At 36.6% G+C, this 136472-nt stretch overlaps 28 protein-coding genes and 1 long non-coding RNA gene across 35 annotated transcripts in view; 14 read left to right on the forward strand and 15 right to left on the reverse strand.

Annotated features, from left to right (window-relative positions):
* The first annotated feature begins 1752 nt into the window (after positions 1-1752).
* On the forward strand, positions 1753-2347 carry LOC148770314 (uncharacterized). The gene is made up of 2 exons (XM_088819108.1): positions 1753-2046; positions 2129-2347. Exons 1-2 carry the CDS (start codon positions 1753-1755, stop codon positions 2345-2347), a joined length of 513 nt encoding a protein of 170 aa, XP_088675234.1.
* A 1332-nt stretch (positions 2348-3679) lies between these two features.
* On the forward strand, positions 3680-5565 carry LOC105955663 (complex 1 protein, LYR family protein). Of its 2 annotated transcripts, none has more exons than XM_012979434.2 (4): positions 3680-3814; positions 3922-4128; positions 5019-5140; positions 5294-5565. In XM_012979434.2, the coding sequence occupies exons 2-3, from the start codon at positions 3940-3942 to the stop codon at positions 5130-5132; spliced, it is 303 nt and encodes a 100-aa protein (XP_012834888.1). In that variant the 5' UTR covers positions 3680-3814; positions 3922-3939; the 3' UTR covers positions 5133-5140; positions 5294-5565. The 2 variants fall into 2 exon arrangements, with proteins under 2 accessions (XP_012834888.1, XP_088676148.1); XM_088820022.1 differs by having other exon boundaries at positions 3685-3817; positions 3920-4128.
* A 37-nt stretch (positions 5566-5602) lies between these two features.
* LOC105955661 (uncharacterized) lies at positions 5603-7551 on the reverse strand. The gene is made up of 3 exons (XM_012979431.2): positions 7108-7551; positions 5937-6279; positions 5603-5830 (listed from the first exon to the last, which is right to left on the reverse strand). The coding sequence occupies exons 1-3, from the start codon at positions 7479-7481 to the stop codon at positions 5765-5767; spliced, it is 783 nt and encodes a 260-aa protein (XP_012834885.1). The 5' UTR covers positions 7482-7551; the 3' UTR covers positions 5603-5764.
* A 1023-nt stretch (positions 7552-8574) lies between these two features.
* On the forward strand, positions 8575-11951 carry LOC105955366 (Pentatricopeptide repeat (PPR) superfamily protein). 2 transcript variants are annotated; one of them, XM_012979083.2, is made up of 2 exons: positions 8575-11141; positions 11501-11951. In XM_012979083.2, the coding sequence occupies exon 1, from the start codon at positions 8689-8691 to the stop codon at positions 11068-11070; it is 2382 nt and encodes a 793-aa protein (XP_012834537.2). In that variant the 5' UTR covers positions 8575-8688; the 3' UTR covers positions 11071-11141; positions 11501-11951. The 2 variants fall into 2 exon arrangements, with proteins under 2 accessions (XP_012834537.2, XP_088676150.1); XM_088820024.1 differs by having other exon boundaries at positions 8575-11132.
* A 2997-nt stretch (positions 11952-14948) lies between these two features.
* On the forward strand, positions 14949-16792 carry LBD1 (LOB domain-containing protein 1). The gene is made up of 2 exons (XM_012979430.2): positions 14949-15265; positions 16278-16792. The coding sequence occupies exons 1-2, from the start codon at positions 15044-15046 to the stop codon at positions 16617-16619; spliced, it is 564 nt and encodes a 187-aa protein (XP_012834884.1). The 5' UTR covers positions 14949-15043; the 3' UTR covers positions 16620-16792.
* Positions 16793-17331: 539 nt separating this feature from the next.
* Positions 17332-20772, reverse strand: LOC105955658 (Mitochondrial substrate carrier family protein). 2 transcript variants are annotated; one of them, XM_012979427.2, is made up of 6 exons: positions 20281-20772; positions 19424-19535; positions 18939-19054; positions 18784-18862; positions 18421-18654; positions 17332-17842 (listed from the first exon to the last, which is right to left on the reverse strand). In XM_012979427.2, the coding sequence occupies exons 1-6, from the start codon at positions 20604-20606 to the stop codon at positions 17549-17551; spliced, it is 1161 nt and encodes a 386-aa protein (XP_012834881.1). In that variant the 5' UTR covers positions 20607-20772; the 3' UTR covers positions 17332-17548. The 2 variants fall into 2 exon arrangements, with proteins under 2 accessions (XP_012834881.1, XP_012834883.1); XM_012979429.2 differs by having other exon boundaries at positions 19424-19518; positions 20281-20736.
* A 227-nt stretch (positions 20773-20999) lies between these two features.
* On the reverse strand, positions 21000-22537 carry LOC105955365 (F-box/kelch-repeat protein At3g23880). Its single transcript, XM_012979081.2, has one exon. It carries the CDS (start codon positions 22475-22477, stop codon positions 21329-21331), a length of 1149 nt encoding a protein of 382 aa, XP_012834535.1. The 5' UTR covers positions 22478-22537; the 3' UTR covers positions 21000-21328.
* Positions 22538-24097: 1560 nt separating this feature from the next.
* Positions 24098-25555, forward strand: LOC105955657 (F-box/kelch-repeat protein At3g23880). Its single transcript, XM_012979426.2, has one exon. It carries the CDS (start codon positions 24216-24218, stop codon positions 25368-25370), a length of 1155 nt encoding a protein of 384 aa, XP_012834880.1. The 5' UTR covers positions 24098-24215; the 3' UTR covers positions 25371-25555.
* Positions 25556-26043: 488 nt separating this feature from the next.
* LOC105955364 (F-box/kelch-repeat protein At3g23880) lies at positions 26044-28263 on the reverse strand. Its single transcript, XM_012979080.2, has one exon. The coding sequence runs from the start codon at positions 28013-28015 to the stop codon at positions 26813-26815; it is 1203 nt and encodes a 400-aa protein (XP_012834534.1). The 5' UTR covers positions 28016-28263; the 3' UTR covers positions 26044-26812.
* A 1239-nt stretch (positions 28264-29502) lies between these two features.
* On the reverse strand, positions 29503-30443 carry LOC148770315 (uncharacterized). The gene is made up of 2 exons (XR_016031898.1): positions 30015-30443; positions 29503-29920 (listed from the first exon to the last, which is right to left on the reverse strand). It is a non-coding gene; the product is annotated as an uncharacterized LOC148770315 (long non-coding RNA).
* An 863-nt stretch (positions 30444-31306) lies between these two features.
* On the reverse strand, positions 31307-32709 carry LOC105955363 (F-box/kelch-repeat protein At3g23880). The gene has a single exon (XM_012979079.2). The coding sequence runs from the start codon at positions 32639-32641 to the stop codon at positions 31454-31456; it is 1188 nt and encodes a 395-aa protein (XP_012834533.1). The 5' UTR covers positions 32642-32709; the 3' UTR covers positions 31307-31453.
* A 324-nt stretch (positions 32710-33033) lies between these two features.
* On the forward strand, positions 33034-34533 carry LOC105955362 (glutathione S-transferase T3-like). Its single transcript, XM_088818945.1, has 3 exons — positions 33034-33088; positions 33437-33844; positions 33924-34533. Exons 2-3 carry the CDS (start codon positions 33437-33439, stop codon positions 34425-34427), a joined length of 912 nt encoding a protein of 303 aa, XP_088675071.1. The 5' UTR covers positions 33034-33088; the 3' UTR covers positions 34428-34533.
* Positions 34534-39225: 4692 nt separating this feature from the next.
* Positions 39226-40610, reverse strand: LOC105955655 (F-box/kelch-repeat protein At3g23880). Its single transcript, XM_012979424.2, has one exon. The coding sequence runs from the start codon at positions 40544-40546 to the stop codon at positions 39353-39355; it is 1194 nt and encodes a 397-aa protein (XP_012834878.1). The 5' UTR covers positions 40547-40610; the 3' UTR covers positions 39226-39352.
* Positions 40611-42102: 1492 nt separating this feature from the next.
* LOC105955656 (F-box/kelch-repeat protein At3g23880) lies at positions 42103-43688 on the reverse strand. Its single transcript, XM_012979425.2, has one exon. It carries the CDS (start codon positions 43598-43600, stop codon positions 42425-42427), a length of 1176 nt encoding a protein of 391 aa, XP_012834879.1. The 5' UTR covers positions 43601-43688; the 3' UTR covers positions 42103-42424.
* A 1405-nt stretch (positions 43689-45093) lies between these two features.
* Positions 45094-48006, reverse strand: LOC105955654 (protein IQ-DOMAIN 3). 2 transcript variants are annotated; one of them, XM_012979422.2, is made up of 6 exons: positions 47865-48006; positions 47640-47730; positions 47237-47560; positions 46341-46559; positions 46125-46244; positions 45094-45941 (listed from the first exon to the last, which is right to left on the reverse strand). In XM_012979422.2, exons 2-6 carry the CDS (start codon positions 47712-47714, stop codon positions 45342-45344), a joined length of 1338 nt encoding a protein of 445 aa, XP_012834876.1. In that variant the 5' UTR covers positions 47715-47730; positions 47865-48006; the 3' UTR covers positions 45094-45341. The 2 variants fall into 2 exon arrangements, with proteins under 2 accessions (XP_012834876.1, XP_012834877.1); XM_012979423.2 differs by having other exon boundaries at positions 47640-47716; positions 47865-47999.
* Positions 48007-55390: 7384 nt separating this feature from the next.
* Positions 55391-59349, reverse strand: LOC105955653 (protein PHOSPHATE STARVATION RESPONSE 1). Of its 2 annotated transcripts, none has more exons than XM_012979421.2 (8): positions 59142-59349; positions 57988-58396; positions 57747-57906; positions 57568-57644; positions 57023-57062; positions 56882-56939; positions 56702-56771; positions 55391-55903 (listed from the first exon to the last, which is right to left on the reverse strand). In XM_012979421.2, the coding sequence occupies exons 2-8, from the start codon at positions 58348-58350 to the stop codon at positions 55541-55543; spliced, it is 1131 nt and encodes a 376-aa protein (XP_012834875.2). In that variant the 5' UTR covers positions 58351-58396; positions 59142-59349; the 3' UTR covers positions 55391-55540. The 2 variants fall into 2 exon arrangements, with proteins under 2 accessions (XP_012834875.2, XP_088676151.1); XM_088820025.1 differs by having other exon boundaries at positions 56882-56930; positions 59142-59297.
* A 1453-nt stretch (positions 59350-60802) lies between these two features.
* LOC105955360 (hypothetical protein) lies at positions 60803-62267 on the forward strand. The gene has a single exon (XM_012979076.2). It carries the CDS (start codon positions 60987-60989, stop codon positions 62064-62066), a length of 1080 nt encoding a protein of 359 aa, XP_012834530.2. The 5' UTR covers positions 60803-60986; the 3' UTR covers positions 62067-62267.
* A 3659-nt stretch (positions 62268-65926) lies between these two features.
* Positions 65927-72280, reverse strand: LOC105955359 (protein CHROMATIN REMODELING 20). Its single transcript, XM_088820026.1, has 22 exons — positions 72137-72280; positions 71763-71825; positions 71588-71683; positions 71410-71502; positions 71107-71297; positions 70782-71028; positions 70586-70699; positions 70427-70510; positions 70200-70349; positions 69918-70133; positions 69540-69659; positions 68972-69138; positions 68757-68898; positions 68532-68681; positions 68392-68447; positions 68001-68310; positions 67765-67897; positions 67612-67661; positions 67304-67530; positions 66941-67223; positions 66604-66848; positions 65927-66475 (listed from the first exon to the last, which is right to left on the reverse strand). The coding sequence occupies exons 1-22, from the start codon at positions 72212-72214 to the stop codon at positions 66088-66090; spliced, it is 3603 nt and encodes a 1200-aa protein (XP_088676152.1). The 5' UTR covers positions 72215-72280; the 3' UTR covers positions 65927-66087.
* Positions 72281-73838: 1558 nt separating this feature from the next.
* LOC105955652 (Enhancer of polycomb-like transcription factor protein) lies at positions 73839-78774 on the forward strand. The gene is made up of 5 exons (XM_088820028.1): positions 73839-74085; positions 74360-75440; positions 75627-77063; positions 77369-77483; positions 78010-78774. The coding sequence occupies exons 2-5, from the start codon at positions 74781-74783 to the stop codon at positions 78243-78245; spliced, it is 2448 nt and encodes an 815-aa protein (XP_088676154.1). The 5' UTR covers positions 73839-74085; positions 74360-74780; the 3' UTR covers positions 78246-78774.
* Positions 78775-79554: 780 nt separating this feature from the next.
* LOC105955651 (Pentatricopeptide repeat (PPR) superfamily protein) lies at positions 79555-83093 on the forward strand. Its single transcript, XM_088820027.1, has 3 exons — positions 79555-79874; positions 79958-82416; positions 82791-83093. The coding sequence occupies exons 1-2, from the start codon at positions 79801-79803 to the stop codon at positions 82338-82340; spliced, it is 2457 nt and encodes an 818-aa protein (XP_088676153.1). The 5' UTR covers positions 79555-79800; the 3' UTR covers positions 82341-82416; positions 82791-83093.
* Positions 83094-83436: 343 nt separating this feature from the next.
* On the reverse strand, positions 83437-86333 carry LOC105955649 (ammonium transporter 1 member 2). Its single transcript, XM_012979416.2, has 2 exons — positions 85769-86333; positions 83437-84751 (listed from the first exon to the last, which is right to left on the reverse strand). Exons 1-2 carry the CDS (start codon positions 86214-86216, stop codon positions 83652-83654), a joined length of 1548 nt encoding a protein of 515 aa, XP_012834870.2. The 5' UTR covers positions 86217-86333; the 3' UTR covers positions 83437-83651.
* A 3845-nt stretch (positions 86334-90178) lies between these two features.
* Positions 90179-94030, reverse strand: LOC105955358 (protein neprosin). The gene is made up of 7 exons (XM_012979073.2): positions 93561-94030; positions 93388-93474; positions 92256-92567; positions 91335-91505; positions 91175-91228; positions 90799-90945; positions 90179-90674 (listed from the first exon to the last, which is right to left on the reverse strand). Exons 1-7 carry the CDS (start codon positions 93744-93746, stop codon positions 90297-90299), a joined length of 1335 nt encoding a protein of 444 aa, XP_012834527.2. The 5' UTR covers positions 93747-94030; the 3' UTR covers positions 90179-90296.
* Positions 94031-94508: 478 nt separating this feature from the next.
* On the reverse strand, positions 94509-97744 carry LOC105955647 (GDSL esterase/lipase At5g33370). Its single transcript, XM_012979415.2, has 5 exons — positions 97403-97744; positions 96876-97003; positions 96165-96407; positions 95388-95640; positions 94509-94982 (listed from the first exon to the last, which is right to left on the reverse strand). The coding sequence occupies exons 1-5, from the start codon at positions 97641-97643 to the stop codon at positions 94750-94752; spliced, it is 1098 nt and encodes a 365-aa protein (XP_012834869.2). The 5' UTR covers positions 97644-97744; the 3' UTR covers positions 94509-94749.
* Positions 97745-100607: 2863 nt separating this feature from the next.
* On the reverse strand, positions 100608-101589 carry LOC105955357 (dehydration-responsive element-binding protein 2A). Its single transcript, XM_012979072.2, has one exon. It carries the CDS (start codon positions 101354-101356, stop codon positions 100748-100750), a length of 609 nt encoding a protein of 202 aa, XP_012834526.2. The 5' UTR covers positions 101357-101589; the 3' UTR covers positions 100608-100747.
* Positions 101590-113316: 11727 nt separating this feature from the next.
* On the forward strand, positions 113317-115863 carry LOC105955420 (U-box domain-containing protein 9). Its single transcript, XM_012979135.2, has 2 exons — positions 113317-113838; positions 114560-115863. The coding sequence occupies exons 1-2, from the start codon at positions 113641-113643 to the stop codon at positions 115640-115642; spliced, it is 1281 nt and encodes a 426-aa protein (XP_012834589.2). The 5' UTR covers positions 113317-113640; the 3' UTR covers positions 115643-115863.
* A 531-nt stretch (positions 115864-116394) lies between these two features.
* LOC105955646 (uncharacterized) lies at positions 116395-119901 on the forward strand. 2 transcript variants are annotated; one of them, XM_088820029.1, is made up of 7 exons: positions 116395-116856; positions 118128-118299; positions 118515-118692; positions 118766-118870; positions 118962-119069; positions 119154-119426; positions 119587-119901. In XM_088820029.1, exons 1-7 carry the CDS (start codon positions 116562-116564, stop codon positions 119680-119682), a joined length of 1227 nt encoding a protein of 408 aa, XP_088676155.1. In that variant the 5' UTR covers positions 116395-116561; the 3' UTR covers positions 119683-119901. The 2 variants fall into 2 exon arrangements, with proteins under 2 accessions (XP_088676155.1, XP_012834868.2); XM_012979414.2 differs by having other exon boundaries at positions 116438-116856; positions 118787-118870.
* A 187-nt stretch (positions 119902-120088) lies between these two features.
* Positions 120089-126884, forward strand: LOC105955356 (putative receptor-like protein kinase At2g42960). The gene is made up of 8 exons (XM_088819109.1): positions 120089-120223; positions 120497-121060; positions 123354-123383; positions 123466-123927; positions 124016-124131; positions 124959-125213; positions 126100-126309; positions 126816-126884. Exons 1-8 carry the CDS (start codon positions 120127-120129, stop codon positions 126882-126884), a joined length of 1803 nt encoding a protein of 600 aa, XP_088675235.1. The 5' UTR covers positions 120089-120126.
* A 641-nt stretch (positions 126885-127525) lies between these two features.
* On the forward strand, positions 127526-132379 carry LOC105955419 (putative serine/threonine-protein kinase PBL25). Its single transcript, XM_088820033.1, has 6 exons — positions 127526-128268; positions 128723-128913; positions 129009-129198; positions 129317-129702; positions 131041-131857; positions 132078-132379. Exons 1-5 carry the CDS (start codon positions 128148-128150, stop codon positions 131761-131763), a joined length of 1611 nt encoding a protein of 536 aa, XP_088676159.1. The 5' UTR covers positions 127526-128147; the 3' UTR covers positions 131764-131857; positions 132078-132379.
* A 3961-nt stretch (positions 132380-136340) lies between these two features.
* Positions 136341-136472, forward strand: part of RGP5 (Alpha-1,4-glucan-protein synthase family protein) — a 2537-nt gene continuing 2405 nt past the window's right edge. Inside the window, exon 1 of the mRNA XM_012979413.2 lies at positions 136341-136472. This exon is cut by the window's right edge and continues 65 nt beyond it. The gene's annotated coding sequence lies outside the window, so the exon portion shown is untranslated.

Raw genomic sequence — 136472 nt, forward strand, 5'->3', positions numbered from 1 at the left:
GCGATATGATTCATGTTTCTGTACGAAATAAGTTTCTTTGGCACATTTGGGTACACGAATGGATTGTACTAAAGTTGACCATTTAGGATAAATACCGTCAGCTAGATAATAACCGACATCATAATTCCTACCTTTGATCGAATAATTAACTGGTATAGATGTACCATTGGTTAATGCTTGAAATAGAGTTGATTTTTGTAGGACATTAACATCGTTATTTGTACCTGGGAGGCCGAAGAATGCATGCCATATCCAAGTATCATGCGATGCTACTGCTTCAAGTATGATAGTGCATTTTTTGTTGCGTCCACGGTATGCCCCTGCATGAGCTGTTGGGCAATTTTTCCACTCCCAGTGCATGCAATCTAGGCTCCCCAACATCCCAGGAAAACCACGAGATTCTGCAACTTGTAACAATTTTTCAATGTCTTCCGAATTTGGATTTCTCCGATAAATTTCACCAAATACCTTGACGATATGACGGCAAATTTTTTTAACAAATCTGATTAGAGTTGACTGAGCAATCCGAAAATATTGATCAAATGAATCAGCAGAAGTACCGTAACCAAGAAATTGGATAGATGCACACATTTTTTGATAAGACGTAAAACTTTGTCGTCCTGTACTGTCGTACGATTTCTTCCATGAAGTTGAGTGTTCTTTTAAAGCCCTCCTAATTCGTTGAAATAAATCACGACTCATCCGGAATCGCCTGCGGAATTGTGTGTCGTATGTGGGATTTTCACCAAAGTAGTCATTTTTTAATAGAACTGCGCCAGCTTCCCTTCCACGATCCGTATATGCATGGCCATCAATAGCCCCACCCCAGGTAACATGATCCTGAGATTGCGATAAATAATATTGTTGCATCATTTGTTGTTGTTGAATGGTATAATTCCATATATAATTTGTGTTTCGAGTTTGAATATCAAACTCGTTTGAAGAATCTTCAGGATCAGATTCATTGGTAGATGAAGATGATGAAGATGATTGGCTTGAAATATAGTGAGATGGTCATGCTTTGTGATTCATTGTTTAATGTGTAATGGTTTGATGTGTAATACCTTCACCATCATTAACTTATAGAATACTAGTTGCAAGTTATCACGTAAATCATTGCAAGACATACTTTTCTCAATGATTCTTATCTCAAATTAATATATAGGCCCTATCTCAGATATGGGCTTCATGTCTTTGTCTCTTCATATGTTACTTTTTATTTATTGTTTTTGTTTTTTGCATTTTCGTATTCTAGCAATTTTGACGTATTTGTTTTGGCTCTTTCTCACGGAGATTTACTAACAAAAAGAGAGAATAAAATTGACAATTTATTGTGAGGTACTTTAATAGATTTTACTTTATTCAATTCGTTTCAAAAGTAGAAAATAATAACTTTATTGTGGGGTCCATAGCACTTGCTAACATCTATATTTGCAGGAAACTTGTGGCTCTGTAGAGTTTGTATAGCTTTTAATGTGTTGTCATTCATGTTTTGTCATTCAATAATAAATGTGCTGCTTTAACTTTTAATGTGTATTGGATTTTAGTTTGCAGAAACTATTAATGTGAATTGTCATTTCAGTCTGCATAAACTATTAATGTGTTATCACAAAATCGTGTAGTCATTTCAGTGAAGTTTTATAATATTATTTACTATATATACTATTCAATTATTATGTTCTTCACCACTCAAAATCATTCTCTCACCATATTTTCCTTCAGACAAATAGTATTAGTATTTCTAAAAAGAAAATGAGTCAAAGGGGTCTTGGATTCAAAGTAATTGAGGACGAGATTCTTTGTAATGCATATGTACATCATTCAACTGATAGTGCGGTCGGAACATATCAGAGCAAAGACGATTTGTGGGCGAAAATACAAAACTACTACAACCACGAAGCTGTTGATGTAAATAATTTGGAGCACATAAACTTGAGGTCGTTAAGTTCTCGGTTCGACAAAATAGCTTCTTCGTGCACATTGTTCCGGGCAGCACTTATTCAAGTTACAGCTCGAAACCAGAGCGGTGGCAATGCTGAAAGCATGGTAAGTATATGTCTTATTAATACTTAAAAATAGTTAATTATAATTTATTCCCAATAAACATTTTTATTACTAACCTTTACAGTTTGCGGAGGCCAAAGAACTATATATCATCAAAGAACCCAAAAATCAACCCTTTAAGTTTGATCATGCTTGGAAAATATTAAAATTTCACGTGAAATGGGCTGAACCAATTCAGCCGAGTACATCATCTCCCATGAATACGGTACTTCATCTCCTCTTGGAGATAGTTCATCATCTCTTCTTGGACATAGTGACTCACATGACAGACCAAGGGGAATGAAATGAGCGAAAACAAAAAAAAGACTCACAAATGAAAAGGATCCCATGTGGCAGGAGATGATGAACAGTGTTGGAAAGAGCCAAGATCTTATGCAAAAACAGCATGAAGAGTACTTAGATATGCAGAGAAAAAGAGAAGCACGTTCGGATTTATTGGCGAGCCTTAAGCAGAAAAAAGAAGACAATAGGGAAAAAAAACTAAAATTAAAGGCTTCTGAACAAGATATGGAGGTTATGAGAGTGGATTTGAGTACTCTCACACCCTTTAGTAAACAATTCTGGAGTGATAAAAAACAAGCCATCATTGATAGGGGAAGCAGGTCAGGAGCTGCTAGGAATTTGAATTTTTGTGGAGAGGGGAGTGGACCAAGTGATGAAGATGTTTACGTCCCGGAATCTCCAAACAACAACAGAGAATGCAACTATGGCGAACCTACTGGCGATGGACATTTCTCTAATTTGAACTATGATAGTCAAGACTATTAATCTTAGAAAGTAAGGGGTACTCTTTCCTTGTTAGGCCAAACAAGGTTTTAACGAGGCCCCTTTGAATTAATAAAATTTTATTTTGGCTAGAAAAAAAAAATTGCTAAGTAGTTTATGTATTTCATTTATATATTTTGTCTTGTAATTTATTATGTTACGTTATAATGTTATGTTTTTGTTGGTTTTTGATAATAAACATGTTTATTGTATAAACTTTATAACTTATTAGAGCCAAATGTATTTATATTTATTTAATAATAATAATAATAATAATAATAATAATAATAATAATAATAATAATAATAATAATAATAATAATAATAATAATAATAATAATAATAATAATAATAATAATAAGTAATGTATTTATTTTTTGAACACTAATTCATTAATTAACACTAATATATTTTCTATAAATATGCTTATAAATTGGTAATCACATGAAATTAGTTAATATAATAATTTTATATACTAATTATAAAATGGTGTTAATTACACCAAATCCTATTTTAATTTCTATATTTGATATAAAAAATAGGATTTGGTGAAAAAATTGGTAAAGTAGTGATAGGGTGGGAGTTGCAAATTTCTTCACCAAAAAATTTGGTGAAAATATAGGATTTAGTAATATGGTGATATGTGGTTTGACCACAATGAGAGACTAAAACCAAATCATCATAATTTTAGGTGTAATGCCGATTTAGTGATTTAAGTTGGGAGGTTAAAAACACCTAAATTAGGTGAAAAAAATAGGATATGGAGATGGGTGGAAGATGCCCTAATATGAATATCCACCCCTATTAAACCAAGAAATGGTCCCAAATGTTTTTTATTCAAATTTCCACCGCCTAATCTTCTTTTAATATAAATTTCCACCCCTAATTTCTAGTTATATTACCTGCGCTGGGTTTCAGCTTGATTCAACCACGGATTTCATTGTTCCAGCCTCTGGGTATCCCGGATTTGTTCTTATCGTCTCTCTGTAAGGAAATTTACCAACTATTCCTTTTCTTTTTCTCCCCAATTTTTCTATTTGCCATCAATTATCAATCAATTTTAGGGTTATTCAAAATTTTGGTTTGTGTACAGAAGAGGAAGAAGAAGAAGATGGGTACAGCGGCAAAGGGGGCTTACAGAAACCTTATAAAAGCAGTGAGAAAACACATCGGAAAAGAAGAACACAAATCTCATTTCACAGATTTCATCACCCAACAATTCAAAAATTCACAAAACCCTATTAATTTGAAGCTCGCCCATGATTACACTCTCTATCTCAACAGCGTCCACCACCACAAGGTTTAGTGTCAATTTTTATTTATTTTATTTTATTTTTAATGCTGTGATTATGTTCTGCAAGGCTGCGATTGATCATATCTAAACCCTAGTTCCTATTTCTTTTTATTTTTCCAAAAAAAGAAACAAAAAATAGAAAGAAAGAAAAATCAAATCTTGGAAGTCGAATTGCGCTTTATTACTGGTTCAGTGTTTGCTGCTGAACATTTTGTTCTTCCGAAATGACTTACATATCTCTTTATGTATTGATGGCAAATGCAATGAGATGATTGAATATTGATTAGCGGTGGAAATCGAAATCGGAATTTCCGATTTCCGCCAATTCCGATCCGCAAAATATCCGAATTTGAAACTATTTTTTTCTTTCTGATTTCCGATTTTTTTCCAAATTTATTTGGAACGGAATCGGAATGGTGTATAAAATTACCGGAAATTTCGATTTTAGTTTTGATTGCTTCTCGAGGCATTCCGAAATCGGAATGAACTTTTGTGTTACGATTTTTTTGGAACGAAAATTGGAACCCATTTTTATACGTTCGAAAATAATTAGAAATTTTCCAAAAAAAGCTATTTCCGATCCATTCCATCCGATTTCCATCCCTTGTGCATATGTTTATCAATTGTAGCAGTTTAAAATATGTCTGTTTTTAATTCATTCGCCATTGTTTAAGATGTGATTTGCATATTAATGGCTTAAGATGCGATTGTGTGTGTGTGTGTGTGTGTGTTTCCGTATTTTTTTTGAAAGAAGAAATAGCTACACCGCACCGTAATGAGCCCCAGTTCTCTAGTATTAGTACACGTGTGCTCGGCTTCTCGTTAATGTTGAAATTATTTAGAATAATGAAGTCAATAAATTTGTCGTAACTATTACATTATGGTTTGAGATGCAGGAGTTGCTTTTTTCGTATAATATAGCGGTGGATAGGACAGATGAGATGAAAAAGGTGCTCGGAAAATCTGCCGCAAGTGTCGGGCTTCAGCTTCCCGATGTTTATCAGCCTTGATAACTCTGGTCAGCTTTTTAATCGTTTTTCTTCCCCCACAATATTACAACTCGGTCCTTTTTATCCCGTAATATCTTGAATTCTTGTTAATCTAACTAAATGTTAATTTGAAAAGAGACCTATACTATCTTGAAATTAAGTTCGATAATTTTGTTTTGCAGCTATTAAATCTGAGGTGATACATTGAATCGACGAAATTGTGCGTTTTTCATGGATAAAATAAGTTTCGGGGCAGAATAGAATCGGAATCTGGATCTTGGCAGTGATTCTTGGCTGAAATATTTTTTTTCGTCGGTTCTGTACTTTCTGCTCGTTGGGAGTGTGTGTTTTGTACTTCCAAAAAGGTTTATGCTGATCGTTCCGTTCAACTTGTTAAAGTTGGAGCGGGAATTCATTGAATTTATGGAGAAATCATCGAGTTGATTTATTTAAATTTTTATGGAGCATAAAAAAACACTGCACGAAATTGGTTTATTTTAACTGAATTGAGCTTTGATAAAAGAACATAACTCATAATCTTCTTGTACATATCATACTATTTTCCTTATTGCTAAAATTGCGAACTCGAGCTAAGTTTCATACAACAACAGAAAAACAAAGATACAAATATTTTCAACATCGGCAGACAACTGCTACTCAACGAAAGAGAAAATAACATTGTTCTTCTTGGCAAAATTATGCGTCGTATGATCGATCACCTGCCCATTAAAAAAAAAAAAATCGAATAATTCAATATATACAGATACCTCCAAACTTCAAGCAAGCAAAGCAGATAAAAGCCAAATGAGATAGAAAAGTGCTCACATTAGTATTGCTCAGTTCCAGGTTATAGAAATCCATTGTCTTTTCAAGAAACAACGGTCCAGCATGCCACGTACCCCGATTCAGCTTCAAAAACGTGGGGCCCGCAATCTTGAAAACACGAACATCATCAATTTTGGGAGGGGCGTAGAAATGTCCACAGTGTGATTGGACGAGATTTGATCCAACGGTTCCCGTAATTTCACTTGGATCAATGGTGGATGGTTTAGCAACTCCGAGGTACCAAACATGACCACCGATAGAACCTAGGCACTGTGTCACGCTGGCGTGGTGTGTAATTGTCGAAAACTCGAGTGGTCTGTCCTCAAGATGCATTATGTAAAACCTGATTAAATTTATTAATTTTGTTTTATATTAGTCGCCTTATTGTTCTGTCTGCATTTAAACAAATAAAGTTCCCGACCTGAATGCTATAACCTTAACCTTTTAAAACAAGCGTAAATTACGGCCACCTCTAAGGTAAGGTCAAATTAAGAAAAAAAAATCCTACTGTTTGGGTAATTACAAACACCCCTCAAGTATAAATTTTCTTGACTGTTATGGTGATAAATTTAAAGATTCCGTAGAATATTCTCTAGTTTGTATTCGTTTTGTGAAAAAATGCAGATTGCACCACAATCTGATATTTACATAGCAAGAGACAACAAGAGACACATCTTATAATCATCTTGCTTCATAATGTGTAGTTCGATTGTTTCATAATGTGTAGCTCGAATGGGATAAAACGGGTACAAGTTGGAGAATATTCCACATAATCTACAAGATTCCGTAAATTTGACACCACAAGGGTGGACGTGTAAGAAGATTCATAATTGAGGGGTGATTGTAATCATCCAAACATGAGCGATTTTTTTTTCTCGTAATTTGACCTTACCTCAGCGCGGGTGGCCGTAATTTACCATTTTTTCCCCACTAACAACTCAAATAAACCACATTTCCTTTCTTCCTTGTCTCCGAGTTAATCAAGCAGGAAGATAAAAAGAAGCTTACAAGCAGCTGAATAGCTTCAGAACTAAGCAGCTTATAAGCTGCTTGAAAGCACTTCCACAACAATTGAAGATGTAAAAATAAGAAGTATTAAATCAATTAATTCTGCAATCAACATACGCACAAACACACTAACAGCCATTAGATGTAGAGAGATAGGGTTTACCTAGGGATTCCATGGGAGAGGTCGAGCTGTGCGTCGCGCGGCCCAAATTCATCGCCGTCCGGCGAGGCAACTATCACCTGACCGAATTCATGGAAGCTCTCAGGGGTGGCTTCGATGGGCTTCAGACTGATAACCGTCGGAGAAGGCGACGCCCTAATTTCGTCGGAGTTAGCAGCGGCCATCTGATTACTGTACGAGGATGAGTGTGATAAGGACTTGTTGATTCGAAATCGGCGACGATGAAGGGAGTATGATTGTGGTCCGGCAGAAAAATTGGGTATTGAGAGAAAGCTGGAGATGGCGGTGTATGAGGCGGCGGCGGCGGCGGTGGTGGTGGATTTGGGTGGCAGGTGGTGAATTGGCAGGCTATTCATGTGGCTGCCAAACTAATGAGTGGGAATTATACTTTACTTGGAGTTTGTTTATATTTTATCATTTTATTTTTGATTTTATATAACTAAAAAAAGATAGGCTCCAGTGTATTAAATTATAAAAATAAATTTAATTTATTAAAAATAATAGTTTACAAAATTAAAATTTGGGTAAATTGCGCATCACGGCCTGTAAATTTCTAACTTTTGTACTTTACTCTCTCAATGTTATTAAAAGTGAATGTCCATTTCAAAATGTTATTCTTCCGACGCATTGTCTCGGCCCTCGATAGCAAAACTCCGATGAGTTAGTAATCGAAATTGAGTATTTTTGTTGCATTTTACCTCTTTGAATGTTATTTTTGTTAAACATCATTTTTTTGCACATTGTTCCTTTAAAATATTATTTTTATTGCACAAAGCCCTCAAAAAATTAGCTTCCACGGCAAAGTACCAAAATATTATTTCGAATGGGAACATCCCCTTTTTTATTTTTAGGGGGAAAAGTGCGAAATGGAAAATTTATGGAGGGCGAAGTGCATTTTGTTCAATTTTTAATTTTATAGTTAATTATGTTAAATTGTTTTTTTTTTTCTTTTTAAAGTTATACTCCTCCACTTCTATGTAGATAACGGTTCCTTCGACCCTACACCCGGTGAAAAACACCGGGTGAGTCTTCTACTGCCACGTGTTTTATTTTTTATTTTTCTAAAACCTCCTAAAGGTAAACCCTAGCGGGGAATCTATTATAAAATACAAAAAAAAGACACGTGGCAGCAGAAGACCCACCCAATGTTTTTCACCGTGTGTAGGGTCGAACAAATCGTAGATAACTAATATATAAAACAAGCAAAATATTTAAAAAAAAAAAGTTAAGAGTATAATAAGACTGTTGGAACACCCTGTCCAATAAATGAATCAAAAAATATAATATAAAATTGAAGAAAAATATTGTAAAAAGTTTATTATTAAGCTAGCAATAAGAAAAAAAATATAATAATAATAATCGGCTAAGTATAAATTATTATTATTTGAAACTATGTTCTTCGAAATAATTTTTAAATTATAATTAATAAATAGAAACTCTAAGAGGAAAAAAAAAATGGCTGCAATCTGCACCCTTCTCTCTTCCCCCAAAACCCCTACCACTTCACTGTAACAAAAGCCCTAATTTGAAAAAAGAATAAAAATAAATCAAAGAGAAGAAACAATGGCAACCACCACCACCACCGCCGCAGAACCTCCGCCACCGCCGCCGCCACTTTCATTGAACTCCGCACAACTAATCTCCACCATCACCGACATTCTAAAAAATTCCACCACCGCCACCTCCGCCCCATGCGCCGCCCTCTCCCCGTACCTCCCCCACCTAACCCCACCCATCATCCACTCAATTCTCTCCTCCCCCACCCTCCACCACCACCCCTCCGCCCTCCTCTCTTTCCTCAACTGGGCCTCCTCCAATTCCGCCCTGAAACCCTCCACCCCCCTCCCCCTCTCCCCTCTCCTCTCTCTCCTCTCATCTCTCATTTCCCACCACAAATTCGACGACGCCAAAAGCATCCTCCAATCTCAAATCCAATACGAACACCCCCACCACCACCTCCACCGCCACCTCCTCCACCCCTCCCCGCCCCTTCCGCCGCCGTCCAAAACCCTCCTGAACACCTGCATCTTCGCCTACTGCCGCTCCGGCTGGCCCCACCTCGCCGCCCAGATTTTCAAGAAAATGAAGCGCCATAAACTCCCGCCGCGCTTGCTCACTCTCAACACCTTGCTCAGTGCTCTGGTGAAGAAGGACCCTTCTTCCCGCTCAGCCCGTTTCTGCAACGAATTGTTCAACGACGCCGTGAAACTCGGTATCGCCCCAAACGTCGTTACTTTCAATATTCTAATTAGCGGGTACTGTCTGGAGTATAAGTTGAAGGATGCATTGGAGTTGTTGAAGAAAATGGAAGTTGATTTCAAGTGTAAACCCGACAACGCGAGCTACAACACGATATTGGGCGCCATGTGTAAGAAAGGGCGCTTGCACGATATTCGTGATTTGTTGCTGGATATGAAAAGCAAGGGTCTTTTGCCGAATAGGAATACTTACAACATTTTGGTCGACGGGTATTGTAAGATAGGATGGTTAAAAGACGCAGCCAAGATCGTCGAGTTAATGACTCAGGACAACTTGTTGCCCGACGTTTGGACGTACAACATGTTGATTAACGGGTTGTGCAAAACGGGTAGGATCGACGAGGCGTTTAAGCTGAGAGACGAGATGGAAGGACTGAAGTTGTCGCCCGATGTCATCACTTACAACACTTTGATTAACGGTTGTTTCGAGGCGAAAAGGGGTTCTTTAGCTTTCGAGTTAGTGGATGAGATGAGAGAGAAAGGAGTGAAACTGAACGAGGTGACTCATAATATTATGATTAAATGGTGTTGTAAAGAAGGGAAGATGAAAGAAGCGAGTGAGATGGTCGAAAGAATGGAAGAAACCGGGTTTTCGCCGGATTGCATTACTTATAATACTTTGATAAGCGGGTTTTGTAAAGCGGGTGATTTGGCGGAGGCTTTTAAGACGATGAATCGAATGGGTGGGAAAGGTTTGAAAATGGATACGGTGACGCTCAACACCGCTCTACACAATCTATGCCGAGAGAAGAAGCTAAGCGAGGCGTACGAGTTGCTTAGTTTCGCTAATAAGAGAGGCTATATCGTAGACGAGGTGAGTTACGGTACTCTTGTTGTTGGGTATTTTAAAGACGAGAAATCAGAGAGAGCTATGAAGATTTGGGATGAAATGAAAGAGAAGGATATTATTCCGAGTATTATTACGTATAATTCTTTGATAGGCGGGCTTTGTAAATTGGGGAAAACCGATGTAGCAATAACGAAGCTGAATGAGTTACTGGAGAATGGATTGGTACCCGATGAAACGACGTACAACACAATTATACACGGGTATTGTTGGGAGGGAAACGTGGAGAAAGCGTTTCAATTTCACAACAAAATGGTCGAAAAATCGTTCAAGCCCGATATATATACTTGCAACATTCTATTACGAGGGCTGTGCTGCGGGGGTATGATCGAGAAAGCTATTAAACTTTTCGATACGTGGGTTTCGAAAGGGAAGAATCTCGATGCTGTTACGTACAATACGTTAATAACAGCCTTGTGTAAGGAAGGGAGGCTCGAGGAAGCTTTGGGACTCGTTGATGACATGGCGGAAAAGAAACTAGGGCCCGATAACTACACGTTTAATTCGATCATCGGCGCGCTTAACGATGCTGGGAGAACTAAAGAAGCTGAGGAGCTATTGTCGATTATGTCGGAAAGGAATAAACTAATTCAAAATCCGATGGTGAAAATCGAGGACGAACGGAGTGTAGTTGGTAGTGAAGGTTCGGATGAATCGGATTCGAATACGGTGGCTTGTTCGGAACAGATTACCGAGCTTTGCGGTGAAGGGAGGTATAAAGATGCCATGCATATATTTACGGAACAGACTGAGAAGGGTGTTTCGGTAAATAAGTCGACTTATATTACTTTAATGAATGGACTCATCAAACGGAGGAAGAGTATTCTGAAGCCGGTTTAATTTATATTTGGATTTGTGCCCTCGGATTCCGATACGAGCATGCTTCACTTCTTTATTGAAAGGTAACAAAGGTATATACTTTCGTCTCTTCTTATGTAAGAAAATTTGAGTAGCCGTTGATCGGTAGTTTTGACAGTTACTAATCGGGAAATTAGTGTCGATTATTCAAAAGAAATATAAATTGTGAACAATATTCAGTTGAGCTGATATTACCCGACCAACCGACTATTTTCAATAATTTATTGCCGGTTTTGATTTTCTATTTCTTTTAGCGAAAACTGGTCAACACGGACCCAATATTGCGTGTCGTTGACTAAAGAGTGAAGACCGATGTATCGTTTATTTTTTCTGTGTTCGTTCTTGGCTTCGTTCGTGCTCTCTTTAATTTATAAATAGTTTGAGTCTAATCTATTTTATTTGATTAATGCAGTTCAAAAGGTGAAAAGGAAAATAAAATTAAGAATTATCAAGAACTGAATTCTTGGACTTCTTATACTCGGAGAATCTCTATATTCCTCGAAAATAGCTGCTCATCGAAAAGTTGAAGTCTTGGGAGTAAGCTGCTACGGAGATTTAAGTGATTTATCCCGGTTTCGGTTTTTGAAGCGGAAAAGAGGTAAAGACTGATAATTTGCGAAATACCCGATTTGCTTACTCAAGTTTATTAACCATGGAGAAAATGCAGTGTCTCTGTGTAAATATATGTGCGACCAAACCAAGCTCGATTCGTTCCAAAAGTGTAAGTACGAATTATATAGTGTAGTACGATTATTTATAGCCAGTTATCTAAAAAAAAATATTGTCTATTCTGTAAAAGAAAAACCTCGATGCACGCCCACACAAAAAAGTCGCAATTTTTAATCTTGCTATTTCTATTTCAAGTCCCCCGACTGATCACCTTTCGATCTCCTCCGGATATTAATTTATACTTTAATAACATTAACTCGAGGGTTTTGGAACTTATTCTTGAATCAAACATTAAATTTTGATGAACGGGTAACGAACGATTTGTAATTTTGACTTTTATAATTCAATAACTTTAATTCAAGAATTTTATAACTATTCTCGAATCAAACGTATGTTTATTGAAGAACTTGTGAGGAACTCATTTATATATAATCCGATGGAATTAATGCCTCCCGAATGTGTACTTTCAGATTTCAATAACGTTATTTCGAGGGTTTTTAACCGTAATCTCGAATTAAACGCTAGAATTTGTACAGCTCTACGATGAACGCCTTGTCTATGTGGCGAAGAGCACCGTAGAACTTTGATGAACTCGTAAAAGATAATTTGTATATTCTCTAGAGATGATTCGTTTATTCTCTCTTGTAATTCTCGAGCTCTATGTAGCTGTGTGTCAAGTCTCTACAAATGAACCTCTATTTCTACTCGTAGGGTGGAAACTCCGACCATAATAATCACTTGATGAGGTGGCGCGATGTGACTGGTCCCTCATAATTTGATCGGCATTAATTTAATCGGTTGTAATTTCGACACTCCAAGCTTTTTTCACATGTAATTTGGACAAATTGGACTCAATAATGGTGATTCCTCAGAGTCAAGATGCTAACTATTAATGGAGTAATTTTGATTGATTACTATATAAACACCTTTGGTATGTGTATTTACATATTAAGTAGAGTCATTGAAATTTAAGACGAGAGTAACGCTGGGCTCCGTCCATCAAGTCATTTTCGTATTCAATTCAAAGATTATTGTGACAAGCTGATGTATCTCGTTTATACTATGCTACATCAGGTGAAATATATCAGTATATCTTTACTGTTTATATACACATGAAAATACATATAACTTCGTATTGGTGTGTGCAGATCAATGTAAAAAACATCACCCATAACCTTTATCGGATGTAAAGTAGAAATAACCCTTGATCTATACTATGCTGATGCAAAGACTTTTAAAAAAGTAGAAGTTGATGAATTGCTAGGTGTATTATTGTTAAATGATATTTTCATAAATTATTAGAAAAATAGAAATTGGTGACTGAGTAAAACTCAATGATAAACACCATCTTAGTAGAACTTACACGTACGAGTGGAAATTGGAACGAAATTTATGAATTTCGTTGATTTCGATCTAAAATTTTCCGATTTTGGAGTAATATTTTTCTATCTGAATTCTGAAATTCCGACTTCTAATTTTTTCGAAATTAGTTGGATTGAATATTGGAATATATATGATTTTGGATTTTCGATCCAATTTAAGTTCCAAAAATAATTTCGAAAATTCTGAGTTCTTTCCGAAATGTTAAACTTAAAATACCAAAATTATTATTTATTTTATATTTAGGTAACCCAAAATTGAAAATTTTCGAATTCCGCCGATTCCGATCCAAAAATTTTCAATCTTGGAACAAGTGTTCCCATTCCCGATGTTTTTGGAACAAAATTTGAACTAGTTTTTCACTTCCGAAAAAAAATATTATTTTTTTCAAAAGGGCTAATTCCAATCTGATCCGTCCGATTAATACTCCTACTTACACGAGTGCCGACACAATACATTTAAACCTCTATAAATTATACAGTTAGGACTAACATAATTCTATTAGTTAGCGAACTATTAAATTGCTAAACTAATAATTTATTATATTTTCACCGAGTTGGGACTAGAAAAAACACCATCCATGATTTAGGGAAAGAAGCAAAAAGAAACTAAGAAATAAAAAGAATCAAACTAAAGTCATTTTGTCCACGAGCTACAACGGTGCCTTAAAGGTTATTTCTATGGTACACCCGACGAATGTCACACAGGGTAAATTTTTACCGTTGATCTACACCCACCAATGTGGATATGTGAGTGTTTGTGAACTTATGAATAATAAAGATCTATCCAATCTATTTCACCCGATGTAGCATAGTATAACGTACATACATGCATGATCGATTGCCACGTCATAATTGGCAACTTGGAAAAACCACGCCGTCTTATTCGTGGCAGCAGCTGAATAGTCGCTTTGTTGGTCAGCACTGGGACCCACGAATTGTGCCACGTGGTATTCTCTTATGGTATGATTGGTGTAGTATAAAGATGAATTTATTGTAGATTGGTGCAAAATATTGGTTGTACATTTATTAAGTACACTTAATAAATGCGTTGGCTATTTTAATCTCCTTTTCACAAAATTTTGACCAAAGAAATATTCTATGGTTCTTCAAAAATATAAAAAAATTATGCCATTTATTTTGCAACTTTATAATAAATTCAAAAAGTATTAGAACTATGTATGAAAATATTACAAATTAAAATTATGTTGTCATATTATTTTTGACAGCACACAACTCTATTTCAGTAGCACGTAGGGGTGTTTATTCGGTAAAATCGTACCGAACTGTACCGGAATTTCGATACTTCAAAAATTTGTATTGTTTACCGAACTGAACTATTTGTTATAACCTTAAAGAATTTAAAATAAAAGAAAAAATATTAATATTTATTAAATATTTCAGTATTCAGTACTGAATACCGAACATCAATACAGTATACTGTATTGAATACCGGAATTGTGAAAGATCTTTACCCAAATACTCCGGTTCAATATTTGGCACGTTTCGGTCGATTCAATCAGTTTACCGATCGAGTGAACACCTCCATGAGCAAGTAAAATTCACAATCTTGTAAGCATTTTGATGCATAATTCAAAATCATGTTACCTTTTCAATTAGTATATATCTATAGTCTATAATTAAATATAAATTCAATTTTACACGAAGAAAAACAGTTGGCTGTGTTTTTATTTGGTTTTAGGCAATAACCGACCACCCACCCCCTACCACCCACCCCCCGTACCCCCATTCCCCTTATCGGCGGGAATTTAATTCCCCTATAAATATTTGTTTATCTATCACTCAAATAGTAATGGAAAAAAAAAACAAAAAACAAAAAATAAATAAATAAAAGAATTAGAAATTACATTAACACCCCCACTCCGTCCTTCCACCAGTTACTAACTATGGAGTACAGCAGAAAAACCAACACCGCCGGTGATTCGCCTACATCATCAATTTCTCCTGATCCGGCGGTGATTCTCAGCCCGTGCGCAGCTTGCAAGATCCTCCGGAGGCGGTGCGGCGAGAAGTGCGTGCTGGCGCCTTACTTCCCGCCCACCGACCCACTCAAGTTCGCAATTGCCCACCGTGTTTTCGGAGCTAGCAACATTATCAAGTGTTTGCAGGTTAATTTAATTCTATTTTTTTTGGGAGTTATTATTAACATATTGTAACACTCTTTAGTTACCGAATACTTTCTCCTTTCATATTCAAGTTCATTCATAAACAAGTGCCGTGTTCGTTTTTCACTCAGCACGAGTCATAAGAATCTCAATAAATATGTTTTGATTTTAGGAAAATAGATATTGATCAACAAAAATATCTTTATTTATTAATTAATGCAGGAAGAGTGTTGTAGAGTTAATAAGAGCATGATTAGAAGATTTGTAACTAATGAACTACATTAGAACCTCGATAAATTAAATGGTAAATTACACCTACACTCCTAATGCATGTTAAAATAACTTAAAGGTCCATGTAGTATCGATAATTACAATTACCACCCTAAAACATTGTTAGAAACCATACGGAGAAATGTATTAGATAAGTTATTGAGTTAAAGTTCTAACAGACTATTAACTTGAGGTAGTGATAGAGTCAACATAGAGCTAATGAGTGACATGAGTCTCCTGACATTCTTTAAATCTTTATTATTTTATATAAGATTTATAAATTTTAGTCTATGATAGCATTAATGGCCCCGCGGGAAACAAATATAGTGCATATCGATCTCCAAGACATAAAATCTTGGATATGGTAAATGTTTCAGGGGTATTGCTATAATTATCAATACCACATAGATCTTAAAGTTATTTTAGCATACATCAAGGGTGTAGGTGTAATACCCTAAATTAAATGATTAACTCAACAAGAACATGTTAAATGACTAACTCGATAATTTTTATATTTCGCTAAGTTAATAGAATTTCTCTAGTTACGTCACAATTAATCTATAAAGGTTTCAGTGTATTGAAATTCTAAAGTCACAAATAATGCATAACAAAACACTTCTATAAAGTGACAGACATTGTAGAAGACGTGGCATTCAATGTTGTGGCGGGGAGTTATAAATATATAAATATTTAATTTTTTTATAATATAATATAATTAGAAAAAAATGAAAAAAAAAAATTGCAGGAACTTCCAGAAGATCAAAGAGCAGATGCAGTAAACAGCATGGTTTACGAAGCGAATGCTCGGGTACGGGATCCAATATACGGTTGCACGGGCACAATTTGCCATCTCCAAAACCAAATCGGCGAGCTCCAAGCTGAACTCGCAAAGGCACACGCGGAAATCTTTAACATGCAATGCCAAAACTCGAAATTGTTCGAATTCATTTCCATCCGGAACGTTCTGGAAAACTCGCGACAAGCAGAAATGCAGCAGCTTCCGTTGTTTGATGAAAACTCGTCGTCAAACTTCTTTACCGATGAAGCCAATTTGGAACTTTCTAATTGGGAAACTCTTTGGACATGAAATATATATATATAATGCATACATAGACATATGCATAGTACTTAGGAAATAATTACCAATAATAAAGCAAATCATTTAATTTTTATATTATTTAATTTTATTTTTTTGTAACCCTGATCATGTCATTAGCAATAAAAGCTATGGCTGAGGGGGTTTTAGGCCTTGTTTGCTTACCTATATCTATTATTAACTCCGTGCTACTAACTATTCGTCTCTTTAGAAGGTATTAAAATTTGGTATTATACGATTATTTTTCAATAACATCACTACTTTACAATAATCGCATCCTAATTTATAGTATTTATGGACAAATTTGACCTTTTCCTATTTAGTCGCTATAATTAATCACGGTGGGTCGAGCAACTACTAATTTTATTGGATAGCAGCAGTTAAGGTGGTGTTTGCAAAAGCGTTTACAAATAGATTATGAACTTTTTCTTTTGTTGCTCATAATCTATTTATAAGTGTTCGAAAAATGAACTTTTGTTTTTGCTTCTCTTAAAATAAGCAATGTTAAGCAACCATAACAATGCTTTTTATGCCTTTTCATGCCTTTTCTGTTTAAGTTTAGTGTCCGGTAAATTTGTAAACACCCTAGAAATAAGCACTTAAAACCAACTTAATTCACAATCCATAACTTCTGCTTTTAAATAAGCTTTTGCAAACACCACCTAATTGCAACCTAATTGCATGCTTCAACTTTTATAGCGGGTTTGAAACACATAACTAAATCCTATTATTTAGTCAATAAAACTTAATAACAGTAACCAAACGAGGCCTTATAGGACCATAGTCTATAACAATTTAGTTTAAGAGAAGCCAAATTAATTGCAATTTGCAAACACTTTTTTTTTTTTTTTTTTTCCTTTTGAGATAAATCAATTGTAAACACTTAGAAATACATATTTATAGCATTACCTCCAATAATTTTAGCCCATGGCCTTCCTTATAAGCTCGTAACCCGCAAAATTCATTGCACCAAGCGGAGCAACCCAAAAGAATCTCGGAACTGCCCCTTTGAACAATCCGAGTGGACCTTCATTTTGCAAAATCGAAAGTGCTAAAATCGAAAAAGTCACCTTTTGCCCTTGAGGAGCAATCATCATCCTCGTTTTTATTACATCGAGTGGAGTTGTCATAACTGCAGTTATCCCACCGGACAAAGCCCCTATTACGATTGCTTCTAGAGGGTCCAGCTCTCTTTCTAGAAGTTTCCGAGCAACCTGAATATATGGGTTCTACGATAAATAAATAACATCGCTTAAATAATAATTTCTCCCAGTCCCCACTCGGTAACAACATGTTAATGATAATTTAATATTCTGCTAAATTAATAGAATTTTGCTAGTCCCAACTGTATTGGTTTAGAGTGGTTTAACTGTATACATATAAATGTGGGGCAAATTACGACCACTCCCTGAGTTATGGTCAAATTACAAAAACCCCCTCCTGCTTGGGTAATTACAGCCACCCCTCAACTATATATTATCTTACGAAAAGACCCATCCAAAGGTAAATTTAGGGATGCTAATTCGGTAAAATCTAACCGAAATTTTGGTATGCCAACATTTCATACCGTTTACCGAACTAAATATACGATTTGGTTCCGTAAATAACCGAATTACGTAAATTTTATGTAAAAATATTTAAAAGGAGAGGTGGCTGTAATATTACCCAAACAAGAGGGGTCTTTTCGTAATTTGACCATACCTCGGGGGATGGCGCCGTAATTTGCCCTATAAATGTAAAACGAAAAAAAAATGGATTCTTGAAATGGAATTTGAATGGAAGATTCTAGAACCTTCTTGGATTGGGAATAAAGGCCCGCTCCGGCGACGTAGAAGGGTATCTCGCGGCAGAGAGTTGCACCGGTGCCACGGAAGAAACCCTTTGAACCTTCTAGAAGCCAAGTTCCGGTTATAGCTTCCCCAACATTGTCGAACAAACCGGCCTGCAATCTCTGCTTCAACACTTCGCATGGGATTCGCATTACTGTTCCGATAAACGTGCTACTAAATGATGCCACTGAGTGAACCTAAAACACCAGTCCCGAAATTTCCAATTTAATAAATCAAAAAAATAAAAATAAAATGATATTGCCGAATAATAGGAAAAAAAAAAAGCTAATAAACAAGAAAATACGTTCGTCACGGCACTCGATCACCTGTATTTCTGAAAGCGTCGGTGCAATGTTTACCAACACAAACTTGCTTGCTTCACAAATTCCGGTTCGCATACCGTGGCTGCATTATTTCATTATATATTATAATATTATCATACAGAAAACGAAAGAAATGATGTACAGTAATCAAATTAAACCTTGCAAATTGCCCGACAATAGCTGGTATAGATCCCTTGTATAATCCCCGGACCCCGATTTGAGAAATCTTCGATATAATTTCCGGGGAAGTAACAGTCGAAGCTTGCACCCATGTCTGGCCAAAATTATACAATTAGAAACTCGACAAATTAATACTCGATAAATTAATAACCTCGCTTAAATAATAATTTCTTCCGGTCCTGACTCAGTAAAATTGTACTAAATTATTAGTTCGATAATTTCATATTTCACTAAATGAATAGAATTTTGTTAGGCCCGACTGTTTTAATTTATAGAGGTTTAACTGTAGTTCAATAAAAAAAAAATAGCTAATACATTATTCTTCCAAAGATCCATTTTCTATAATAGCATTAGCACACCATCACAAAAAGGGTTCGTAAAATCATCTTTTTAATTGAATTTCGACAATGCGTTGAAAAAAAAAAGAAGAAAATATTAATAATATAATTTTGTATATTATTACCTTATATGTGTCAACGGGGTGCATTAACGTTGCGGATAATGCACAGGAAAGCCCTCCAGCCAACGCAGATTTTAGAACACTTCCTGCATGTGTTTCTATACGAGAAATATTTCTATTTCGTTATTACAGAGAGTATAAGATACTCGTCAGTTTCTATCAAAAAAATCTGGTTCGATAACTAATCAACTGATTATTAATCATTACTCTGAATTATTTTCGACAATGATTTCATCCACTTCAAAATCAGATTATGCATTACATTACTAGTTATCAAAATCACATATACATCAGAAAATTTATATAAAACTTGATGTTATACGAAATTCGCCTAAGAAAATTCGTAGCGTAAATAATTCTGAAGCATATAATAAACCTTCTCTATATCCATTGACATCAATAACAAAAATCAAATAAAAAACCCGGAAATGTTATACGTCGTTTCAATTTTACTAATACATTTTGAAACTTCGAACCTAACTTTGACATATTTCTAGTATGATTTGGGCAAAATTCGAAACACGAAAACTGTAGTACTTTGGATTAGCTTTCTAATCCAACTTAAATCAGTTAGACTAGATGCCGTGTGACAAAGTTATGCATGAATGAATCACATTCTGAATTTTAGATAGCTCACAGTTGTGGGCAGTGTTCGTTGATTAATGTATATCTTTCTCGTCCGACATCAAATTTTGGTAATTCAAATTGGATTCTAAAGCTAACTCAAAAAGCTACAAATTCTATGTTTCCGATTCTGCAAAATTTGGAGTTAAAAGAATGATCAAAATCGAGTTTGAAGTCGAAACGGCAATAAACACTTGAAAAAAGGGAAGAACAAATTTTTTTTTTTTTTTTTTTACCGTTGGTCTTCCACATCTTTCGCAGAAGCCACTCCAACTATACTTGACGGCAAACCTCGTACTCGCGCAAACTTCAAAATCCCTAAATTACTGCCGAGTGCCCTAAAATGGTCGAATTTATCAACGGGTCGGGTCGAAGATTCGTAATCAGCGTTCTTACAGCAATGATCTTGTTGAAATTCGTGCAAGATCGGATCTTTCACGAACCCATTGAAGCAGTGCTCGAATCGAAAATTTGATTCGATTGGCAAAAATGCGTTCTTGAAGAGTTGAATCGAGTTCGGAACCGAGTGCGGTAATGGATCATCCTCCGCCGCCACCACCATCACTGAAAAAAGTCAAACCCAGAAATTATTTGACACCCAAAATGCAGAAAACAGTCCCTTAATTTCACTGGTCAAGTTAGCATTAACATGAATTCCGGGCCGATAAAAAGAAAAAGGGAAAAGAGAGGATTTGTTTTTCTTTTTTTTCCTTGGTATAAATTGTATTATGGTTGATGAAGGGCATTTTTGTACTTTGCTAGCAATTTTTTATTTATTTATGGTTTTAAACTAAGAAAAAATTGTAAAAACTTCTATAAAAAATAATTTTAAATTTGGAGGGATTGAAGTGAGAAAAAATTAGAATTTGTTTTAGATGCCCCATTTATTTAATAACTAAGTTATAGAAATCAAGAAGAGACACAATGTGTGGAGTATGTTAAGATCCAAAACAAATATGAAATTGCATTCTTTTTTTTCACTAAGAAAAAATCAACTGAATAGACAAAAATGACCATGTGGACATCAGAAAATAAGTTAACTGGCGGAAAATTATGCCCACAAACAAAAAAATATATTAGGGTGCATTCGAGAGTGCAAAGTGCCATAAACTATTTTCCGGGGTGCAAACTGCTAAAATGTTACATGTCAAGGGTACAAAGTCTAATTAAGCCCAAATATGAATCCAACCAATGATGCAAGAAAATCAGAACAAGAAAAAAAAACAACTTGGGCACTACAATTGTTTCATAATTTTTCTGGTTTCGGCTTTCTCCGGTTCACCGTTAGACAAGCGAGACTAAACTTTCACAGTACACATCCGCTTCAAGAAAGGGAGAAGCGCTTCTTATCTCAGCAAGCCTCGACCGTTTATCTTTCGGGCTGTAAATCATGAAACTCCTTAAACACTCGACCAAGATTTCGCCCTTCGGTCCAATGCAGAACGGTTTCGAGAACCGACCTTGCCCGGGATCATGAAGATAAGGCACCGTCACAATTTTAGCCCAAGATTCACTCACCCCATACTCCTTCATTACCCAAACATCCACACCGATTCCCGGGTGATCATAGAACACACAAAGGCAATCACCAAACGGCCGAAACCACGGGGCGAAATCACCGTCAACGTAAATCGGTTGAGCCACATTCCCGCATATCTCACTTGCTAAATCGAACGAAACAATATCCCATTTCGAATCCGATTCATTAACTCTTCTTCTACTCCAATGAAGATTCCCACTCACGAATCTCCCGGTTTCGTTAAATGGGAGACCGTCCTCGAAGGCCTCGATTCTTTTCCAAGAATTAGTCGTGCAACTATAGATTTTCACAATGGCTCCGTCTCTACCGCCATTAAAGACTACCAAAACCTTGTAGTCGTCGTTCGACTCGTCGTAACCGAATCCGTAATTGATCACGAACATCGTCAACCTATCATCGGTGGCATCGGGCAATTGCTTGAACTTTCTAGTGGATGGGTTCCACAAGAAAATGTGTTTCATGCTAATGACTATGCAGACGAGGCCGTTACACGTGCCACGCACACATACTGTGGCTACGGAAATTGGAAACGGGAAATCGACGCTAACGGCGTCAGTCACAAGCCCAGAAAACAGTGACGGCAAAGAGCAGTGACTGAGCGGCAGATAGGCTGAAACGACGCCGTAACGGGTAAAGTTTGTGTCTTTTCTTGAAATTTCGAGATGGGCTTTGATGAAATCGTTGCTGGAGATCAAAGCGCGCCATGATTTTGAAACGGAGGTGAATTTCAAGAGGGACCTGACGGGCAGTCTTAACAGGATTTCTTCGATGATTTCTGCCGGCAAAGTTTCGTCGGCCGCCGCCGCCGCCGCCGGCGGGATTCGGAGACGGGTTCTGGTAGGACTGGGTCGATGATCGTACTGTGATAATTTTGATTCTGATTTTGTTACCATTTTGGTAGAATTCAGAAATCTCGTTGTGGAGGATATGAGGATTAAAACATAGTCGACACCACTAGGGTTTAGACTTTAGATCCAAGGTCAATTTATGGGAAAATTGCACTTTGCCCCTTTAGAAAATGCCATTTTTGCACTTCTCCCCCTCCAAATGTAAAAACAAGACTGTCGCCCCTTGAAATATAAAGCTCGGTGCATTTTGTCCCAATTGTTTTTTTTTTTTCTTTTTTTTTTCGGTCTGATTATCGTCAAGTTTGAGTGAATTGGAACGGTGATTTCGTTCTTTAAGGCTATAAATGTCACATTTTCCCACCCCATATTACCGTGATTATGAAGAACAACGAACAAATTTTGTCAAACTTGGAAGATAATTTCGTCCAGTTTGCAAGAGACTTTTCACAATTTGGGAAGATTTTTTGTTAATTTGGGAACCCTAAATAACTAGGAAAGGAGGATTTTATACGCAGAAAAAGTAAAATGATATATATATACTAATAATTCGGCGAGAACTAGACTGAAAGTACATATTCGTTGCAAAGTACACCAAGCTGTATATTTCAAGGGATTGGCTATATATGCTCCACCATTTTGATCCTCTCACTCCACCAAATGGTAATCTCAAAATTACCCTTAATCAAAAGACCAATTTGCCCTACTACTATTTTGTTAAAAAAAGCACATATTTCAAACTCTCTACACCAACCACACAACACTACAAATGTTTGTTGATGGGAGAGAAATCCTATTGTTTCTTAAACGACAATGATTTTGAGGATTCATATCAAAATAAAGCAATAGACGTGAGAATTTTGTGATTCAGTGTCATTTTATGTTCGGTTTTATGAGTATGAAGTTCGAGTTTCGCAACTACACCATTGTTTTCGCAATGTGTAATTTTCTGCCCTTACAGTCGGATAATGTTAACATTTTCTGTACCGAAAACATAACAAAATTTCAGTACCGAAAGTTTAGCAAGATTTCGGTACCGATGGACGGGAAGCCGACGAACGGTGGGGATAATGGCGAATGGGCGACGAAACTAAACTACTCAATGCTAGATCTGAGATAGTCTATTAAAAATTTGTTCGAAGTTTTTGTTACCTTAACTAACCAAACTCGAACACATATTTTCTTTCAATAATTAGTTATGAAACTTGACTCAAAGTGGATTGGGAAAAAAAAATGATAAAATATATTTAAAACAATCAAGTTAATCGAGTTCGATCCGTGTTACTCAATTAAAACACATTCAAGCTTACTCAATCTGCTTATTCAAGAAAAGTAAATTAATGGGAAAAATACATTTTTCGTCCCTCAAATTTGCACCGATTTCACATTTGGTCCCTCATGTTCACAAAAAATACATTTGATCCCTTATGTTTCTAAAATTCACACTTTTAGTCATTTCCGTCAATTTTCCGTTAAAACTAACGGAATCCAGCGTGTTCCATGACTAACGGTAAATAGACGGAAATGACCAAAATTGTTAAATTATTGGAACATGAGGGACCAAATGTTTTTTTTTTAACAGGTGACTACATGTGAAATCGATGCAAACTTGAGGGGTGAGAACTGTAATTTTCCCGTAAATTAATATTTGTGAGATTCTCCTCTTCTCAAGAAAAGTATCTTTACTATTTGTACCATTTTAACCCTACCTCCGGCTCCGACAAGAATACTAAAAAACCAACTTGAACTACATTACACCTCCGACTCCGGTAAAGCAAGCTCCAAAATGGGAAACATATCATCAATCAGAATATTCCGTCGCCGAATCAAAACTCCGGCAGCCGCCGAAATTTTCCCAGAAGAAATCATCGCCGAAATCCTGTCAAGACTCCCCGTCAAATCCCTCTTGAAATTCAGGTGCGTCTCGAAATCATGGCGCTCTCTAATCTCCGACAAGCATTTCATCAAATCCCATCTCCAAATTTCAAGAAAAGACACAAACTTTACCCGCCACTGGATCATCCAAACTTTTCTATTTGAAAACCCGATCCGAAAGCAGAGCCTCAAGCGCTGCTATTTGCCGTCACTGTTTTCTGGGCTGTCGTCCGATCCACTCGAAATTGATTTTCCGATCGAAAATTACAAAGGCGGAGTTTGGGTGGTGGACAGCTGTAATGGGCTCGTCTGTATATCCATTAACGAGGGACGGCATTTTCTCCTGTGGAACCCATCCACCAGAAAGTACAAGAAATTGGCTGACGTGGACGACGACGATGATGATAGGATGAAGTTGATCATCATTTATGGATTTGGTTTCGACGAGTCTAGCGACGACTACAAGGTTTTTTGCGGTTTCTCCAATCGGGGTAGGGGCGGAACTATTGCGAAAATTTATAGTTTGAGGACCGATTCGTGGAAACGAATCGAGTTCTTAGAGGAGGATAATCTTGGATTGGATGCTACCGGGAAATTCGTGAGTGGGAAGCTTCATTGGGGTAGAAGAAATAACGGACCCGATTATTCTAATTGGGATGTTTTTTCGTTCGATTTAGGAACTGGTGTATGCGGAAATGTGGCTCAACCACTGAGTTATGTCGAGACCGGTTTTTCGCCTTCGTTGAGTGTGCTTGATGGATGCCTTTGTGTGCTTTATAATTCGCCTAGAACGAGCGTAGATGTTTGGATAATGAAGGAGTATGGAGTGAGTGAATCTTGGGTTAGAATAGTGACCGTACCATATATGCACCTCCCGTTGTCGAATCCATCAATTCATACACCATCGTTGTGTGTCGGACCGAAGGGCGAAATCTTATTCAAGTTAGGATCGGATTTCTTGATTTACAGCCCGAACGATAATCGGTTTAGGTGTCCTAAGATGAGGAGCTTCGGTGCCTTTCTTGAAGCCGGTGTTTACTGTGAAAGTTTAGTCTCGCTCGTGTAATGATGTTTTATCAGTGCTTTATGTAAATGAGCCGAAGAAAACATGTTTCGTTTCTGGTTAATCTCTGTCTTATGAGTAGGAGCGTAACTTGATTCAAACATGGCTTCTTGATATGATTTGATTTTGTGTCTGAAGAGCTGATAAAATACACACTACTAATTATGAAACGGATGTTTACCGTTAAAGTTTAGTCTCGCTTGTCCAAAGGTGAACAAGAGTAGCCGAAACCGGAAAAATTATGAAACAATTGTAGATTGTGTTTTTTTGCCTAAGTTGTTTTTCTTTCTCGTTCTGATTTTCTTGCATCTTTGGTTGGATTCATATTTGGGCTTAATTACACTTTGTACCCTTGAAAGCAGTTTGCATCCCCAAAAATAATTTATGGCACTTTGCACCCTTAAAACATGTTTAATCGTTCAAAGTGTACCAATAATTTATGGCACTTTGCACCCTCAAAACATGTTTAATCGTTCAAAGTGTACCCTAGAATATTTTTCGGCCAAATTTTTTCCGTCGTTAACTTATTTTTTTATCGTCAACATAGTCAGTTTTGACTATTCAATTGATTTTTTCTTCAAGGTGGCAGGTGCGAATGTATTTTCGGGCGAAAATAACTTTTGATAGTCAAGAAAATAGGTTAACAATGGAAAATCATAACGGAAAATAAACTAGGATGCAATTTGAACGATTAAACACGTTCCGATGGTGCAAAGTGCCAAAATGGTACATTTAGAAGGTGAAAAGTGAAATTAAGCCTCATATTTGTTTTGGATCTTAACATAATCCACACATTGTGTCTCTTCATAATCCACAAATATGACTCAGAAAGATGCAAGAAAATCAGGATAAAGGTAAGGAAGAATCAAAATCATATCAAGAAACCATTTCTTGTATCAACAAAGAAATAAAATTCTAGGCAAAAGATAAGATACAAAAGCATATAGAGGCCAACTGCAAACAAATCAGAATTATTCAATCAAGACCATATTTTCTTTTCATCTTTGTACACAGTTAAAATTCTCTTAGAACCAACTGCATGCAGCCTCGGGTTATTTTTCTGCTACATCCGGTGAAGATTACAATTTTTTACCGATCCTACGTACACACGTCCAGCCTCATCTTATAAGTATTCATAACATTTTGTTTACTTGGACCCCTTTTAGTTGGCAAGCTAAGATTAGCCAAGATAAGATTAAATAATATAATGAAACCCAAGAGCTCGTGACGTCCAACAGAAAAAACTCACTGCAAGATAAACCATGATTACATACTTTTGCCAAACATCAAATTAAGTCAGACTATTTAGTTAGTAGTTAGTCATGGCTTATCATAGCAACCAAACAGGGCCTTCAAGAAAAAAAAAATAGAGCAATGGGGAAAGAAGATAGATAATCACTCCTAAAAAAATCTAAAAAAATTACCTCTCTTTCTATCGCTCACCGTTAGACAAGTGGGACTAAACTTTCGTAGTAAACATGCGATCGAAGGAAACCACCAAAGTTCTTCATGTCGGGACACGTAAATTTATTATTTCTCGGGTTGTAGATCAGTACAATTGATCCGAACACGAACAAGATTCGACCCTTTGGTCCGACGCACAATGACGGTTTATGGTTCGACGGGTACGAAATTAACGGAAGGTGAATATCGGGTACGGTCACAATTTTAGCCCAAGATTCACTCACCCCATACTCCTTCATCACCCAAACATCCACACCGATTCTCGGGTGATCATAGAACACACAAAGGCATCCATCGACCACTCCCAAAGACTGCGAAACGTAAAAACCGCTCTCGACACAACTCGGTGGTTGAGTCACATTTCCCCATACCTCACTTCCTAAGTCGAACGTATCAATACCGAACGTTGAATTTGATTCGGGTTTTACTATTTTGCACCAATGAAGCTTTCCACTCACGAATATCCCACTAACATCAAACCCGTATCTATCCTCGACGACAAACTCGATTCTTCTCCAAGAATTTGTCGTCAAACTGTAGACTTTCACCATGGTTTCACATCTACTGCTGTCTCTGCGAAAAACGCAGCAAACTAACAAAACCTTGTAGTCCCGAGTCGACTCAACGAAACCGAATCCATACTTGAAAGCACAGATGATTGTGTTCATTAGCCTATCACACACATCGGGCAATTTCTTGAACTTTCTAGTGGATGGGTTCAGCAATATTAACAAATGTGCCTCGTGAGTGACTATGCAGACGAGCCCATTGCATGAACCCATAACACGGACGGATTTTTCGGAGAAGTCAAACGGAAAGTCAACGTCAACTGCATCCGTCGCAAGCCCGTTACCGTTAAACAGTGACGGGAGAGAGCAGTGCTTCACGCCGCCGTTACGGGGCGGCGAGAAGGTTGAGATCGTCCTGTAATGGGTAAAGTTCGGGTCTTTTCTCGAAAATTCGAGATGGGCTTCGATGAAACGGTTGCTGGAGATCAACGAGCGCCATGATTTTGAAACGGAGGTGAATTTCAATAGGGATCTGACGGGGAGATTTAGCAGGATTTGTTCGATGATTTCTTCCGGTAGGGTTTCGGCGGCTGCCGGGGTTTCGATTCGGCGACGGAAACTTCTGGGCTGATGATGATCGGAGATTGATGAATTGGAGCCTGGTTTTGCTTCCATTGTTGAGTGAGGTTTTTGCTTGATTTCTCCGAGATTGCTTGTAATACAACTTATTCAAGTGATACGTGGTAGGGTTAAATCCCTTTATTGACAAAACCCAAAAAAACTCAGATTTTTAAGATAAGTTAAAAATATTTTTAATTAATAAAAAAATAATTAAGTTTCATTATTATACCTTCATATTAATTATTAGGAAAATAATTTTTTTTTTTTTGTGAAATATGCAAAATACCTCTATTTATCCTCATCTTACCTCAATCTTTGTTTTTTTTTCCCTTTTCCCTTTTCTTTAAGATCTTTTAATGGTTTTTTTTTATTTTGATTAAAACATAAATTAATTATTTTTTAATTTTTTAATTTTGTTTTATTTTAAATTATTTTTTTCTTATTTATATTTTTCATGTTTTTCATTCTGATTTTTAGAAAATGGTCTTATGTTTATTTTTAGTTTTTTTAATTGGTATTGGTATTGGTATCGATATCGATATCGATATCGATATCGGTATGGGTAACGGTATCGGTATCGGTATCGGTGTTGATATCGATATTAGTATTGATATCGGTACTGGTACTGGTATTGGTACTTGTATAGGTATTGGTATTGGTGTATTGATATTGATATTGATATTGGTATTCGAGTATTGGTATCGGTATTGGTACCGATATCGGTGTCACTATCGATATCGTTATCGGTACTGGTACTAGTACTGGTAGTGGTATAAGTATCAGTATTGGTAGGTTTTGTAGAACCTACACCTGGTGAAATACACCATGTGGTTTTAAACTGTATATCTACACATAATAACACACACACTCATGTGTATGTCTGCTTAGTGGGTAATTATTTATAAAGATCTACGGTTTAAAATCACATGTTGTATTTCATTAGTTGTGGGATCTCAAAAGCCGTATTGATATTGGTATTGGTATTGGTATTGGTATTGTTATTGGTATTGGTATTATTAGTGGTATTGGTATTGATATTGGTAATGGTATTACTAGTGGTATTGGTATTGGTATTGGTATTGGTATTGGTATTGGTATTGGTATTGATATAGGTATTGGAATTGGTATTGGTATTGGTATCGATATCGGTATCGGTATTGATATTGGTTTTGTATTAGTATAGGTATTGGTGTTAGTAGTGATATTAGTATTAGTATTAATATCCGTATTGATATCGGTATTGGTATTGATGTTGGTGTGTGTGTTGGCCTTAGTGTTGGCGTTGGCGTTGGTGTTGGCGTTGGCGTTCGCGTGGCATTGTCGTTGTTGTTGGTGTTGCCGTTGCCGTTGATATTGCTGTTGGTATTGGTTTTAGTATTAATGTAGGTATTGATATAGATATGAGTGTTGGTGTGCGCATCAATATCGGTATCGGGATGTCAGTATCAAAACCAGTATCATAATTATTATCGCTGTCAGCATCACAGTCCAGTACTAGTATCAATCTAAGTATTAATATCAATATCAATACCCATATCATAAGGGTTTTTTGCAAAAACCACCCCTGTGTAATCTCGAATTGCTGAAAACGACCTCGTGTTAAAATAATTAGCAAATACCCCCCTATAAAAATTAGTCAAAGGCAATAAGGCCCTTAAGAGCTCACCGTGCACTTCACTCGCCATGGATGAGAGTGGGGGTTCGTTTTTTGACACGAAATACCAAAATGCAACCAGAAACTTTATAAGTACCAAAATGAAGTTTTTAAGATTTTCAATTGAGTCCTTTATATTTTCAATTAAGCCATCTTCTTCAACTAGTCCTCCACTTTTTCACCATGATTTTTTCCGGCAAAAACCATCAACCAAACCCATATCTGAACATGAATTTCATTTCTATTCCAAATCCAAGAAAACAAAATGGAAGAAAAACGGCTCCTCAAAATTTTTCGGCACATCCCTGCCCAAACAAAAAAATATACAAAAACCCTTCAAAGAAATTTCTTTCAATTTCCATAGCATTTTCTTCCAATTTGTGAAAACTTAATTCGTACCTTCAGGAAGAATAAGAAGAAGAATGTCAAACTCGAAGAATCATTGGCCGACTCTCCGATTCAACCACGCCGCAGCCGCTGCCCTCTCTCCAAATTGCATAGGACCAAATTGCAATTTTCATAATTTCTCAAAACCTCATCTTCTTTCTCCGTCTCCTTCTTCTCAAATCTGTTCCTCGCCATGGATGCTTCATCCGGCCCGGATGATGCCGCCTCCAAACCCACCTCCGACGAAGAGATGAGACGAATAGGGTCGCGACCAAAAATCTTGATTCAAAAGAAATCTGGAAAAACCCATCAAATTAAACATAAAGCATATTTTTTTTTGGGGAGGGAAGGCAGGTGGTGCGGAGGTGGTGGTGATGCAGATGGAAGAATTTTGGGTTGGGGGAGGAGATGATGGCCGTGGGTTTTCTTCTTTTTCATTATGTTTTTTTTTTCTTTTTGATTTGTTCTAATTATATTCATTTTGCAGTTTTATTTATTTATAATTGAAACATAAATTATTATAATATGAGGGTTAATTTAGTCATTTCCTATAGGTCAACTGCTAATTTTGTAATAAAGGGCGGTGTGCTTTGTTAAAAATAATATAGGGGGGTCTATGCTAATATTTTTAACATGAGGGGTTTTTTAACAATTCCAGATTACACAGGGGGTTATATGCAATTAGCTCCATATCATAATTAGTATCAATATCAATATTAATATCAACATCAGCAGTATCGGTATCAATATTATTATTGAGTATTCATATTGGTGTTGGTATTCGTATTAGCATTAGCAGTAATATTAGATTAGTATTAGCATTAGCATTTGTAACAGTATTAGTATTAGTATGGTTATTAGTATCAGTATGAGTATCTATATTAATATTAGTATGCTATTAGTATTAGTATGAATATGAGTATCGGTATCCATCGAGCTGCAAAAACATCGCTCTTGGCATAATCCGGTGGGGCCACACTTGCACATATCTCACTTCCTAAATCAGACGAAACAATATCCCACTCGGGCAAAGAGGAGGATCCATTAGAAGATCATGTGGGATGAAGAAAGAGCTATTCAATCACGAAAACCTTTCTACTCGATTTCATAACAAATACTACTCGAAAGATGCAAGAAAATCAGGACAAGAGAGAGAAAAGTTGGGCAAAAGATACACTATATAGTCTTCATGAAATCATCTCAAGAAACCATTTTTTGAATCAAATAAAGAAATAAATTATATGTGAAATATAAGATAAAACCATCAAGAGGCCACGACAAACGAGAGCGGAGCTATTCAATCGAGACCGTATTTTTGTTTTTATGGCAGAAAAATAAAATTCGAGTTTCTATGGGTTAAGAATAATATATTTAACGCTAGAAAAAAAACGGGGAGATAATAACTCATAAGTCATAACAAATCCAAATTCGCCTCGTTCTCCGGTTCACCATTAGGCAAGCGGGACTAAACTTTCGTAGTAAACATGCGCTTCAAGGAAAGCACCGAAGTTCCTCATTCCGGGACGCCTAAACCGATTATCGTTCGGGTTGTAAATCATCAAACTTGATCCTAACATGCACAAGATTTCACCCTTTGGTCCGACGCACAACGACGGTCTAATGATTGACGGATTCGACAACGTAAGGTCAACATAAGGTACGGTCACCGTTTTAGCCCAAGATTCACTCACCCCATACTCCTTCATTGCCCAAACAACTATTCTGCTTCTCGAGAAATCATACAACACACAAAGGCATCCATCAAGCACTCCCAAAGACGGCGACTCGTAATAACCGCTCTCGACACAACTCGGTTCAGCCACACTCCCCCATACCTCACTTCCTAAGTCGAACGAAACAATATCGCACCTTGAATTTGGTTCGGTATCTTTACACCAATGAATCTTTCCGTTCACAAATATCCCACTAACACGCGAATCCGATGGATGACGACTATTGTTGAAGAACTTGATTCTCTTCCAAGAATCGGTCCTCAAACTATAAATTTTCACCGTCGTTTCATATCGATTTTTTTTGCTAAGAACCGAATGAGCTAGCAAAACCTTGTAGTCCCGAGTCGACTCGTCGTAACCAAATGCATGCTTGAAATCGTACTTGACGACGACATTCGTCCGATCACATTCGTCAGGCAATTGCTTGTACTGTCTAGTGGATGGGTTCCACAAGAACCAATGCCCCATGTTAGGGGCTATCCAAACGAGCCCATTGCAGGTACCCATAACACGGACGACTTTCTTGGAAAAGTCAAACGGAAAGTCAACGTCAACGTCAGCTGCATCCGTTACAAGCCCGTTAAACAGTGATGGGAAAGAGCAGTGCTCCACGCTTTTACGGGGCGGCAAGTAGGTTGAGATCGTCCTGTAATGGGTAAAGTTTGGGTCTTTTCTCGAAAATTCGAGATGGGCTTCGATGAAACGATTGCTGGAGATCAACGAGCGCCATGATTTTGAAACGGAGGTGAATTTCAAGAGGGACTTGACGGGGAGTTTTACCAGGATTTGTTCGATGATTTCTTCCGGTAGGGTTTCGGCGGCTGCCGGGGTTTCGATTCGGCGACGGAATCTTCTGGGCTGATGATGATCGGAGATTGATGAATTGGAGTCTGGTTTTGCTTCCATTGTTGAGTGAGGGTTTTGCTTGATTTCTCCGAGATTGCTTGTAATACAACTTATTCAAGTGATGCGTGGTAGGGTTAAATCCCTTTATTAGGTTTAGAGCAACTCCAACGGGGGAATTAAACGGAGTATCAAATGGTAAAACTACCATTTTGATACTCCAAATCTCAAAAATTCCTCTCCAACGGAGGTATCAAAGTACTATTTTTTTTGATACTTCGCTTCGATGAGGTGCAAAAATGCACCCCAAAAAAAAAGGTATCAAATAATCCTGAAAAATCTCAACCGCAATTTCAACGGAAAGAAAATAAATCTCAACAAATTTCCAAAGAAAAGGGATACGTATATTTATTGAAATACTTTTCTGCTGTATAAAAATTAGATGCAAAGGAAAACCTTTTCTACTGTACACGCAATTTAAAAATAGAAGAACTAGTTTTGCAAGAAAAAGTTAGCCTCACCACACACAAAAGTTTTAATTTTTTTAATTGTTTACAAAAATCCATAATTGATTGGTAATCTTTGTTGTGATTGTGTTTTCTTTTGGAATATAATTTTAAACAAAGAAATTGTCTTTCTATGGTCTGACTACATAGTTAAATTATTTGATTATTGATTTTGTAATTTCTGTATATTGTTCTTCTAATATGAATCTTTGGGTGCTTTGGTTGCTCTAATATTTTAGTATAATGTTCTCTAGCTCATTAACTCTAGTATTTTGTGAACCTGTAATCCAAATAGATTATTATGTTTTATGATTGATTTTTCTTTATAATTATATTATCTTCTCTCTTTTAGATGGATTCAGGTTACAATGGAAGTTTCACGGATCTTTTGAATGACGACTCGCTGGTGTATGAAGAAAGTTGTGCCGTCGACTCAAATATAGATATCGAAGACACAAACAAGGTTCAAGTTCAACCTAGATCAAAGAGGTCATCAAATTTCTCCCGCGAAGAAGATATTTGTATTGTTTCGTCGTGGCTAAATATAAGTAAAGATGCTATTCATGGAAGTGACCAAAAATCTTCTAGATTTTGGGCGAGAATTTATGATCGATTTATAACAAACAGCGGTCAAAGAGGGCGATCCGAGCAAAGTGTAAAACATCGTTGGGGGGATATTAACACACAATGCTCTAAATTCATTAGTTATCTGAATCAAATTGAGCATAGACATCAATCTGGTCAAACAGACCATGGAAGGGTAAATGTGAATTTTTATAGTTTTTGTATTCATATTAATTAACTTGATGTATTCACGTTGAGAAATTCTTTTTTGATAGTTGGAAGAGGCGAGGAAACTATATGCTGCCAACACTAACGGAAGAGGATTCAAATTTGAACATTGTCTTAATCTCTTAAAATACGAGAGGAAATGGCTTGATACTTTTGAAAAAAATAAGCAAACAAGGACTACTTTTGCCACTGTTGATGGTGTTCCAACTTCTTCAGAAGCTCAAGGTGAATCATCGGCCAATAAGGATCGACCTTTGGGTACGAAATCGTCAAAAGAACGAGCAAAAAAAAACCCAAAAAAATCAGAAGGAGAAAGCTCGACTGCAATGACACTTACGGATGAACGTTGGGAAGCTAAATTGGCATTAGAGCGTGAAAGGATAGCTCAACGCGAGAGGCTTATTGCAATACAAGAAAAAGCAATTCATGTAGATGAAGAGCGTAAAGAAATAGAAATCATGAAAAAAGACACCATCGGAATGGATGCAACTCAAGCAGCTTATTGGAATATGATGAAAATGGAAGTATTGAAAAAACATGGTTTTATATGATCAATTTTATTTATGAAGTAGCTAATATTGGTTTCTTAAGTTTTATGCGATGTACTCCAAATTTTATTTATTAATAAATGCTGGTAAGTGGTGACTTTAATTTTTATTTTATGTTGTAGTTATATATAAATCAGTATGTGGTTTGGATAATCATACTTGCAGAAATTAATATGTTGTGTATTAGTTTTTTAGGTAGTTGTTTGGCCAATGCATGAAGAAGTCCAATTGAGGATTACGATAATTATACCATTTTTAGGTAGTTGCTTGGCCAATGCAGTGAGATTTTGCAAGTAGCATATGAGATAATTATAATATAGCACATGTAGAACTTAATAGAAAAGATGGCAAAAACCAAAACAGTGAGGCAAAAAAATTATTGATAAAATTTTAATAAAACAGAGCAATAGAAATGGAGAAATATCACTTCAAACATTTACGAGTACTAATAAATTAGCACTCATTAAAGTGATTGCTACACCGAACATAACTCGATGCTAATTTTATTCATGAAATCATACTAAAATACAAAAGGTGATTGATTATTCCTAATTGGAAATTAAGAATTGTCAAGACCATGCAAATCCCATAAATGTTCGACAAGATCACGTTGGAGTTGAGAATGAGTAGCACGATCTCGAATTCGATGATGAGCTTGAATAAATTCCATAAAGTCATTTGTGTGTTCACGGGATGGTATAACATTTGGAGTCATACCATCAAACTCAATGGTACTTGGGCCATTTTCATCCTCGATAATCATATTATGCATTATAATACACGCTTTCATTATATCGCCCAATGTGACTTCATCCCAAAACCTTGCCGGACCACGAACTATATTAAAACGAGATTGTAGTACCCCAAATGCTCGTTCCACGTCTTTCCTCGCAGCTTCTTGGGCTTGTGCAAAATGTTTAGCCTTTAAACCAAGTGGAACCGGTATCGTTTTCACAAACGTTGCCCATGATGGATAAATACCGTCAGCTAGATAATAACCCATAGAATAATCGTTCCCATTTATAGTATAATTGACAGTAGGACCACGACCGTTGGCTAATGCCGAGAAGACAGGAGATCTTTCAAGAACATTAATATCGTTAAGTGAACCTGGCATTCCAAAAAAGGCATGCCAGATCCAAAGATCTTGTGATGCTACAGCCTCTAATATAATTGTCGGTGTACGAAAATGACCACTATACATACCATGCCATGCAGTTGGACAATTTTTCCACATCCAATGCATGCAATCGATACTCCCAAGCATGCCTGGAAATCCCCGTCTCTCATTAATTTGGAGCAATCGAGATAAATCATCCTCGTTAGGTGCTCTTAAGTATTTTTCACCAAAAACGGCAATAATTGCTTTTACAAAATGACGTAAGCTTTCAATAGCAGTACTTTCACCTATGCGTATATGGTCGTCTAAAAAATCAGCAGGAACTCCATATGCTAATATTCTATATGCAGCAATAACTTTTTGAAGAGATGATAAACCGGGGACTCCTAATGCATCATTTCGTTGAACAAAATATGAGTCGTGTGTTTCAACACCAGAAATAATTTGACAAAAAAGGAATCGACTCATACGGAATCTTCTCCTAAAATAAACATCAGGATATGTAGGATTATTAGAAAAGTAATCACGATAAAGTCTCTTGTGACCTTCCACCCTATCACGATGAATTACCTTTCGACCGGGAACCGAACCGCGGTGACGATTATGTTGTCTCTTTCTTTCGTCTTCTTGTTCTTTAGTTGCTCTTATGAACATTTCAAGATCATCAGAGTCCGAATCTGAATCCGTCAAGAAAGCTGTTAAAACTATGTGATTTAGATGCATGGTAAATTGAAGAAAAGTAAGATGATATCATAGAATTTAAGATCGAGATGTATAATAAATATGATTACAATATAATATATATAATAGTATTCTCCCATTTTCAAATACATTCACAAGTTTTGGGGTTGACGTAACAAACTTCTCCTAGTTTTCATTAACAATATACTAGAAAGTAGTTAAATTAATTTAATTAGGCGTTTAATTATTTTATTTTGAAAATAGTATTTTATTTGATACTTTGGATTGGAATGCATAAATTTTATAGAGGTATCAAAGTATTATATCAAGCATCAATTTAGTATTTGATGATTTATTTTGGTACCTATTGGAGTTGCTCTAGAGGCCTTTTATACGAGGGAAAATTAAAAAAACTACCCTAATTGGACATGTGTAGTTACAATCAAACAAAAACAAAAAAATTCAGGTTTTTAAAGTAAGTCCAAAATATTTTTAATTAACAAAAAATAATTAAGTTTCACTATTATAACTTATATTAATAATTATGGAATCATTTCTTTTTGTAAATATGAAAATTCCTCTAATTTCTCCCCATCACACGTTAATTTTTTTTTCATTTTTCTTTTTCATTTTTTAATGGTTTCCTTTATTTCGATGAAAACATAAATTGATTATTTTTTAATTTTGTTTTATTTTTATTTTTCGATTATTATTTTATATTATTTTTTTCTTATTTTTTTTTGTCATGTTTTTCATTTTGATTTTAAAAAAAATAGTATTATGTTTATTTTTCGTTTTTTAATTGGTATTGGTATTGGTATTAGTATTAGCATCGGCATCGATATTGGTTTTAGTATTGGTATCGATATCGGTATCGGTATTGGTATCGGTATCGATACTAATACTGGTATCGGTACTGGTACTGGTATTGATACTTGTATTGGTATTGGTATTCGGGTATTGGTGTATTGGTGTATTGGTTTATTGGTATTGCTATTGATATTCGGGTATTGGTATTGGTATTGGTATTGGTATTGGTATTGGTATTGGTATTGATATTGGTATTGAATCGGTATCGGTATCGGTACTGGTATTAGTACTGGTAGTAGTATAAGTATTAGTATTGGTAAGTTTGTAAAACCTACATCTGGTGAAATACACCACGTGGTTTTAAACCGTATATCTACCTACACATAATAACACACACATCCATGTGTCTGTTTGCTTAATGGGTAGTTATTTATAAAAATCTACGGTTTAAAATCACATGGTGTATTTCACAAGTTGTAGAATCTCAAAAACCGTATTGATATTGGCAATGTTATTAGGACCGGACCGGACCGGACGGTCTAACCGGTCCGACCGCGACCCACAACAAAATTGGTCCGATCTGATGCCTAAAACCGGCCAAATCAAGAACACGGGCCAAGTCACAAAAATCCGATTCGACCAGTGAAAACCGGATAACCCGGAAACCGGTCAATGACCCGAGTTTTCATCTAATAGACTTCGTTGGTGGCTATTGGGGGGATTCGGGTGAAATTCACCAGGGATGGCCGGTTTTAGGTGGAGCAGGCGGTGGGTTGCCAGAGTTCAGTGAAGCAGGCGGTGGGTGGCCGGAATTCCATAGATTAGGCGGTGGGTGGCCGTAATTCAACGGGAAGAAGAAGAAGAAGAAAAATAAATGAAAAGAAAACGGAGAGAGAAAGTAGAAATATTTGTAAAGAAGAAAGAGAAAGAAAGTGATGAAGATGAATGGGTAGGTGACGAGAGAAGAGAAGGTGGAGAGAAGAGAGAGGAGAGAGAAGATGGAAGAGAAAATAAGAATAAAAACATATAAAAGGAAAAAAAGGTGTTGGGATAATAAAAAAGGGAATAGATTATATATAAAAATTAATAATAAAAGTAAAGAGAGAGTGAAACATAAAAAATATATACAATATATTAATTTCAATATTAAAATTAATAAAAAAAAAAAAAAAAAAAAAAAAAAAAAACCGGGTCGAACCCGATTGAATCGGTCCAACCATGACCCGAACGCCTAGTCGGTTTTGTGTCCGATCGGGTTCTGATAACATTGGATATTGGTATTGATATTGGTATTGGTATTGGTATTGGTATTGGTATTGGTATTGATTTGGTATTGATACTGGTATCGGTATTGATATTGATATTGGTATTATTAGTGGTATTGATATTGATCTTGGTATTGGTATTATTAGTGGTATTGATATTGATATTGATATTAGTATTGGTATTGGTATTATTAGTGGTATTGATATCGGTATTGAAATCAGTATTGGTATTGATTTTGGTATTGGTATTGATATTGATATTAGTAGTGTGGTATTAATATTAGTATTGATATCAGTACTGGTATCAGTATTGGTATTAGTGTTGGTGTTGGTGTGTGTTGGCGTTGGAGTTGGCGATGGCGTTGCCGATGGTGTTGGTGTTGGTGTTGGTGTTCGTGTTGGTGTTTGTATTCGTATTCGTATTAACATTAGTATTAGTATTAACATTTGTAGCAGTATTAGTATTAGTATTAGTATAGTTATTAGACTCAGTATGAGTACCAATATGAGTATCGGTGTCCACCGAGCGCTCTCAATGACGGCGTTGCAAAAACATCGCTCTCGACATAATCCGGTGGGGCCACACTTGCACTTATCTCACTTTCTAAATCAGACGAAACAATATCCTATTCAAGCAAAGAGGAGAAGATCCATTAGAAGACCATGTGGGATGAAGAAAGAGCTATTCAATCAAGAAAACCTTTTTACTCGAATTCATAACAAATACGACTCGAAAGATGCAAGAAAATCAGGACGCGAGAGGAAAAAAAAGTTGGCCAAAAGATACACTATATAGTCTTCATGAAATCATCTCAAGAAACCATTTTTTGAATCAAACAAAGAAAATAAATTATATGTGAAATATAAGATAAAACCATCAAGGAGCCACGACAAACGAGAGCCGAGCTATTCAATCGAGACCGCATTTTTGAAAAATAAAATTCGAGTTTCTATGGGTTAAGAATAATATAATTAACATCAGAAAAAAAAAGGGAAGATAATCACTCATAAGTCATAACAAATCTAAATTCGCCTCATTCTCCGGTTCACCATTAGACAAGTGAGACTAAACTTTCGTAGTAAACATGCGCTTCAAGGAAAGCACCAAAGTTCCTCATTTTGGGACACCTAAACCGATTATCGTTCGGGTTGTAAACCATCAAAGTTGATCCTACCATGCACAAGATTTCACCCTTTGGTCCGACGCACAACGACGGTCTAATGATTGACGGATTCGACAAGGGAAGGTGAACATAAGGTACGGTCACCGTTTTAGCCCAAGATTCACTCACCCCATACTCCTTCATCACCCAAACAACTATTCTACTTCTCGTGAAATCATACAACACACAAAGGCATCCATCAAGCACTCCCAAAGACGGTGAATCGTAAGAACCGCTCTCGACACAACTCGGTTCAGCCACATTCCCCCATACCTCACTTCCTATGTCGAACGAAACAATATGGCACTTTAAATTTGATCCGGTATTTTTTTTACACCAATGAATCTTTCCGCTCACAAATATCCCACTAACACCTGAATCCGATGGATGACGCCTACCATTGAAGAACTTGATTCTCTTCCAAGAATCGGTCCTCAAACTATAAATTTTCACGGTCGTTTCATATCGATTGCCTTTGCTAAGAACCGAATGAGCTAGCAAAACCTTGTAGTCCCGAGTCGACTCGTCGAAACCAAATCCATACTTGAAATCGTACTTGACGACGACATCCGTCCGATCACATTCGTCAGGCAATTGCTTGTACTGTCTAGTGGATGGGTTCCACAAGAACCAATGCCCCATGTTAGGGGCTATGCAAACGAGCCCATTGCAGATACCCATAACACGGACGATTTTTTTGGGAAAGTCAAACGGAAAATCAACGTCAACTGCATCCGTCACAACTCCGTTACCGTTAAACAGTGACGGGAAAGAGCAGTGCTTCGCGCTGCTATTACGGGGCGGCAAGAAGGTTGAGATCGTCCGGTAATGGGTAAAGTTCGGGTCTTTTCTCGAAAATTCGAGATGGGCTTCGATGAAATTGTTGCTGGAGATCAACGAGCGCCATGATTTTGAAACGGAGGTGAATTTCAAGAGGGATCTGACGGGGAGATTTAGCAGGATTTGTTCGATGATTTCTTCCGGTAGGGTTTCGGCGGCTGCCGGGGTTTCGATTCGGCGACGGAATCTTCTGGGCTGATGATGATCGGAGATTGATGAATTGGAGCCTGGTTTTGCTTCCATTGTTGAGTGAGGTTTTTGCTTGATTTCTCCGAGATTGCTTAGAAATTCTTCTCGCCTGCCCTAAAAAAAAAAAAATAGAAGAAGAATTATGCTTTGTCGTGGTAGGGTTAAATCCGGGATAATTACACTTTTAGTCCCTCGTGTTTAGTCTGATTCCACTTTTGGTCCTTGATGTTCCAAAGTGAAGAAAATACTCCTCAAAATTTCAATTTTAAACATACTTAATCGCCTCTAAAATTGAAATTTAATATTGTTTTTGGGCTAAAAAACAATTAAAAATTTAAAGTACTAATTATAATTAATTTCGCATGCACTTTTCGTTGACTATTAGAATTTAAAATTTTCCAAATTCTCTGATAGACGAATATTTTTCGAGCTAGATTTTGAAACACGACATCAGATTTGAAGTATAATTTATGTGTTTAAGTTCGTTGTATAATAAAGATTGCGATTATAAAAAAAACACAAAAATTGGTTGAACTCGCATTAAACAATGTGAACTAGAATATTTCCTGAATTAGATTTCAACACCAACGACAACATATCTGAAGTAAATTTTTACGTTTTTACATTCGTTGTATTGCGTAAGTTATAATTGAAACATAACAAAAACCACGAAAATGGGTTGAACTCATGTTGTTGTACGCGAGTTCAATGGGACTAGGGTAGAACAACCCATGGAATTCACTTAGAACAACGTGAGTTCAAATTTTTTTTTTTTTTTGGCAAATCGTACTTCACTCCCTGAAGTTTTCAAAAATTCGTATGTTCCCCTCTAAAAATTCAAATAAGAGACATCCCCTTGCAAAATATATTTATGTTGCACTTTGCCCCAAAGTCAAACTTACGGCGTTCTTTTTTTTACAGGAATTGACAAAACTCCATCCAACCAGAGGGTATTGCCATCATTTCACACTTCCCTCAAAATCCAAACCTTCATAACATTCTCCTTTGCACAACGACCGTCGAACACTTCACTCTCATTTCACTAAACAATTTCAGAACACAAGATTAGGGATTGATTTAGTTCCAAAATTGTGAGAATCTTTCATTGTTTCATCGATTAGAAAGCTATTATGGTATTCCAGTCACAAGGGTTCAAAATTCATGAGAGAACGAACACAAAAATAGGACACATGTAATGTATGGTTTCAATTCGAACAATTTGTAATTTTGGGAGAAAAGAGCCCTAATTTTTCATCAATCTTAACGTGTAACTCGCAAGTTATATGAATGGGGATTTTGGTTGGGTATGACAAAATTACATATATATATCCTGAAATGACGGCAATCCCCTTTGAGTGGACGGAGCTTTGTAAATTCAGGTAAAAAATACGTCAGAAGTTTGACTGTGAGGCACAGTGCAACATAAATATATTTTGAAAGGGGTGTCTGTTTTTTCAATTTCTAAGGGGATGCGCGAATTTTTGAAATTTTTAAGGGACGAAGTGTAATTAGTCCTTTTTCGTCGGGGAACAATTAGTTGTTAAAAAAAATCGAAAAATGGGTTGAACCCGTGTTAAACAATACGAACTCAACATACAAGCTAACCAATATTGCAAGTGGAGAATGAAATAGATTTATAGGAAAATAGAGAAGATCCATTAGAAGACCATGTGGGAACAAGAAAGAGCTATTCTTACTATTCTTTCAAAGTTTGTGACATCAAGACAGAAGGCAATCGTGCAGCTCGCGAAATAGCTAGATTTTTTATCCAAGGAGAACTTTAATTCTTCGGTGCTACCGAATTTTATTCTTTAAGTTGTAAACGCCGATTCTTTCGCAAGTTTTTTCCTCTAAAAAAAACATTATACAGTGAAAAATAGCAATAGCCAACGAGATAACTAACAATTTCGATTTTGCGACTCTTGTTCATCATTAGACAAGCGGGACTAAACTTTCACAATAAACATCCGCTTCAAGAAACGCACCAAAGTTCCTTATCTTCGGCCGCCTAAACCGATTATCTCTCGGGCTATAGATCATCAAATTCGAACCGTACATCAACAAGATTTCACCATTCGATCCAACGCACAACGGTGTCGAGTATGGACCTTCCCAAGGCACGTCAAGATACGGAACCGTCACAATTTTAGTCCAAGATTCACTCACTCCATACTCTTTCATTACCCAAACATCAACACTACTTTTACGGGAATTAGAAAGCACGCAAAGGCATCCACCGAGAACTCCCAACGAAGGTGAAAAATCGGTCTCGACATAACTCGGACGAGCCACATTCCCGCATACCCCACTTGCTAAATCGAACGAGACGATATCCCATTTAGAATTGGATCCGTTTCTCTTACCCCAATGAAGCTTCCCGCTCACGAACTTCGCGGTATCGTCGAACGGAAGACCGTCGTTAAATACGTCGATTCTTTTCCAAGAATTGGTCCTCAAACTATAAACTTTCACCATAGTTTCGTATCGGTCCCTATTACAAAAACCCGACAAAATCCCGACAACCTTGTAATCGTCGTTCGACTCATCGAAACCGAATCCGTATTTGGTGATGAACAAACCTTGTTCTATAAAATCATCCACATCGGGCAATTTCTTGTACTTTTTTGTAGATGGGTTCCATATGAAGAAATGCTTGCCGTTAACGGCGATGCAGACAAGCCCGTTACAGCAACCGACAATACGAACGGAGTTTTGGGGGTTCTTCATCGGGTAATCGGAGTCAACGGCGTTGGTCAACGGCCCGGATAAAAGTGAGTGTAAAGAACAGTGCTTTAGGGTGTAATAAGGGAGGATAATGGTGGAGATGATTCTGCGGAGGGTGAAGTTTGTGTTTTTGGATGAATTTTTGAGATGGGCTGAGATGAATTTCTTGTCGGAGATCAAAGCGCGCCATGATTTAGAAACGGACCTGAATTTTAGGAGGGAGTTGACCGGGAGTCTTGAAAGGATTTCTTCGATGAGTTCTTCGGGGAATGCTGCGGCGGCGGCGGCGGATGCCGGAGTTTGGATTCGGCGGCGGGTGATTCTGCTGGGCTGGTGGTGGTCGGAGGAGGTTGGTGGTTTTGAATCTGATGATTTGGTTTCCATCTTTGGATTGGATGAGGTTTTTTTCGCTTTCTCCGAGGTGGGAAGAATGTGATCGCCAATTGGTTGTGTGTTTATAAAGTCAAAATTGGTGATTCGGATTTGTAGGATCTAATGAGAAAAATGCAGTTTTCTCGTTCCTTAAGTTTGCAAAGTGCATATTTGGTCCCTTATGTTCACAAAAAATACATTTGGTCCCTCTTGTTTCGCGAAAATTCAACATTTTAAGTCCTTTTCGTCAATTTTTTGTTAAAACTAACGGAATCAAGTGTGTTCCATCAATGACTTAACTGACATACTAACAGTAAATTGACAAAAATGTGAAATAGATACAAACTTGAGGTTCCTTCGATCCTACACCCGGTGATAAACACCGGGTGGGTCTTCTACTGCCACGTGTTCTTTTTTTTTTATTTTTCTAAAACCCCTAAAGGTAAACCCTAGCGGGGAATTTATTATAAAATACAAAAAAGAGACACGTGGCAGCAGAAGACCTACCCGGTAGTTATCACCGGGTGTAGGGTCGAACAAATCCAAACTTGAGGGGTAAAAACTCTAATTTGCCCGGATCTAATCTAATAATTGTAATAGTAATAATAAAAAATAATAAATAAATAAATAAATATTAATGTAAATGGAAATAGAAATTAGGATAAATTGCACTTCGCCCCGTAGAAATTTTAAATCGCACTTTCCCCCCTAGAAATTTAAAGAAGAGCTCCCTTACAATTTTTGCTGCACTTTGCCCCAAAAGTCAAACTTCAGGCGTATTTTTTATCGGAATTGACAAAAATCCGTCCACTCAAAAGGGATTGCGGTCATTTCAAGGTATATATACTATTTTTTGTCATACCCAACTCAAATCTCCATTCATATAATCCGCGAAATTGCACATTTTGATTGAAAAATTAGGGGTTTTCTCTCCCAAATTGCAAATTGTTCTAATTGAAACCATACATTACATGTGTCTTATTTTGTGTTCCTTATCTCATGATTTTTTAACCCTTTTACGGGAACAGCGGGATAACTTTCTAATCAAGAACCAATGAAAGATTCTCAGAATTTTCGGACTAAAATCCCTTATTTTGTGTTCTGAAATTATTTGCTGATGTGAGAGCAGAGTGTTTGACGATTGTTGTGTAAAAGAGACTGATGTTAGGGTTTGAATTTGGTGGGAAGGGTGAAATGACGGCAATACCCTTTGATTTGATGGAGTTTTGTCAATTCAGATAAAAAATACGCCGGAAGTTTGACTTTGGGACAAAGTGCAACATGAACATATTTGCAAGGGGACATCTCTTTTTTGAATTTTTAGGGGGGGGAGGGGGGGGGGGGGGGGGGGGGACGGCGAATTTTTCAAATTTTTAGGGGTGAAGTGCAATTTTCTCTATAAATTAATATGACATAAAACTGTTTCGTCATTACTAATAAAGAAATTTAAGTTCAAATGAGACATCACATTGTACAAAAAAAAGAAGGAAAAAAAAAAACAAAAATTGCATCAAAAGACAACATAGAATCACAAATGAGTTGTAGCATTTTCTTACATGAGTACATATAAAAAAATTACAGAGAGAAATGAACAAGTAAAAGATCATACTTACACTATACACACAACACAAAGTAGTTAACATCAGCATAATAATCACACGAAAAAAAAAGCAACTCCCAAGAAAAAACAAACCTTAACAATGGCAAACAACACCTTTGAACTAAAACACTCTTTGAATGAAGAAACAAATTATCAGTACTCTGTCTTGGCCAAACCAGAAACCCTCCTCCCGCCAGCTGGCGAGCCGGTATAGGACAGCCGTTTCTTGGCCGAGCCGCCGCCCGAAACGGACGATTTCTCGGGTGTTCCGAGCCGCGACTTAGCCCTAGCGGATTCCGTCGAAGCCATGTAGCTCGGGACCGCCGAGGGTGAGCTCGTGTGGCTCTCGTCGTCTCTCGCCGACGAGCCGCCGCAGACGCTCCTCCTCCGGTATAGTTCCGATTGTGCGCTGTTCATACTTCTAGAATCGCCATCGTCGTCGTAGGGGGAGCCGGCGGCCCCAGATCTCGGGCTTAGAGGTCTGACTTTACGGGTGTGTTTTGATTTGGGCCGGGCTTGCTTTCGGGTATTAGGAGATTGGATCTTGGATTCCCCACGGACGGAAACGGATCGAGTCGACCCGCTTTTTGCCGAAACGGCGTCTATGTTACTTTCTTTTTGGACGGCGTTTCCGTTTTCGTTTTCCCACGGGCGGGCGGCCATCCATCGCTCTAGCCAACTCCAACCCCCGTTCGGGTTATTTGGGTCAACGAATGTTTGATTTGCCGGGCTTGTTGACATTCTCCTTGTTTGCTATACATACATACAGTTAAACCTCTATAAATTAATACAGTCTGAACCCACGAAATTCTATTAATATAGCGAAATTTTAATTTAACGATATATTTTTTTTAACACGTTGTACTCAAGTTGGAAGAGGGAAAAAAAATATAATTTAAACGAGGTTATTAATTTATCGAGATTTTACTGTATTACCTGGTGCGAATATGCATAAGCCAATGCGCGCTCCCTTCTCAAAGCAGCCTCTTGCTTATAATGAAGATGTGCTTCAATCTGCTCTTTTGACTGTGTGCTGGCATCCCAATTCTCTCCCATCTATTAATCATTAAAAAAAATGATATATAATATTATTATTATTATTATTTGAGATTGAAATTAAATATATAAGGACATGTGAATTTACGGGTATACCCTTGATTTGTCGAGCTCCTTTTCACGATTGTGCTCGATTTGGTTCGAGTTCGAGTTTTTGTCCGGTATTCTGATTCTTCTTGCACGAACTTCGGATTGCACACGAGCTAGTGTTTGCATGCATTTCAAGGTGGCGGTTGATTGACGTTTGACCGATTGACCTCCGATCAACGATTTTAGCCTCACGAAACATTTCAAAGCCTTCATTGCTCTTCTTGCCTATATTTTTTTTAAACAAGTATAAATTAGCTTGTTTTTGTCTCGGAGTCGTGAGTTACGGCCTCGTTTGGTTTGCCGTAGTGGGGTTTACGGGTGGGAATTGAAAGTTGGAACAAACTTTTCGAAATTCCTCCAAATCATTTCCGAGTATTTCTGATTTTGGAACAATATTTCTCATTACAAATCGCGAAAATTTTGATTTTTTTGATTGTCCATATTTTTTTCAGAAATTGAATTGGAATAAATATTAGATTTGATTTTAATTTTTGAACATATTTCTGAAAATCCAAAAAAAAAAAAAAAAAAAAAAAAATCGGAAATTACACTTATAATACCAATTTAAAGAAAAATGCAAATTTTTCGCTGATTCGGATTCGAAATTTATGATTTTGGAACAAGATTCTTCATTCCAAATTCTGATTTTATGAGCGAAACTGAATCAGTTTTGCACTTTCGAAAAAAAAAAAAAAGATATTATTCGATCAGATCAGATCCGATACATAAGAGCGAAATTTCCCGTGCCACCCCGGAAAATGTTACTACATTAACCAAAGGCGAAATAACGCCTAATTAAATCGATGCCGAAAAATATTATCATTTTTCATTGGAATAAAGCAAACAATTTCGAAAATAAAATAGATAGTAGACGACAGCATCTAAAAACAATGTGGACGTACCAAGTAACCTCGGAAAGCTGTCTGAATCTTGATAGCAGCCGTCTCTTCCATCGACTTGCCGGGAACACCGGCGGTAGATCTGAGTCGGACAACCTCCGCGGCGGCATTAGCAGCGGCAACAGCCGCCTCGGCAGCCATTGCGGTCACGAGAGCAACGGAGTAAGCGTGCCTACTCTGTTCATTCTCAGCTTCGATCAACTTCACATCCTCCATCGGCGAATGCGCTAAAGGAACCACCACCACCGCCGCATTTTCCGCTCTCGCAGAATTCATATCGACGCTCCTCCTCCGCTTTCCGAACCATCTTCTCGGTTTTCGACTTTTCTGATCATAAACCAAAAAAAAAATATTAACAAATTATATTGCTATTTAATCTTATAATTTTTAAACAATTATTTTGTACCTTTTCTCTCTTTTGTTTGGATTCACAAGTGACAGCTTTCTGCACTGCATAAATCAAAGCCCTTCTTTTCCCCATTTCTGAATTAAAGCATCTTTGTAGAAAATATACAAAACCAATTACTAACTAATTTAATTACTTGAATAATTAAAAATCAAATAATAACTTTATTTATTACAAACAAATAAAATTAAATTGCATGAAAATCATTACCAAGTTAGAACTCACCAGTACAATATCTGAATGCAAAATGTTGCTTGATTTGTTTGTTGTGAGGCAAACATACAAATGTTTGAAACAAGTGGTTTTTTGTTGTTGAGGAAGTTAAAAGAAATGTTTGTTGACAAGAATATTTGGCAGGGGCTTTCTTGGTATTTTACTTGCACTAACGGCCTGCAGAGGTAATGTGTGCGTGGGGGGCCTGTTATTTGTTGGGCCCCACTAGTGAGTCATGCCTCCATGGAAGTTTTGCGGGTCCCACAGGAGAGAGAGAGAGAGAGAGAGAGAGAGAGAGAGAGAGAGAGATAACAGCAAACAACTAAAACAACTACTTAAGTCAGCATTTGATATTTGTCAAAATTGCTGGCTTAATTCCCCTTTGCACCCTTGAAATATAGCATTTTAGCACTTTGCATTCCTCAGAAAAAATTAATAGCACTTTACACCCTCAAAACATAATAAATTATGCTAATGCACATCGGATGAATTTTTAAAGCTAATGAATAAAAGATCTATCAATCGAATAATTTAGTGCTTTCTTTTTTTTTTTTAAACAAAATTATAATTTTCTCAATAGTTCACACTCGAAATTAGCTTCGAGGTAGAAGAAAACAACCATTTAATTTGTTATTTTGCACCGTGAAAAATATAAAAACCAATAAAAAATGAGATTTGCCTTATTAAATTTTAAATATTTAATTCAGGGTGCATTGTGAATGATCGTATTTTGATGGTGTAAAGTGCTATTCATTTTTTTCAAGGGTGCAAAGTACTAAAATGCTACATTTTAAGGGTGCAAAGTAAGATTAACCAAATTGTTGGCAGGAGTAAAATGATAGTATATTAAAGAAGAAAAGTACTAAATTATCCTTTTGTGAATGTGTAGTTTTATTGAATGTATGAGTTGGAAAAAGGACAGGGACCAATTCATATGTCTTTATCTAGACATTAAAAATTTAGAACAACCTCTTCACCTCTTACTTGATGGCCACTACCTAATTTTCTATTAATGCAGAACGAAAATCAATTTCTACACATAAATAATTAATATATATATATATATATATATATATATATATATATATATATACACACTCGGCAACTATATAGATATAGTACTGGAGGGTGTTTGGCTAAATTTATAAGCTGTTATAAAGAGCTTATAAGCTGTGAGTAATGTTTCACCCTTATAAAAAGAGAGAGAAGAACGAAAAAAACATGGCCCACAAATTTTGAGTTGAAAAGACCAAAAAAACCCTTACATTAAACATGTGCATCGCGCGTGCGCCGAAAAATGGGAACACTCGTCGGAATATTTCCCTTAGGTGGTTGTGTGCGTCAGAAAAGCAAGTTTGGTTATGTGCCCATGCAACTTGTTTTAGTTGAGGTAGTAAAGCGCAATAACGGGCAAAATACGGGTGTCAAAATGCTATTAACCATAATATATAGGGTAAATTACACCCACACTCCTGAGGTATACTTAAATAATTTTAAGGTTCCTATGGTATCGGTAATTACACTCACCCCCTGAAACGTAGTTAGAAACTTGATGATGCTAAAATATAGCTCACCTAGGGTGGTGTAGAAAATGAACAGGGAGAGCAAAGCAGATCAATAGCTTGACAACTTGATGATCCTGAGGTACCTGCGATCATAGAACACATGAACTAAGCCGGGGGTTGATCCGGCGGAAACCCCTCCGACGCTCAAGTCAGACGTGCTGATCATAGAAATTAGTCCAGAGAATACGTATTGTAGTCTTGTTCAATTAATAGGACATACCTTAATAAAATGAGTAAAACCTCTATTTATATGTCGTTTATCGGGTTGGGTTTGCTTTGTTGGGCCCAAGCCTTACTTGAAGGTGTTTGGGCCTCGGTGATATTGGTCTTCGATATTGGGCTCGTAGCCCAGTAGGTAAAGAAATTGTAGGCCCATTGGGTTGACCCAATTAGGCATATCATTAAGCCCCCCACTCTCGAGTCGATGTGGGGGCCATGTTGTGATGGGTCTCAGATCGTGTCGAGAGTAAAAATTGTAGAAGTTGATCGTTGGCGTATGGCCTAATGGTATGCGAAAACGCGTTGGAGCGTGTGTCGGAGGGGTGTGAATGCGCGTTGGCGCATAGCGCGACAAAGTTGCCGCGATATAAGTTAATTGAGTCGTCGGTTTTGTCCCGCGACGATGTAGTAGCGAACTATCTCCTCGTGGGAGTTGTCTCGTCGCGGGGTAATAGTGTTGATCGAGTTATCTCCTCGTGGGAGTTGTCTCGCGATAATGTAGTAGCACGGATCAATTAATCTCCTCGTGGGAGTTGTCTCTGGGGTAATAGAATTGATCGAGTTATCTCCTCGTGGGAGTTGTCTCGCGATAATGAAGTAGCACGGAGCGAGTGGTCTCCTCGTGGGAGTTGTTTTTTATCGACATTGTCAATGTTTTGACGCGTTGCTTGTATGTGTTTACATATAGCCTTGTGGGTGACGTACTTGAAGAGGGGATCAGGCTCTCAAGATTTTTTTTTTATGGGGATCATGCCCCTTGTTAGACCTCGTGGGTCGTAAGTATGTTTGGACCGTGGCCACGTTTTAATGAAGGACCCATCGAAAACAAGTAGATAAATTTGAGTAATCAAGCTGGCCAGGCTATATAGATTGTCATAATATCTCTAAGTGTTTCTATGGTTGTAATCGTGCTAACTTGAGCTTGCGATTATATAGTGAATTTCGGGCGAGTTGTCTCCTCATGGGAGTTGTCTCGCGGTGAGTTGTAGGAGCATTGGATGATGCGCGATTTAGGAGCGTGCGGATTGAGGTTGCTCTGAGCGAGTTGTCTCCTCGTGGGAGTTGTCCCGCTGCGGGTTGGGGTACCGAGCGAGTTGTCTCCTCGTGGGAGTTATCTCGCTGTAGGTTGTAGTACCGAGCGAGTTGGCTCCTCGTGGGGGTAATCTCGCTGCGGGTCATAGGATGGAGCGAGTGGTATCCTCGTAGGAGTTATCTCGCTATGGGTTCGTGGACCCGAGGGAGTTGACTCCTCGTGGGAGTTGCCTTGCAACGGGTTATATGACTGAGCAAGTTATCTCCTCGTGGGAGTTGTCTTGCTGCCGGTTGTAGTACCGAGCGAGTGGACTTCTCGTGGGAGTTGTCTCGCTGTAGTTTTGAGACTAGAGGGGGTTAGCTCCTCGTGGGAGTTGTCCCGGGACGGGCTGTAGGATTGAGCGAGTGAACTCCTCGTGGGAGTTATCTCGCTGTAGTTTTGAGATTAGAGGGGGTTAGCTCCTCGTGGGAGTTGTCCCACAACGGGCTATATGACGGCGCGAATGGTCTCCTCGTGGGAGTTATCTCGCCGTGGTTTTGAGACCCGAGGGGGTTGGCTCCTCGTGGGAGTTTCCTTGTAAGGGGTTGTGGGACGGAGCGAGTTATCTGCTCGTGGGAGTTGTCTCGCAAGCCCCCCACTCTCGAGACGATGTGGGAGCGAAGTCGAAAGGGGTACCAGATCGTATTGAGAGTAGAACGGTGCTGTAGTCTTGCGTTAATCGTTGGCATGGCGTGGAGAAATAATTTTTTTTTATTTTTTTATTTTCCAGTTGATAGCGAACGCAATTTGGTAGGTGCGTTAAAGAGCTCGCGGAATTTGGTGGAGCGCGTTGAAATTCTCGTGCGATTTGGAGAAGCGAGTCAAAATCTACGCGCAATTTGGTGGAGGACGGTGAAAGTTGAGCGCGATTTGATGGGAGCACGCAGTCCAAGGGCTCCTTGAAAAGCGCGCGCGCTCCAATAATTTTTTTTTTTTTTTTTTTCGGACTGCTGACGAGCGCGTGCTGTGCACGCGCGCGCGTCAGGCGCGTGTCGGCCACGCGCGCGTGCGGTGCACGCGCGCCTCCTGCCTCTTTTTTTTTTTTTTTTTTTTTTTTTTTTTTTTTTTTCTGACGCTGACGCAGGCGCGCGTCAGCGCGCGCGTGCCGTGCATGTGCGCCCTCTCCTCCTCTTTTTTATTTTTATTGTTTTTGGTTTTTCTTCTTCCTTTTTTCTTCTTTTTTCTTCTCTTTTTTCTTCTTCCTTTTTTCTTCTTCTTTCTTCTCTTTTTTCTTCTTCCTTTTTTCTTCTTCTTTCTTCTCTTTTTTCATCTTCTTATTTTCTTCTTCTTTTTTCTTCTATTTTTTCTTCATCTTCTTTTTTTCTTCTTCTTTCTTCTTCATCTTTTTTCTTTTTCTTTTTTATTTGGTTGATATTCACCCCCTTGGGGATGTTTTATTTTTTGAGTAGGGAGATAATCCTCGTTCCTTGAGATGGGATGTGCACCCCTCTTGGGGATGTTCTATTTTTTAAGCAGGGAGATTATCCTCGTTCCTTGAGATGGGATGTGCGCCCCCTTGGGGATGTTCTATTTTTTGAGTAGGGAGATTATCCTCGTTCCTTGAGATGGGATGTGCACCCCCTTGGGGATGTTCTATTTTTTGAGTATGGAGATTATCTTCGTTCCTTGAGATGGGATGTGCACCCCCTTGGGGATGTTCTATTTTTTGAGTGGGGAGATTATCCTCGTTCCTTGAGATGGGATGTGCACCCCCTTGGGGATGTTCTATTTTTTGAGTAGGGAGATTATCCTCGTTCCTTGAGATGGGATGTGCACCCCCTTGGGGATGAAAGGTCAGTGGATGTACCACCCTTGAGATGAGATGCCCAACTTTAGGATGGGATAGCCCCCCATTTAGGATGAGGCGATCACGAACCACTGGGGTGAGATGCCCCACCTTGGCGATATATGGTGCCACTGATTCAGTGGCAGCACGAGTTGAATCTTCCGTGATCATACGCTGAAGGTCTTCTTCGGTTATCTGAACCGTTCGAGAAGTAAGTAGAAATTGATCATGTTGGGGACCCAGTGGGGCCTCACGAGGAGAAGCGTTGGCTCCTGCTATGACGAATGAAATGTTTTGGGGGTGATGTGAACCCCCAGGGAGTCGATAACCCTTGGCGAACGAAATATTTTTGGAGCAGATGTAAGCCCCCAGGGAGTCGATAACCCTTGGCGAACGAAATATTTTGGGGGCGATGTAAGCCCCCGGGGAGTCGATAACCCTTGGCGAACGAAATATTTTGGGGGCGATGTAAGCCCCCAGGGAGTCGATGGCGGTGGTGGCATGGGTGGCTATGTAAGCCCCCAGGGAGTCGATGGTGGTGGTGCCATAGGTGGCTATGTAAGCCCTCAGGGAGTCGATGGCGGTGGTGCCATAGGTGGCTCCACATGTGGAGCAGGTGCTGGTATCGCGTTGGGAGCATTTGCTCCCATCGTGGCGATATATTGAGTCACGGCCACTGTGGCAGCGCGAGTTGAAGCTTCTGCTATCATGCGTTGAAGCGCATCCTCGATTATTTGAACCATTCGATGAGCAGGGAGTGGTGGATCGGCGAGTGGTGGGTCCCGAGGGGGATCACCTGAACCTCGCGAGGCGGATCCATGGGATGTGGAGGAGGTGGCAAGCCAGAGCCTCCACGAGGTGGGAGGTCGTTAGCTGTGTCACTTTCTCTCCGAGCAGACGCCTCAGGAGGATCTTGTTGGCTACGTGATCTGGTTTGCATCGTTCCCACAGACGGCGCCAAAATGATGATGCTAAAATATAGCTCACCTAGGGTGGTGTAGAAAATGAACTGGGAGAGCAAAGCAGATCAGTAGCTTGACAACTTGATGATCCTGAGGTACCTGCGATCATAGAACACATGAACTAAGCCGGGGGTTGATCCGGCGGAAACCCCTCCGACGCTCAAGTCAGACGTGCTGATCATAGAAATTAGTCCAGAGAATACGTATTGTAGTCTTGCTCAATTAATAGGACCTACCTTAATAAAATGAGTAAAACCTCTATTTATATGCCGTTTATCGGGTTGGGTTTGCTTTGTTGGGCCCAAGCCTTACTTGAAGGTGTTTGGGCCTCGGTGATATTGGTCTTCGATATTGGGCTCGTAGCCCAGTAGGTAAAGAAATTGTAGGCCCATTGGGTTGACCCAATTAGGCATATCAAAACTCTAACGGGATAATGCATTGGATACATTATTTCGATAGGGTTCTAATGGACTATTACTTTTAGCTAGTGGTGGATATAACATTGAGTTATGGGGAGTTATGGGGTGACATGACTCCCCAATAACTCTTAAATCACCCATAACTCTTTGTTATCTCCACCAGTTCCTGAAACCAATAGTCCGTTAGAACTCTATCGTAATAACGTATCCAATACATTATCCCGTTAGATTTTATAACTACATTTCAAGGGGGTGAGTATAATTATCGAAACTACAGGGACCTTAAAGTTATTTAAGCATACCTCAGGTATGTGGGTGTAATTTACCCTAATATATATTAGGGGTTGACAAATACAATGAGATTTATTGGTCGATCTAAATCAAGATTTGGTCGTTGTTTTACTTAATTCTTTCAAACAATTGGGAATGTTATAATTGAATTTTCAATAATTATCAATTATGTATAATTAGATCATACTAAAACTAGACAATCACTTATACATGGATATAACTCAGTTGATAATTTTGATGAATAATAAAATCTTGGATTAGTTCATTCTCTCATAAATTTCAATCATTGACTCTTGTTTTGGATATTTTTTAACATTACGATGGATTTGGAAAAATAATATTAAATATATATTTTCATTGAATTATTTAAAATTATTTTGCCAAGCTCGCCAGATCTAAATGCAATCTAAAACTAATTTTTTTTTTTTTTTTAATGTTACGTGGAAATTCAGATTGGGAGAATTGCAGAAAAGCCAATAATAAGTGCACATAAATTTCAATCATTGACTCTTGTCCTATTCTTTTATCTTTGTAAATATATTTACCACATTCAAACTTATTTGTTAATAAAGAAAATTCTTTATATATTCCAAAATTACTCTCTAACTGCTTGAAACTCCAATTCAACTTCAATTTCATAATTTAAATTCTAATTTATATCAAATTTCACCAATTAATCAATTTTCACCCCAGTTTTGACCGTCACTGTCAGTTAGCCGCTGTTGACTTTTTTTTTAAAACATTTGTTTTGAACTATTTTTTGTAATATTATGGTATTAATATTAATAATATTGTCACAACCAATAATATTATTGTGTTAATATTAATATTACAGTCTCAACCTGCAAATTATTATCTCATACTGTAATTTTATTGTGTTGGTTGTTTACAAAAACAAAAAAAGGCAATGTGGAAGACCAGCGGTCAACCCTGTTCAGTGGCCGGAAAAAAAAAAGTTCATAAACAAAAAAATTCAAAAAATTGTGAAAATTGAGGTTAATGTGATATATTTGTTAAAATATGAGGTCAATGTGCAATATTTATCAAGTTGGGACACTATGAATGAAATTGATGAAAAATATATAGTAAGAGGTATATTGGAGCGATGGGTTTTTTTTAAGGACTAATTTTAATCTAGATAGAAATGCAAATAAATCTTCCTCCTTGGGTTTACATGCAATTCGTACATTTAAATTTCTTATCCAATTATGTATGAACAAGCAATGAGTGAACCCTTTTTCCTTATCCAATTCTGCATGAACAATCATTCAACACATCAAATGGATTAAAAAAAAGAGAGAGAAATAAAACTCTAATTCTTGAAATTAATCCATGTTAAATATGAAAACTCAATTCATCACCCCTAACTCTAATTTATCGGCCCGTTTCACCGTTAATTTCATCGACTTTGGCCCGTTTTAGTGGCGGCGGAGGACTACATTCACCACCGCCCGATTCCTCCACCTCTGGCATTTCCCTTTTCGACGATATTTCTTTCTCGTTCGAGTTTTCGTCCGCTAAAATGCAGTTTCCGGTAGCAATTATTTCCGGTGAGCTGGCGCGATCCTGACCACACGATTCCGCTTTGACGTTGCCATCTGGCACCTGATATTCGATGGTGTCCAAATTCGATGACGTGGCTTTGGATTTATCTTCCTCCATTTTCCTCTGCTTGTCGAACATCATTTGAAGGTGTTTCGCTTGTTCTTCTATTCTCACCTGTAGATTTCTTTGAATCTGATGAAAATAAATGATTAGTTTATTACACATGTTATAAGAAAAAAAATTAGGAAGTCAAGATTTTATCTTAATACTCGATTAGGGCCGAAAATACTATACTACTCGAAAAAATCGTAGATATCTAAAATTGCGTAGTATGTAGGAAAAATATAAAATTGCGTTATTTTTTAAGAGTAAATTACGGAAAAAAACCCCTGAACTTAGGCCAAATTACGAAAAACACCCCATCTATCCGTCTTACACCGATCCCTTTACGGTATGATTTTTTCACGGAATCTTTTTGAGTCCAGGTAATATTTCCCAAAAAATGTCAATTATACCCCTGCAGACGTAGAATTTGTTTTATCCTACTTTTTAAATGGTAAAAATTACTCTCAAAGGGGTATTTTTTAATTTTTGTATCAATTAAAGGAAATATATAAATTAAGAGAACTAAAAAGTTGTGAATGGGTCATTATAACAAGAATAAAGATTCCGATATTTTTTATCTCTCAAAAGTCAAAAGTAGCATTAAAATAATGTCACGTCTGCAAGGGTATAATTGACATTTTTTTGGGAATATTCTCTGTAGTAAAAAAGTATTACATGAAAAAACACATCGCACGGGGGTTGGTGTGATATTGGAACAAACGTCAGTGGGTTTTAGTAATTACGGATAGCTGGGGGTGTTTTTCATAATTTAGACTAAGTTAATGGGGGTTTTCGTAATTTATCCTTTTTTTTAAGGTTTGTCGAAATTTTCCCCGAAAAGGCGAAAATTAAGGCATAAGAACATATTAAGCACTAATTACATACCTCAAGTTGTTCATGGAGTTGCTTCTGAACTTCCATCTGTACTCTGAGTGCTTCGGTTATCCCCATCGTACTGCCACCGATAAATTTATTAAATCGAGATTTTCGATATTCAATTTCCGAACGAAACTTATTTCATCGAAAACATAGAAATGAAGGCTAATAACTTAATATGATGCTTACGTCTTCAAGTCGAGGGATGTCATCTCAGCAATATTTTTCGACTTTCTTTCTGATGCTCCTAAAAAAAACAAATGTTACATAATACGAAGCAAACACGAGACTCTGCAACGGCGTAAATGTCGAATTAAAAGCAATTTCTACCTTCTGATGACTCGGGTTTATATCTCGCAGTTCTATATTTCTGAAAAAAATTAAAAGGAAAATAGTGAGTATACTTTTTTATAATCGAAAAAAAAAAAAAAAAAAAAAACCATAATAGGGTAAATTACGACCACTCCTGAAGTAAGGTCAAATTACAAAAAAAACCCTCTTGTATGGGTAACTACAACCACCCATGAATCTTCTTACACGTCCACCCTTATGGTGTCAAATTCAACAGAATCTTCTAGATTCCGGGGCATGTTCTCTAGTTTGTACTCGTTTTGTGCAAAATGCAGTTTCTGATTGCACCACAATCGGGTATTTACAAGTCAAGAGACACATCTTATGATCATCTTGTTTCAAAATGTGCAGCTCGAATGGGGTAAAATGAAAACAAACTGGAGAATATTACACTAAATTTAACACCGCAAGGATGGACGTGTAAGAAGATTCATAGGTGAGGGGTTTTTCGTAATTTAACCTTACTTCAAGGGGTGGCCGTAATTTACCCTATTATTTGCAAGAAAAGGACACTTGTAAATTACCTGCAAATGGCTCTTCACATGATATATAGTTAATCCTTCGACATTCATGAGCTTGAGTGCACCTTTCGGCGTAGCTCCTGCATAAGTTAATCGTTCGTAAAGTTTTCAATATTTCCCGGATTTTTTTCCAAACAAATTAACAACAATAACGAGTAAAAAAAAAAATTAAAATAATTTACTTTCAGCGCCACCGAGTTTATTCACGGCATCCATAAAGAGCTCATGAAGTTCTGGTGTCCAACGCATTCTTGCTTTAGTCGAAGGCGACGAACAATTAGAAGTGCTAACCATAGCACCACAGCTTTGCCCCGTCGAAACGGGACCGTGAAATTCCAACATCTGTAAATACAACATTAAATTAAAATTTTTATTAATAAAAACTTTAGCGTCGTTACAAAAATCGAGGAAAAAAATTATAACCTTGGCATCAAGATCCGGAACATTGACGTCGATAAGGAGATCACTCAAACTAGAGTCGAGTGAATCATCAACCGTGGTTAACTGATGGGCCCACTCCCTCCAATCATTTCTGTTAGTACGGTTTCCCGATGCCACTATACCTGTACACGTCACGTCTCGACTACTCGGGCCGGTTTGAATTTCAAGAAAATTCTCGATTTCATCTCTATTCCATGGAAGTTTTTCGTTCGACGACAGTGTATTAGGACAAGCTGAGGAAATTAGACTAGTTGTCAGTTCTTGTACGAAATTAGGACGAGGTGAATCTCGGCCGTCGTTCGATTGCGTTTCGCTGGATTTCTTCCTAAACAAAGCGGGGGCCATGTTTTCGTTTTTTCCATATACGGACGACAAAACCGAAAGATCGTATCTGAAAAAAGAAACGTTGGATTAAAAATATGTTAACAGCAAGTCGAAGTGAGGTCAAGGTATATACTGTTTCGCTTCAATCGAATACGCACGATCGATGTAAAAACACGTTCCGATCGTTTTGCTGAAACTGCACAATTAAGTTAAAATAATACGTCGTCCGATAAATGATTTTCTACATTCAGAAAAAAAAAAACAGGATTGTTCATTAGCATCAACCGTAATTCAATTCGCAAAGTTCTCAATTCTTAAACTTCTAAAACCTAACAGAAAAAACGGACTAAAAACGGAAATCTAGTTAAATAGTTTCTCGTTTCGTGTAACGAAGAATTTAATCAATTCGAACTTCAGCTAAACCATATATCTATAAGAACCCGATTTTCGTAAGCGAATCGTTTAATATTTATACCACCCGATAACCGAAAAAAAATCTCACATTGGTTCATTTGCTCTAGAACTTTCACTACAGTATCAAATTCTTCAGACAAAGTTCAACACAACAACTCAATTTCATTACAGGCAAAATTAACACAGCAAGATCTGAGTTGACAAACCAAATAATTTCAAGACTCAGTAATTACAGCACAGAACAAAGCATAAACAAGAGACAAAGAACAAAGCTTTATGCAACGAGCTAACAAAGTTAACAAAACCCAATACATTTTCACATTTAATTAAGCGAAAAAAAGAAAAAAAAATTGCAGAAAATTAAACAGCAGAAATTCAAGAAAGATGAGAGATAAAACCTTTGAGGTGAGAGAAAAAAAGAAAAGGGGGAATCTGACAATAAGCGATGAAATTTAGGATAATGGGAGTTGGGAGTTTGTAAGAAATATTCTTCTCCAGTGGTGAATTAGCGACTTACTAAATCAAGAAAATGGCTATTTGTGTGTGTGTGTGTGGACTGTGTTTTTTCTTTCCACTGGTTCTTGAAATTGAATGATTGATTGGTTTGGGCTCGCGTGTGGGTAACTTTTTACTTGTTTTGTCTTGTAGTGAAACTTGGCTGTGGGTGATGAATCTAAGATTAATTAAAAAAACAATATATATATATATATATATATATATATATATATATATATATATATATATATATATATATATATATATATATATATATATTCTTTTTGTTTTTGTTTTTTTGAGAAAAAAGATTTAAGAGCATAATTTTTTTTTTTTTTTTTTTGAAGATTAAAGAGCATAATTTATTTCTTTTATATGTATATGGATAATTAAAAGCATCATTATTGGTATGTTTTATTTGAAAGTTGGTCAAATATGTTGACATTTTTATTTTTTATTTTTTTTAAATGAAGGAACACACAGACATTCATATAGATGTATTTTGAGACATTCATATAGATGTATTAGGTACATTCATACTCTCGTATAATAGATGATAAATCATACAAGAGACATAAATCACACTAAGTTAAACATGTGCAAGAAGTTCCATTTAGCGAACATTCGTTGATAAAGAGATTAGAATTTGGATCAAATAACACAAAATTCATTTCTTTCAACTACTAGATCATTCATCGATTGCGGGACAATCGAACTTGTTGACTTGTATTTTAGGGGTACATACATTGATCCTTGAGTGCCTTTGATTGCAATATGAGTTCTATATTCCCTATTTCAAATTAATATTTAATTTATATATGTTCAATAATATTCATGAGATTATAGTGGAGAAATAGTATTATTCAGATATTTCTAATATCCAGTTATCAAATAAACTTAACTACCGAAGAAAAAATATATAGTTTGTATGTCACTATACCTTTTCCGCATCATTTACTAAAACATTGATCTCATAAATGTTGTCTCACTTTTAATAATACCGGTTCGACTTCAATAATAATTTCGATCATATTTTTTGATTTGAAATTGGAAAAACTCAAAGCACGGAATTTATAGTTTTTCGAGTTAGTTTTCTACTACAACTTAAATCACCACGATTGGTGTTCGGATAACAAAGATATGCATGAATCACTGAACATTGCTCACAAACTTAAATGTTTTGAGTTATCTAAAATCCAAAATGTAATTTATTCATGAATAACTTCATCACCTAATTCAAGTTGAATTAAAAAGTTAGCTCAAAAGACGACTATAGTTTTCGTGTTTCGAAATTTGTCGAAATTAAACTAGAAAGGAGTCAAAATCAACTTCTAACTCAAATTTAATTTGTAATAGTAAAATTGAAACGATGTTTAACATTTCAGATACTTAAACGGTTAGCACAAAAGAAGTCACAATTATAACCCTTAATTGAATTATACCGTGAAATTTTCATCATTTAATTTTAGTTTATTTTCATTATAATTATAGTGTGGAATAATTGAGTCGATATTAGAAAAGGTATTTTGGATAATTTATTCCATTTTTATCCCTATCTGTTAAAAAGTCATGTCCCCATTTATTACGGGAAATATGCGTACATCAGAAAACGACAAAAACTTGCCCTCCGAGTAATTTGCAACCATGCATCTTCACAAAAACAACCACCCTCTTCCTCTCCGCCCATCGCCGCCGCCACATCCGCCACCTCCTCCTCCTCTTCGTGCATTCCCAGCCGCGGACGGAGGATGGATCCGACACCGGAATCCTCCTGCATCTCCTCCGAAGCTCCACCGCCGCCGCCGCCGTCCACCGCCGCCTCCCAACTCCTGGAAATCAGCCTAATATCAGCCCAAGACTTGGCTCCGGTCTCAAAGTCAATGCACACGTACGGCGTCGTATGGATCCGACCCAACAAAAAGCACACGACCCGAACCGATAACCACGGCCAGAGAAACCCTAAATGGAACGACAAGTGCGTCTTCTCCCTCGACAACCCGCCGGAGAACAACGACGCCACCGTCACCGTCGAAATCTACACCGTCTCCTGGTTCCGTGACGTCATCGTCGGAATGGTTCGGGTCCGGGTCTCCGATCTGATCACGCCCCTGACCCGAACCCGCAATAAGAATACCCGTTTCGTCGCGCTCCAGATCCGCCGCCCCTCCGGCAGCCCGCAGGGCATCCTCAACATGGGCGTAGCCCTCTCCGACACCGCCGCCATGAGAAGCATGCCGCTTTCGTCGGAGAATCATTCCGACGAACGGAAGCAAAACGACGACGTAACCGACCTGAATATCGTCCTCTGGCGGTCTTTGAGCGCCGGCTGCGAGGCCGCCGACGATTCGTCGTTCCCCGATAAACCCGGATCGGCATGCAACGGATCGGATTTGTGCTCCGACGTAGGCCCGTCGGCCTCCGTCGTCGCGGCGGAGCTGGCCAAGAAGCCGCTATCGATCTCAAACACGACGAATACGAAGAAGGCCGCCGCGGAGGCGGATCAAGAAACCGGCAGCTCGATTCTTGAGGAGCTCACGGTTGAAGAGGCTAAAGCGAAAGGGTACAAATCGGTCGCGACGAGCAAGGAGATGTGGAGAAGGGCTATGGCGGAAGGCGGAGGAGATGAGTCGGAGTTGTTGCGGGACGGAGGCGGGAGGCGGCGCTCGAGGAGGAGCTCCGACGAGGGGCGATTTTCTTGCTTCGGAAATGCGTATGGGATTGAGTTTACGATAGTTTGCGGGGCGGGAAAGAATCCGAGCAGTAATAATAAGAAGAGTGGCTGCCGCAGAAGGAAGAAGACGATTAGTAGTAAGGCTAATTCAGCTTAATTAAACATAATTTGCACTACTTAATTTTTCTAATTAATGGAATTAAGTTAATTAGGTTAAGCCATTTTCTTGTTTGATTGTAGCATGAAAAAATTTAAGCTTGATTGGTGTTTAATTAGGTCTATTAGATGTTGCAAATATATGGTAAAAAATGCATGCATGCATGCATACATGCATCAATTGTGTGCATTTTCTTTGTTATTGTTTTATTTATACAAAACCAAACACAGTCATAGTATATATGGATTAAATTAGGCTGACCCCTAAGATAAAGTTAAATTACGAAAAAAATATTATCTTGTTTGAATAATTACAGAAAAACACCTTTTTCAATATGTAAAATTGACATCATTAAAAGGGATGCTTAAGACAATATATACTTGACCTAATTTATTGTAAAAAAGAAAATTAGTTGATTATGCATAAGTCAACTAAAACAAATTATTCAACCTACTTAGTTGACCTTTTAACATTTGGATAAAACTGAGTATTGTGTTCATATCTTAGGCATCCAATTTTCAATGAAGATGATTCAAAATAATTTGGAAAGTCTAACTCAAGAGTTAATTAAAACTTTATTAGTAGAAAATTTGTTTTTTACCATAATTCTTTTTACTATGGTAAAAAGATGTAATAAAATGTATTTTTTATTACGGAACAATTTTGAAGTCGTAGTAAATACTAGGATTTATCGAAGCGAAAATATATTTGGTACGGCCATTTACCGTAATAAAGTTTTTGTCATGCCCGTATTTGCTACGATACTAATTTATAGCAAACGCGTAGCAAAAACATTTTTACTACAAATTTGATATATTTTACTACGGTTAATCGTAGTAAAAAACTATTTTTCTACTGTGCGTTTAAGTTTGATATATTCTCAATTTCGAATGGAATCATTATCAAAATCGAGTTTGAAATTGTCTTATTCAGACGACTAAATGAGTTGACCAATTACTCGGTCAACATGTTGTCAAGATTTTAATAGGTGACTCTATTAATTTAACATATATATATATATATATATAAATTAGATAAAATTCCCTTAGCTAAAATCACACCTAAATGCTATTTTAATATATAATTCTCAAACTACTCTTATTATTATTAAATTTCATTTTTGCGTTTCAAAACCCTAACTTATTTTATTTGTGGTTCTTTCTTCTCCTTTTCTCATGTTCTCATGTTCTCTCTTCTCTCTTCTCTTCTCGACTGAAATTCGATGAAAAGCAAGACGTCGACCGACGATGGTGGTGGTGGAAGAGTGTTTGTCGCCGCTGCGTGAAGGGTGGTGACGGATCTGTAGTTGGTGATGGTGGTTTCCACCGACTATGTTGAAGTTGATGACTGGCGCTCGTCGTCGTTGAAGTAGTGGGTTGTCAATACCTTGAATCGTTTTTGTTTTTTTTTTTTTTTTGACATTGAAATCCTAGTTAATTTGTGTTTTTTTTTTATGAATTATTTACTTTATTCTTTTTATGGATTTGTTGAATAGTCTGGTGTGGTGACGATGGGGAGACATATTTATGGTTTTTTGGTGGATCAGGCGGATGACGGCGGGTGTGGAGAAATTCGGGCAGGTTGGAATTTTAATCGACTATGTACATGTTCAATAGTCGATTAAGCTAATCGACTATGCTCTGGTAGTCGATTAAGGTTGATCAACTCCAGTTTTTTACTTTTTCTTGGTTTTTTTGTTTATTGATTCCAATTGTATAAATCAATTATAATGTTGGTATATTTTTTGTTTTTGTAAAATGTAGTTGATTTTGCATTTTTTTGCAGTTGTGATTTGTTATTTATATTAGCAGATTCTTAATCGACTATGCTTTGGTAGTTGATTAAGGTTGATCGACTCCAATTTTTTAATTTTTTTATTTTATTTTTTGTTTATTGATTCCAATTGTATAAATCATTTTTTTATTGAGAACTATAAATCAATTATAATGTTTTTATATTTTTTGTTTTTGTAAAATCTAGTTGATTTTGCATTTTTTGTAGTTTTGATTTGTTATTTTTAGTAGCAGACTCTATATCGACTATGCTTTATCATAATCGATTAATATACTAATATAGAAAAAAAAATTAAAAAACAAATAATCGATTAATATACTGATATAGAAAAAAAAAATTAAAAAACAAAAAAAAAAAGTTTAAAAGAAAAGTTTAAAAAAATTAAAAAAATTTCCTTAATCGACTATGCTTCATAGTCGATTAATAAAACTGATACAGAAGAAAAAAAGACAAATTCGCTGATGATCAGCGCGTGATGCAGTGATGATATGGCTGGTGGGGACAAAACTGGAGAAATGATAATAGCTGGAAATGGATATGAGATTTTCTCAAATGGAGATAAATAATCTAGGCCTCTCTCCATTAAAAGAAGTAATGAGGGATTTCTTCAAAGAAAACCTAATTTATAATCTTATATTCAAAAACTATAAAAATCAATTCTAAAAATAGGAAGCGACAATTTCTAACATTGATTGAAACAAACCTGTGTCAATTCAATCAATAGAAGTCATAGAACAAAAGGAAACATGGGCCTACTAATGGTATATTTATCCAAGAAAAAGAATATGCTCTAGCATCTCATTTACTTTACAATCACGAACGAATTTTCCACCAACCCTATAAACAAATGGTGGTTGTTCTTTTGTTAATTTATTACTATTTCAAAGCAATATTCAATACATAATTTATTGAAATAAATTTGAAACCTATCTCATACACATATATATATATACACGTATATTAACTGCGTCCGAGATTGTCTGATAAATGCTTGCTTGAGCTCGATTTGTAACATAATAAATCATGTTTGAACAAATATTTTTGTTCGATAAGCTATGCATCAACTCGACTCAAACTCGACTCGATTGGTTATCAAATCAAGTTCAACAACTGTTCGTTCAACTCGAGTCGGAAAACTTGAATATCATTTTTTTTTTAATTTTAGAAACAAGTGTTTAATGTTTATAGTTACTTTAGTATTTTTCTTTTAGACAGTTGAGTGCTTTAATTATATGAAGATTTGATGAAACTCAGAAACTCGGACTCACTCTCACCCCGAATTCCAAACTCACCAATTATGAACTCACTCACAAAAGAACGAAGAACTAGAAAAACGGACATAATTCAAATTTGCATTTGTCTTCTCTCTCTTATCTCTCTCAGCGGGTTGAGATATATAGATAGGAAATGTTAAACGATCTCCAAAGGAGATTGCAATAGTAGTATAACCATTGTCACGGTCAACTAAGGTGTCGCCAGCAGCAGAAAATGTGAATTGAATGCAGTGGTACGACAAAAGAGGAGAGAGGGAGAGAGATCATAAGAGAATTAAGGTTGAGATCGAGGTGAGGTGGAGATGTTTAAGTACCTCAGATAGACGATCAAGATCAAATATGATCAAGGCGATGAACAGTGCAAATCAAAGTTCGAAAGAGGTCCGTTCCATCAAACAAACATGCTTTGTGTGCAAGTGCGTGCACCTTTCGTTTCGGTTGGGCCGCCTCAAGTAGAAATAGGCTAATGGGCCGAATTCTTGATAAATTCGTTTGGGCTCAGCCCAAAATACAACAAGAGAACCAAAGTCTAATTTAATAATAATAATAATAATAATAATAATAATAATAATAATAATAATAATAATAATAATAATAATAATAATAATAATAATAATAATAATAATAATAATAATAATAATAATAATAATAATAATAATAATAACAATAAAGTTCATTTTGGAAAATGAGAACCGAGAAGTTTTGATGATATATATATTAATATTACATACAAGTTTTTAAGTAGATACAAAAATGGATTAGCCACCTCAAAATCTACATGGGGCCAAATCCTTGTGTGGGAGTAATCTTACAGCCTCCGACAAACCAAAAGACGACTGGTTTTAACAAACTCGGCCGAACCAAACAAAAAAACCGAAGCTCAAAAACCCGAGTATTGAAGCAAAAAGACAAAATAGTAGGAGCATTAATATATCGAAAACTAACACGTTTAGTTATTTCTTGATGTCCTCCCACCTAATTTCTTGATCGCATTCTCCACATACTGTGCTGCATCCCGTTTTTGTGCCTTGACTTCTCAACGTTAGTAAATGCGAGAGATTATTGCATTTTCGCCTGGCCCGTTCTACATTGGAAAGCACTGGCTTTTGATCGGTCGGATATTTAGCGACAAGCATTTGTGGCTGCCTCGATGATGAACAAGTCTTCTTCTGCTGTTGTTCCTGTACGCAGTTTCCTGCAGTGAGTACTGGTTGGACTTCCTCCTCCCACTTGAGGGTTTTCTGGTACACTTCCCAAGCCAAGTCCTGCTCTTCTTTCGACAGCTTTTCGTCTTCGTTTTCTTGCAAGAGTGTCTCGTGTTCGTGGTAATTTGAAATCCAACTGAGAGAGAGAGAGAGAGAGAGAGAGAGAGAGAGAGAGAGAGAGAGAGAGAGAGAGAGCTGAATCGACGTGTTGTTACTTATAAGGGTAGCTAAAAGTTACGAAGAAGGCAGGAATAACCTATATACCTGGGATGATGCCTGCTAATCAAATCCCGCATTAATTTGTCGGAAGGAATCCCAAGATGAAGTGGCAGTTCCTGCTTCAAAGTACTCGATTCTGTCACAACCTGCTCTCGTCGCACCTCGTGCATTACGTCAGCATTTTTTCCATCGTCGCCAAATTCGAACAAATGCAACATTTCTTCTCTAGACATTGTTCTGTGTACCTGCTGCCTATCAACTACCCTTGCCGAAAGGCCTTCTTTAGTCACCTGTCGAGTTATTATATTCATTAAAGCTTCGATTTTTTTAACTAGCAATTAAAACTAATTCATTATCATCGAGCTGCCGATAAATAAAATACCTGGCGCTTATAGATTTTTTCCTCCATCGTGGCGTGTGCCATTAATCGGTATGCAAACACGGGCTTCGTTTGTCCGTACCTCCAAACCCTAAATATAGCTTGAAGATCATACGTCGGGTTCCAAGATCCATCGACTATGATTACTCGATTAGCCGAAGGAAGATTTATGCCCAAAGATCCAGCCCTTGTCGATATCAAAACGCATTTGACCCTTTTATTCAGAGGTTCGTTGAACCTCTCGACAAGTTTTTGCCTTTCCGAGCTTTCCGTTTTTCCGTCTAACCTATTAGATAAGCAACAAGAAAGCATAGTATAGAAGCTTTTCTAAAAACGTAAATCGATCGATCAAAGATTTATACGCACCTGTACCAGTCCTTGCCCTTTTTCCAACATTTTTTGTCCTTTGTCGAGAGGGGCAATTTCGAGAGATGAAATTCAATCAGGTCAAGAGTTAATAAACTCTGGCTAAACACGAGCGCCTTGTCACCGATATCCGAGCACATTCTCAGTATATCGAGTAGCAAAACCATCTTGCCGCTGTAATCGACCTCCTCGTAACTATTTTTCTCGAGATTATCGCTCCACCAATCCTACACGCATCGGAATTAATCAAAAAAAAAATTCAAAACAGGGTACGGATTATTAACCACAAATAACCGAAGCTATCGCACCTCGTTCGGAAGCGCATCCTTGGTTTTACTGTGAGGATTATCCAGCTTCTCTGCATGCAACGATATAGTGAAAAATATGTAGCCCGGGTCGAATTTTGCCGGGATCGTAAAAGTAAATGTAATTACCCTAACCAACTACATATAGTTAGTTACCTCCAGAGATGACGTTGCAGTCGGTATTCTCGTCGCTCGAGCTGTCGTTTGCAAGACAATCTTCTACATCTTCGTATTTAACTCGGTTTTTGTTTTCTCTCGACAGTTGCAAAATTCCAGGATGGTTCCATATCTGAAGAGAGCAAAACGTAATTCAACTCGAACTTAATAAATTCATTAAACATGCATGATTACACGAAACATGTATGTATATATATATATATATAAATATGTACCCGAGCTAACGTCTGGTATGCAGCAAAGAAAGAAGTTTTAAATATCTTTTCATCGTCGGAGGCCGCCTTGTCCTTCGTAAAATGATGAACGTCGAGAAATCTTTTGTACAGTTTCCTTTGTAAAGGGCATAGCTTTACGGCGATAACGAATACAGTTTTCGGGGGTAAATCTTTTTTAACCACACTAGTGTCCATCCTCTGAACGAACCCTTTTAACTGCTCGTACAGAATATGGGATCTTTGGTTCATTATCTTTACATCTTCTGCAGTAGAATTTGTGTGCTGGCCATTCTCGATTGGATTTTGGAAACTGCGAAACGGCATAAAAAAGGATTTTAATAAAAGAGTAAATAAGATTTCGTACGATAATAACTTTTTTAAGAGCCTCTACCGATTCCTAAACTCGTGGCTGCTTCCGAGAAATCCTTCTCTAACAAAGTCGACCATCTGTTTACAAAAATCGACATACTCGTTTATTCATTTCTACATTTTGAAAAAAACATCGAGACTTGAAAAATCGAAAACCCGTACGCAATAGTACTCCATTAGATTGTTCTGAAGAGGCGATCCGGTTAGTGCAATCCTTCTCCGGCATTTGACTTGTTTCAGTGCTTGGGTTGTGTCGGCTTTGGTGTTCTTGATCGTGTGAGCCTCGTCGCAAACGAGGATATCCGGTCCAGCCTGGCAACGAAAGAAAAAAAAATTGATTCTTTTTTAAACATGTGCAGAATTCGGTATCGGATTACGAAAAATCACCTGAAGTGCGTCACTGATCTGCTTAGCGGAATCTTGATCCTTAACATACTTTCCAAGAGACAAATTTCGGAATGCCGTGTAACCAATTAAGAAGATTCCACCTTTAGTTCTCCACTTTGTCAGTAGTTCAACTCTTTTCTCCCTAAACGAAATAAAGCTAACAATATCATATCCATGTCAATATGTTAATCAGACAAAAAAAAAAAAAGACGAACCTTGGGACATCTTCGAGCATGAAGGTAGGAAGTGGTTTAAGCTCAGACGGTTTCCATTTCATAAACTCGTGTCGCCAATTATGTTGTACGCTTACAGGCGTCACGATAAGTGCAGTTTTCAATCCTAGATCCATACTTCTCATAACAGTGTACAGAAAAGCAATGACCTGCATTCACAAATGATTTAAATTAAAATCGAAAACCCGAAATCCGAAACCTCGAAACACCAAAAATCCAAAAACACCGAAACGCGAAAACCGAAAAACCCAAAAACTCCAAAACCCCAAAACCCCGAAACACAAAAACCAAAGAACCCGAAACCCCAAAACCCGAAACCCCGAAACCCCGAAAACCCGAACACCCGAAAACCCAAAATCCGAAATCCAAAATCCGAAAATCCGAAAATCCAAAACCCGAAACGCCAAAACCCCAAAACCATAAACCGAAACCCGAAAACAATAATTTTAAATTCATGAAAATTTGAAGAAAGATGTGTATCTATGGAAACGAATGCGTATAAATTTAAGGGGGGGGGGGGAAATAATTAAATCTGGCTTAGAAACGGTACCTGAAAAGTTTTGCCTAACCCCATCGTATGAGCAAGAATGCAACCGAGACCACTATCGCCAGACCTCACTTTCCTCACCGATTGAATTATATTTTCCCACATAAATCGAATCCCTGCAATCTGCATTTGTACCAAAATCGGAAACTAGGCAATGATCTTACGTAAGACCGTTCAGTTCAGTAATAAAACTAGACATGCAAAACATCCTTAACAAACATTTATACAACATAACAACGATAATTAACTCCGAGAAACACACACGCAGATAAATGTTCGTTAAGTTTGAACATTTAAGAGAAAATATAAAGATTCTTCTCGCATGAAAGTTCCCGATTATAATTAAAAGATACGGAAAGAAAAAACGCGCGTGATTCGAACCTGATGGTGTTTCAATTTTGATGAGATGCTTGGAGGAATCCTGACAGGTACTTCACTTTCCTCTCTCACCAAGTTTATTACGTAGCCTGAATCGGTATCGCCCGGCATTTCAATTCCGGCGCCATCAAAAGAAACCCCGTTATTGACCATGGAATTCCGTGTAAGAGATTCTATAGAATATTCCGCCTCTAAAGATTTAAGCCGCTCTTGTCGTTCCTGTAAAAGTGATGTGATGAAAAAAAAAATGATATTAATATATAGAATTGAAGGGTCGGATTTTACCTTTTCGATTGCAATTTTTTTCTTGGTTTCTTCCGTTAATTCAGCATCATCGAGTATTCTTCGAATTTTCTTTTTTCTTCCCCCCAACTCACGCACACTAATAATATCTAGCTGGTTTTTCTCCGACACAACACTTGAGGAAAGTTCCGCCTGAATAATTTCATGGTCAATAATAGTTTAGTTGATGTATAAATGGAATTATCCCAAACGAAAGTTTTACGACGAACCTCTTTGCAATGCGGCCTAAATCTCCTCTGTTTCGTTCGAATACGAACCTCGAGATCATCATTTGCATCGTCTTCCTCTTTAACCTGTCAAACAAGTGCAGAGATAAAAATTTAAAGTAATCTCGTAAGTGGTGAAATTTTACGAATACCGAGTCAGACCTTCCTGAAGTTCCTCTTTTGCTCTTCAGTCAGACTCGTAACCGTCTCGTTTGCTATAGCATCGGCCGTCAATGGATCGATCGAAGCACCGTCAACATCAGCAATCTCCTCCACCTGGCGAGTATTTAATATAAGACATACGATGGTTTTCGAAACTTCAAGAAAAAGTCAACTCAGCTAATAAAATAACCGTCACCTCGTCGACTCCTGCAAATTTTAGACCTAGTTCAGCAGCTTGCTGCGGAGTGCTGGCTAGATAAACGGAAGCCCAGTGCTTGCTGCCGAATGTGATATCTTGCAGAGTTGACTTTTCACAGCACATTTTGCTGAACGAGTCCCAATCGGAATCCGTATCTTCATTTACCGATACGCTACTTGCACACGTCTCGATTTTCTTTCCCAAGAAACCACTCGCACCCTCCTCCAAGATCTTACCGTGCCTTCTGCTCAGCTCAACGCCAGATTCAAAAATCAGAAACAAGAAATTTAACGATTTTACAATTAAATGTAGAGAATCAAACCTTCTCACGGGTCGATGGATTTCCAGATACTCGTCCGCCCGAGCAACTGAGTCGCTTGCGTCTTGCGACAACTGAGTTCCAACCCAGTGAGTCGTCTTCTTCCATGACTCGGTGCAGCAAACGTTAGGTACTTGTTTTTCGATCAACTTATACAGACTCGAAAGTTCGATACCAGCACCATCAAGTTGTTCCTGCTCACACAAAAAATCGAAGCCAATCGATTTAGTTCGATTCGAACAATTACGAACAAATTAACCGTTTTCTATTCGATCGTGTAATAGAAACAACTCTTGAAGCACATACGAGCAAACGAACGCTCTCGGTCTCGAGTTCGTCGAGCTCCGCTTCCCACTCTTCCTTGAATGCCGACATCTCTTCTGCAACGGCCTTCTCCAACTATATATATACACATCAATCGAAAAGTTTCGATACGTAAATAAAGAAAAACAGAAAAATCAATAAATTGATAAATTATTTTTACTTGGTCGTCGAATAGGGAATGCGATAACTCTTTCGTAACATCAGCCTCGACTTTCGCAAGCGACTCCTCTTCGAGAGCCTCTTGCGCCTCTGCCGCCTAGGATTGATAACCGATTCAAGCAAAAAACAATTTTTTATTTATTTATTAAGATTAAAAAATATATATGACATTTTACTTGGCTTTCGATTTCTACAAGTTCGGCTATTAGCTCTTCTATTTCCTCCTCGGTCAAAGGTTCCTGAGAAAACAAAAGCAAAATTATCATGTAATGAACACACACACACACACACACACACACACACACACACACACACACACACACAGTGACACACACACACACACACACACACACTCAAACACACACACACGCACACATTCACACACACACACTGACACACGCACACACACTGACACATGCACACACACTGACACGCGCACGCACACACACAAAACCCTTGATAGCGAAAATCAGATTTGTTTTCAAAAACAGAACACGTGATAAATTTGATCTGAAAGTGTAGTAAAGGTACAACTTTTGAAGCCAAATACCAGATTATGTGATTCCCCTTCTTCTTCGGAGTAATCGTCTTCCTCATATTTCGCTTGTTCTTCTGCTGAATCCATCATTTTTAATCTGTTTCTTCGAAATCAAATTGTTTTGTTCTTACACAGTGGGACTGTGCTTATTACATATACTACGTGGCAAAAGGGGGAAGGCGAGATTTGGGGGAAAGCGAAACGACGACGCGTAATTCAAAATTTTAGTGACGTCAGCGGCGTGGCGGCAAAAGAGAACAACTTTACAAAAAAAGCCCATTACACACACTCTTAAATGGGCCGGTTGGTCATTCTAAAAAGAAAAGGTGGGCCGGTTTTTTTTTTTTTTCTTTTATTTAGCTAATAAAAAATACGAGATAGTAACGAAACTGAAACGTTAAATATCATTTCAATTTTATTAATATCGTTTTGATTACTAACGTGATTTGACCAATTTATTAGTCTGATTTTGACACAATTAAAAATGTACAAACTGTAGTACTTTGAGTTGACTTTTCTAATCTAATCTGAATTAATAAGATTTGATGTGTTTTCATAAAGTTATGCATGAATGAGTTATATTTTAAATTTTATAAACTTGTGAGCAATGTTCATTGATTCATGAATATCTTTTTAATCCGATATCCCATTTTGGCGATTCGAATTGGATTGAGAATATAACTCAAAGAACTATAATTTTTGTGTTTTGAGTTTTGCAAATTTCAAACTCGTAAATCGGCAAAATCACGTTTGAAGTTGAAATGAAATTATTAAAACTGAAATACCATTTATTGCTTCCTTTTTAAAACGAACCAACAAGTGAATTTAATCAAAAAAAAAAGCATGTTCATTTGTGAATGAAATTACATTTGAGAGCCTTTGTGATAAAATTCACCCCAAGTTTAATTAAATAAATTTAAAGTATTTAAAATCATATTAATTAATGAAATTAAGTTTACATAATCAAGTAACTACAATGCTATAATCCAAATATAGTTTAAAAACAAGGGTAAATTACAACCACCCATGAGGTATGGTTAAATTATGAAAATCCCCTCTTCTTTAGGTAATTACAATCATCCATTAACTATAATTTTTTTTACACGCCTATCCCTACGGTTCAAATTTAGTGGAATTTTCGAGATTATATGAAATATTATCACTTTTGTACCCGTTTTATCCCATTCAAATTCTACATTTTGAAGCAAGATGATCATAATATGTATTTTTTGGCTTGTATATATCAGATTCTGGTGCATCAGAAACTGTATTTTTACACAAAACGAGTACAAACTAGAGCACATTCCACAAAATCTAGATGATTATGTTGAATTTGACGCCATAAGGGTGGAGATGTAAGAAAAATTCATAATTGAGGGGTAGATGTAATTATCCAAACAAGAGGGATTTTTTCGTAAATTAACCATACCTCAGGGGTAGTTGTAATTTACCCAAAATTATAACATAATTAAGAAACAACAATGAGCCGAGCATCGTAAAGTGAATATTCTAATTTATTTTTTCTTTTTCTTTTGTCTGGAAAAAGATCCTATAATTTGGCTGGGGGTGGGAATGCTACATTATTTATAATTAGGGGACCAAAACGTAAATTTCAACCAAAAAAAAAAAATCCCCCCTCTTTTCCCTCTCTCCGCAACTCGGAAAAAGTCATGGGACCCGATTTTTCAAAGTCATCAAAATCATTGAAATCTCAGCCGTCCATCGTTTCCATCGAACGGTCGACAGTACTCTTGGCCTAGTAGTAGTAGCAGCAGTTAATAGTCACCCTCTTCTTTCGCGCCTCTCTCATAAACCCTAGAACCACCCCCGCAGCCGTCAATTTTTTTACCCAAATCACCATTAAAATTGAAAAGAAAAAACAACCGATTTGAAATAATCGGAGGGATATTTATTTTTCTTGACGCAGAAAAAGGGGATTACTTTAATCGGTTTCGTGTCAGGTAAAAATATTTAATTTTTTTCTTATTATTTATTATCGCGTTCCGTTCCGATGGGATTTTTTGCTTGAGAGGGGCAAAAGAATGGGGGTTTTGTGAGATGTCGTTTGGATCTATGTGATGGGTTCTTTCTAGGATTTCTGTACTACTTGTTTTCTCTCTCTCTCTCTTTTTTTTTTTTTTGTTGGTGTGGAAAAAAAATGAGTTGAAAAAAAAAATTCTGGGTCTGTGGTGGGTCCGAGTCGACTGAGTTGCTACCGTTTCTTGTTTTTGGGAGGGGTGTGAAGAAGTTTGGTTTTGGTTGGATGCTTGGAAGTGACCGAGTTTTAAGGCTGATTTTGGCCGAGTTAAGGGGCCGAGTTGGAACTGGGTTTGTTGAACGAGTTTTGCTTCTGAGTATCAGAATCAGAGTGGATTAAGGGGGGGAATTAGCCAAGAAAGTTGCGCTTTTGTTCTGCCTTAGTGGTCTGCAGAGTTACTGTCTTGATTGAGTTCTCACTGGTTCTTGGAGCCTGAGTTGACTCGGATGCTGAGTTCGTCCTTCATCGTTTTGGACTGAACCCAAGTTGTGAAACAGTCAACTAGAAAATATTCCGGCAAAATCTAATCGGGACTAAATTTAGGTCTTTTCCAAGAACAAAAAAGTGAAGAGGAGAAATAATTCGGGGGCCTTGCCTCGCAAGAACAAACCGAAGCCCATGCCTTCAGTTGGAATGAGAAGGAACACGAGGGTGTTTGGCACACGAGTATTGCGTTCGGGGAGGAGGCTATGGACAGAACCCAGCAAAGGTAGTAATAATAAAAATGCAAGAGCATCTCATGCGGAAAATAAATGGACCGATATTCCCGATGGAGGAGGAGGAGGAGGTGGTGATGCCGCTTCCGATCGCCTTAACCACACACCGCGCGAAGACGAAAACAGCGCTTCGTCGGACATGATCGTAGACCCCACGATCGAGGAACGTGCGCCGGAAGGTGGTGGTGCGGTTGAGGTAAAAGATCGAGATAGGATGTGTGGGATTGTATATAGAAGAAAGAGAAAGAGGAAGTTGGTGGAGTTGGGAAAAACCGGCCTTACGGAAGATAAAAGGTACGGGAAGAAGTTTGTGAGGGAGCGGTGGAGAAAAAGATTCGGAGCTACAGAATCTTTTGAGAGTTGTGCCAAGTTTGGGCGTCGAGAGCTTGTTGTTGTAGTTAACGAGTCTTCTAACTGGTGTGGTTATTGGGTTGCGTGCTTCTTGAGTTGTGTACTGAGCTACATGACTAAGGTTCGAATCGGAATGAGGCGGATGTCTGCATTTATGCTGTCGAAACCGATATTCGATGTTTATTCCTCGCATGGAGTTCTCTTTGTCCAGGTAAAATTTTAATATTGTTGATATTTATTGTAAATGTTTACTCGTTTTCTAAATTGATCGGACAACTGATTAGTGAGGCCGCTAGTTGCCGGCGAGAGTCGAAATTTTGTTTACTTGCTTTGTTCTTTACTGGTTATATTGTTGTAATTATATATATCGTTAAAATGTTTTTTTCCCCGGTTACAGGATGCTATTACTGCCAGGAACAATGGTATCAAAAAACCGGGTCTTTGCATAATTTCTGGATCTAGGTCTTTGGTGCCGATATTCTCTGTCGATTTTTCTGCAATCCCATCTGTGTTTGTGCATATGCAAACAAGTTTGTATCTTAGGTCCGAACACTTGGCTTTCTTGCTCGTGGCTCGTTCAACAGATGATGATTACGAGGAGGATGAAGAAGTGACAGCTATGGACGAAGAACCTTATTTATTTCCTTCTTGTGAACAAAATCAAGATTCTCTAGATTCTCCTATAAGAGATGTGTCTTGCAGTGACGTGTTAGCATTTGGTAATGATGACTCGAGGGGGAAGATCGAGTCTTCATCGCATTCGCCTCTAGGGTTACCTAAATCATCTGCTCTTCGCAGTTTGCAATTAAGAAACAGTCGTAACATCAAGAAAAGGAGAAGTTCGCTGCGGCGTAAGAGAGGCAGACCACCATCTTCCTTTCGAACCCAGAAATCTAGCGGAGCTTTAGCTTCCGATTTTTTCAGAATCAGAAACGATGCCGTCCAATTCTCCGCTTTGTCGCCTACTCGCTTACTTCGAAGTTCGGACAAGAAAAATTCAGACAAGAAAAAATCGGACAAGAATAGTTCAGACAAGAAGAGTTCGGACAAGAAGAGTTCAACATCGAACATCAAAGAGACGAAACCTGCGACACAGGACATATATCCGAGTACGTGTTCTGCTAACATATTAATAACCGAAACCGACAAGTGTTATCGAGAAGAAGGAGCCACTGTTGCTTTAGAACTATCCCCTTCGAAACAATGGTTTCTTGTTATCGGAAAGGATGGTACGAAGCGGTACAATCTGACAGCGGAGAAGGTCATGAGACCGTCTTGTTCGAACCGCTTCTCTCATGCTGTAATTTGGAGCGGCGATTGTAATTTTAAACTCGAGTTTTCGAACAAGCAAGACTGGTTCGTTTTCAAGGAGTTGTACAAGCAATGCTCCGAGCGAAACATGCAGTCACCTTCGGTTAGTGTGATCCCTGTGCCAGGTGTGCAAGAAGTGTCGATGCCTTTTTATAACAACTTTATGCCGTACGTACGGCCTGATAATTACATTACTGTGAAAGACGACGAGCTGATTAGGGCTTTGGTGAAGAAGGGTGCAAATTACGACATGGATTCTGACGACGAGGAGTGGCTGTCTGAATTTAATGACGAGTTGTGCGGTGGGATGGAATTGCAAGAACCCGTTTCGCCAGAGTGTTTTGAGTTGGTTATTGATGCTCTTGAGAAAGGTGTTCATTGTAATCCCGATGAGAATTTTGAGGAGCTCGCTGCTTACGATTTTTGTATGCATTTGGAGAGGAGAGAGGTTATTGAGGCGATTCGTAATTATTGGGTTAAGAAGCGGAAACAGAAGCGGTCGGCTTTAGTAAGGATTTTCCAGGTAAATAAGTTTTCTTCCGCGTAGGTTATCTTGATTAATTGACCGGTTTGACCAACTGGTTCGGTTTTTAAAACGCTGGATTAGTATGTTGCTTTGTTCGTGTTAATAATATCCAATTAAATAAGAGGAATTGTTATATCTAAATTAGCTGGTTATTTAAGGCATGTTCTTGCACGCGTGTTAGCCGTGTGATTTTATATTTACTGTTCGGAAGTGATGATAGAATGCGCTTTTTTTCTGTGCTACTACTCGATTGTTTCCCGGATTTAAATTATATAAAACAATGAATTCTTTCTTAATGGCAGCTTTACCAGCCTCGAAGAATTCAAGTGATACCAAAGTCTGTTTTTCGAAAGAAAAGATCGTTCAAACGTCAAGCAAGTCAGGGTGGGAGAGGCAAACAGCGACCTATCTTGCAAGGTAAATTTTCCTTTTGACCTAATTTTGAGTCGAATCTTCTGAAAAAAAGCTCCGAGAGTCGGCCTCTTGCACATTCTAGTCATACCAATTTCCACTAATTTTTAGGGTAAATTGCACTTAACCCCCCTGTGGTTTGAGCTTTGTGCACATGACCCCCTGTAGTTAGAAATTTGTGCACATGACATCCTTGTACTTTTAAAATAAGCACATAACCCCCGATGGTATTCCACTTGGTAAATAATCATGTTCATTCGGAACTCGGAAGATGAAATTTTTCAAAGTACAAGGGGTTATGTGCATATATTAAAATAGAAGGGGTCATGTGCACAAAGTTCAAACCACAGGGGTGTAAGTGCTATTTACCCAATTAACAAAAAGGGTAAATTAATGGAAATTTATGTGTAGCTACAGCTATACCCAATTGGAATTTATTGGAATTTCCACTTTTACCCTTGATTAAATAGTGGCTATTTACATACAAAAGCCCTTGTATGTATTTTTTAAATCGTGAATTATGTTTTTACAGCAATAGCAGCCGAACGAGATGCTTTGGAACAACAAAACAACGCACAAAAATTACAAGAAGCAAAAGCTGCTGCAGAAAGATTCGAAGCATTGGCAGTTGAAAAACGACAAAGAGCACAAATGCTAATGGAGAATGCCGACTTAGCTACTTATAAAGCAATATTGGCTCTTAGAATTGCAGAAGCAGCTCAACTTTCCGAGGGTTCAGAAACAGTTGCTTCGTTTTTTGCCGGTTAACCCGAATCGTGTAATAGTTTGTAAAAAAAAAAAAAAAATCAAAATCATTTTCAAGATGGCCAAATTTTTCCGAGCTACAAAAGGAGGATTTACTGCCTCGGTTTTTTTTTTTTTTTTTTTTTTTGAATCGACAACTTGGTAAGTTGACCTGGCGATTTTTGTACAGATTCTAATTTATGTATATTTGTATTATTAGAAAAACTCGAAACGTGGATATGTACTAGGGGATTCGATTAGTTTATTCGGGAAGAGATGAAAAAAAATATAGGAGGAAAAAATTGATTATGTATGGCCGGTTTCTTTTGATTACGATGGCGTTGGCTGTTTTTGTACTATAGTTTTGTGTATAGTTTGCATGTTTGTTATTTAGTACTTTAGTTCATAGGTTTTTTTGCATTATTTGCAGCAATTGTTTTTGTTTTTGAAATGTAATATGGATGTGTGATCTTGTAACAAATTCGGAAACGTATTTTTGTTTGAACTATGAAACTCGATTATTAGAGCTCGATTCGTGATTGGCTTGATTAAAGTTTGTTTGAGTACTTCTTGATTAGTTATTTAACCAAACTCAAACACAACTTTGAAAAATCGATTAAAAAAAACAAACAAACTCGAACAACTATGAGTTCTGCTCGACTTGATTCATTTACACCCTTATTCTCGAAAGGAAACCGAACCCTAGTTTCACAACTTCGATGATAATGTGTTATTTTTGAGTTATTATTAGTTAAGTTATAGTTAAGTTAAGATATACTATTTTGTGACGAACAACTAAATATATTTGCAATCATGCCCGTTCCTAAGATTTTCAGGGCCCAAGACGAACCTTATAAATGATTTTAAAACAGGCGCCCTTAAAATAAATGTTTTTTTAAATTGTTAGAAAATGTGACATTAAATCAAATCTAAATAAAATAAAAATAATAAAAAGTAAAAAAAAAAAAAAATTAAAACACCAAACCTACTAATAAATAGGGTAAATTACGATCACTCCCGAGGGATGGTCAAATTACGAATAAACCCATCTTGTGTGGGTAATTGTAGCTACCCCCCCTTTTAAATATTTTTACATAAAATTTATGTAATTCGGTTATTTACCGAACCAAATCGTATATTCAGTTCGGTAAACGGTATGAAAGGTTGGAGTATCGAAATTTTGGTTTGGTTTACCGATTTAACATCCATGAATTTACCTCTGGAGGGGTTTTTTCGTAAGATAATACATAATTGATGGAGGTGGCTGTAATTATTACCCAAACAGAAGGGGAATTTTCATAATTAACCATAACTCAGGGTGGCCGTAATTTGCACTGATAAATAACATTTTCCTCCCAAACAAATTTGCCGCTCTCTTCTCCCCAACCCATTCTTCTTTTCCCTCTTCTATATACTCTCTCTCTCTCTCTCTCTCTCTCTCTCTCTCTCTCTCTCTCTCTCCTCTTAGGCTCTTTCTCTCTTCTTTTTATGCCATTTTTCGTTCTGCTCTGTTGGTGTTTCTTCTTCCCTCTTCAATGGTAATCTTATTTTATCTAATTCACAGATCAAATTCAGCCATATGAACACTTCAAATGCACTGAACCGATGGAATAGAACCATTGCGTTCACAAAGAGATTCTACCGTACAAATAGGTAATGCCATCTCTCTCTCTCTATACTTTCAACAGTTTCTTCAATTAAGACAAAATGTAAACCTCATTATGAAAAATTTGCAGCATCCATGGCTCAAATTTGGTGGATTCCCGTTCCGTTAAAACGGGATTCGACGTAGAGACTAGTCGCTACAATTTCCAGTTGAAGAATTTTCTCAGACATAGCCAATTCTCCGAGGCACGCAAACTGTTCGACGAAATGCCTCGGAAAAATACGTGCTCTGTGAACATGATGATTTCCTGCTACCTCAAGTCGGACAATCTTTCTCATGCTAGGGAGCTGTTTGATAATATGGGTGACAGAACAGCGGTATCTTGGACGATACTGATTGGTGGTTACGCGAAGAGCAATCAACCTATCGAAGCTTTTAATCTTTATGTTGATATGTTTAGGACAGGGGTGAAACCAGACGAAATCACTATTGCAACTCTTTTATCTAGCTGTGACGAAAAAATTACCCGAAAAGACGTATGTCAAGTCCACGCGCATATCACCAGATTAGGATTTGGCTCTGACCTTACAGTGTGTAACAGCTTAGTCGATTCTTACTGCAAATCTCAGAGTCTTGATCTAGCAGTTCGGCTCTTTGAAGAAATGATCACGAGAGATACGATTACTTTCAACACATTGATAACGGGGTTTGCTAAAGAAGGGCTGAATGAACCGGCAATAAAGCTCTTTTCAGAAATGCAGTATCACGGTTTTAGGCCTTCGGATTTCACCTTTGCTGCGATTCTGCGTGCTTGTGTCGGTTTGGATGGTACTACCCTCGGGCAACAGGTCCACGGACTGGTTGTCAAGAGTAACTTTGTGCACGATGTATTTATCGGAAATGCGCTTCTTGATTTTTACTCCAAGCATGATTATATTGAAGACATGCGAAAATTCTTTGATGAAATGCCGGAGTTGGATGGTGTTTCTTACAATATTGTCATAACAAGTTACGCATGGAACGGACAACTCAAAGAATCCCTCAATCTCTTCAGAGAGTTGCGGTTAAGCAAGTTTAGTAGAAGAAACTTTCCTTTTGCAACTATGCTGAGTATATCGGCAAATACACAAGATATAGAGATGGGAAGGCAAATCCACACGCAGGCAATTATGACAACAGCCGATACAGAAATTCAAGTGGGGAATTCCCTCGTAGACATGTACGCGAAATGTGGCAGGTTCGACGAAGCCAATGTTATATTCAAAAATTTGGCCGACAAAACCTCTGTTCCTTGGACTGCCCTGATATCGGGATATGTTCAACAAGGCCTAAACGATGAAGCCCTTAAGCTGTTTAACGAAATGCGTAGAAACAATGTTTGTGGCGACCAAGCAACTTTTGCGAGTACTTTGAGAGCCTCAGCAAACTTGGCTTTGCTTTCACTAGGGAAGCAATTCCACTCGTGCATAATCGGTAGCGGATTCCTATCAAATATTTTCTGCGGTAGTGCACTCTTGGACATGTACGCTAAATGCGGATCGTTAAAAGACGCAATATCAATTTTCAGACACATGCCTGAGAGGAACTCAATCTCATGGAATGCAATGATTTCGGCATACGCTCAAAACGGAGACGCCAAAGCCACTTTACGGTCCTTTGAGCAGATGGTACAATCGGGCCTTCAACCCGATCCAGTTAGCTTCCTTGGTGTTCTAACTGCATGTAGCCACTGCGGGCATGTCGACGAAGCACTGCAGTATTTCAACACCATGACTCAGACATACAAACTCGCTCCAAGGAAAGAACACTACGCGTCTTTAGTAGACGTGCTCTGCAGAAGGGGCCGATTTAACGAAGCAGAGTCTTTGATGGCTCGAATGCCAGTCAAGCCAGACGAAATCATGTGGTCTTCGATTTTAAATTCGTGTAGAATCCACAAGAATCAAGAATTCGCTAAGAGAGCCGCTGACGAACTATTTAGCCTCGATGTGCTTAGAGATGCCGCTGCTTATGTCACCATGTCTAATATTTACGCAGAGGCAGGGGAGTGGGAACATATGGCGAAGGTGAAGAAAGCCATGCGAGAAAGAGGGGTTCGAAAAGTGCCTGCTTATAGCTGGGTTGAAATCGCACGCAAAGTTCATATATTTTCAGCCAATGATAGGAGCCACCCACTAAACGAGGAGATAAGAATAAAGATAAACGATTTGTCCGAACAGATGGAAGAGAAAGGGTACAAGCCGGACTTGAGTTGTGTTCTTCAAAATGTCGACGATGTAATGAAAGCAGAATCGCTTAAGTATCATAGCGAAAGGCTGGCAATTGCATTTGCGTTGATCAGTACTCCAGAGGGTTCGCCTGTATTGGTAATGAAAAACTTGAGGGCTTGCGTGGATTGCCATGCTGCAATAAAGGTGATTTCGGAGATTGTTCGGAGGGAAATTACTGTCAGAGATTCTAGTAGGTTCCACCATTTTAAAGATGGGGTTTGTTCGTGTGGGGATTATTGGTGACATTTCGATTTATATACGAACATCTTCGATATGGCTTGCTTTCTGCATCTTTTGCCCCAATCGATTACGCTTCGAGGTTTTTTTTTTTCCTTACGTCATTTTTTAGCATGATCGCTTGCTTTCATTGACTTCCTGATTCTTCGACCGGTATTGCACCATCGTCCGGTGTTATTATGTTATTCGACGATTTCTTTCACTAACCAGGAATAATTTTTTCGATTCATGTTTTGATTGCTGGGTTGCATTTACAATCTCTGGCAGCAACACAATCAGATTTTGTAGGATTGTCACGCTCGATACGCAAATAGGTCCCGAAATTTTGATTAGACGCATTTTCTAGTTTTTGAACTAAAGCAAACACTTGTCTTTTCATCTGAAGTTTCTATTATTCATGAATTTTATGCAATCTTTTTCTTTTTCTGAAGTTTCTGTTGTTTTATCATGCTGCAGATGTAATCGTGAGAACACGCGACGATTAGTAAATGACGGAGGCAGGCTGTCCTAATTTCGATTCAAAAGAATTCGAAAAAAAATTGTGTATTGAGATTTTCGAAATTTGGAATTAAAAATATTGTTCCAAATTCGATTTTTTTTGGACTGGAACCATCCAAAAAATAAAAAAGAAATGTTCGTATGGTTTTAATTACAAGAAAGCCATGTTGCAATAATGAAATAATACTGTCCAAAAATAATAAAAAAGTATAAATAAATAAAATTATTTGATGTGGACCAAATAAAGTGCATATGCATTATTCTTTTTTTTGATAATTGTGCATATGCATTATTCACTGGACGAGATTTATGAACCATTCCTTTTCTTGATCTCTCATTAAACCTCTACCCTACATTATTTGCTGCCAAGTCCAAAAGTTTTCACTAATCACCGATAAGGACAAATTACAAAGCTAGTGGCTCTTACACATCCCTAACCACATGTGTATCTATCTATCTATAGATGACAGAGAATCAAGATTTTCACTTGGGGACAATAATTAAAATAAATTTATAATAAAACGACATAAAAATCGAACGAGAACTTATCGATCCGATCCGACGGACCATGCTCTCGTGATCGTTGGATTGTGAACAAATCATATAAAAGAAAAACATATAATATATAATTGATTTACAAACTAGTATCTCTCCATCCCATTGCCAAAACATCAATACAAGAAAAATTAAGAGCAATTTGGCTTATTTATGCAACCACTTGCATTGTGAGTTTCTAAATAACAACCCTAATTTGACTTCCTTATGATAAGTATCGAGAATTTCGGAACGTGAATCACACACGGGTCGGGGTCGGGTCGATTACGGGTGATACTCCGGCGTGGGAGTATCTCCCGGTTCGATCCGGCTCATCTTGAATTGTGGCAAATTGGAACTATTGGTATTATAATCATCGCCTTCGTCATGGTAAATATATGCCATCCCTCCGTGCCTAGTCATGTCCATTCCCGCCGTTTCGTCCTCGTTCGAAACCCTAAGCAATTTCAATTTTCGTAAAGCCAAAAATAGCGGTGCCATCGTAGCCGTGACCCACCCAATAATCACCAAAATTTGCACTATTTGTGCGGCCAATAGCCTCCCACCACCGCCCATGAACAACCCGTACGGCCTATCGGGCCGACCTGGATAAACCTCGTTCACGTAATCTTTCGTGGCAAATAATCCGGTGAACAAAACCCCCCATGCACCGCACCCACCGTGCAACTGTGCCGCCTCCAACGGGTCATCGTACTTCAATCTCTCTGCCAACTTATTGAGCCCGATAAGCACCCACGCCGCGACGAAACCGCACACAATCGCGGCCCACGGCTCCACCACCGCGCAGCCGGAGGTGATGGCGGCAAACCCGCCCAACAACCCGTTGCACACGTCAATCACGTTCCAGTGGCCCACGAGGACCCTTTTACTGAAAAGGGTCGTCAGGGCCGCGGTGCTACCGGCCAGTGTAGTCGTGACAGCTGTCCGCCCGATCGCACTCCACTGGCCGTAGTAGGCCCCACTGCCAGTGTCGTACGACTTAACTATGGTTAGAAACGAACCGGGGTTGAACCCGTACCAACCGAACCACAGTAAGAAAGTGCCGAGCACAACCAGCGAGGCACTGTGGCCTCGCAGCGCGACGGATCGACCAGAATGGTCGAACCGGCCGATTCGAGGACCCTCGATTAGGGCACCCCATAGACCGGCAATGCCGCCAACCATGTGGACCACACCTGAACCGGCGAAATCAATCACACCCGAGTTGAAGAGAAGTTTGCCACTCGACTTGGCTGCACCGGCCCAACCGTCTCCGGCCCAAAACCAATGAGAGACAACCGGGTACACAAAACCGGTTAGGAAAGAGGAGTAGATTAAATATGCCACAAATTGTGTCCTTTCTGCGATGGACCCACTTGTTATACCTGATCGGGAATTGTGCACAATATGGAAATTAATTAAAAAAATACATGATTAAAAATAATAATTTATTTAAATCGGTTTTTTCTTTCCTTTTCAATTAAAATTCCAACCAATACTATATTAATATTAATAAAAATACAGAATTTTCAATTATAAAAATACAATTTATACATAACAAAAACGAACATATTATAAAAATACTATAGTAATTTTAATAAAAATACATATTTTTTCAATTATAATTCCCCCATACTATATTAAAAATACATGATAAATAAATTTACTACTCCCTCCGTTCCTAAATAATTGTCACTTTTCACTTTTTTCACAAAGATTAAGAAATTCAATAAATATATCTTGATTTTAGAAAAATCATATAAAAATGACCAAAACAACCTTTAATATTTAATAATTTATAAGAGAAAATTAATGAATAAAGTTTGATTAATAAGGTTAAAATAGGAAAAATGCATTTAATATGGTATTGGAAATCTAAAGTGACAGATAATATGAAACAAAAATATTTTAAAAAAGGGACAGTTATTGTGGAACAGAGGGAGTAATATTTTTCAAGAATAACACTGAGTGGTGGATTAGAATTAAATCTACAGTTCAAATTCATCAAATGTAAATAACCAGGTGTAGCATCTAACTTCCCGCACGAAAATTTAAAAATTTCTCACTTCATTTAATGTTGTCCTTAATTACTTCATTAATTACTACTTACTTTTTATAATTTCCCATTGTCCGAAATATAATTTTTAATTAATAAAAATATAGCAATAAAAGATGTAATGAATTTTTGTACTACGTAAAATCATACACTAACAATTATTTGACTTTCTTTATCACTAAAACAAAAAGTGTGATACATATAGATTTCAAAAGCCAGCAATCTATCATAAATTCTACATATTTTTTCACTATAAATTATAAAAGAGGAAATATTACATTAATATTATATTAAATTAAATATAAATATATAAATAGTGATAATTTGATAATTAATATATATATACCTGCTGCAGCAATGGCGAAAGCCCACTGGTAAAGAAAAAAGCTATAATCCGCCGTCGGCGAAGGGAATTCCCGGAGGCCGAAGAAGTGTTTTCCGATGAACCCATTTGATGGGCCGCCGAAGGCGAAGGCGTAGCCGAAGAGGTAGTAGCTCAGCCCGCCGGCGGCGGCGTCGAGGACGTTCGTCAGCATGATGTTCATGGTGTTCTTCGCCCTGACTGAGCCGGCGCAGAGCATGGCGAAGCCGAGCTGCATCGCGAACACCAGGTACGCCGAGAACAGGAGGTACGTGCTGTTGATTGCGTACGTCGAGTCGGAGAGCTTCTCCGACGCGGCGGCGAAGCGGCTGCATATGAAGGCTGCCGCGGCGGTGGCGTTGGCGTTGGCGTTGGCGCCGCCGCCGAGGAGGGGGAGGAGGTCTGCGGCGGCGCAGCTCAGGGGGTCAGCCATTTTTTTTCTTTTGTTGGGGGATGTGTGTGTGTCTGTGTGAGAAGGAAAAAATGACTGGGATAGGATTTTATAGACTTGTGGTGGCTATTGTGCGCCACACACACAACACACTATACTGTGTGTTTCTTTTTCTTTTTTCTTTTAATTATTTTTTATTTTTTATTTTTGATTTTTGATTTTTGATTTTTTACTTTCTATATCAATTATGTGAATTTTTGACATATTAGAGAAATTTAATGTTAGGTTATTGTCAAACTATGTTTGGTTGGCCTAGTTGTCGGTCAACGCTCAGCAAATTGTGGGTGTGAATACTTTCTATCTATTTTCTATTTTCATTTTTATTTATTTATTTATTATTATTATTATTATTATTATTATTATTATTATTATTATTATTATTATTATTATTATTATTATTATTATTATTATTATTATTATTATTAGTATTTGTTGAACTGCACACAATCTCACACACCCATGTGTATGTATGCTTAGTGAAAACTTATTTTACCACATCAACAATTAATAAGTATCCTCGATGTAGCATCTCAAAGACCGTATAAATCTGGTCGAGGTTCTACTTTCCAAACGATTGTATGGAACAAAAAAATGAATTCACTTGAACTCGAATATTCCATGTAAAATAAAATAAAAGAAGAATCTGAATTTTTCATAGGAGCTGGATTTTAGGAAGCTAAACAACAATTAAAAATTCAAGAACTCAATAATGGAAGATTCTTGATGGAGTTTGAGACAAGAAAGATTCATGAATATGATGGAACCCTATTTCATATGTGTGACATCAATTAATTTAGAATAATAAAAATGAGTGAACAAGAAATATCCAACCATATATTATCTTCTTCTATATTAGTAAAATAATTAGTAGGTAAACAACTAATTATAAAACCTTCAATTATTAATTTATTATATTATATATTTAGAGAGTGACAACATATCTTTGTTAGTTTATTTAATTGTCACGTGTTCTTAAACATTTAGAGCAACTAGAGAACCATTTACTCTAGATGGTGATCTAAAATTTATCACAAAATTAAAATTTAATCTACAAACTTTATTTGGAAAATAAAGAAAATCAATCCTTACACTATAACTGATAAGTGTTCGTTTTGCACGATTTTTGCTTATCAAATCTTCGAGTTTTGGTCTTCGTTCGTCCGAGTTTCGGCTTTATTTGTATATATTATTGCGTTCTTGTTTTATTTCTATTTCAGGGTTTTATTAGGTATTTTTGCCGAGTCGAAGCCATTTGAAAGCGAAACCGAATTTTCAAGCCAATTTTGGGGCCAAGAAGACCCAGATCGCGATCTGACATCTCTGGATCGCGATCTGGGGGTTGTCACAGTACGAAAATGGATCAAGACCCAGATCGCGATCCAGCATTCCGGATCGCGATCTGGGGGTGCAGACAGAGAATAAATAGGGGTCAAATCCAGATCGCGATCCAGAAAGTCGGATCGCGATCTGGGGGGTCTTACAGAGAGTAAATGTTACAGGACCCATATTGCGATCCACATTCCTGGATCGCGATCTGGGCACGCCTTTTGAGGAAGATATTTTATTTTGCAAAGCTTCTTGAGGAAGCTTTGTATTTCACTATAAATAGAAAGGCCCTTTCATTCTTCATTACTTCTTCGACTTTTTACGGTTTTTGACAGTTCTTTGCGGGAATCATCAACGGGGGTTCCGACTTGGGTTTTTCTTACGCAATTTCTTTACGTTTTGTTCTTCATTTCCTTTGTACATTCTTTTGATACTATGTTTGTTATGAACTAAGAACATTTTCTTCTAGGGTGATGAAGCCTTGTATATATTGATTTCGATCGTCATTTCTGTTATCTATTTGTCGTGTTTTGATTTCGTTTATGTTTTCCTGTATTAAATGCTTCTGATTGTTTGATCAGCTCTCGGATTGATATTAAATAGGAATGAACTCGAGAGAAGATTTCTTGTTTGAAGTTAGGAAAACATAGCTCGGAGTGTGGAAACGGAGACGTGATGCACTTCGGGTAGCCCTTAAGGACTTGGCCTAAATGCTCTCTTAATAGCAGGTTCTGAACGGAGACGTCGGACCTGTGGGTAGACTCTAACTACACTGGAGACGGGGGTTAGAGTACATTAGCGTCTGGGTTAACGAATATGAATGTGATTTTAGATAACGGATTTGTAGATCGTTGTTGATTATACATATGTGGATTTGGCCCTAGAAGTCCCCTTTAAATCGAAGTCCCCCGCGTTGAGTTGTCGTTACTTTATTTACGTACATTCTATATTTGCATGTTTACGATCTTGCATGCTTTTAAATTAGGGCTTCTCACCATTCCAAATATTTACGATCGGCTAGATAATATAACGATAATATAATTATTAATTACACTACTCAGCATGTGAATCTACAAGGTCCCTGTGGATCGATATCCGGAACCACTTTTCTGCAAAATGCGATACTGTATACTTACGGTAATTTATACGTGAGAAAAACGCGTATCAATAACTCTTTGCAATCTAGCTAGTGTTGAAGATGTAATGCACGGCCAGTATTGCAAAAAAAAAAAAAAAAAAAAAAAAAAAAAAAAAAAAAATTAAATATTTGTTAATTAAATTGTATTAAAAAAATTACAATATTAAAATAATTAGTTGTGAATTTTAAATTAACAAAATAATATTAATATTACTGCAAGTACGATCATATAACTCCCAACAAAAAACATAAATTAATTAAGTCACCTGACTTCCATTTAGTGCTATCCGTAAGGAATATTAACCACAGCATAAATTATTTACCAAAAAAAAAAAGAAGAAAAAAATAAACTATACACGAGTGAATTAGGATTTTGCTAGCCGATTTGCAAATCTAATTTGCATTGAAAGTCATTAGAGAAAAAAAAACAAGCTGGAAAATAAGAGGTGTAAATAATTTTAATTTTTTTGCAAATATATCATTAGGGTTTCTTACTTTTATATTAAGATATGAAATCTTATATGTATATATATATCGAGTGAATTAGGATTTTGCTAGCCGATTTGCAAATTTAATTTGCATTGAAAGTCATTAGAGAAAAAAAAAACAGGCTGTAAAATAAGAGATGTAATTAATTTTAATTTCTTTACAAATATGTCATTAGGGCTTCTTACTTTTATATAAAGATATGAAATCTTATATGTGTATATATATGGAACAAAAGATCTTACGCATTCAGAATATTACAAAAATACAAAAAATGTAATTTATATATTTTTCCCTAAAATAAAATGACCTAGACATTATATATATTATGGGAACGTAATTAAAATATTTCATAGATTATAAACTTGAGCAATTGGTAGTACAAAGTTTTTTACGAGTAATGGAAGCCAAAAAATCTTTCTTCATCGTTCTAATTTTCATGGCGTTGCTCTTAACATCTGGTAATTTTCTAGTTTTTGATTTACTAAAAAAGTTGTAATTCTTTTGAAAGTATTTATTTCGATCTGATCGGTACAATTTCCGCCACTATGTAATAATTATATTATATGCCATTTCATTCATGTGAAATCCTTTAGATTGACTTGACTTATTATATATATATATATATATATATATATATATATATATATATATATATATATATATATATATATATATATATATATATATATATATTATTTAATTTCTGAATTTTAGTGAAGGGAGAGGAGCATAAAGAGATAGTACTTCAAGGGAAATGCTCTGAATTCCCAGACTGCAACAAACATTGCCAAGAAAAAGGATTTATTGTTGGTGGTGGAAAATGTATTAAGCTTACTCCTAATGTAGAAGACCTCTTTTGTGTTTGCTATGTTTAATTATTTAATTAATTAATTGTCCACAATTGTCAATATAAATTTATTATATTTTTTGGGTAATTATTTTTCCTTTTTAAATTTTTGCTTTTTAATTCAAATCATGTTACAAATAATTCAGTACGAGAGAAGATGCACGATTCAAACCCTAGACTCGTTACGAAGATATGATGAATAATGACTTACATTATGTACCGCAATACTTACATTCTTTCTTTTTTCCTTTCTATACGATCATCACGGACACTGCGGGTTTTTGCCGGGCCCGCCGTAGTAAAAATGAGTGCCCCATGGTTCGTTATACGAGTTTTGAATATTGTAACAATTTGCATTCTCGGACAAGGTTTTAATGTCTCGAACCGAGGTTAGGCTATTGTCCGAGTCCACAATTTCGAGGTTCCTAAAATAGCTCGCTTTTCCGAACCCATCTTCCGCGAAATTGCCCGAGCCCATTTGAGTCGAAGTGTGCTCATCATTTGCCCGTGAATTTACGATCTCGCCCCCCCACTCGACCATGGTGGCTCGATCGGCTAAGTGGGTAAATAGTTCATTAGGCCAATAGCCCACTAATGTATTGTCTCCAAAGCCCAACCACCAATCTCCCAACCTTGGGTCCTATTTTTTTTTTTTTTTTTTAAGAGACAAATGCAAAATTAATTAATTAATTATTACATAATATTTTGTTAAATTTATTTTTATTATTACAATAGATAACGTTGTAAGGGCGAAAATTTCCGACCTTCCATATGAGGAGAGTGATATCGTATTGGTTTCCGCCTACGGATGACACCGGTGAAATAGCTGCGCCGATTGCTATTCGGCTATTCGTTTGCACGAATCCCGAACATAGAAGATTGTAGCATCCCGTCGCTTGATATGCGTCGCTCTGCCATTTTATTTAGAATAATATATATATATGGTCTATAATTGAGATTTTATTTCACAATAAAAAAAATTAAAAAAATACTTTAATTAATTAATTATTTATTGTTATATATATATATATATATATATATATATATATATATATATATATATATATATATATATATATATATATATATATATATATATATATATATATATATATATATATATCATCCAATAATACTAACCGTCCAATAAGTGAATAATCTTGGCCTGGTGTCACCATACAGCTCCGGACTAACCTGACTAGTACAATCATCAAATCTTCAGAAATTCAATTTAAATAATTATTAATAATTGTAAAAATTTTGAATAATTTAAAATAATTAATGTAAAATTTAAGAATACCTGCCAGCCAGCTTCAATGCTGTTGAGATCTAAGCCGTCGAACGAGCCGGACAGAACCCAGATCTGAGATAGGCTGAACTCGCTTAACTCGTCCACCGACGGGTCCCACACGTTAATTGTCGCTTTTGCCCCGTACACTTCATCCGACGCTGTTGTGTACGCTATCGCGTGCTTTCGAATTTAGAAATTATTTTTATTATTATTTGTTTTTAGAAAATTTAGAAAAATGTTATTTTTAAACAAATGTTAAAACTAGTTTTCATTGTCTAATTATTACTATTAATTAAATTCTTGTAAATGTTATTATATCATTATTGAAGAAAATGTTTTTGTATCATTATAAAATAAGCACATGAATATATTTTTTTTCAGAAATTTTGAATAATATTAAATAAAAATTGTTACGATTTGGATAAATTACACCTACACCCTTGAGGTATGTTGAAATAACTTTAAAGTCCCTATGGTATAGATAATTACAATCACCCCCCTAAAACATTGTCAGAAACTGTAACGAGATAATGCATTAAATACGTGACTCCGATAAAATTATAATGGACTATTAGTTTCAGGAAGTGATGGAGACAACATCGAGCTAGGGTGTGACATGGCTCCCCCAACATTTCTTAAATCACCCCTAACTCTATGTTGTCTCTGTCACTTCTTGAAACTAATAGTCTGTTACAATTTTATCCGAATAACGTATCCAATACATTATCTCGTTAGAGTTTCTAACAATGTGCAGGGAGTGATTGTTATTATCAATATCACAGGGACCTTCAAGTTATTTCAACATACCTCAGGGGTATACATGTAATTTACCGTGATTCTTACATTCAACAAAACGGTTTTCAATTCGATTTAAAAACCACGTTCAAAAGTAGACTAGGATCAATATAGATACATACATATAATATATACCTCGTGGCCGTTGTTGCCGCTCAAAAGATCGGGTGGATCGGAATCGCTATCGCTATCGGGGTGGGCCCCACTACGGCGGGTCGGCGAAAAAGGCAAGCTATTGGGAAAATGCTTCTTGCCAAAATAAAAGAGAGATTTAGCCCTAAGCACATCATGCACGGTGGTGCGCCTAACGGGCACGGTGCCCTTCGGGCAGAGCTGCCCGTTTTGATGCCACGTCTGCCAAACTCCTTTCCATCCATCTACACTTGTTGTGCTGCCGTTCGTTCTTTGACCCTTTCTCGTTGACTTTGGCAGCGCCGGTGGAACTCTCTAATGCCATTAATTAATTTCTGATTTAATTAAAAGTAATTTTACCTAAAATATAAATCTCAAATATTTTTTGGGTTAAAATATAGTTTACACCCCTAAAGTATACCATCTGTAACACTTACCCCGTCAAACACAATTTAATTTGTATTTTAAATTCTAATATGCCCTTAAAATTTTCTCTTTTATTCAAATTAATAACTAAATGAATAATTAAACTATAATGTGTTAGGTACATGTTTGATATATAACATCTAATTGTTGTTAGACCACTTAATCGAATATTTTTATATAGATAAAATTTAATAAATCAATACATAGCTAATAATAGTAATCTTAACTCTTAAGTATTTTAAATTTATTTTAGTTCATTCGTTAATTTCTTAAAATATATTTTCATTCGTTATTATACAATATATATTACTTTTTTTAAAAAAATCCAACAATTTAATTTCAGTTATGTTTCAATTTAAAATATAAAATAATTGATATTGAGATGGTAAGTGTTTTAATAAGAAAATCGGATGCCATAGAATGATTGACACGTAGATAGTTTAAATAAAAATATTATTAGGATTCTAATAATTGAAAAAAAAAAAAGAACGAGCATAACCCATAACCCTAATTATAATCAGCGTGATTTATTAAGAGCCCAGACTTAAGAGTGCCACATGTCAACAAATTAGTAAAATCCGATTTATATTAAATATCGACTGATTCGCTCAGAATTTAATCTCTTAATTCTATTATTTTTTCCCCACTCAATTAATATGAAGGTTGAAATAAATGCATGGCAATGGCATGTTGGTAATTAACTTGGTACCCGGATCTTATGATTCTTCAAAAGAGGATGATCCATAGCTGGCTGTTTTCTTTTATGAACACAATCTATTATATCTCCATCTGGGCTCTGCAAATATTATATAAAAATAAAATAAAAAATATATTTGAAGAAAAAAAACACACACCAACACGTGTACGTGTGTGTGTGTGTACCTGAATGGTGAAGAGAGGAGGCTTGTTGATCTTGTCCAGATGTCGGTGAATCCGGTCTAGTCTCAAGCTGCTAACTTGTCTGCTGTACATCTTCGTGTAGTTTAAGGATGTTGAACCGGCCGTACATCTTTCGCACAAAACGACAACAAACATCAATAAAAGATTACCCATATTAACCCTGCACATTATTTTATTCAGATTCCCAGAAACCAAAACACACACCCACACACACTGCTTTCTCTCTCTCTCACCAAAACACACACACACACACACACACACACACTTATTTTATACTCTCTCTTTCTCTCTCACGCACTCACACACATGCTCATGGGATTTATGGCAAAAAATGAATATATGAAATATTTGATTACAGAACCACAGGCATGAATTAAAACCAAAAAAAATAAAATTGAAGAAGGGTATATAAATGTAATTATTTAAGTATTAATATAAATCATTACATTAAATATCGAAAACAACCAGCCCTCCTCCATCTTTATTGCAGCACCAGATTTAGAATATAATTACGCATCTGCCATCTGCCACCAACACAATCTTTCCCATTAATTTTCCCATTTTACCCTTTCTTGATTTCTTTTCTTCTCAGTCACTCCTTAATTAGTATGCTTTCTTCAATTTCCTTTTTTTTTTTTTTAATAATATAATATTTCAAGCTAAGTTGTTTCTTGAGGTAATTAATGTATGCCTCTTCTTTTTTTTTTTTTTCCTTTTAATTACGTAAATTAGGGCTTTTCTTGACCTAGAATTCACGTCTAGTGTGTGAAATGCTGGATAGACACGATACGTACTGTCTTCACGTTACAATTAACTATATATATTATATATAATATATAATTATACTACTGAAAAGGATATATGAGCTACTTAATTATTCTAATTTTTTGCAATAAGTAAACTATAGGAAAAAAAATATGTATAAATTAATTATAAGAGCAACTATAAGTTTTATTTATTATTTTATTGATGAAATTGATCAAATTAGATCCTTACAAAGACACAAGACATCATCACCACACGAGTACAAATATTCTAAGACTTACAAAAGAAAATACAATTTGGGAATTCAACAAATTTTGCAATAAAAAAAAAAAAAAACAAACAGGTAATAAACACTTGAATTGGACTTGGATTCCATAGACAAGCCTTTTGTTCTGGATTTGGGCTTTTAAGCCCTTGAATCCATAGCCATGATTGTGCTAAGGTTCATCGGGTGCATATAAAGATTCGACCCGGTCAATATCTGCTGGACTATCATCCGATTCGCCTTTTCAGATGGATGAAACGGATCCCAAAACGCGTATAGATCCCGATTTGGGCACAAATTCGATAGCGGCGTGCAAAGCCCCAGCCCGTTATACGGTCCTTGTCCGCAACAAGCTATCTTCGATGTTACAAATCCTGTGCACATAATACAAAATTTAAATTTTGTTAACCACTAATTTAATTTTTAATGTAAAAGTCTTTAATTTATCTAATTCACCATATAGAGAACACAGTTTAGACATCGTTTGGTTGGGAAAATTAGTCATGATTAACTAAATAATTGGACTTTGCTTGATTTTTGGCATCCCTGATAATTTGTCAGGTCGATCTGCAAATATTTATACTATCATGGCTTATCTTAGCTAATCTTATCTTACCAACCAAACGAGGTTTTAAGTTACTAAAATTTCAGGAACGACCCTGATAATGTAATCCGGCAATTGTGACTCGTACTAATCAACTCGCTCGATTGGATCCGAATCTTTTAATAAAACAAATAAATAAATAAAACATTGTTAAAAAAAAAGTAGAGGAATGTACCAAAACGTGTAGGATTGGCAATGAAGTCCATGTGCATGAGATTAGTATTAGCTGCAATGAAAACATCTTTGCCTAAACCATGGTTAAGTTGTTTAAGCATTTTATCCAGTTGAGGGTTAAAGAGTGATGCAGCCTTCTGCAGTTCTTTTGCGCATTCGCCGTCCGTACTGTGTTGCGCTAATTCGGCCGGCACACACCCTAGCGGCCCCGTTCCGGTCACTATAACTCGACGGAATCCAAGTTTGTACAGCCTCTGCATGCATTTTTTTTATCGATAAATAAATAAATAAAACAATAAAATAAAGGGTAAATTACGAAAAAAAAACCCTGAACTTAGGCTAAATAATGAAAAACACCCCCCAACTATCCTTAATAACCAAACCCCCCCTCTGATTAACTGTTGATCGAGTTTTTTTAACAGAAAATGTGTGCAGTCTATTATACCATCTATTAAATAGGTGATAAATAAAAGAAAATATCTGAAATTGTGTAAAGTCGATTCCCTTAAATAAAAAAAAATCCGTGAAAAGTCACACTATAAGGGGTTGGTGTAACACGGAAACAAACCTCAGGGGGGTTTTGTAATTACGAATAGATGGGGTGTTTTTCGTTATTTAGCTTAAGTTCAGGGAAGATTTCGTAATTAACCCTAATGTAAAAATCAACAGATTGTTGAGAGAGAGAGAGAGAGAGAGAGAGAGAGAGAGAGAGAGAGAGAGAGAGAGAGAGAGAGAGAGAGAGAGAGAGAGAGAGAGAGAGAGAGAGAGAGAGATTAACCTTTAAAACTTTCTTGTATTCAGAAATGACAAAGGGCACATATTTAGGGAGGGAATACTGTCGAGATCTTGCGGAGTAAGGGACTAAAAAGTAATTATTGACAAAATCATTTCCACCCAAAGTAATAAGAACCAAAGATTCTTTCACTAGCTTCTGAGTTTCATCTTCTCCAACTATTTCACTCACTCTTTGCTTGTATTCCTCAAAATAATTCAGCTGTTGATATATCCTTATTATATTAACCTGCACCACAAATAAAATTAATTGTTTTATTTATTTATTTAATTTAATTTTTATTGTGTCTACAAAATTAATTTCAAACAAATACCGAAAAAGTTGAAAAATCGGAGTTTCGTACATTTGAATGAAAAAAAACTTGTTCCAAATTTTGAATTTTTCGAATCGGAATCAGCAGAAATTGGAAACGATACTCCATTTTATAATATAATAATAATATAAAATATTACACATGTCATTTTTTGAAAAAATGACTAGTAAATTTAGAAATTTGAAATCAGATCGATAATCGGAATCTCATACATACTCTAACTGTGACCGCAATGTTTTTGGGAAAAAAAGAATACATTGTTTCGAGCACGGAATTTTCGGATAAAAATCGACGGAATTTAAAAACTTCGTTCCGATTATCATCTCCAAACATTATTAGTTAATAAAATATATATAGCTAATATATTGATCATAAATACTTACAAATTGAATCCCAGTATCATTAAGTACACCAACACCAGCAGAAGCAAAGTTAGCACCAATAAGCAGTTTCTGCCCCATAAGTTCTGGGCTTAAGTATGGCAATGTGGGTTCCCAACCCATACTCTCACCTAATAATTAATAAGATTACAATAATAAATTATAATTAAATATTTTTAATAATGTATATTTTGTCAACTTAATTTTGTGCATGCATGGCACTAATATATACTTTTAAATAATAATAAAAGATTAAATTGCCCTAGGAATATGAAAAATGCTAATTACAAACACCTCCATGAGGTAAAGTGTAATTACAAAAAAACCCCTTCTTTTTGAGAAATTACATCCAGCTCCCTGTAGTTTGTAAATTTCTTACATGCACCCTCTAAAAAAGTAGGGTGTTATTGTAAGAAATCTACAAATTATAGGGCATGGAGATGTAATTATGGAAAATTGAGGGGTTTTTTGGTCAATAAACGTTACCTCAGAGGGTAGTTGTAATTTATCCTAAAAAAGTATAAACTTACTGATAATATCGGGGATGTTAAGTCCGTTAGAGAAACGGCCGGTGGCTTGGTGAGAGGGGTAGTCTATGCCGTATGGATAAGCATCCGCCCTAGCGGTGGTGACTAAGTAGTTGTTGTTGCCGTTGTCGACCAACGAGTCTCCGAACACAAAGAACGCTCTCGCTTCTGCTTGAGTTTCCATTATCGTCGAAATTAGACCAAAAATAGCAAAACCTATTGAGATTTTCACTAACTTAGTCATTTTCACACACCGAAAAAGAAGAAAATATCTAAGTGTATAGTACTCTCTATTTGGGGTAATAAGAATTTTTCTTTTGCTTAGATTTAGATAGTTATGCTTGAAGTAGTGAGAGATGTATGCGTCTATCTATATGTATATATATGAACAATTTTCCAACTAATGAAGTGGTGCAATTAGTGCAATAAGTTAATAATTGTCACAAAAGACCTAGTAAAAATTAGTCAAATGGCTATTGACAATGCAGTTATTTATGTGTGATTGATGGGGTTCAATTAGTGCTGTATTATTTGTGTGTACTTGTTGGTTTTGAATATTGTTGGCCTTTCTATGTATATTATATTTTGCCATTTATCTTGTTCCATCAGATTAGTAGGCTCTCGTTTGATTGTCAAGATAGGATTAAAGAATCTAATGAAAATTCAATTGTTTTATCGGACATTAGGACGTTCAACAGAAAAATTCACTAAAATGCAAGATAAAACATGATAACATAATTAATATTTCTGGGTCGACCCGAAAAAGTTATTAGGTTTATCAAACATCAAACGCAGTAGATCAATTATTTAGTTGATAATAATTAATCTCCATAACCAAACGAGTACTACATTTAATTAATCGATGTTGTAGTGTACAAGTACTTTAACTTTGTATGATTCAACCATAATGGAAACCACTTTATTTCTTAGCCCCAAAAAGAAAATGTCATCAATAACTATGGCAATAAACAATCGAACAACTAGTATAATTTAATTTCAAAAACTTCTTTGATTATAATATTTAAGTTTTTTCGACAAGAGATCCCGTTGGCTTAGTAAAATATTAATATTTATTTAATTTGTCGATCGGTTAACACAATAATGTCAATAGTAGTCAATAGCGTAATATCAACCTTTTTTTAATTTTAATTTTAATTTGTTTCATCTTTTATTCTGTTGACCGGTAAATGCAGTAATATTATCGTATTGACCAATCAACACATTGGCATTACACTTTTTTTCCGACAATGTTGTGTTTATTTATATATTACTGTAAAAAGAATTTAATACTACTGTTTTCACTGGTCAACACGACAAAAAAAAAAAAAAAGAAAAACCGAAAATTCATATTACTGTGTTGATCGAAGTTCAACGGCAATCAAACGATAAGTGGATGAAATCATAGTGAAATTAGGTTTTGAGGGGTGAAATTGGTGTAAAATTTGAGTTCGGGGACATTTTTTGTATAAGGGTGAAACAGGTTTGATGAATGAAATTTATTTTCTCCATTGTTGGCTTATTGGTAAAATACACTTTTTATGGACTTTTTTTTGATAAGTTGGTCCTCGGGCTTATAGATAATTGCAAAAAGGAAAGAAAAATAAATAAACTTTTTAAATTAGCCTACTCTCCACGTACTGGGTCAGGCCCATTTTTTTCTAATGGTTGCAGATCGTCTGGATTTGGACCAATAAACGGACCGAACCTAACCGAATCGAACTAAAACTAGGTACGTGCCTGATATGTCTAATTGGGCCAATCCAATGGACTTACAATTTATTTACCTACTGGGCCACGAGCCCAATATTGAAGACTAATATCACCGAGGCCCAATCACCTTCAAATAAGGTTTGGGCTCAACGATCTCATCTATGGTATAAATAACGATATAATTCATTTGCTAAAGGTACGCCCTATTATTTGAGTAATACGATAATTTGTATTCTCTCAACTATTTCCACGATCCGCACGTCTGACTTGAGCGTCGGAGGGGTTTCCGCCGGATCAACCCCGGCCTAGTTCATGTGTTCTCTCTTCGCAGGTATCTCAGGACCATCTAGCACGTGAGCAGTGATCCACTTTGCTCTCCCAGCTCCCTCGATCTCAACTACTTGAGGTGATCTATTTTTAGCATCATCAGTGCCAAATACCGAAACCAGTAATTCGGTTCAGTATACAGTTTGTTGATAAACGATATGAAATTTTGGCGTAGCGAAATTTCGTAATTTTACTAAAATTCGAAAGCGGTACGGTACAAATTTACGGAACGAACGCCCTTCTATATATAGCATCCCCTTTGTGTGCTCCCTTTTGTTTTGATAATGATAATAATATATATTTAAGCTGTTTCTTGTGATTCAGCATATATTGCAAATGCATGACAAATATTAGATAATATAATAATGAGATTAAATTTTGAGCGGATCAGCTGATATTTAATATAAATCGGATTCCACTAATTTTTTGACATGTGACATTTTTAAGTGTTAAACTCTTAATAAATCATGCTGATTATAATTAGGGTTAGAGAGTTACGGGTTATGCTGGGGTTTTCTTTTTTCTTTTTTCTTTTTCTTTTTCTTTTTCTTTTCCAATTATTAGAATCCTGATTATATTTTTATTTAAATTATCCACGTATTAATCATCCTATGACATCCGATTTTTCTATTAAAAGAGGTTATCCGGTCTAAATTTGCACGCTATAATCATTGATGTGGATATGCATGCAATCTTTACATACTTCCAATTGGCAACCACGTGCAAAGTTCAAACTTCAACTCCACATCTCACCAATTGTGTATATTTTCTTCCCATTCTTTTTGATTTTGTTGTTATTATTGTTTATTTATTTATTTTTTAATTGTTATTACCATGGAAAGTTAGATGCTACACCTGATAATTAACATCGGGCGCATAGATTTGAACCATAAATTTGATTGAATAACTACCCACTAAACACACATACATATACTGTGTGTAGATCAACGGTTCAAATTCACAAATTCACACAGATGTAGCATCTAATTTTCCATAAAAATTGCAATATATTTTCAATGATTTCCCATTAATCCTAGAAGAGGAAAAATCAAGAATTGGAAAAGGGAAAAATTAAGAACCAACAAGTAAAACACATAAAAAACAAGAACATCTTAGTAATTAATTCACTCAAACACACCCACACACACAACACACATAAATCCGAACTTGTTTTCGCTAAATATAAATATATATTATACAAAATAAACTAAGTGTAATATAAGAGCCAACAAAGGGGTAGAAAAGTAAAATACTACTCAACTGATATGCAGCTTCTCTAAAAAGCTCTAAAATATGCCAAGAAAGAACAATCTAGAAGGTCCACTGGACCTGATCATAATCATTCCAGTTACTCGTGTAATCATATTGAATGGAATCTTCCAGAGAATATTCCGGCCACTTCAGAAGATCCTGTTTCGTCTCGTCCAGCAGCGTCGGCGCCGCCGGAATATCCCATATGCTGTTAGCTTCTTCCAGAACGGACGATACCTCATTCTTCTCATCAAACAACTGCTCCGCCTCGTGCGGTAGTACTGCTGGAAAACCGCCGGCCTCCGGCGGGAGTACTTTACATCTTCCTCCGCCGCCGCCGGAGTCAGGGGTTACGAGATTGAGCTTCGCGAAGGGGCCGTAGAGGCGGCGGGCGGCGTCGTCGTAGGCCTGCGCCGCCTGGAGGGAGGTGCTGAAGGTGCCGAGCCAGACCCTGGCGCCGCGGTTGGGCTCGCGGATCTCGGCGACCCACCGGCCCCACGTCCGCTGCCGGACGCCGCGGTAGGTGCAGAGTGCGTTCTCCGGCCCGCCTTTGCCGCGCATGCATCCCTTCCTCGAGCGGCGCACCGACGGCGGCTTCGTCTTCGGCGGCGGGGGATTGCCGGAGGAGCTGCCGCCGCCGTCGGTAGTCTTGTGATAGTGGGTGGCCATGGTTGCCGGAAAAGTGAGGGGTTTTGTTTTTAGGTTTTGTTGGAGAGCGACAAGTGGAGAGTGTGGTGGCGCAATTTATAGAAGGTGGCGGCGTAGTACGTGTAAGAATGTGGAGGATGTGACACGTGGCACCGGGAGATGAAGAAAGTTGGGTGCCAAATCAGCAAAGATTTGCTTACTTCCGTGGATATTTTTCTACTTTTGGCATTTTATTAGCGTAAATAATTACAATCAACCACTCCCATATAAGGTCTATTTACAAAAAAAGAACCCTCGTTTTTATTATAATTACATTCACCTCCTTGCAATTTGTAGATTTCTTACATTAATACATTTTTAAAAGGTGTGCCGTGTGTGGATGTAAGACATTTATAAATTGAAAAAAAAGGGGTTTTTCCTGTAATTGCACTTTAGCTTAGGAAGATGGTTGTAATTTCCATGTTAGTAACTTTTTTTGGTCTCTCGATAATACGAAATCAAGAAATAGAAAATATGATACAACTTATCTCCATGTAATATATATATATATATATATATATATATATATATATATATATATATATATATATATATATATATATATATATATGCTTGGTTCTTGGGAAAGTTTGATCCTATACTTGGTTATGTATATCGGGTGGATTGATATAATAACACACATCCTTATGTATGCATGCTTAGTAAATAGTAGTTATTCAATTAAATGTACGGTTCAAATCCACTCGGACCTCGGTGTAAATACAAATATATAGATTACTTATTCTAGCTTAATTAATCCCATTTTGCACTCTTGAAGAATATTTTTTAGAGTTTACACCCTCGAAAAAAACTAACATCAATTTACATCTTCGAATTACTATAAATCATACATAATACACCCCGAATAAATTTTCTAAGCTAATAGAGATAATTTGATATTATTAGTGGTAATTTTATTATTCACGTAATGTCACTCGAAGCATATAGGTAATGCTTATTTGTAAGAATGAGGGTGACATAATATTAATTTAGTATCGTAGATCAAACTTCAAGAACTAAGGGTTTAGAAAAATACGAGGATCCTAGAGATATCTTTAATTTGTAATCTAGTCAAACTTATAGCTTCGTAATAATTAAATGAGGAAAGGAAAAATAAAATTTATTTTATATTTTCCACGCATATCATCCCTTTTAAAAGGGTAAATTACAAGCACCCCTAAGGTATGGTCAATTTACGAAAATATCACCTCATGTTTGGGTAATTATAACTACGCCTCAACTATAAATTTTCTTACACGGTTATCCGTGCAGTTTCAAATTTGATGTTGCTCCAAAATGTTGGGTCAGCCCAATGGTCTTGAAGCCCACAGGTCTCCCAAGGCCGGGAATCTTCAAGCCCAATATCGAGAATGCCAAGGGTCCTTGCCACGCGTCCGAGGTAGTCGAAGGGATCGCTCCGCTCGTTAACCTACAAAACAGTTGAAAACACTAGGTGACACGCCGGGGGTGGCCCGGTGATTGTCCTCCGACGCTCAAGTCAGAAAACTATCACAATATAAGCAAATAATATTAATTAATTGCCTAAATAGTGCTTACCTTGTTATGTGATTGATAACACATATTTATAGGTGGAGTTTGGTATGGTTTTCTTGTAGAAAACCAATGTGGGACAAAAACATTTGATTTCTTCCCATAGCTTCTTATGAGGTTCTTAATTAAGTGCATTTGTGTTGGGCTTTTCCTTTGAATGAGCCTCATGGGCTTTTTGGGTTAAAGCCCAATTAGGCACATCATTAAGCCCCCCACTCCCAGGTTGAGCCACGGGCCCGTGGGTCTGGCTGGGAGTAATTAGGAATAGTTTCTCGAAGACGAAATAATTTTCTTGTTTTCCTTGAGTTTCAAGGTCGTAGGAAATTTTGAAGTCGGCTACCGGGATCTTGCAGAGGCGGGCGCTGCAGTTAGGTGATGATAATTTTTGAAGGGAGGCCCATTTGTTGTACGGCGGCGATCAGTCGCCAAAATTATTGGAGGAAGTTGTGATATCCCTTGGCTTTGTTGCCTAGTGAGAATCGCGCATTTCCTAAAGAATGAATTATGTTTCAACTTATCCTGCGAGACGGTATCCCTTGGCTATATAGCCTAATGGGGGGTCCGTCTCTCGTAAAGAATGAGCTTTACTTTATCTTTTTAGCGGCGCGAAATCCCTTGGCTTTATTGCCTAGTGGGAAGCACGCATTTCGTAAAGAATGAGTTATGCTTCATCTTTTTCGGTGAGACGGTTTCCCTTGGCTATATCGCCTAGTGGGAAGCTCGGCTCTCGTAAATAATAAGTTTTTATTTTAACTTTTTAGGTAAGACGGTATCCCTTGGCTTTAACGCCTAGTGGGAAGTCCGTATTTTTGTAAAAAATGAGTTATGCTTCATCTTTTTTGGTGAGACGGTATCCCTTGGCTATATCGCCTAGTGGGAAGTCCGTATTTTTGCACTTGGTGGTTGATCAGACCCTCAAGTTTTTTATGCAGGAAGTCTGCCCATTTACCTAAGTTTTTTGAGGCGGGTAAGACTTCCCTGAGCTTTAGTTGCTCTATTTTTTGGAGTTTTGGGGAGCGAGAAACCAAGGTTCGGGTTGGCCAGACCCCTTTGTGATCCTTGATATCTTCCCCTTTAGCTATTTTTTGAGTCAATTGATTTTTTGTTAAATCGATTGTAGATGCCTCGAACGAGAATGAGTAGAGAAGATAAATGGTTGATGTAGAAATTATGGTGGCGGTATCCCACCGACTAAAATAGTTTATTAAGAATCATGCTGGCGGTATGCCTTCAAAATATTGTGCGGGGCGGTATGCCGCCGACTTATTGCTGAAAATAAGTTAAATGGGGCCCGCATGGGGCAATAGTAAATACTAAGTAAAGTATTTCTTAAGGATTGCGATTGTTCTAGGAATTCTCTCAAGTGCCCGTTGTGGACAAGTCTTCCGAGCGCTCGCATAAGCTGAAAACACTCCTCAGTAGTGTGACCCCGATCTCTGTGGTATTCACAGTAATCATCCAAATTTTGTTGTTCTGGATTCTCCTTCATCCATCTCGGTGGTTGTTGAATTCATTTATGTTCTATGATAATCATTATGTCAACAAGCTTATCCTTGAGAGGTGAGGACTTCTCGAAGGTGCGATTTTTGGCGGGACGCCTCTCTTCTTTTCTATTATAGTTGTGGATTCCCTCATTGCGCTTTTGCTTAAGGACTACCCTCATTTCTGCAGTCTCCTCAGTCTGAATGTACTTCTCAGTGCGATTCAGGAGCTCCTCTAGGGTCATAGGGGGTCGGCCTGCGATGTACTCTTGAAAACGAACATGCTTCAAATTGTATTGCAGTATGCCGGTTAACATTCCGTGATTAAGGAACGGCACTTCATGTACTGCTTTGACAAGTCGTTGCAGGTAATTCATGAGCGACTCTTCGTCCCGTTGTATGACCTTGAAGAGATACGACCACTTTTGGCGTATTTCTTGCTTATAGAGTATTGGTGACGGAAAATCGTCGCTAGTTGGTCCAAATTGTCTATGGAGGATCCGGGCAAGCCGTTGAACCAAATTTATACCTGATCAGCTTGGTGGTCCGAAAAATCTTGCAGTGAGCTGCGTTACTAAGACCGTAGAGGTCAATCTTGGCGTAAAAAATATTCAAGTGATCTCGGGGATCCCCAATTTTGTCAAATTGGGAGATATTGGGATCCTGAATCCGAGAAGCAACACTTCTTCCATAATAGCATGAACAAATGGGTATTTCGAATGGACAATGCCCCAAAGTGAGCGGCCGTCGACCTCGAGACTTCTCGTCGAGGACTCCTTGAGTTGCAGTCGTCGGAGCCTGCTCGATGCCTTCTTGCCTCCTGGTGTCGGGAAGCTCTACTTCCGAGTTGGTTTCGAGGGGAGTTTTAGTGGGGGTGCGCATGCTCGCGATGTCCCCCGCCTCGAGGCCTTTGACGATAGTCATACGACCGGGAATAACCGCTTCTCGTCCGACGGCTTTGCGTCGCTTTCCCTTTAAGGGGCTCAGGCTCTTTGCCTTAGTGGACGCTGAGATTAGCGACGAGTTTCCCATCGAGGCACGCGGTGTGATGATGTGTTACGCTGAGGCGAGTGGCGGTGAACGCGCCTTCTGAGGATGTGCTACGCTGAGGCGAGTGGTGGTGAGCGTATCTTCAAGGCGCGCGGTCTGAGGATGTGCTACGCTGAGGCGAGTGGTGGTGAGCATATCTTCGAGGCGCGCGGTCTGAGGATGTTCTACTCTGAGGCGGGTGGTGGTGAGCGATTCTTCGAGGAGCCTGTTCGGAGGAATAACTTTGGCCGTTGAGCAATACTCTTTACTCTGAGACATGGAGCTCCAAGATTGGCGGAGTGGTACGGACATGCACGAAATCCGTAGGATCGCTTCCCATATGAATAGTTTCTTCAAAGTCAGTTGTGTTTTGAGCATTGATATACTGAGCTACAACGTCCCCTGCTGCCCAAGCTGCTACTTTGGCCACCGTCTTCTCCATTAAGGCTTGTTCTCTTCCTTCGAGGTGGTTCTATGACTACTGCGCTACCTTGAAGCGGTTGTTTGAGATTTCCTTGACCACCTTCATTGGTCGCTCCCGTAGATATTTTCCTTCGAGGCAGCTCTGAGACTCCACCGCTATCTTGAAGCGATTAGTTGAGATCGCCTTGACCCTCTTCGTTGGCCGCTCCCGTAGTTATTTTGCTTCGAGGCGGCTCTTCCTTTGAGACAGCTCTGAGACTCCACCGATACCTTGAAGCGAGTGGTTGGGATCGCCTTGATCCTCTTCGTTGGCCGCTCCCGTAGTTCTTTTGCATCGAGGCAGCTCTGAGACTCCACTGCTACTTTGAAGCGAGTGGTTGGGATCGCCTTGATCCTCTTCGTTGTCCGCTCCCGTAGTTCTTTTGCTTCGAGGCAGCTCTGAGACTCCACTGCTACTTTGAAGCGAGTGGTTGGGATCGCCTTGATCCTCTTCGTTGTCCGCTCCCGTAGTTCTTTTGCTTCGAGGCGGCTCTAAGACTCTACCGCTCCTCGGGGCGGCTCTGAGACTCCGTCGTTTCCTCGAGGCGGCCCTAAGACTCTTCTGCTCTTCGAGGCGGCTCTGAGACTCCATCGCTTCCTCGAGGCGGCTCTAAGACTCTTCCGCTCCTCGGGGCGGCTCTGAGACTCCGTCGCTTCCTCGGGGCGGCCCTAAGACTCTTTTGCTCTTCGAGGCGGCTCTGAGACTCCGTCGCTTCCTCGAGGCGGCTCTAAGACTCTTCCGCTCCTCGGGGCGGCTCTGAGACTCCGTCGCTTCCTCGGGGCGGCCCTAAGACTCTTCCGCTCTTCGAGGCGGCTCTGAGACTCCGTCGCTTCCTCGAAGCAGCTCTAAGACTCTTCCGCTCTTCGAGGCGGCTCTGAGACTCCGTCGCTTCCTCGAGGTGGCTCTAAGACTCTTCCGCTCTTCGTGGCGGCTCTGAGACTCCGTCGCTTCCTCGAGGCGGCTCTAAGACTCTTCCGTTCCTCGGGGTGGCTCTGAGACTCCGTCGCTTCCTCGAGGCGGCTCTAAGACTCTTCCGCTCTTCGAGGCGGCTCTGAGTCTCCGTCGCTTCCTCAAGGCGGCTCTAAGACTCTTCCGTTACCTTGAGGCGAGTGGTTGGGATCGCCTTGATCCTCTTCGTCATGACACGTGATCTAGTTTGCCTTCCCACAGACGGCGCCAAAATGATGTTGCTCCAAAATGTTGGGTCAGCCCAATGGTCTTGAAGCCCACAGGTCTCCTAAGTCCGGGAATCTTCAAGCCCAATATCGGGAATGCCGAGAGTCATTGCCACGCGTCCGAGGTAGTCGAAGGGATCGCTCCACTCGTTAACGTACAAAACAGTCGAAAACACTAGGTGACACGCCGGGGGTTGATCAGAAACTGTACAAAGAACGAGTTCAAATTATAGTACATCCCACGAAATCTAGTTGATTATGTTGAATTTGACACCGTAAGAGTGGAGAGGTAAGTAAAAATTATAATTAAGAAAGTAAATGTGATTATTCAAACAAGAAGATTTTTTTATAAATTGATCATACCTCACGAGTGGTTGTAATTTACCCTTATATTCATGTATAAACATCAACTATACAAAATTTTCAGCGAATATAATATTAGTCTATTTTTTATATTATAATCGAGATATTTTTCCTCGTAAATTGTTTGTTTAGCATGACTGTATGAATAGGTAAATTCCTCTTTCACTCAATGTACTTTGACTCGATATTATTTAATTTTACCTCCTTCTATTATTGATTGTATTGATATATCTTCCTGTACTTACAAAATGGTCTCAATGTGACCATTGCCGCTAGTTTTTAGACATTTGACATTAACACCGTGTGATCTAAATCTGAAAATTAAAAAAAATTGCCCCTCCCAGTTTGAATAATTATTAAAAATTAAAAATAAATTATGGTTGGCGTCGTGGACTGTGTTTTTTCGTTGTCTTGAATTTTTAATTAATCTTTTTTTTTTGTTTTTTCCTTTTTTTTTATTTTTTTAATAATTATTTAAACTGAGAGATGTGGCGCTTTTGTAATTTAAGAGCTTCAATCAAATGGTATTGATGTCAAATGTCTGACAACTAACAACAGGGATTTCATTGAGATAATTTTTCAAGTACAAGAAGACAAGTCGATGCAATCGAGAGAAGAATTGAGTGAAATAATATCGAGCCAAAGTGACCGAGTATAAAAATATATTACTACTAAATAATAAATATAAATAAGGGTAAATTACAAACACCCCCCTAAGGTATGGTCAAATTACAAAAAACCTCCTCTTGTTTGGATAATTACATCTACCCCCTCAACTATGATTTTTTCTTACACCTCCACCCTTATGGTGCCTAATTCAACATAATCATCTAGATTTCGTGAAATGTGCTCTAGTTTGTACTCGTTTTGTGTAAAAATACAGTTTCCGATGCACCACAAACTGATATATACAAATTAAAAATCACATATTATGATCATCTTGCTTCATAATGTAGAGTTTGAATGGGATAAAACGGGTACAAAAGTGATAATATTCCATATAATCTCGAAGATTCCACTAAATTTGAGGAGCTGAGGGGTGGTTGTAATTATCCAAACAAGAGGGGTATTTTTGTAATTTGACCATACCTCAGGGGTGTTTATAATTTACCCATATAATTTTTTTTTTTTTTTATTTACCCATATAAATAAACATGCAAATACGGCCAAAGTTACTTCAGAGAATAGTTATGGATAAGCACGTGGGCCTGAAATTCAGAAATTGGCCAAGAGACTTGCGTTTATGGTTGTTGTGTTGGTGGGTTACACGTGTCGGTCTGTAAGAAGGCCACGATGCATTGATGCATGCGTGTTGCTTGTTACTCGTTATTATGTGTTACCTTTAAGACTTTTTTTTTTTAGAACACATGTTACCTTTAAGACTTAACTACGAAGAATCCTTTTTTATCACCAAAAAAAAAAAACAGAAAAAAAAAACAAATAAATAAATTAAAAAAACAAATATATTATACAAACAAACGAACTGCAGAAGAATCTAGGATAACTGAGTTTAACATTTAGATACATGTGAGAGCAGTTATCTTATCCAATTATTTGGGATATTTCGAACATGATTCACTGAGGCTTCGTTTGGTTGAAGAAATTAGTTATAATTAATTAAATAATTAAATTTTATTTTATAATTTATCGGTTTGATTATCTTGATTTGTATATATGTTTTATATTGGATCATCAAAATTCTAATAATATAAAAGAGAAGAATAAATTAAAAAAAGAGATAATTCGAGAGAAAGTATGAATTGTATTTTCAACTGTGTCAAAAAAATGTGACCCTAATAGGGTTTGATACACTCGTGACTTGTTTATATAGAGAACTGTTTATGGCTATGTCCTAATTTAGTATCTCTTTATTTCGCCCGAGATTTACACTGATTGCTAAATCATTGATTTTAATGTACACGTTTTTATTATTTATTTATGGGGAAATATGCAATACACCCCTCAAATAGAAAATATTTTGAACTAAACCCAATTGACTTGGAAAGACTTTTCCCAACACCCAAATTTCATTCTTAATTAGTGAGACCCCCCTAGACTAGTGTGAGAAGACAAACCTACCCTCAACTACTATAACCCTAATTATTTGCTCACCTACCACTTTCATCTTCTTCTCCACCTCTCCACCTAAACTCTCAAAACACTCCTAAAATTTCAAGCTTCATCCACCGCCGCCGCGCCGCCACCGCCGCTCATCGTCCGCCGCCACCGCCGCTCATCGTCGGCGCCACCGCCACCGCCGCTCATCGTCCGCTGCCACCGCCGCTCATCGTCGGCGCCACCGCCACCGCCGCTCATCGTCGACGCCGCCGCCACCGCCGCCTCTCTCACGCCGCGCCGCCACCACCGCCATCTCCGTTGTCGTCGACTCCCCCTCCCTCTCTTTCATTAATTTTCTACCTTTATTTATTTATTTTTCGATTTCTCTCTCTTTCCCTCTCTCTCTCTCTATCTCTCTCTCTCTCTCTGTTTTTTTTTTTGTTTTTTTCTACAGATCTGGAACATATTTATGTATCAGTAGCAGCAATATTCTTTTTGGGAATTGTGCATATGGGTCATTTCTACATAGTAAAGCTAATCATTGTTGTCCGAGGAACATAGCTTATGATGATTGTGCAACTGTTTAATTTTTGATAGATTTGGTATCATAAAATTTACTAAAGTATGCATCAGTTGCACCTGCCTATATTTCGTACTTCTGTTAGATTTTTCGTTTATAGAAGATGATGTGCCGGTTCAATACCTGGTTTCCACTTTTATGATAAATCAATGTTTCCTTGCTTGCGATGGTGATAATGAGGAAATTTTGGGATTTGCTAAGCTGTTCAATGATGAACTCACACTAGATAATATCAGCAGGTTCATTTTTTCGTATTCATAATTGTATCTCATTGTTTAAGATTAAAATATACAACAATCATTACATGATATGGTTGTGTTTTTTGCAATTTAGGCCTCGTCTAGTGAATATGTGCAAGTACATGGGAATCAGCTCTATTGGAACAGACTCTTACTTGCGGTATATGCTACGGAAAAGGTTGCAATGGTGTGTTGTTTCCCATTCCCTTCACTGTGGTAGCAGCAAATATGACTATAGTCATATTTATGTATTTAGTTAGATGAAATGAAGCGTACTCCCCCTCCATCTTGTTTGTTAATTTTCTCCCTTTATTTATGTACTTTCGATTTCTCTTTTTTTTTTTTTTTCCTCAAGATCTGAAAATATAATTTCAGATCTGTACAGTAACAGCAACATGACTATAGTCATACTCAAATATGACTATAGTCATATTTATGTATTTAGTTAGATGAATTGAAGCGTACTCCCCCTCCATCTTGTTCGTTAATTTTCTCCCCTTTTATATGTACTTTCGATTTATCTCTCTCTTTTTTTTTTCCCTCCAGATCTGAAAATATAATTTCAAATTTGTACAGTAGCAACAACATGACTATAGTCATATTCAAATATGACTATAGTCATATTTATGTATTTTTTTCGAATATGACTGTAGTCATTTTGAATACGACTATTGTTGAATATGATTGTAGTCATATTCGAATATGTTCTATCTTCTCGTTTCAAGTTGACTTGAAAAAACAAGATTCAAATTGTGATTCTTTTGCGATTTTTTGTGTGGATGTTGATTGTATTGTTTCCCTAAACAATAGGGAATCTTAGTTGTTTTATATAATTTGGTAAACATGACTGTACAACACTATATAATCGGATTTTTTAAAGCTAAAAATGTAAAAAAAGTGCAATATAAAGAAATAATACGACTACAATTGACATAGTCACATATAGTCATATTCAACTATAGTCATATTCGGCATTGTAAACTGTCCAAAAAAATTCAATTTTTTGTTTAAGAAAAATAAAAAAAAAAATATTTTTATTAAAAAAATATTAAAAAAATAAAAATAAAAATAAAAAATGACTAAATAAAATCCGAAAATAATAAATAATAAAAAATAAAAAAAATCATTTTTTTAATTTGGTAGCAATTTTTAGGAATTTGGAAATATATTTTTAGGAATTAAATTATGATTATGGAAAGAGAGAAAAAAAGGAATAATTGGGTGAAATTATGCTAATTGATACAAGGGTAGAATTGGGAATACAATTTCTAGGGGTTTATCACAAAGAAAGATTTAAGGGGTGGACATATCACTATTTATTAACTATATGAGGGGTTTATTGCTAATGACCCCTTTATTTATAGAAGTTATCTCTGAATCACGTTGTACAGTGGTCATAAAACCTGTTTGCCACGTACCGCGCCTTCCCATCTCACCTTCTAAGGTATTGGGGGCATACGGCGAGCTCTCAGCCCACTCGATTTATCGCGGCCCAACGACGAATGTTTTAGCCCATTTCAACTTTTGCGGTCCATTTCAAAAACAGATAACCTAATTATTTATGTGGGTACTATTAAGATAGAATGATGGAAAAATGATTATAAAAGAAAATACGAAATTGTCTTAAATTTGATTTTTTTTCGTTTTTTTTTTAATATTCATTCAATTTTTACAACTATAAAAGTTCGTGATTATGTGTATGCACAAATAATAAGGATAATCAAACCTAAATTTCTAATTTACAAGTTGATTTGTTCGTATATAAACGTTAACTTTTAATAATAATAAATGATAAGAAGTCAATTACTATATATTTTTTACATTTTTTCTTTATTTTTTCTCGTAATTATACATTTTCTTAATTATATATTTTTTCTTTATTTTTTATCTATTAATTTTCTAATTATAAAAGGTATAAAATTCTTTAAAATCTTCAATTGAATTTACACGTTTCTTTTTACTTTTATTATTTTTTTTTTCTCTTCAAAGAATACACAACAATATTTTATGTTATTTTCTAAAAACCCACGTGTTTCGGTCAATTATTGATATAACGGTTGTTGCATCGCTTGGGGAGAAATACTAGTTATTTGATAATTTAAAAATTGACAATTTGACCTAATGACATGGGATTGGCCACCAAATATTTCAAATTGGGACAAAAGAAATTTCCAAGTGCAGTCACTTTCTATAATTATTTATTTATTATTTTATTTTTTTTAATTAAGAAAAAAATTAAAACAAAGAAGAAGTTATGTAGTCCCAGTGACCACTAAAAAAAAAAAAAAGTGATATTTTTATAGATGTCGGCATATGGAATTCCGAATTATGGTCTAGTCATTTTCATTAATTTATTCTTAATTGTTGGCGGCAGTGGGAGTACTAATTTTATTTCAATATTGTAATTATGAATTTAATGATCCACCATTAAAATTATTAAATAATTACGTCCACATATTTGATATTACATGTTTTGTTTGCATCGTATTAATCAAATAAATTTGAATATTTTTCTCCAACAAATGATTTTTTTTTTATATAATTCAATTGGATTTATAGAACTATTACTAAGAATTAGGATTTACATAGTACGTAAACTTTAATTTCTTAACGTATTCGTGTTTCGGATACGTTTTGTGTCCGACATTCAAGGACACCTGTCAAACACCTTTTAGCTCATTTTATCAAATTCTAAAAAGTTAGAAATATATTTGAATAATAAATTTTGAATTTTTTTTCTTTCCTAATTATATACATAAATTATTGATCAGTTGTAAATTGATAGTTGATAATAATATTTATTTCGAATAAAAAAATATAAAAAGAATATATATTAATATAAATAAAAACTTATATATATGTTTACATAACATATTTATAAATATCCCCTATACTTCTAATATTTACATTTTTTTCCCATTTTTCGGGACATGCCGTTTTTGTTTTTATCGTTTTCGCGTATCACTATTTCCATCTCTGTAAATAATGTCAATAAATAATCCTCTACTTTACAAATGAGGAATACTAATATTAAGCAAATAAAATTGTTTCACAAAGTAAAGAAACTATTAAAAATCTACAAAAAAATCTTGCTTTTTTTTTTTTTTTTTTTTTTATAATAAATTCAATTAAAAGCAAATCTTGGAAAGAAATAAATAAAAAAAAAATGCAAGAAAAGTATGACACAACAGAGTCGCACTATAGTCTTCATTTTTATTTCTTGCAAAATCTGCAAAACTGCTGTTTGAGTGAACAATCCCATCAGATTGGGGGAAAATTGAATAAATTAGGGTTTAAAAAATGGCCAATTAGGCTGGGGAAAAAAAAATGGCAACTGCAGCAGAGCTGAAGAAAGAGCTTCAAAGAGTGGTGGATGCTTTAATGGAGGAAGACGACGACGATTTGGACGCTACCGAAAATGCAATTGAAATTTGTCTTGCTCTTCAAAAAAATCCACCTCCAGAATTCAACTGTCCGATTTCTGGTGTTCTTATGAGACACCCTGTTGTCCTCGCCTCTGGTCAGGTGGTGGTTTGATTCAACTGTTCCTCTCTCTCTCTCTCTCTCTCTCTCTCTCTCTCTCTCTCTCTCTCTCTCTCTCTCTCTCTCTCTCTCTCTCTCTCTCTCTCTCTCTCTCTCTCTCTCTCTCTCTCTCTCTCTCTCTCTCTCTCTCTCTCTCTCTCTCTCTCTCTCTCTCTCTCTCTCTCTCTCTCTCTCTCTCTCTCTCTCTCTCTCTCTCTCTCTCTCTCTCTCTCTCTCTCTCTCTCTCTCTCTCTCTCTCTCTCTCTCTCTCTCTCTCTCTCTCTCTCTCTCTCTCTCTCTCTCTCTCTCTCTCTCTCTCTCTCTCTCTCTCTCTCTCTCTCTCTCTCTCTCTCTCTCTCTCTCTCTCTCTCTCTCTCTCTCTCTCTCTCTCTCTCTCTCTCTCTCTCTCTCTCTCTCTCTCTCTCTCTCTCTCTCTCTCTCTCTCTCTCTCTCTCTCTCTCTCTCTCTCTCTCTCTCTCTCTCTCTCTCTCTCTCTCTCTCTCTCTCTCTCTCTCTCTCTCTCTCTCTCTCTCTCTCTCTCTCTCTCTCTCTCTCTCTCTCTCTCTCTCTCTCTCTCTCTCTCTCTCTCTCTCTCTCTCTCTCTCTCTCTCTCTCTCTCTCTCTCTCTCTCTCTCTCTCTCTCTCTCTCTCTCTCTCTCTCTCTCTCTCTCTCTCTCTCTCTCTCTCTCTCTCTCTCTCTCTCTCATATATATTTATTTGGCAGACATATGAGGAGCAAATTATTGAAGAATGGCTGAAAGATGGGCATCAAACATGCCCACTGACCAATCAGCTTCTTCCCCACACTGCCCTAATCCCAAATCTTTCAATCAAGAAAATGATTGACAACTGGTGTACGTTGCACAGATTTGAGATCCCCATCGACGACAACAAAACCGAAGACTATTCGGCAAACGCAAACGCAGAGTATTTGATTGGATTGCTCGAAAAACTTTCGTCCACTTCCGATCGAGCCGATGCTGCGAAAGAGCTTCGTTTTCTCACGAAAAGATTCTCCTCTTTCCGGGCTCTTTTTGGAGACACCAAGGATGCCATTCCCCGATTATTCTCTCCGATTTTGATCCGAAACGCGCATTCCGATTCCGATCTGCGCAATGATTTGGTTGCAATAGTTTTGAATATCTCCACTCATGAAAGCAACAAGAAAAGGATAGTGGCAGGAGAGAACAGCCCATTAGCCGTTTCTTTTCTCGTCGAGTCGTTGAGAGACAAAAATGTAAAAACGAGAAGCAATGCTGCTGCAGCCATTTCCTCTTTATCAACCCTCGATTCAAACAAACACTCGATTAGTAAATCGGGTGCTATCAGGGCTTTGATCGAGCTAATCGAAGAAGGGCATCCATTCGCTTTGAGAGATGCTTGTTTCGCAATCTTGAATTTGTGCACCGTTTTCGAAAACCGGGAAATAGTCGTCCGGGAAGGAGCCGTTATGGCTATTGTTGAGAAGATTATCGATTGTGTGCTAGTCGATGAAATGCTCGAAATTCTTGCAATGCTTTCGAGCCACGAGAGGGCGATCGAGGAGATCGAAGAGTGTGGGGTGATATTTTGCTTGTTTGGTGTTTTGGGAGAGAACGTTAGTGAAAAGAGCACGGAGAATTGCGTTTCGATTATTTATAATGTGTGTTTTAGTGATCGGAGAAAGTTGAGGGAGATAAGTGAAGTGGAGAATGCTTACGAAATTTTGTCTCGAGTAGCCAAGAGTGGAACTTCGAGGGCTAAGAGGAAAGCGAACGGGATTCTTGAGAGGATGAATAGGTTTGCTTTTGCTCGACTGAAACAATAACCGGGATTTTTTCACGTGCAGTGGCAGAGCCGTAATTTTATCTTCGAAGACCCAAAATATACTTAAAAAAAAAAAAAGGTGGCAAACGATACTACACTACTCGAAAAATAACAAATGTGTATACTTTATATTAAATACTAGATATTGTAGAAGCATTGCTCATATTTGTAAATAGTCTTATGTAAAGTTGATAAATGATATTGGATATGCCTTCAAATGGAGATGCTCTTGCAAAATTAGCCTTTAAATTTGAAGTATAATAAATTTTTGGACTAACAAAATATGAAGCATGTATGTAGTACGGAAACTTCAGCTTCTTAACGTATCCGTGTTTAGGATAGTGTCGTGTTCAACACTCAAGGACACATGCAGGACATCTTATGAGCCATTTTGCAATTTCTGAAAAGTTAGAAACATGTTTAAATAGTTAATTTTCAAATATTTTTGTTGCTTCCCTAAATATTTACATGATTAAATGATTAATTGCAAATTAATAGTTGATAATAATAGCAGTTTTGAATATATTTGTACGGAAATATATAAAAAGAATTTATATATAAATAAAAACTTGTAGTATATGTTTATATAGCATATTTATAAATATATCTATATACTTTTAATATTTACACGTTTCCCCCAAATTTCTGTATCCCTATTTTTTGGACATGTCATTTTCCAATGTCCGTTTCCCCGTGCTGCATAGTGAAGCATTAATTGATTAAGTTATAAAAATGAGATCATTAAGAAAAAATAGTCTATTAAATTTGGGAGGTAAAGTACGAAAACGAAAACGGTGAAACGTGAGGGGTGAATCTTCAAATACTCTAAATTCATTGTCAAAGATGCAAATCCTACAAGTACCGAATTTTCTAAAACGGGAAAATTCAAAAGGGTTGCGTATTGCAATTTGTAAACTGTAATGGCATACGTACCCCCGCATAAGAGGCAGTCAAGGGGCGGCGCCGCCGCCTCATCTCCGCCTTCCCCAGCGCCACCGCCGGAGTCAGCGATCCCTCGCTTCCAGAGGAATCTGAATCTGGTGTCGAAAAATAATCCTAAGAAAATCGTGTACGCTGAAAATGCTATATCTAAATGGTTCGTCGTCGGACTGAGCGACGAGTCTAGGGTTTCCGAGTTGACTCGCCTCGAGCCGGTGGATGTGGAGTCCGTTGACCGAAAATCCGGTGAAAAGCCTCTTGCTCTAGTGCTCAAAGGTTCGTTCTTTTTTCACTCGATATCTTAAGGTACAAGATGTAGCAGCACAATGTACAACCTGCATTTATGCTTTCAAAAGCACGTCTTGTTTCTGTAGCACATTGCATAAATATTAAAAATATGGGGTACATTTATAAATTATAAAATAAATATGTCTCTATTTATTTACAAATTATATAATAGGAAAATATTGCACTCCCCATATAAATTTTCCATGTTTGCACTTTCCCCCCCTAAAGATTCAAAAAACGGATAACCTCCTTTGAAATATTGTTTGGTGGCACTTCGCCGCCAAAAGCCAATTACAAGTGGGCGTTGTTCACCAAAAATAACATCTTAAAGGGGCAGCGTGCAGAAACATAATATTTTTAAGGGGCAATGTGAAACAAAAATAACATTTAAAGGGGCAGCGTGCAACAAAAACACTCGATTTTGGTAAATTATGATGCAAGGAAACTTAAACCCACACGCGTTTCCACGTTTTGGAAACCGAAACTCGACACCTGTCGGAAATGTTTTGGGTCGTTTCCATAACTATTTAAAAGTTTCGGGAACATTTATGATAATAATGAAAAATTGGAAACGCGTTTCCAAACAAAATAAATCCAAATTTCATTTTAAATAAAAACTCCGAATTGCATACGCTTAAAAAAATCTTAAATATTATGTCTCCTTTACACTTGTTGTGGTGTTTTAATATTTTTGTAGAGGTTAATTCCATACCAAAATAAATTTATATGCCCCGAATGTAATTTGTGGAATATATTAAATATTATAATTTTTTTAGAAATTATGAATGCACCCCTATATTTGTATTATTTACGCGTTTCCCCGCGTTCCCGTATCCAACTTTTTGGAAAATGAAGTTTCCTCGTGTTCGTTTCCCTATTTCTTCATGTACGCGTTCCCGTGTCCGTGCTACATAGCCGGTAAATAATCCATTGGAATTTTGTTATCGGGGCAATGTGCAACAAGAATAACATTTTGAAGAGGGGCATTCACTTTTTTAAATTTGGAGGGGGTAAAGTGCGAAAAATAGAAATTTATAGGGGGTGACGTGCAAAATATACAAATATATTCTTGTAAATTGTTATCGTTTGTGAATTTGCAATTGATCAATGTAAAGAATTAAGGAAGCTACAAAATTATTTGCAGATTTGGTACCGAAATGTGTTTTCATTTTATTGAAAATTGCAAAATTGACCCACTAAGTGTGTCGGAAGGTATTCCGCACATCCTTTTTCGTTGCTGATGATAAGTTCTTGTGTAGAAAATGTTGACAAGGCAAGTGAGCTGTCAGAAAATCCGTGGATTTCTGTTTCTGAAACAGTGAAGCACGACTTGTTTTCGTCTTTTCGGCAAGTGAAAGAGATGACGGGAAACGAGTTCGGAGAAATAAAACCTACTCTCGTTCTCCGATTCGGAAAAATTCATTTCCATGGGTTAGTGTTTCTCTGTTTGTGGACGAGCGTGACCTTTCTAATCGTATCCCAAATTTAACTTATCAAAATGTATTACTTTTTTTTTGAAAACTTAACTTTGCGTTCTACTTTTTTTCTTTTCTTTTTTTAATGAAATTTTAGTCCCATTTGCTTATGTAAATTCATCGTACATAAAAACGTAAGATATAATTCCGTTAAAAATTTTGGGCGTGCAGGAACCGTTCGTATACACGAGAATCCATGAAAGGAAGCTCTCCGCATGGAGGCACTTTGAAACAATTGCATAAATCATTTTACACAAGTCTTCCGCCTTCGTATGTGGAATACATTACTAGCAACGTAGTCCCGAAACTGGATTTCGAGTTTGAGGAGAAGGAGTTATACCACGTGAAGGTATTTTTTTTTCCCGGAACTCCATGCTTTTTTTTTTTTTTTTTTTTTTTAAATTATAAATTCCATTATTCAGACCGATGCTCACGTCATGCAGTTGTCTGACAACACACAACCTGATTCAACCATATCGTGTAAGTGTGCTGTTTCCAAACACACAAACGAACTCGAACTTTGCAAGGCAAGTTTTTTTTTTTTTTTTCCGCACGTGTATTTGCTTTTCCAGTTCTAACTTATGTTTAAAAATAAAAATATTACTCTCGTTTTCTTAGATTGAGTTGAACCGAGTGCGCCACCTGGTTGTAGATATGTCCTGTCCCGACAAGAACCTCGATTTGAGGCTGATGCTTTGCACGAAGAGAATTTTATCAGCCTTAACAGCAAGTTCTTTAAACTTTATCCGAGTTTTTCTTAATTTCTTACAGAATTATCCGTAACGAATTATTATGGTTTCTATTTTCCAGGATGAAGAGGTCGAGAAAATAAAAGGGCTGATAAATTCTGCCAGATTAGATTCAGAAGTGAAGGGTGGATTAAGATGGTCGTTCGGAAATCAGTCGTCGGGCGATCGATACTCCGTGATTGGAGTTTGGCATACGAATGCTAAAATATTTAGAAATTCGTGTACGAGACTTAAAGTTCGAGTTGCAGATAGATTTGATTTTAGATCTTCGAGCGGAGAGGTTTCCAATGAAGTCAGTCTTAAAATGCCTGAAATTATCTCTCTACTAATACCGGTAAGTTATTTTTTTATTTCTTTTTATGCATTTACGATATATGTTCATCGTTTTGGCTCCAAATCATCGTTTTTAATTGAGTCTTGATTTTATTATCTCGTTTTGGCACTGTGCAACTTGCTATTGAATAATTGTGTGTATGTCTGTGATCAAAATGCAGGAGCAGACGGTAAATAATGACATTGCGATAGAAAAGCTTAAAGAGAAGTTGAAGCTGATATGGAAGCACTTTTTAATTGATCGATCTTGTCCGTGAAACGAGCAGTTTGGCCTTGTAAATATTGTCATGTAATGCATTAGGCTCGAATTTCGAGCCAAATCCATCGGGTCTCGATTTATTTTTCCCATATTGATTAAGACGGCGAAAACTAAGTCGAAAATCTCGTTTGCATGTAAGTTGATAAATGCCAAAAGGAATCATTTCTTAATTAGTAGATAATATAAGTAAATTTATTGCAATAAAATGCCAAAAGACCATCATCTGCACTGACAATGTATTAAGCCTGGATTTCAGTACAGATTAGCCTTTCCATGTTGATTGATACTCCCAAGGTTACACGACGAACGTTGTACGAATTCTTTCGTCGTCAGTCGACTGAGGCCAAAATTGCCTGATTATAAATATGGTTCGTTTATTGTAATTTTCTCAAACATCAAGAAATTACCGGAATTAAGATTTTGTGACAGCAGAAAATTAAAGATGAAAGAAATATGCATGAAATTTAGGGTTCTTTCTTTTTTACTAATTAATCTTTTTTTTATTGAAGCCTCTTCATTTCCATCACCGGGAGATCCAGGTTTATACCGTTTTCTCGATTCCTCCCTTCGTATATTTCCTTTTTTTTTTCTTTTTTTTTTAATTTCAGTTTCATGATCATTACACAAAAGGGCTTAATTCCTCAAATTTCAAAAAAAAAAGAAAAAAAAAATCATTCTTGATCAATCGTAATTCAGACTGAAAAAAATATTCGCTGTTACGATAAATGCCGTTTTTTTCATTCTCGATTATTGATTTCCGAAAATATTTTAATTTCTTGATAAGATAAAAAATCCATCTTTTTTTTTTACAGCATGCAGGCTAAATTTCACTGGATTCCCATACAAACCGATAGGTGGATGCACTAATGTCGAAGAAAACATCAAGAATTGGAACACCTTCCCCGTAACAAATTGCTGCCAAAACGCCCTCCTCGTTTTTACCAATGCGTTAGCCCTTCGTTTATTTAACAGTCCGTCGGAATATATCTTCCTTGCTAAAGATCAGTGGAGCAACTGCAGCGGACCATTTCGCCCTCAGCAAAACGTATCCGTCCAAACATGCGGATTCGACGGTTTCTACTATGGAAGCGGAAAATGCTCGAATCTTAAGCTGGAAAATATCGACAAAAACGTTCTTGAAAAGTGTTCGATTTTCGGGTCGTCTTCTTCGTTCGATGATGCGTGTGGGAAATGTACGAATGCAATATCGAAAGAAGTGGATAATTTGGTCGCTGATTTGGGTGTTCGAGGAAATATTAGCGACGAAAAAGGCGTTTGTCTTGTTGCTGTTGTTGTCTCGGTATTAGCTGGCAAAATGAATCTTAGTACATCTGCTGATGATTTTGATAGATGTTTGCCTGCTTTGGCTAATCCAGGTAGGAATTATATCATTTAATTATGGCGGCGGTTATATGCAAGCCCATTTTTTTATTACTTCAAAACCACATAAAAGAGTTTATTAGTTCAAGCTCGTAAATTATTCTAATTTTATTTCATCAAGACCAAAGATGACAAATATACCCTTATCCACAAATAATACTCAAATACAAATAAATCTTATTTCTAATTTGTTCAAGACCAAAAATCATAAAAAAAAAAAAACAAAAAAACAAAAAAACAAAAAAAAAATATCACGACCGGCGAGTCCTTTTTACTAAACTTTTGTTCGTAAATTCGAAAACATTAATCGAGTATCGATGTCCTTTTTACTAAATTTTTATTTGTAATTCGAAAACATTAATCGAACATCGATTCTTGATAAATATGTATGGATGAACATTAATCTATGCTTATTTCTTGTTGGGTTGCAATGATTTAGCCGATTTTGGAAAAAAATTGAGGTTGAAATTGGTTTTTTTTTTTCGTTGGTTTTCCAAATCGGTTTACCCAGACCGATTTTGTATACGAAAATCGGCGTCATAATGCCGATTTTTGTTAACCAAATCGGCGACATAACGTCGACATTACAAGTCAAAATCGGCGTTCTAATGTCGATTATTGAGTACAAAATCGGTTTTCGGATACCGATATTTTTCGGAATTTTTTAAATAATACATTATATATTTGATTAATTGATATTTTTTAAATATTTGAAACGGAAATGTTTATCCCCATTCGGTGGTGTCTACCAACTCCTTTAACCCAACCGAGTAGAGCTTTCCGTGTCTCAAATATTTATTATTAGATAATTCATTTGAATAGTCCTCAATCAATCCCCTAGGTTGTTGCACGAAAGTATGAGAAAACGGTCTTAAAAAAACACAGATAATAAAAATCGGTACTTAAAAACCGATTTTTGTAGTACAAGTCGGAATGACAATACCGATAATACAAAAATAAATCGGTGTTGTCATGCCGATTTTTACTACAAAAATCGGTTTTTAAGTACCAATTTTTATTAAAATAATCGGAATGTGGTTACCGACTTTAGTAACAAAAATCGGTATTTGCAGACCGATTTTTAGTATCGTCGAATTTTTTTTCCAACAAAAAAAACGACCCAAAAGCAAAAATAAACGGTTAAAACATACTTCATTGCGTTCTCCACCCTCGTAAATTACCATATCATTGTTTTTGATTCCATCGTAAATGTTTGGTATGTATTTGATAATTTTGGTGTGTAGGATTTCTTGGTGGGTTTGTGAAGAAGAAGGAGAAGAAAGAGGAGATTTTTAAGTCGTGAAGTAAGGAAGATGGATTTCTGGATTTATGTATTTTATTTGGTCTTGCACAAAGGAAATGTATTTTTTATTTTTTAATGTTTTGTATTTTTTATTTGATTTTAAATTTCATTAAGGGTAAATTAGTATTTTAATGTTGGAGGTCTTGAACTAATAAAAAAATGGGCTTGCATATAACCGCCGTCTTTAATTATTTGTCCAAATTTTGGCTTTTTTTTTTATAATTTTTTTTTTTAGAATTATGAACGTTGGTATTGGGGTGAAAATCGGATCGGAATTAATGTTTTAGGAAAAGTTTCGATTCTGATTCCCAAAAGTTTTTGAAAAATATGAAAATCGGATTTTGGAAATTGGAATGACGAATTAAAAAAGAATGTTTTATATTCGAAAATATTTAGAAATGAATCGGCTGAATTCCAAAATTCCGTTTCAATTCCCATTAGGTGATCGATGAATCTTGGCTTGTGTTCGTATTAAAAAGAAAATGTTTTAAATTAAATACAATGGTAAATTACGGTCACCTCTGAGGTAAGGTCAAATTACGAAAAAAACCCTCATGTTTGGGTAGTTACAACTACCCCTCAATTATGAATCTTTTTTACACGTTCACCTTTAGATTCCGTGAAATGTTCTCTAGTTTGTACTCGTTTTGTGCAAAAATGCATTTTTCAGATGACCAGATTAATCTGATATTTACAAGCGAAGAGACACATCTTATGATCATCTTGTTTCAAAATGTGGAGCTCGAATGGGTAAAACGGGTACAAACAAGAGAATATTCTACATAATCTAGAAGATTCCATTAAATTTGATACCTCATGGGTGAACGTGTAAAAAGATTCATAGTTCAAGGAGTGGTAGTAATTACCCAAACACGAGGGGGGTTTTTCATAATTTAACCTTCCCTCAGGGATGGATAAAACAATTTTATAACTGATCTGACATTCATCTTTTTTTTTTTTTCATTTTTACCCCTCCCCTTTTGCAGAACCAGTCAATTACATCCAAGTCAAGAAGAGTAAGTTAAAAATAAATTTCCATCTTTAGTACTAACTCAGTAAAATATTCTTACAAAGAAAAACATGTCATTAATTCATCAGGTGATCTATCCGAAGCACTCTTAGCAGTTACTTTAGTAATGATTGGCCTAGCAATGATAATCATGCTAATCAAGCACGTGACGAAAACCGAAAAACAAATTAAGAAAGAAAAGACAGAAACCCTAAACAAAGAACTCGCCGCGAGATGCTCGGGCCTCTACAGATTCTCGAAAACGGAGATCGAGAACGCGATTAACTGCACAGCCGCCGACAGTAAACAGCTCCTAGGAAGAGGAAGTGCAGGACAGGTGTACAAAGGCATGCTGCCAAGTGGACAGCTTATTGCAATCAAACAGCTTTTTCGGACAAACACGTCGGATTCTTTTGCTAGAGAGATCGACGGTCTTTCGAGGGTTCGGCACGCGAATCTCGTCTGTCTGTTCGGATGCGGCATTGCGAGTGGGGTGCAGTATTTGGTCTATGAGTATTGTTCTAATGGGAATCTTGCTCAGCATCTTTTGAGTATATATGTTTTTTTTTTTTATTATTATTATTATTATTATTATTTTTAATTTTTTTTTAGGGTTTGAGATGGATTAATTTGTGACAGGGAAAGATTGTGTCCTAACATGGGATTTGAGGGTGAAAATATTGAGGGGTTGTGCTTGTGCTCTAAGATATCTGCACTATCACGCCGACGGATGCATCGTACACCGAGATATTAAGGTGATTTTTTTAATTTTTTTTTTTAATTCGGGTGAAATATATCGAGTACATTGTCTACATATAGTACTCATCTACGTACAAAAGCACAGACATCCCCATGCATGTTGTTGTTTGTGCCTGGATGAAGGGTCGGTCTTTATTAGGTGAAATTTCGGGGGTTGAAATTGAACGGATCAGATTGAAATTATCACTTTTGGAAAAAAAAAAATCTTTTTTTATTCGAAAATGAAAAACTAATTTCAATTTTGTTAATAAAAACGGAAATTGAAATGGGAAAACTAGATCCAAATTTGGAAATTTTTGGATCGGAATTTTCGTCTTCTTTTTTAGCCGCCTATAATATGAAAAACATAATAACATCGATATTGTTAGTGTAACTTTCGGTAGAAAATCGGAACTTTTTGGAAATATTTTGGTAAATTCAAAATGGGATTGGAAATCGGAATCTAACATGTATTCTAATTTTGTTCCAAAAAAAAAATTGAAAATATCATAAATATGAACTTATGAAATTCGGAAAGAAAATTATTGTTTCCAAAAAATTCAATTCCAATTTCCACCTTAGGTGAAATACACAAAGTACAACATCTAGTACTCATCTATCTATACACACACAAAAACACACACATCCGTGTTGGTGTGTGTGTGTATGTATGGATGAAGGGTAGTCGGTCTTCATCTTCACCCGGTGTACACTTCATCGAGCATAATATGTATAGCTCAACCCTACTCTAGTGACATTTTCCTTGTTTTAAATGAGAGCAAATTATAAGCACATAATTAACTTATTAATCTTGCTATATATATATATATATATATACATGCAGCTGACAAATATTCTTCTGAGTGATGACATGGAAGCAAAGCTGTCCGATTTCGGACTATCGAAACTAATGGAGCATAGCAAAGTGTTTACGGACGTTCGAGGAACAATGGGTTACATGGACCCCGAATATATGACCAACGCTAAACTAACTTGTGCTAGTGACATTTATAGCTTCGGAATTGTCATGCTCCAACTTTTATCCGGTCAACGAGTCATTCAACTCGACCTAGACGCTCGAGACCAACTCACCCGAAAGGTGATTTTTTTTTTCATTACTCCATCTGTTTCACAATAACTCACATTTTCAAAAAAATTATTCCATGTTATCTGTCATTTTACATATCCAATACTGCATTAAATACATTAACTCTCTTATAAATAAATCATTAATAGGTGATAAAGGTTATTTTAGTCTTTTTTATATGTTTTTCCCTAAAATCAGGCCACATTTATTGTGTTTTTTAATACTTGTACATAAGTGAAAAGAAACACCTAATTAGGAACGGATGGAGTATTATTTTTAGGGTAAATTACAACCGCCCCCTAAGGTATGGTTAAATTACGAAACTCCCCTCTTGTTTGGGTAATTACAACCACCCCCTCAACTATAAATCCAGTTTCAAATTTAGTGGAATCTTTGATATTATATGGAATATTTTCACTTTTGTACCCGTTTTATCCCATTCGAACTCCACATTTTGAAGCAAGATGATCATAATATGTGATTTTTGGCTTGTATATATCAGATTGTGGTGCATGAGAAACTGTATTTTTACACAAGACGAGTACAAACTAGAGCGAGATGATTATGTTAAATTTGACACTATAAGTGTGGATGTGTAAGAAAAAACCATAGTTGAGGGGTAGATGTAATTATCCAAACAAGAGGGATTTTTTCCGTGAATTAACCATACCTCAGGGGTAGTTGTAATTTACCCTATTTTTTTAAAATTATTACTATCGTTTATTGAATACTTTACACGTATCAAGAAACCCCTAATAAAGTGACCAGAATATAAACCACCTCTCATAAACTATTTCACCATTAACTCTCTCTCTCTCAATAAATTAAGAACAGTAAGGGCATAATTGAGAAAAATATAATTAATGTTTCGTTGAAATTCTAACGTGGCTTTGCGCAGGCGAAAGATGTGAGCATTGGAAAAAGGCCACTGACGGATTTTGTAGATCCTAGGATGAAAGGAAATGTTAACTACGTCGATTTCGAGTCCATATTGCAAATAGCTGTTCTTTGTGCAGCCAATTCCAGCAAAGGTCGACCCACCATCGATTTGGTTTTCGACGAGTTGGAACGAGCCTGGAATAACACATCAATGGCTGCTGATCAGATGGTTAGTTTTTTGCTAATATATATATATATATATATATATATATATATATGTGTGTGTGTGTGTGTGTGTGTGAGACCGAATGCACTTCACCCCCTAAAAATTTTCCATTTTCGCACTTCCTCCCTAAAAATCCAAAAACAGGATTATCTCCCTTCAAAATATTATTTTGGTTGCACTTTGTCCCAGAAACCAATTTTTTGTGGGCATTGTGCAATAAAAATAACATTTTAAATGGGCAATTTGCAAAAAAAAAGATAACGTTTAATTTTAAGGGGTAACGTGCAACAAAAATAACATATAAAAGGGGCAGCATGCAACAAAAATACTCAATTCCGATAAATGATCCATCGAAATTTTTCTATCGGGGCAATGTGCAACAAGAATTTTATTTTTAAGGAGGGCATTCACTTTTAAAAAAATTGAGTGGGTAAAGTGCAAAAATTAGAAATTTTTAGGGAGTGATGTGCAATTTTCCCTAATTATAATGTATCGTTTATTACTTGCAGATAGCAAGGAAGGGAGATGAGGTTGTTAGTTCGACGCCTTCAGGATCACTTGAGCTAATGCAAGTGTGATCAAGTTGATTGAGTTATTACACATATTTGTGGTTGCAGATTTCTTTGTAATAAAAAACAATAAGTGATAAATAAAGATGGCAACAACATTCATAAATTTTATTTTTATTTTCACATATAAATGTCCCTCAAAATAGAATTAAGAAAAAAAAGATGTTTTAATTTTTAATAAAGGTAAATTACGGCCGCCTCCTGAGGTATGGTCAAATTACGAAAAAACTCTTTTGTGTTTGGATAATTACAATCACCCTCCGCAACTATGAATCTTCTTGCATGTCAACCATTGTGGTGTCAGATTTAGTGGAATCTTCTAGATTATGTGGAATATTATCTAGTTTGTACCCATTTTACTTCATTCGAGCTTCACATTTTGAAACAAGATGATCGTAAGATGTCTCTCTTGGTTTGTAAATACCAGATTATGGTGCATCAGAAACTGTATTTTTGCACAAAATAAGTACAAATTAAAGAACATTTCACTTAATCTGGAAGATTCTGTTGAATTTGATACCATAAGGATGAACGTGCAAGAATATTGAGGGGTGGTTGTAATTACCCAAACATAAAGGGTTTTTTCGTAATTTGATCCCACCTCAGGGGTGACCGTAATTTACCCTAAAAACAAAAAAAAGATGTTCTATTTTCATTTTTGAATAATAAAAAAAGAAAAAGAGAGTGCCATTCCATTCCATTGAAACCTCCCCCTTTTTCTCCGGAGCAAAATGAGCAAATTGTAAGGAAAAGTTTTGGTTGGAGGCAAACAACAAAAAATGCTTGTTCATAAACAATCCATTTTTCTCTTCTTCTCCAAATGATTTTCTTTCCTCCAGGTTTCCACAATTTCTTGCCATTATCTTCATCTTAAGGGGTCCTTCATTCTTCTGGAGGACCCTCCCCCCCACACCCCCCCACCCCCCCACCCCCACATTCCCCGGGCCCCCCAAAAAAAAGATATCTTGTAACGAAAGTTTTCGTGCATGCATGATAAATTAAAACGAGTCGAATTAATTCAAGAAACGAGATTTTTTTTTTCAGTTTGGCTCCGTGTTCTTTAATGTTTGGTTTCGAGCAGTTTGAGGATTGGAGACAAGAAAACGAAAAAAAAACAAGGAGGGAATTTCGTGCTTCTTTTCTGTCGTCTGACGAAAAAGGAGCCATTTTGTTTTTCGATTTCTACATACATTTGTTTTTTCGAGTCCGTTTTTTTTTTTTTTTTTTCTTTTTTGCTTTTTCGTTTCTTTTTTTGGTTTTTAGCCTAAAGAGATGAGTTGCTTCCCATGTTTTCAAAAAAAGGAAGAAGAAAGCAGCAACGAGAATAACAATGATTTGCCGATAGCTCAGCCGAAAGATTTCACTCCTCCTTCTCCTTCTCCTCCTCCTCCTGGTTTCACTTCTATCCTTCTTTCATATATTATTATATACATATTATTTACGTGCATGCATGCATGCATACATAGAATTATTACAAGATTTTGTATTGTGTTAGCCTGTGTACGGCAACAATTGATCGAGTGGGTCGGGTCGGGTCGACCCATAATTGAATTTCAACCTTAAAAATCAAACATGCAAATGCATATTGTTGATTAATTGGATTTATTGATTGAAAAATTTGTTGAAATTAAGGTTTTTGATGATGTGATGTATTATAGCATCTTGTGGAATTTGGAAGCCAAACAAATTTTCGTTGTACTTTCTGTCTAATTACGACATGTTGTGTTCAATTGATGTGATATTGTGTTGCAATTTCACTTGTCGAGAATTTACAAGTCACTTTCTAAATATCGCGTTTTTTGTTTTTTTTTTTTTTTTTTTTTTTTTTTTTTTTTTTTTTTGTGCAGTAAATAATAGCAATACGCAAGATCCATTAGACGACAACGATGATCATATCGAAGAAACGGAACATAGTGCGGTGAAATCTTTCACTTTCCGTGAACTAGCCACCGCAACAAAGAATTTTCGTCAAGAATGTCTATTGGGGGAAGGCGGATTTGGAAAAGTATTTAAAGGGACACTTGTGCCAAGTGGACAGGTCAGTATAATAGACTAAAAGTCTCGCAAATTTTAATTTTTTTTTTCCGACCGGTTTTTTTTTTTTTTTTTTTTTAATGTTCCCTTTTCGAATAGGTTGTTGCCGTTAGACAACTAGACAGAAATGGAGTACAAGGAGGAAAGGATTTCGTGCTCGAGGTCTCGACTTTGAGTTTCCTTCATCACCAAAATCTAGTAAAGATAATCGGATATTGTGCCGATGGAGATCAAAGGCTTTTGGTGTACGAATACTTGTCGTCCGGTTCTTTGAAAAACCATCTATTCGGTACTCTCGATCTGCATACATTTTTTTTTCCTTTTCTTCTTTACCCTTTTTCGGCAAAAGGGTATTTTGGGGAAAAGAATTTGAGAAATAAAGTAACACTTTTTTGTGTATTTTGCAGATCTTCCAGCTGGGAAAAAACCAATAGATTGGTCAACAAGAATGAAAGTTGCTCTAGGTATCGCAGAAGGGCTCGAGTACTTGCACGAGAAAGCCGATCCCCCGATTATATATCGTGATTTGAAATCATCGAATATCCTGCTCGATGATGCCAACAATCCGAGACTCTCGGAATACGGGCTAGCCAAGCTCGTGCAGAGTGGCAATAAGATGCAACCGAGGGTAATGGCGGGATATGGATATTGTGCACCGGAATACGAGAGACAAGGTGAATTGACGTTGAAATCGGACGTTTATAGTTTCGGTGTCGTCCTCCTTGAGCTTATCACGGGCCGTCCGGCCATGGACACTGCACGACCGACGGAAGAGCAAAATTTAGTTAGTTGGGTAAGTATATTTGATCGCTAGTGTTTCAAATTTTGTTCCGTCGATTCTGATCTGAAAATTTCTGACTTTGAGATTTCTTCATTCCAATTCCAAAAATCAAGTTTCTATTTTTTTTTTCTAAAACTTTTGGTATCATAATAAGTAGGGGTGTGAACGAGCCGAGCTCGCCTCTTTTGGCTGGCTCGAGCTCGAGCTCGAGTTTATTTTGTCGAGCTCGAGCTCGAGCTCGAGCTCGTCGAGTTCTTCTTTTTCTGGCTCGAGCTCGAGCTCGTGTTAATTTTGTCGAGCTCGAGCCCAATCCCTTTTTTTTTTTTTTTCTTTTTTTAAATATTATTTTATTATTAAAAAATATTTTAAAAAATTACAAAATAAACACAAAATTGTGATTATATATTTTTTTAATATTTGTATTTATTTCTATAATATTTTATATTATTATACATTTTTAAATAAAAATAACATATAAAAAATAAAAAAATAATAAAAAAAAATAAAAAAATATTAATAAATCCGGCTCGCGAGCCGGCTCGCGAGCTGATGAACAACTAAAATCGGGCTCGAGCTCGGCTCGTCAGAAAGCTCGAGCTCGCGAGCTCGAGCTCGAGCTCGAAAACCTCGAGTCCGAGTTCGAGCTTTTTACGAGCCGGTTCGTCGAGCTCACGAGCCGGCTCGGCTCGTTTACCACCCCTAATAATAAGAATTTTTATATGAAATTTCGATTCCGGTGTGATTTTAAATTCCGAAACTATATTGACATACCCATAATATATTGTAATATATTATGGGTATAAATCAAAATTGAAATTTGGAAATTCTAATTTGGAATTTTCCAATTTCTGATTTTGAATTTCATCGATTATGATCCGAACATTTCCAACGTTTTTCTCATTCCAATTTCAATAAATCATTTTTATTTTTATTTTTCCGAAACTTGTGGTATCGAAATTCAAATTATATATGAAATTTTGGTTCTAATCGGATTTTAAATTTCCTTTTTTTTTCAAATATATTTATAATATTAATCTACTATATAGAAATACTATATAAGTATGTACATTATATTATTGGGTACAAACCGAAATGGAATTTCCGAATTCCGGCAATTTCAATCCAGAAATTTCTGCTATTCAGATAATTTTAGTTATTTTTATTTCTGAAATTTCGATTTCTGATTTTTCTAACAATTTATGGAACATAATGAAATACATTTTTCACTTATGAGAATTTGTTGATTCTAATTCGATCCATCCGATCTTCGTCTCAAAGCTAATCTAATGTTTCGTTGTTCTCGATAACTAATAATGTATTAACTATTGTGCATATGATCACAATTAACAGGCACAACCAATTTTTCGAGATCCATCGAAGTTCCCCGATATGGCCGATCCACTCCTCCGAAAGCAATTCAACGTGACAGGCTTAAACCAAGCCGTCGGAGTAGCCGCCATGTGTCTGCAGGAGGAGCCCTCGGCTCGTCCCTTGATAAGCGATATTTCGGCCGCCCTAAGTTTTCTGGCAATGGCCCCACCGGAGGCCCCCATACCCGCCCGGCTCGTACCTATACTATCTTCTAGGGTTGATAACTCGACTCAATTCGGCTCAATTAAAGAGAGTACTAGCAATAATAATAGCAATGTTTCCGGTCGTCACAATCAAGAAGATTTTTCCGACAGTGAAGATGAAGACGGAAATACGAACCACGGTAAAGACAAATATGACGATAAATCGAGCTCGGATTATGAGTACGGCGATAGTTCGGACGACAATTCGGATTACGAGGAGAGAGAAGAAGATGATAATCAAAAGCCGGTTCCGAAACGTGATCCGTCGAAGAAGTTGGGGTCGAGCTCGAAACGCAAGAGTAAGAAGAAATCGGTGCGTATTAAGAGCCGGTCGAATTCGTCGGCGAAAAGCACGAGGCAAGATATTATTCACGAGTCGCATCATAATTATGATTCCGGTTCGAGTAGCGACGAAGAGCATTGGAATGAATCGCACACGAAAAGTTTTGGCGTGAATTCGAGAAGCAAGAGCAAAGGGGATTCGCACGATGACAACTGAAAACGAAAAAAAAAATCACCAACGAATAAAAGAACGAGCCCGTAACGAAACGAGAACCGTGTATCGTGTACAAAGGAGATGATGATCATGGGAGGTGAACTTTTTTTTTTTTAAGTTCATTTTGATGAAAATATACTTTCTTTTTTCTCACCTTGACAGATCAAGATTATTTATTTTTTATTTTAATTTTAATTTTAATTTTAATTTTAATTTTAATGATAATTATAATTTTAATTTTAATTTTAATTTTAATTTTAATTTTAATTTTAATTATAATTATAATTATAATTTTAATTTTAATTCTTTTTTTACAGAAAAGTGTTCCATGGAGGAAGCATTTATATATAATTAAGGAAACTGAGGTATCTGATGAACATGAAACATTGTCTCATAGATTTTTTTAGCTTCTTCCTTTTTTTTTTTTTTTAATTTTTTTGATTTTTTTTTTTGGATAATTTTACTACTTATGTGGTTATGCTATACAACTTTTGTTAGGTATATTATTCCAAGTAAATATTTAAAACAATTTTTCATTTAAGTACTTAAGTTAAACGTTGTAAATGTCGATGATATACGAAAAAACCTAAGCCATGGTTTGATATGTTTGATCATACAATGTGTACCTACGAATTTTCGTCTCGTGAGCCATTGAAATTAACAACGATGTACCTATAATATTTTTAGGAAATACTACATCTAAAGGTAAGATAAATTTTTCGAGGTTCTGGGGCAGCACCCCTGAATTTATTTTAGGGTTATTCACCAAAAAATGAGTATACATTTACAATTTTGAAGTAAAAAGTATATATTTTAGTAGTGTTATTTTATATTATAGTAAAAAAAATATATAAAAAAGTATCTAAAATTACATAAAGGAATAGAGAAGAAAAAAATGGTGGTGGTGGGGTAGAAAAACACATATTTATATAATATTAGATCAAAAAGCAATTAAAAAAGTACGAGTATTTTCTTTTTTGAGGGGGCGACTGCCCCCTGCCCTTTAGTAAATACGCCCCTAGCATGTATTTATATGGTTGGATGCAGATATCTTCATTGTAAAAAAAATATATATAGAATTTGGATGTCGTAAATTGTATTCAATTCGTAAACTTTTTCTTTATTTATTAGTGATGCAAATAATTTAAATTTGCATCACTAATAATTAAATAAAAAATATATAATTGCATGCATATTAAGTCATGATTTATCCAAAAACAATTAAATGATGACTTGCAAACACATGAATATTAAAGATTTAAACATTAAATATATAGATGGTTTGGAAAGTATATAGCATGAATTAAATATATAAAGACACAAAGGAAATTAAATAAGATAATTGCAGAAATCACAAATTTAATTAAATCTATATAATGAAAAGCTCTTCCGAAGCAATCAATTATTTTTCGATGACGATCCACCTCGACCTGAAATATTACAACACACCTCGTACACATTCAGTTTGATATAAACTAAAATAAAATTGCTTCTAATTATTTACTAAAACGAAAAGTAAAATATCGGAGTAAAAAACTCACCATTCTCATTCATTGCGTTAAAAATACGTAAATGCGGATCGACGGGAAGACCCATAGCTTGATACCTTTGATCGTACAATGTGTACCTAGAAAAATCAATTTTGTTTCTTGAGTTACTTAAATAAATAAATAGTAACGTAAAAATCGATATGGACTTATAAAAAATATTGGATTATTTTTGTGGAATATATATATATATATATATTTTTGTCCGATTTTACCCTTGCCCAGAAGTGCCCAAAGATAAAAATCCTTGATCGCCTCGCATTAAAGAGATCCAATTTCCAGGGTAATTTGGACCATTATCAGCTTCATAAATCATTCTTCTCTGCATTTTAATTAAGTATTATAGATTACACAAATTTATTTTAATTAAATAATGATGTAAGAAATTAAATAAAATGTTATACCTTAGGTGTTGGCGCCAAAGGGCGTTGAGAAGAGGATGAAACACCACTAGCTACATTTGTTGGATTTTGAGTATCTTGATTATAAATTCCTGTCGATCTTGATTAAGCGATAATTTAGGTTTAAATTGCGATTTTATGTATTGAGTCGTCGTTTAACGTATGAAAATTAAGACTAGTATGTATTATATACGAGGATTTCTAACGATTTTTGAATGGCACGCTAGGGGTGGGGTGGAAATATATTGGATGGGTCGTATCAAAAAATGATATTTTTTTACGGCAGCTGTTAAATACTAATTTCAAATTCGTTCAAAAAAAAATCTTACCTTAATGAAATCGAAGTGTCGAGCATTGTCGCATTTGGTGACAACGAGTACGCGTGATGTGTGTTGAGATTTGGGTTTCCAAATGGTATCTGCGATAAAAAAAAATATTTAAAATCGGAATATTCTCAAAATAAGTTTCTTAAATGCGAATTTCTTCTTCTACTCTATGAAATTCGTGTCATTTTATTATTTCTTTCACCAATTTTGTTCGTTTATCATTAGTGAGTGTTTATGTGGAGATAAATGATCATTTGATAGCATTCTTATGAATATAAAAAGGATAATTTTCGGCTTTTATACCAAAATAAATATTATTTATTCCAATTAATTTATGCGCATCTATATTAAACGACACTTAAAAACCAAAAGGGAGTAAATTTCACTTCGAGGAACCCTAAGATTAGATGTTAGAAAGATTTCCCCAAAGAAATTGCTTTGTACCTATGTCATTAACTTAACATAATTACAAAAAAAAATTAAAAAAATAGGTTAATAATAATTATCGCAGAAAATATGCACATATAAATAAGCTTTTATTTGAATTAATAAACAAAAAAAATCGAATACCAGAGGTGTCGAAAATAATGTTCCGACTTGTTGAGCTTCTGGATTTTGTAAACCCATCAACAACGCAAGATACGACGATGGCTGAATCTCGAGATCTTCCGTTATTCTACAATAATAAAATAAGTAATTAGTAATTTAATTAATTTAATTTTTTTTTCGACATTGGACGTTTGTTCGTATAGCTACCTCCTTTGTTCGGACGAAAGTGGATTTTCCGGTGATCCTTGCTCCATTTGTACCTGAATAAACATCAACCCTAATTAATTAGCATATATTCTTGGCGAAAATAATATAATTATTGTTAATTTATAGATTTTATAATTTCTAAAATAATTTATTGCAATAAAGGATTAACATTACACAGCTTCGTAATCAACTTCTCAATGGAATATTTTTTTGAACTTGGCAAAATAAAATAATAATCCTATATTTATACATAAAGATGAAAAAATTGATATGACAATACAAAAAACATTAAATGAAATGACTGAAATTCAAGAAGGCATAATTAGTAATTACAACGGTAAAAAATAATTATGGGTATAACTATTAAAGACTGTACATAATAGGTTAAATAATTCCCTTTGTATCGTAAAAAAATTAATTATATTTTAATTGTCACTTAAGGTAAATGAACACAAATTTAGAAATCTAATAAATGTTCTTCTTTTTAATGATAAATGGTAAAATTTGTGAATTAAATGAGCTTTTAATATCTAAACTAACGGGACTTGAAATTCTAAAGCGACACTTAATATGAAGAATTTTTTTATTATTATTAAAAATGACATTTAATATAAAAGAGAGTAATAAATTAGTCTGATTTGGTTTATTATAGCTAAGTATCCGTGCTGAAATACAAAACTATTAAGTAAAATGTTCGAAATTCGAACGAAAAAACTTCAAAAAGTAAAACATTAATAGGCTATATTGTTATATGAGAAATGAATCAAATTATTTTGATTCATTTAATTTTACTTGGTGACGGAGCGAATTTATGTTTAGGGCGAACTTTAACCGAGACTCGCAATTGTTTTTACAAATATTCGGGTAAAATACAGTGTTCATCCCTCAAGTTTGTATCGATTTCATATTTGGTCCGTCGTATTTACAATAAATACATTTGATCCAAAAAAATCAACAATTTTAATCATTTATGTCAATTTTCCGTTAAAACTAATAACGGAATGAAGCGTGTGTCCATCACTTGCTTAACTGACGGACTAATGATAAATTAACGAAAATGACCAAAAATGTTAGATTATTGTAACACGAAGGATCAAATGTATGTTTTGTGAACACGGGAGACCAAATGTGAAATCGGTGCAAACTTGAAGGATGAAAACTGTAATTATCCCATAAATTTTCCATTAGTATATTTATATGTTTTTAAGTCCACCCGATCCTTCTCATCAAGCTCACTCCATACGACATATTAGAAATCCAATATATAAATAAATAAAAAATCTAACAGGTTTATTGAATTTTTCGACCCGATTCAATGAGTTGATTATAAATTTATTATCCGTCTAAAAATATCGACTGCTGTGTCAAAAAAAAAACCAACCCGAGATCTATCTTAATAAAAATCTCACCGGGTTAGCTTAAAAACTTAAATCGAGTTGAGATAATCGAGCCGGTCAAGCATTAGTTATGGATAAACATTTGACCCAAATAATCAAATAATTAATATAATTAATAATCAAATAATTCAATTAATAAATTGCTAGAATTTTTAGAGAGAGAAAGCGCAAGAATCGGGAAAGCACGATCGACGACATATAATAATATGAATGAGAAATCCGCCCACTCTTCTCTCACTTGCAATTAACTCTGCCCTTTGTTTAATTCTCTCTCTCTCTCTCTCT

This window comes from Erythranthe guttata, chromosome 6 (assembly GCF_056151865.1).
Source record: "Erythranthe guttata isolate IM_541 chromosome 6, IM_541, whole genome shotgun sequence".
Taxonomy (NCBI): domain Eukaryota; kingdom Viridiplantae; phylum Streptophyta; class Magnoliopsida; order Lamiales; family Phrymaceae; genus Erythranthe; species Erythranthe guttata.

Bases quoted from the DNA above. Each gene is read 5' to 3' on its own strand.
- LOC148770314 (XM_088819108.1), top strand. From the start codon at position 1,753: ATGAGTCAAAGGGGTCTTGGATTCAAAGTAATTGAGGACGAGATTCTT. The intron at 2,047-2,128 runs GTAAGTATATGT...TAACCTTTACAG, and splicing joins GTGGCAATGCTGAAAGCATG to TTTGCGGAGGCCAAAGAACT.
- LOC105955663 (XM_012979434.2), top strand. From the start codon at position 3,940: ATGGGTACAGCGGCAAAGGGGGCTTACAGAAACCTTATAAAAGCAGTG. The intron at 4,129-5,018 runs GTTTAGTGTCAA...TTTGAGATGCAG, and splicing joins ACAGCGTCCACCACCACAAG to GAGTTGCTTTTTTCGTATAA.
- LOC105955661 (XM_012979431.2), bottom strand. From the start codon at position 7,481: ATGAATAGCCTGCCAATTCACCACCTGCCACCCAAATCCACCACCACC. The intron at 6,280-7,107 runs GTAAACCCTATC...AAATTTAATCAG, and splicing joins CTCTCCCATGGAATCCCTAG to GTTTTACATAATGCATCTTG. The intron at 5,831-5,936 runs GTGAGCACTTTT...TTTAATGGGCAG, and splicing joins TGGAACTGAGCAATACTAAT to GTGATCGATCATACGACGCA.
- LOC105955366 (XM_012979083.2), top strand. From the start codon at position 8,689: ATGGCAACCACCACCACCACCGCCGCAGAACCTCCGCCACCGCCGCCG.
- LBD1 (XM_012979430.2), top strand. From the start codon at position 15,044: ATGGAGTACAGCAGAAAAACCAACACCGCCGGTGATTCGCCTACATCA. The intron at 15,266-16,277 runs GTTAATTTAATT...AAAAAATTGCAG, and splicing joins ACATTATCAAGTGTTTGCAG to GAACTTCCAGAAGATCAAAG.
- LOC105955658 (XM_012979427.2), bottom strand. From the start codon at position 20,606: ATGGTGGTGGCGGCGGAGGATGATCCATTACCGCACTCGGTTCCGAAC. The intron at 18,863-18,938 runs GTTTAATTTGAT...GAAATAATGCAG, and splicing joins ATTGTCGGGCAATTTGCAAG to CCACGGTATGCGAACCGGAA. The intron at 18,655-18,783 runs GTGATCGAGTGC...CTGGTGTTTTAG, and splicing joins CGACGCTTTCAGAAATACAG to GTTCACTCAGTGGCATCATT.
- LOC105955365 (XM_012979081.2), bottom strand. From the start codon at position 22,477: ATGGTAACAAAATCAGAATCAAAATTATCACAGTACGATCATCGACCC.
- LOC105955657 (XM_012979426.2), top strand. From the start codon at position 24,216: ATGGGAAACATATCATCAATCAGAATATTCCGTCGCCGAATCAAAACT.
- LOC105955364 (XM_012979080.2), bottom strand. From the start codon at position 28,015: ATGGAAGCAAAACCAGGCTCCAATTCATCAATCTCCGATCATCATCAG.
- LOC105955363 (XM_012979079.2), bottom strand. From the start codon at position 32,641: ATGGAAGCAAAACCAGACTCCAATTCATCAATCTCCGATCATCATCAG.
- LOC105955362 (XM_088818945.1), top strand. From the start codon at position 33,437: ATGGATTCAGGTTACAATGGAAGTTTCACGGATCTTTTGAATGACGAC. The intron at 33,845-33,923 runs GTAAATGTGAAT...CTTTTTTGATAG, and splicing joins GTCAAACAGACCATGGAAGG to TTGGAAGAGGCGAGGAAACT.
- LOC105955655 (XM_012979424.2), bottom strand. From the start codon at position 40,546: ATGGAAGCAAAACCAGGCTCCAATTCATCAATCTCCGATCATCATCAG.
- LOC105955656 (XM_012979425.2), bottom strand. From the start codon at position 43,600: ATGGAAACCAAATCATCAGATTCAAAACCACCAACCTCCTCCGACCAC.
- LOC105955654 (XM_012979422.2), bottom strand. From the start codon at position 47,714: ATGGGGAAAAGAAGGGCTTTGATTTATGCAGTGCAGAAAGCTGTCACT. The intron at 47,561-47,639 runs GTACAAAATAAT...GTTTATGATCAG, and splicing joins CCAAACAAAAGAGAGAAAAG to AAAAGTCGAAAACCGAGAAG. The intron at 45,942-46,124 runs GTAATACAGTAA...ATGTATGTATAG, and splicing joins CTTATGCATATTCGCACCAG to CAAACAAGGAGAATGTCAAC.
- LOC105955653 (XM_012979421.2), bottom strand. From the start codon at position 58,350: ATGGCCCCCGCTTTGTTTAGGAAGAAATCCAGCGAAACGCAATCGAAC. The intron at 57,645-57,746 runs GTAAATTATTTT...TAACTTATGCAG, and splicing joins TAAACTCGGTGGCGCTGAAA to GAGCTACGCCGAAAGGTGCA. The intron at 56,772-56,881 runs GTAAGCATCATA...TATCGGTGGCAG, and splicing joins ACATCCCTCGACTTGAAGAC to TACGATGGGGATAACCGAAG.
- LOC105955360 (XM_012979076.2), top strand. From the start codon at position 60,987: ATGGATCCGACACCGGAATCCTCCTGCATCTCCTCCGAAGCTCCACCG.
- LOC105955359 (XM_088820026.1), bottom strand. From the start codon at position 72,214: ATGATGGATTCAGCAGAAGAACAAGCGAAATATGAGGAAGACGATTAC. The intron at 71,029-71,106 runs GTTTGATTCTCT...TGAGCTGAGCAG, and splicing joins ATCCATCGACCCGTGAGAAG to AAGGCACGGTAAGATCTTGG. The intron at 67,898-68,000 runs GTACATATTTAT...TGCTCTCTTCAG, and splicing joins CATACCAGACGTTAGCTCGG to ATATGGAACCATCCTGGAAT.
- LOC105955652 (XM_088820028.1), top strand. From the start codon at position 74,781: ATGCCTTCAGTTGGAATGAGAAGGAACACGAGGGTGTTTGGCACACGA. The intron at 75,441-75,626 runs GTAAAATTTTAA...CCCCGGTTACAG, and splicing joins ATGGAGTTCTCTTTGTCCAG to GATGCTATTACTGCCAGGAA. The intron at 77,064-77,368 runs GTAAATAAGTTT...TCTTAATGGCAG, and splicing joins CTTTAGTAAGGATTTTCCAG to CTTTACCAGCCTCGAAGAAT.
- LOC105955651 (XM_088820027.1), top strand. From the start codon at position 79,801: ATGAACACTTCAAATGCACTGAACCGATGGAATAGAACCATTGCGTTC. The intron at 79,875-79,957 runs GTAATGCCATCT...AAAAATTTGCAG, and splicing joins AGATTCTACCGTACAAATAG to CATCCATGGCTCAAATTTGG.
- LOC105955649 (XM_012979416.2), bottom strand. From the start codon at position 86,216: ATGGCTGACCCCCTGAGCTGCGCCGCCGCAGACCTCCTCCCCCTCCTC. The intron at 84,752-85,768 runs GTATATATATAT...ATTCCCGATCAG, and splicing joins TTTCGCCATTGCTGCAGCAG to GTATAACAAGTGGGTCCATC.
- LOC105955358 (XM_012979073.2), bottom strand. From the start codon at position 93,746: ATGTGCAGGGTTAATATGGGTAATCTTTTATTGATGTTTGTTGTCGTT. The intron at 92,568-93,387 runs GTACCAAGTTAA...TAATGGCATTAG, and splicing joins TGAAGAATCATAAGATCCGG to AGAGTTCCACCGGCGCTGCC. The intron at 90,946-91,174 runs GTTAGTATTATT...ATAAAATGGCAG, and splicing joins GATTATTCACTTATTGGACG to AGCGACGCATATCAAGCGAC.
- LOC105955647 (XM_012979415.2), bottom strand. From the start codon at position 97,643: ATGACTAAGTTAGTGAAAATCTCAATAGGTTTTGCTATTTTTGGTCTA. The intron at 95,641-96,164 runs GTTAATCTCTCT...AAATGCATGCAG, and splicing joins AATACAAGAAAGTTTTAAAG to AGGCTGTACAAACTTGGATT. The intron at 94,983-95,387 runs GTACATTCCTCT...TTATGTGCACAG, and splicing joins TGCCAATCCTACACGTTTTG to GATTTGTAACATCGAAGATA.
- LOC105955357 (XM_012979072.2), bottom strand. From the start codon at position 101,356: ATGGCCACCCACTATCACAAGACTACCGACGGCGGCGGCAGCTCCTCC.
- LOC105955420 (XM_012979135.2), top strand. From the start codon at position 113,641: ATGGCAACTGCAGCAGAGCTGAAGAAAGAGCTTCAAAGAGTGGTGGAT. The intron at 113,839-114,559 runs GTGGTGGTTTGA...TTTATTTGGCAG, and splicing joins TTGTCCTCGCCTCTGGTCAG to ACATATGAGGAGCAAATTAT.
- LOC105955646 (XM_088820029.1), top strand. From the start codon at position 116,562: ATGGCATACGTACCCCCGCATAAGAGGCAGTCAAGGGGCGGCGCCGCC. The intron at 118,693-118,765 runs GTATTTTTTTTT...TCCATTATTCAG, and splicing joins AGGAGTTATACCACGTGAAG to ACCGATGCTCACGTCATGCA. The intron at 119,070-119,153 runs GCAAGTTCTTTA...TCTATTTTCCAG, and splicing joins GAATTTTATCAGCCTTAACA to GATGAAGAGGTCGAGAAAAT.
- LOC105955356 (XM_088819109.1), top strand. From the start codon at position 120,127: ATGAAAGAAATATGCATGAAATTTAGGGTTCTTTCTTTTTTACTAATT. The intron at 123,384-123,465 runs GTAAGTTAAAAA...TTAATTCATCAG, and splicing joins TTACATCCAAGTCAAGAAGA to GTGATCTATCCGAAGCACTC. The intron at 125,214-126,099 runs GTGATTTTTTTT...GGCTTTGCGCAG, and splicing joins GAGACCAACTCACCCGAAAG to GCGAAAGATGTGAGCATTGG.
- LOC105955419 (XM_088820033.1), top strand. From the start codon at position 128,148: ATGAGTTGCTTCCCATGTTTTCAAAAAAAGGAAGAAGAAAGCAGCAAC. The intron at 128,269-128,722 runs GTTTCACTTCTA...TTTTTTGTGCAG, and splicing joins TCCTTCTCCTCCTCCTCCTG to TAAATAATAGCAATACGCAA. The intron at 129,199-129,316 runs GTACTCTCGATC...TGTATTTTGCAG, and splicing joins TTTGAAAAACCATCTATTCG to ATCTTCCAGCTGGGAAAAAA.